This window comes from Uranotaenia lowii, chromosome 3 (assembly GCF_029784155.1).
Source record: "Uranotaenia lowii strain MFRU-FL chromosome 3, ASM2978415v1, whole genome shotgun sequence".
Classification (NCBI taxonomy): Eukaryota; Metazoa; Arthropoda; class Insecta; order Diptera; family Culicidae; genus Uranotaenia; species Uranotaenia lowii.
In genome coordinates, this window is record NC_073693.1 from 359,193,981 (window position 1) to 359,335,226 (window position 141,246).

Below are 141,246 nucleotides of genomic sequence, written 5' to 3' on the forward strand. Positions count from 1 at the left end.
TTATTGACAACTCCTAAATTGTTTTTTTATGTTTGTACAACCACAGTTCAATTCAACAGTAACAAGCGAAATAGACTTCACCCATTTTCGGCTTATACTAGGGATCAGTATGTTTCGAATGTCCGGAAGAACTCGATGAACCCTACAGTCTTTAATTAAAATCTAACCAATCGCCCTTCGCCACAGGTATGTATTTCATTCAACAAATTGTTTTCAAATTGACTGTGACCGAGTGTCTGTTTTGGTGCTTCCCCAAAGTCCTCTCTGAATCAGCCTGAGACCCTCAGCAAGGTATTCACCATCTTACATCACAACAGAGCGCAGCGACCAGATCAAGGTCAAACGAAATGCAATCTGAACTCCATACCTGTCTGTATGCACAATTCCAGCCGCTGACTGAACGAATGTGAACGATTTCCTTTCGCTTTTTCCCAGCTATACCCTGGTAGTTAGTAGTACCGAAACAACTTTGTGCAAATCGAAAAAGAAAATCCAGAAACGAGTTGCGCGAACTTGCTCTCACTTCTGCCTTGCATCCCACACGTTGTTTTTTTTTTTGTTGACTATAAAATGTAGGTATGTTGGAAAGGAAAAACTGAACGGGATAAACCTGCAAAAGTTTATCGTCCCTTTTTTCAAGGTTACACCGCCGGTTGGTTCACTTTTACTTGCTTAGTTTATGGGAAATCGTTCACTGCTGTTAGTAAATAGCTCTTGGATCAGCGTTTTGCTTAAGGATCGTACAACAATACCACAACAATTATTTTTAATTTAAGTATCTCTGACTGCCTGTGGAAAACTTTGATTGTTGGATTTTGAACAATTTCTCAATTAATTGAAATTTGCAAATTAACATTTCAAAATACTCTGATATATATGTATAATTTTACGTGATTTTGCAGATCTTGTTGCATTTAAAATGGTGTTGTGTGGATTTACAGATAAAACCAAGGAAACTAATCGTTAGATATCCTTGTTTTTTTTTAAGTCGTTGGTGAGATCAGCAAGAAATTTTTTAGCTGTAGTTTTTCTTAAGTTTGAACCTCATTTCTTTCCTACTTACTTTCCTATTATTGTTAGCTTTAAAGTTTTCGACGAAGAATATCTATCACAATGCACAAAAAGAATGACAATGTCAAAGCAATCGAAAGATTCTCTTCAATCCAACCACGGTATAAGAATAGTTCAGTTACCGGTATTTCGATAGAATTAACTATCTTTTTCAGTGAACGTTTTCGATTGTTCGAATCGAAAACGCTCATTGGAGAAAATAGTAGGTTGCTATCGAAATACCGGTATCTGAAGTTTTCTTCTACCGTGGTTGAATTAAAGGGAATCTTTCGATTGCTTTGATTTAGTACAATTATTCAACCAAGTAGGCTCACAAAACATATTAGATCGACAATATCGACCGCTTTAAAACACATATATTTTCCATCCACGGTTGGCCGGTAATTCTTCATAAGTAACGGGTCTGATGCGTTTTCTTGCTTTCATAAGGCTGCTTGCCTAATCTTAAAGATGCGTGGTAGAAGTGACGAAGAAAAAAAAAAGAAAATACCACCATCTTCGAAAACGCAAAAACGGACAGGCGTGTAGGTATTAATTTTAGTTTTGTGGCGACACGATGGGGTGCTATTAATATTTCCCTCGTGTTTGAATTTGAGAAATTATTTCTATTTTGCATAGAGCAGGTCCATTCTTTCCATGCATAAAGAATGAATAGCTGCTAGCCGTGCCGTGGTGCATAGATAAACTCCTTCAAAGCCGAGGGATTAGCTTTTACTTTCTGCAGCAATTTATCTTGCTACGATTGTCAACTTTAAATGGTCGGAGGAAGACTCGAAAGATTATTGATTGGTATGCTTTAGAATAAAAGAAAAAGGCCTGCTTACTCTAAATACTTTTACCTATTCTATTTTTCAAGTATTTTCAAACAATTTTCCAACATCCGAGAATGGATTAATTTCGCATTTTCGTCAAATAAATTATTCATAATCCCCTTAACAACAATTTTTACGGCCAAAATGTCAACACAAAACAGTTGCAAGGTCCAAAACCGGCAAGCCTTAAACTTACCTTTAAATCGTTTCGCCAAATTAATTGTGACGGCACAGAGGCCGCTTCAATCCCTAGTTACGAGCTTAATGTGACCTCCTCTCAGTCAACGACGATGACGACGCGTTTGTTTCTATATAAATATGTACGTACGTACTACCGAAATCCCCCACAACAACAAGAGCGTGGAATGCACTTCATAATGCTATAATTTTCATTAGTTTACAACTGCCGCGGCTGCTGATGACGGATGCCAGAAGTGCCTTTATAACCCAACACATCCTCCCCCGGGTCGGGTGCCGTTTTCAGATCGTCGCCGACCGAATGCGTCTTGCCAAAATGGCCCAACCAGCGTCTAGAAAAGCTACAGTCAAGAGGCGTTAAATTACTAAAAACTTGAAACCAGTTTATGTATTTTTTACAAAATAAACAATTTGGAAATTTTCTACTCATTTTTGTGTTATTATTTTGCTTGTTTTGTCATTTTTAACATTTTTGGAATTAATGGCATTTTTTCATTTTTGTCATTTTTGTCATTTTTGTCATTTTTGTCATTTTCGTCATTTTCGTCATTTTCGTCATTTTCGTCATTTTCGTCATTTTCGTCATTTTCGTCATTTTCGTCATTTTCGTCATTTTCGTCATTTTCGTCATTTTCGTCATTTTCGTCATTTTCGTCATTTTCGTCATTTTCGTCATTTTCGTCATTTTCGTCATTTTCGTCATTTTCGTCATTTTCGTCATTTTCGTCATTTTCGTCATTTTTGTCATTTTTGTCATTTTTGTCATTTTGTCATTTTTGTAATTTTTGTCCTTTTTGTAATTTTTGTCATTTTTGTTATTTTTGTCATTTTTGTCATTTTTGTCATTTTTGTCATTTTTGTCATTTTTGTCATTTTTGTAATTTTTGTCATTTTTGTAATTTTTGTAATTTTTGTCATTTTTGTCATTTTTGTCATTTTTGTCATTTTTGTCATTTTTGTCATTTTTGTCATTTTTGTCATTTTTGTCATTTTTGTCATTTTTGTCATTTTTGTCATTTTTGTCATTTTTGTCATTTTTGTCATTTTTGTCATTTTTGTCATTTTTGTCATTTTTGTCATTTTTGTCATTTTTGTCATTTTTGTCATTTTTGTCATTTTTGTCATTTTTGTCATTTTTGTCATTTTTGTCATTTTTGTCATTTTTGTCATTTTTGTCATTTTTGTCATTTTTGTCATTTTTGTCATTTTTGTCATTTTTGTCATTTTTGTCATTTTTGTCATTTTTGTCATTTTTGTCATTTTTGTCATTTTTGTCATTTTTGTCATTTTTGTCATTTTTGTCATTTTTGTCATTTTTGTCATTTTTGTCATTTTTGTCATTTTTGTCATTTTTGTCATTTTTGTCATTTTTGTCATTTTTGTCATTTTTGTCATTTTTGTCATTTTTGTCATTTTTGTCATTTTTGTCAATTGTGTCATTTTTGTCATTTTTGTCATTTTTGTCATTTTTGTCATTTTTGTCATTTTTGTCATTTTATTGGCTTTTCTAGTTGATACTTTTCGGTGAATTTGAAATCAAATAAAAACAACTCTTTTGACGTTTCGGCCTACTACCTTCAGCCATCCTCAGAAAACTATATTATAAACAAAAAACTTAAATTAATACAAAAAATTCTTCACAATATTCCATCACAATTTCACTGCACTTTTGCACTTACGATTTGTATCGCCGCGTGCTTCCTGAACGGCTGTCTTACTTGATTTAAGTCCGGTTTTGAATCGCTTCTAGCAGCTGGCGTCTATCATTCCCGGTGTCGTCGTGATGTTGGTTGTTGTCGTCGTGTTCGGTGACGTCGTTTTTGAATCCGTCGTTTTAGTTGCGAATTGTGGCGTCTCTCTTAGTTTTTTAATAATAGAGCTATATATTTTAGAAATTTCAATCGAATCTTGCTTGATGTTTACTGTTCTTCCTTTTTTGAGTTTTATGTGTAGTGTTTCAGCTGTTTTTCGTTTTCCTTCTTGGTTTACTCTTTCTAAAATATATGCTTTGTCGAAGTTAAACTTATGGTTCTGTTCTATGGCATGTTGTGTCAATCCTGTGGCTCTGGTGTTTTGTTTGAGACTTGTTTTATGATTTTTAATCCTTTTTTCCAGAGTTTGAGATGTTTGTCCACAGTATTCTTTCCCGCATTCACAAGGAATTGAATATTTTTGTCATTTTTGTCATTTTTGTCATTTTTGTCATTTTTGTCATTTTTGTCATTTTTGTCATTTTTGTCATTTTTGTCATTTTTGTCATTTTTGTCATTTTTGTCATTTTTGTCATTTTTGTCATTTTTGTCATTTTTGTCATTTTTGTCATTTTTGTCATTTTTGTCATTTTTGTCATTTTTGTCATTTTTGTCATTTTTGTCATTTTTGTCATTTTTGTCATTTTTGTCATTTTTGTCATTTTTGTCATTTTTGTCATTTTTGTCATTTTTGTCATTTTTGTCATTTTTGTCATTTTTGTCATTTTTGTCATTTTTGTCATTTTTGTCATTTTTGTCATTTTTGTCATTTTTGTCATTTTTGTCATTTTTGTCATTTTTGTCATTTTTGTCATTTTTGTCATTTTTGTCATTTTTGTCATTTTTGTCATTTTTGTCATTTTTGTCATTTTTGTCATTTTTGTCATTTTTGTCATTTTTGTCATTTTTGTCATTTTTGTCATTTTTGTCATTTTTGTCATTTTTGTCATTTTTGTCATTTTTGTCATTTTTGTCATTTTTGTCATTTTTGTCATTTTTGTCATTTTTGTCATTTTTGTCATTTTTGTCATTTTTGTCATTTTTGTCATTTTTGTCATTTTTGTCATTTTTGTCATTTTTGTCATTTTTGTCATTTTTGTCATTTTTGTCATTTTTGTCATTTTTGTCATTTTTGTCATTTTTGTCATTTTTGTCATTTTTGTCATTTTTGTCATTTTTGTCATTTTTGTCATTTTTGTCATTTTTGTCATTTTTGTCATTTTTGTCATTTTTGTCATTTTTGTCATTTTTGTCATTTTTGTCATTTTTGTCATTTTTGTCATTTTTGTCATTTTTGTCATTTTTGTCATTTTTGTCATTTTTGTCATTTTTGTCATTTTTGTCATTTTTGTCATTTTTGTCATTTTTGTCATTTTTGTCATTTTTGTCATTTTTGTCATTTTTGTCATTTTTGTCATTTTTGTCATTTTTGTCATTTTTGTCATTTTTGTCATTTTTGTCATTTTTGTCATTTTTGTCATTTTTGTCATTTTTGTCATTTTTGTCATTTTTGTCATTTTTGTCATTTTTGTCATTTTTGTCATTTTTGTCATTTTTGTCATTTTTGTCATTTTTGTCATTTTTGTCATTTTTGTCATTTTTGTCATTTTTGTCATTTTTGTCATTTTTGTCATTTTTGTCATTTTTGTCATTTTTGTCATTTTTGTCATTTTTGTCATTTTTGTCATTTTTGTCATTTTTGTCATTTTTGTCATTTTTGTCATTTTTGTCATTTTTGTCATTTTTGTCATTTTTGTCATTTTTGTCATTTTTGTCATTTTGTCATTTTTGTCATTTTTGTCATTTTTGTCATTTTTGTCATTTTTGTCATTTTTGTCATTTTTGTCATTTTTGTCATTTTTGTCATTTTTGTCATTTTTGTCATTTTTGTCATTTTTGTCATTTTTGTCATTTTTGTCATTTTTGTCATTTTTGTCATTTTTGTCATTTTTGTCATTTTTGTCATTTTTGTCATTTTTGTCATTTTTGTCATTTTTGTCATTTTTGTCATTTTTGTCATTTTTGTCATTTTTGTCATTTTTGTCATTTTTGTCATTTTTGTCATTTTTGTCATTTTTGTCATTTTTGTCATTTTTGTCATTTTTGTCATTTTTGTCATTTTTGTCATTTTTGTCATTTTTGTCATTTTTGTCATTTTTGTCATTTTTGTCATTTTTGTCATTTTTGTCATTTTTGTCATTTTTGTCATTTTTGTCATTTTTGTCATTTTTGTCATTTTTGTCATTTTTGTCATTTTTGTCATTTTTGTCATTTTTGTCATTTTTGTCATTTTTGTCATTTTTGTCATTTTTGTCATTTTTGTCATTTTTGTCATTTTTGTCATTTTTGTCATTTTTGTCATTTTTGTCATTTTTGTCATTTTTGTCATTTTTGTCATTTTTGTCATTTTTGTCATTTTTGTCATTTTTGTCATTTTTGTCATTTTTGTCATTTTTGTCATTTTTGTCATTTTTGTCATTTTTGTCATTTTTGTCATTTTTGTCATTTTTGTCATTTTTGTCATTTTTGTCATTTTTGTCATTTTTGTCATTTTTGTCATTTTTGTCATTTTTGTCATTTTTGTCATTTTTGTCATTTTTGTCATTTTTGTCATTTTTGTCATTTTTGTCATTTTTGTCATTTTTGTCATTTTTGTCATTTTTGTCATTTTTGTCATTTTTGTCATTTTTGTCATTTTTGTCATTTTTGTCATTTTTGTCATTTTTGTCATTTTTGTCATTTTTGTCATTTTTGTCATTTTTGTCATTTTTGTCATTTTTGTCATTTTTGTCATTTTTGTCATTTTTGTCATTTTTGTCATTTTTGTCATTTTTGTCATTTTTGTCATTTTTGTCATTTTTGTCATTTTTGTCATTTTTGTCATTTTTGTCATTTTTGTCATTTTTGTCATTTTTGTCATTTTTGTCATTTTTGTCATTTTTGTCATTTTTGTCATTTTTGTCATTTTTGTCATTTTTGTCATTTTTGTCATTTTTGTCATTTTTGTCATTTTTGTCATTTTTGTCATTTTTGTCATTTTTGTCATTTTTGTCATTTTTGTCATTTTTGTCATTTTTGTCATTTTTGTCATTTTTGTCATTTTTGTCATTTTTGTCATTTTTGTCATTTTTGTCATTTTTGTCATTTTTGTCATTTTTGTCATTTTTGTCATTTTTGTCATTTTTGTCATTTTTGTCATTTTTGTCATTTTTGTCATTTTTGTCATTTTTGTCATTTTTGTCATTTTTGACATTTTTGTCATTTTTGTCATTTTTGTCATTTTTGTCATTTTTGTCATTTTTGTCATTTTTGTCATTTTTGTCATTTTTGTCATTTTTGTCATTTTTGTCATTTTTTTCATTTTTGTCATTTTTGTCATTTTTGTCATTTTTGTCATTTTTGTCATTTTTGTCATTTTTGTCATTTTTGTCATTTTTGTCATTTTTGTCATTTTTGTCATTTTTGTCATTTTTGTCATTTTTGTCATTTTTGTCATTTTTGTCATTTTTGTCATTTTTGTCATTTTTGTCATTTTTGTCATTTTTGTCATTTTTGTCATTTTTGTCATTTTTATCATTTTTGTCATTTTTGTCATTTTTGTCATTTTTGTCATTTTTGTCATTTTTGTCATTTTTGTCATTTTTGTCATTTTTGTCATTTTTGTCATTTTTGTCTTTTTTGTCATTTTTGACATTTTTGACATTTTTGACATTTTTGACATTTTTGACATTTTTGACATTTTTGACATTTTTGACATTTTTGACATTTTTGACATTTTTGACATTTTTGACATTTTTGACATTTTTGACATTTTTGACATTTTTGACATTTTTGACATTTTTGACATTTTTGACATTTTTGACATTTTTGACATTTTTGACATTTTTGACATTTTTGACATTTTTGACATTTTTGACATTTTTGACATTTTTGACATTTTGGTAATTTTTGACATTTTTGAGATTTTTGACATTTTTAACATTTTTGACATTTATAACATTTTTATTGTGTTGCAGATGGCAGATTCAAGATTGAAGATTCAAGATTATAAATTCAAGGTTTAAGATCCATGATTCTAGAGTCAAAACTTAAGATTCGAGATTCGAGTTTGTCTCAAACTCACCCTTTGCTACGGTAAACCCCACCGCAAAAGCATAGTTTCTGTTTCGGTTGGTTTCATCAAGATTGCTCTGGCGTGCATTTTGAACAAAAAAAAAAACACAATATCTGGTCTTCACATTTCATAATTAGCGAGTTCACTGTTCTTTTTTATTTGTTTCTTCTCTTCTGCTACTACCTAGTATATTTCATCCATTTCTTTGCCTTTGATAGCGCACCCATTTGCGTCAACTTTGTCGCTCGGCTGCTAATGGGGATGTTTCCGATTAATAGTCCTGGGAAAAAAATAGCGCTTCTCGGGCTATGCGCTTGGGTGTGAATCTTGCTACAAGCTGAAACCAACTAATGAATGCTTTAGTACCCACAAATAATTTGTGAAACGTTTATGTTCCCACTACTAAATTAACATTGTAGCCCGAATATTTCAGCCGAGTTAATTTGCTTTGAGAAAAGGTAATCTGTGCTGGTGAAAGATTTAAGGATGAAAGTAATATAATATTTTTTTAAAAAGACTGAATGACTACTTCTGAAACAGGAATTATAGTACGATTTTAGTTTAAAAAATTAAGATACTTTGAACGGCATTAAAGTACAAAAAATCGAAAACAACATGTACAAAAAATTTTGTGAAACCATTAATCCAAAGAACTTTGCAAAAAAAATTTCGTTGAAAAACGTCCAAATTAAGCTTTGGTTTAATTTTGGGACAATTAAGAGACCCTCCGGCGCAAATTGTACGATATGATAATAATCAAAACAAAAAAAAAAAAGATCGGCTTTGAAGCACGTCACTTTCTTAATAAATTTGACATAATTGACTTAATCCCGCTGGAATCTTGATCCATTGTTGTATCACACGTCAGTTAAGAGAGGTCTTAGGATTTTCAGATATATAAAAATCCAACAAGCGACGCTCAACCCACATGTAAGTTCAATAGTTGAAAGACGGTCTTAAATCTTAAAGAGCGCTAAATTTGAACCTCGATAGGGGTTGTGGGCACAGAATGACAATAAATGTTCATAATGATCGCAATTTTTGCCCCATACAAAAATACAATTCTGGAGAAGTGTATGTTATAATATTTCATTACAGTAGTGCAGCTTCACCTCTTTCAACGAGCGCTAGCTGTGAACTTAAGCCGAACGCTAAGCACTAGTTTCGTTATACTGAAAATTGAATTTTCCGCAAACAAATGTAACGCGCCGCTCGGGATCGTAAAAGGGAAAATCCAATCTCCGCGCTACTTCAATCGAGAAAAGTGTTCCGCCGAGATGCTGTCAACGCTGTGTGACGGACTCTGACTGACGAATCCGACGAAAACAATAATCACGCGGTGCCAGAACAGATATGTAGAAAGAAAATCGCACACAGAAAGTACAAATGCATCCATCCGTTCGTCATTTGGTAGACTTACTTGCGTTGCCGGACCCAATCTTCCACCCTCATTCAGCTTTCGTCTCATTTGCCACTTGGCAAGGTCGTCACCATTTGGCGCGTCCGACTGGCCAAATAGCCGCATATCGAAGACCGACCACTTGCTCGCTTTTGGTGGACTAACATAACATATAGTTTTTCCGATTCAACGGCAAGCAACTGCTACATGTCTACCTACTTAAAGTAGCTGGGTGATGGCAAGCAAACGTAGCAAAGCAAGATGGTTGATATTATAATTACTTTCGAAATAAACGACTTTCGCGAAACCAGAGTGACACATTTTGGCGCAAGAAGAGAGCCAAGAGCAAGAGTAATGCCAAACGGGTTCGGATAAGACGTTGGACACGTGCGATACGATTTGTGATTTCGCGTCAGGTTGTAAATTTCGTTTATACGTTTGGAAACGGTACATCTTTTTATTTATACCCTTGGAGAGACCCATTGATTATTTGCACCTCGGTGAAGATCATTCCATAAAGGCGTGGGACGATCGAAACTCAACCGTTCCAAGAAACGATTGGGAAACAGGCGCTAGACAAAGCCGTCGTGTCGTAATCGTCAGCAAGCATCCCACTTTTCCAGGTCACTCAGCGGCGAACGGTAGTTTTATTCTTTTCTCCCGATGAGCGAAGTGAGAGATCGACCAAAACCCGCGACTGCATCCGCGCCTCAAGTCACGCGACTTGACAACCACCTATTAATAGGCGGCCCCTCACCAAATATATTTATGCAATCGCGGGGGGAATTTATTCCAAACTGCAGAGCACTATTTTTAGAGCTAAATATCCTACAGCCGACCACCGGCATCCATGGGAGCCGCATGGGAGCAAAGACCCATCTTCGATTGTGTATTGGCCGAAAATAAAACGGAACAGTCCGGAAAAAAGTGGAGCAAACAATTGGGTAATACCGGTAATTAAACAACGGGTCGTCTTGGAGAAAACAATCAACATCAATTGCCGTGGCACATCTGGGTAATTTGTCATCAGTAGAAATTCACAAACCATAACTTCATTCCTGACAGTCGTTAACTCATTCAGGATGCTTGATTTTGACCATTTTTTTTAATTTCTGTGTGTGTGTGTGTGTGTGTGTGTGTGTGTGTGTGTGTGTGTGTGTGTGTGTGTGTGTGTGCGTGTGTGTGTGTGTGTGTGTGTGTGTGTGTGTGTGTGTGTGTGTGTGTGTGTGTGTGTGTGTGTGTGTGTGTGTGTGTGTGTGTGTGTGTGTGTGTGTGTGTGTGTGTGTGTGTGTGTGTGTGTGTGTGTGTGTGTGTGTGTGTGTGTGTGTGTGTGTGTGTGTGTGTGTGTGTGTGTGTGTGTGTGTGTGTGTGTGTGTGTGTATGTGTGTGTTAGTTCTAACCTTCACTTGTTAATTTACGTGAACAATGCTGTTATAGTACAGTATACGATATATCGCTTGATTTACACAAACTAGTGACCAGTTTGCTTCTCGCCCAAAAATCTTCCATGCAAATTGCGACGCCTTTAGGATGCCATCTAGTGACTGTTTACCATGACACGAGAAACGTTCTCTCCTTGATGGACCATGTCCACGGTAGTAAAATCGGTCAGGACGAAAGTGAAATACAATCCATTGAGATCAATCTGGAGACTGGCTAGGGAAACGAATATGTGGAATTCTTCTATGCAACTACTGTGTTCTCAGACGAGAAACTTTTTTCGAATGATCGGGAGTCCAATTCACGTACGTGTGGGATACCTTAAGTCAGCAACTAGCAAACGGTATGCTGGGCACATAATTATTACTCATCGCATCGAATTGTGTAAGTCTCGCGGATCGTGCAACATCATATCATCTTCCTCCTCTTCGGTCACTGTCATCGAGTGCATCGGACGCAAGTGCGACGTCCTCCCTGGAGTTCCCGATCCCCAATCGCCTCATATCTACAATAGGTAAGCTCCGAAGTTCCGTAGACATTCCGTTGCCCGTTACGCAATCCCACAAATGGCGATCCTGCCAGGTTTTCCCATTTTCCTTTGGGAAAACAAACTAGCAAAGAATCTTAAGAAAATAGTGTAACGACCATTTTGTTTTTTTTCTATGTGAAGTGAGAGTTTGTCGTTAACTAAGTTCGAATGACTTTTTTGGCTCCTTCGTTCGACGAGATTGTATCGGATAGCGAAAATAAAACAAATAGTAACTCGTTTTGTTTGTTTACAATATTTTGATCACTTCTAGTGAATAATAATCTTGTTGAAATTGAGTTGCATGATGAGCTTTGAGATGTTAACTAACGTCAATTTACTAAGAAGGTTCTAAAGTTGTACTTTAGATACTGACACTGATTTGCGTGGCGCAACGAAGACCTCCGCCAAGAATTAAAAATAATGTTGAGATCCCTGATATTAAGCTTTGCGCGATGCAGACTTCCGCAAACCAGGGAGAGCAAACGGGCGCGACGAAGACCTCCGCCACGAAAGATTTGCTAGCTTGTTAGTTGAATTATTGACATGAATATTTGAGCTCCCTGATATTTCACTTTGCGCGATGCAGACTTCCGCAAAACAGGGAAAGCAAATGGGCGCGACGAAAACCTCCGCCACGAAAGATTTGATTGTTTGTTGAATTGGAATGAGTTGCGATTTCCCTGAGATTAAGCTTTGCGCGATGCAGACTTCCGCAAAACAGGGAACGCAGAAGGGCGCGACGAAGACCTCTGCCACGAATGAGTTGAATTGATGTTCCTTAGATGAATAAGTTTTGATAAGTTTTGAGATCCCTGACATGCTCTGCGCGATGCAGATTTTCGCAAAACGGGGAATGCAGGTTGTCGCAACGAAGACCTCCGCCACAAAAAAATATTTTTTTGTTTAAATAAACATGTTAGATTACTGATACGACGAAAAGGCGCGTGATGAAGACTTACACCAAGGGTTCAAACACTTGTCTTCAAAAAAAATCCTTGATGCGATGCATACTTCTGTTATTAGAAATAATATTTGACGAGAGCAACAGTTTGGCACGATTTGGCTTCGCCCTAGATATTGATCCGGATCAAATAGTGTCGCAGAGTTGATAAAATCTAAAATTAAAAAGTAAACTAGAATTGTGATTACTCGTATGGAAATGAAGACTTCACTGTCAATTCATGCCATATCTAGGCCTAGTTTTCCGTTCGTTGCAAACGAATGTAGGTACGTAACTTTAATGTATTTTCGCTATAGCGGTGATTTTTGTAGAAAAAGTATTATGCTTGGAGAAATTTATAACCAACTTCAAGGCTGCGGCAATTCCAAAGATGGTGTGGGAGTTTTCCAAATGGCCACATGAAACCGATGCGAACAGTTTGCTAGCTAAGGTTTCATTAACCTGCTCGGTAGTGGAAGTTGCTTGGTTCGATTTGGGTACCGTCAAGTACGTGACATGTAATGTGAAAAATTAACTGGAAATAAACGAAGCTGAGTAACGTAGATGTCCATTACGTAAAAACAAGAATAAACCTTCTCAGGTGTAGAATACCATGTGGAAGATTTCGTTAGTTAAACCAGAGGTTAAACTTAGTCTAGCTTTTGTTCATCGAATAAAAATGATAAAAGATGACATGAAAATGCATTTGTTTGAAACATGAAACTTGTATTTAAGCTCGTTATAATGTATACAGTAGTTTTTCGATTTTATCACTGTTCGATTTTATCAATACTCGCCAAATTCACGCTCGATTTTATCACGGTTATTGTTTCGATTTTATCACGCTTTTTAAGAAATCATTCAAAAACCATTTCCAGGACCTAAATTTTTGTTCAAAAGCGTAGAACGTCTTTGTTTATGATATTTTTTTATTGTTTATGTTATGGTATATAGGTATTCAATAATATGAAAATGCCATTGAACTGCTTATTTTAGCTGTATAGTGTTTAAAATCGTCATTTGGATTTTTAAAACACTTGTAATAATCGACAAGTATTGTAAGTATTTGAACGTTACGCTAATGCTAGTGTTATTATTTGTGCTTGGATTGTCGCTCTAAAAATTAAACTTTTTGGTTGTGCAAATCATATAAAATGTGGGTGAATTTAATCTATTTTTAAAAAGAGATAAGTGTCTCTTAATTCTTTGTTGAATTTGTTTATTTGAAAGGGTGGCCTGCGTAATCCTGGTCGGCAACCTCTAGTAATGTCTGAATGGATGATTTTGAAAGATCAAAATGAAATTCTGCTAGCTTTGCCTTAAAATATGTAAAAAGGACTAAGGATTCTGTTTTTTCCATAAAGCAAATTTCGAGAAACACACTTTAGAAGTCTACGTTGGGCAAATTTCAAAATATTTTTCGAAAAGATATACTTTTTAGTTAATCAAAGGTGTGGAGATTAAAATATTGCAATTTAAAATTTGAAGAAGATATTTTTTAATGCATTTTTCTTTAGGCGGCATCCATAAATTACGTAACGCAAATACTGCACTTTTTTGACCCCCTCTCCCCCGTATGTCACAAATCGTAACGCTTCGACGTACCCCCCTATGAAAATTACGTAACGCTAATAGCTACCCCCCCCCCCCATTATTTTTAAATACTGATTTTCGATGGTAAAAAAAAATTTAAAATAAATTTTTTTAACGTTCTTCATAACGAAATCAATATCTATCCATATCGCTTCATTGATGATAATTCTCTGATAAAATAAATTGAATGTCTCATTACGATTTGCTCTGTGCTTGTTAACTGATGATCTATCTTGTTTACTTTATTTTGTTCAAGGAGCAAAAATTGTTACGCAACCAAAATTGCATTTTTTTATCAATTGAGAGAAAAAATAGAATAATTTCCGTATTAAGGTTGAATTGAGTTCATGGGGATAAGTGTACCTAATATTCGATTTTCCAACAGTTATTTCACGGATATTCAATACACATTTTAAGGAATCTACCTATATCAGAATCTTTGAAGAGAAAAGGTTCCAATCCAGTATCAATCATGTTGAAGCTCACAATTTATAAGCTGATTTTGGTTTGCTTATCATTCTGCTAAAATTGCATTACATCAAAATAGCTGCGATGAAACTGAAATTTGTAAGAAAAAATCGTTACGTAACGATGAGCATACCTCCCCCCCTCCCCTATGTCACAATTCGTAACACTCGAGCTTACTCCCCCCCCCCCTAGGAGCGTTACGTAATTTATGGATGCCCCATTAAACTATTTTTTCAAAATCGAAACAAAAGCTAACGACTGTTAAATTTACATGAAAAACTAAAGAATTCACTTTAATTAGATGTAGACTATCAAATGGATATATTACATGGTTTTATTTCAAGAAAAAATCTTTATTTCTGTAGAAAAAAATAATTTTAACTGAAAACGATCCTTTGTGTTCAGTAATCTTTGTTTGATGTAAATCTTATGGTCAATAGTCGTTGATATAAAGCATTTCCACTACTGAAAACATTATAAAATATTGATTATAGGCAATAAAAATACTTTTTTCCACTTTAATTTTAGTTTCGCCATATTCACGGTTTCGCCATATTCACGGTGAAATTTTTTTTGATCGTGATAAAATCGAAAAACTACTGTATAGCTAAATCAGATTATAATGTATGAGAGTTAATTGTATCATGCAGGTTGTATTAAATGAAAAAGAATCAGATAAAGTACGTAGAACTGATTCTTCGCAGCAATAAGTGAAAGTGTTTCGTAGTATCGAAGCTTCCTGTCGATCTTGTTTTTCATAAACAAAGTTTCACGAACTCACGAACAACGTTTCGCACGAACTTTGAATATATGTACATATAGTATTTTGCACGTTTTGCTTTACTAAACTGACTACTAAACTTATTGACCGAATGTGAGCTTCGAGTAATAGAAGAGTGGGCCTGCTGTGCAGGAGAAGATCCTTACGGCCATTATCATTTTGGTAAGCAGTCTGTTCATCTATTATTACAAGGATTGACCTGGTAAATCCCTCGGGGTGCTGGATCCGTTTCGCAGATTTTGCTAAATTCTGGTTGTGAAATGGTCTAAGTCTTGTCTCGAATTTTCTTCTTGGTGTAGTTCCCGACTCCTTATTTTTGAACACACTTAGGGAAAGCAGTTTCTCAAATTCAGTACGGATCGGCATATTTTTCCTCTGAAGGCTAAGGATGATCCAGAGAATGTGAAATCCAAGTTCACTACCAAGCATCCCACCAGAGTTTTGTTACATGGAACGATTGCTTCGAATGATTCTTTGGCCTACGAGCAGTCTAGATTTGAACCCCCTCAATTTTTTTTTATGTGAGCGTATCTTCAAGCGAAGGCCTGTTGATCGTCTCACCCAAGTGTCGATTCTTTGAAGGCTTCCATCTCAGAGGTGCTTGTATCCCATTTACCCGAAAACTTTGGCCTAGATTGAATTTTTCCCAGAATGACAAATATCCGAAATCAAACCCCAGAATGAATCATTTCCCAGAAAAACATTCCCCAGAATGCACCATTTACCAGAAATTTGTTTCCCAGAATGGAACATTTCCCAGAATTGCACAAATCCCAGATTTTTTGCTCTAGTATTTTTTATTGGTTTTTGCCTAATGAATTCTTGAAAATTTCATATGATTCGAAATATAATTTTTTCAATATGATTTTTAAAATTAAACTACAGGTTCGAAATTTTCCACATTTATTTTAGAACCAATATTGTGCTTTGTTTATGGTTTTAGTACTTTAATTGATTAAATGGTCCTTTAAAACCCGTTTTGGTATTTGACTCCTCCCGCTGCGCGTTCGAACTTGAAAGACATTTTGTCCTTCACACTGTCGCGTGGCGGGCAGGGCTAAGGGATCACCCCTAGCTTTCATGCGGACCTAGGAAGCCCGGCAGACCTAGACCAATGTATTAGGGCCGCCGCTTCTGACGGCGGATCGACGGCCACCTCGGATTTGGGAGCTTTGGCGGCTTTGTGCCGTCGGCCCCTTCATCCTCGTTGATTGCGGCTTTGCCGCAAAAGATTACTGTTATGGGAACTCAATTTTTGTTGAAAATCTATTTTAATTTTTTTTGAATTTCAGGTTGGATAAATATATTTAATTTTCTGGGAAATGGTTCATTCTGGTTAAATTTTTCTGGGAAAAGATTCATTCCGGGAAAAAAAATCTGGTTAATACTGCATTCTGGAAAAAAAAATTCTGGGGAACTGGATTTCTGGCGATTGAAATTTTGGTGATTTTTCATTCTGGGCAATGGTTTTCGGTAAAATGGAGTACAATCCTCTGAGGTGTGAGCATCAATGTCAGAGGCTAATATTATCGCGCCAGCACTAAATTTTACTTCCGAAGTCCGGACTTCCGACTTCCGACAAAGGAAAATGAAGTACTTGATTGTTGGAAGTCTGTGTTCAGCCGTTTCTGAAAATTTTATTCAATTCCCAATGTTGCGAAGTTTTGCTTATGTTGACACACACGGAAAATAATATAAAAGATAAAATTTACCGACAAGCAGACGTATTTATTTTCCATCCATCTTTCTCGGTAAATTTTACCTTTTTTTCATTCTCCTAGCAAAAAGGTTAATTTTACCTTTTTTTCAATCAATTAGCATAAAGGTAAATTTAACCTTTTTTCATTCACCTAGCAAAAAGGTAAATTTTACATTTTGGGATTCACTGACCAAAAAGTTACATTCTTCCGGTTTCTCATTCACTGACTAAAAAGGTTCTGTTCTGGCTTGTAACCAAATAATAAAAAAAATACAATGATTTGATTTTTATTTAAGATTATTGTTTTGGGAATCTATGATTGAAATAAAGTTCTTCTTTTTGACGATCCAGCTAGGTCAACTTCGTTATTTTTGCTTGAAATTTCCGTTTTGCCATATGAAAACAGTTTTGTCTTCTCTCGCACATCAACCCTGCCTTCTTCGTGTCTTTTCGCAAAAACATAGCAGCTAAATTCTAAATAAATCTAAATTCGTTAGCACATTCATTCTTTCCTCCGTTTGACTCATCCGGCCAGTCTGTATGTGGCTGTTTCGGAATAATGTGGAAAACACTTCGAAGTTCACCGGGTCAATTTTTAATGGAAGCAAAGTTAATGAGAACTAGCACAACTAAATGAAATGCTTCCCTTACCGCTCTGTTCCGATTATCATATTTTGCACACGAATGCAAAACTTGTTCCTTGATTAAATAACAGCTAAGATAAGAGCCACGCTACAAGTAAGTTTCACCTAGAAGAGGTGGAAATTACCTTTTTTGGATTTACTTTTTCTCAGTGAATTTAAACTTTTTATTCTGCTCAATTCAAGGAAACTTCACCATGCTACGAGGTTAATTTTACCTTTTTTGAATATACCTTTTTTCTCGGTGAGTTCTACTTTTTTGTCAGCTCGATTTAGGTAAACTTTACCTCATAGTGAGGTGAGTTTCACCTTGACGAAGTAAAAGTAACCTTTTCGGATTTTATTATTTTCCGTGCATAGAAAAAAAAGATGTCCAGTATCAGAGTTAAAGCAAACACTAGCGGCACCAAGTCCTTCATAGAAATGTTTAGATTAGTTAGGGAGCTTTTAGAAAGCTTTTGAAAACGGCTATACATTTGTCCTAACTACAAAACGTCAAACATTCATCTGACATCGCGGATTCGCGAGTAGGCCTTGGCCGAGTGTGGTAGCGTTTGTTCTCGTCTCGTTGATTTTTTGTCAGCGTATTTTTGTGAAGAGGAAAATTATTAATCGAGACAAATCATCGAATTTTGAAAGATTTTTATATAAAGAAAAGCAAAAAAGTCAAAGAGTAATAGAAGATTCCAGTATAAAATAAGAAATCGGTCTGATCTCTTGAGCGTTCTGTTTTTGTTTCTGGAGTGTAATCGCTGCTTTTTCGGAAGGAGTAAAATTTGGAATTTCACAATTACCTTTTTATCAACATTTTCTCGCATGGAAAATAGTAGATTTGGAGATTGAAGTTGTATCAAATATTATCGAAATCAGTTTAAATAGAAAATGGGTTTAAAAAGGTTTAAATTTCATCTCATATTTTGAAATTTTTCAAAATATTTCAAATTTAGTTCAATGAGATCAAATTGGAAAAAAGGGCACCCTTCCCTTCGCACCACTCTTTTAAAAAGATCGTTTTTAAATAGATATTAATGTTTATTTTATTGAACAATTTTCGTAAAATTGGTTAATAACACCCCCTAACCTGTCCCCCTCTAGGATCGTGCCTGGCTAAGGCAGTGTATGTCTTTCATATATTTCTGCAGGGGGTGTGACACTTCTAGAATTCTATCAGTTTAAAAAAACCAGAACAGATAAGGATTAAACGCTGAGAATTCGTGCGTTTCAAAAGTTATTCTCTACGTGGATAATTATATCTGGGATGCATTGCATCAAAAGTTACAATGACTTTCCTAAATGGGGTATACCCAATTTTAACCAATTTCTACCGAAATATTGCCTTCTCACAGTCGCGAAAATTTCGCATTGAAGTTAAAAGTTCATGATCGAATTTTGAAAACCGACCATATACATTTTGTAGATTAACCTCAAAAAACAGAGCTGTACCAAATCTCAGTTCAATCAGACCTGATTTAAGGGTGCCTCAAAACGCTCGAGATTCGGATTTTTTTACCCTCAAAAATCACAAAAGGGGGGGGGGCAAATAAAGGAATGGGATAAACAAACCCAAGAGGCTTGAAATCTCAAATAAAACAACATCCAAAGGAAATTAGAAAAATCGAAATTTTAATATTGATGCCAAATGATTAGGAAATGCATTGAACGTCGAGATCTGGTGTTATCTCGAAAAAATTGTTGGCCTAAATTCGGCTTTCTGGGATTTAGCCATTTTTCGAAAAACGGCTAAGTCCAGAAAGTCGATTTTTTTCCAAAAAAAATTTTTTTTATGCAACCTCAGATTTCGACGTTTTATGTGTTTTCAAGGCATTTGGCAACAACATTAAAATTCCGATTAAGCAGATTTCCTTTGTTTTATTATTTTTTTTGTTTATTTAAAACGGCTCCTACCGTAAGTTTTAATGAGCCAAACTCTTGTTTTTGATTTTACAAATTCATTATTTTAACCTAGTATAGTTTGTAACGGGCCGTAGTAGGCAAAGTGGTAATATCCGTAGTATTTCCGAATCATAAAAAGAACATGTATCATGTCAGTCTTACTGAGAATGGATCATTTTGTACTGAAGTGTAAGTTTTCGGTAAAATGAAATTCCACCCATAAGGACTACAGAATAACTTATCGTTATTCTGACAGTCATCATGAGTTACCAATGGAGACTTTCCTTTGGGAAGTTGGAAAATGGAGTTTTCTTGGGACCAAAAACAAGAAAACGGGGCTCTTAGCCATCTGGTACTTGAGTTTGGAAGACATTCTTTGAAGTTAGCTGCGTTTTAAACAAATTCGTAAGGCGGTTTTTATACTGTCTTCAAGTATTTTCACCCGTTTAATCGGTCCCAATTATACGCGCCGCGCAAAAAAGTGTCTGCGAATATCTCGGGAGTTAACGGCCTGGCTCATCGTTCCGGCAGCCAACCCCAGTCCGGGAAGTTCTCTGGCGGTAGCTTGTGTGCAAGTGTAAGGACGATTTGCATTTTAGTTACCTTTGTGAAGTTCTTTTTAAGCATTGTGTTTGGTTTTTTTATGATACGGAAAACTACGACTATTACCGCGGCAACTAAGTTCGTGTACCTACACAAACTTCCCTCATTTCGCCAACCCCATTTTGTTAAGTCTTCTTTGGAAGCCCACCCCTGGGAAGAAAGTCCGGGTTTTAAGCGACTTCAGCACATCAACTTTTTTTAGTTGTTGGCGCTTAAGTGCTGTTAAGTTGAACTACGCAATTTTACTTTTTATTTACTTTCCTTTAGCACAAAGTGTGATTCGGTCCTGATTAAAATCAGTGACTGTTGGTTTTTGAGAGTTATATCGTCTTGTTTCAATTTCGGACTCCGAACGAAATCGAGACGGTACAAGTTGAAGAAAAAAGAATAAAGAAAAGGGAAAAGGAATTTACGAAGATCTATAGATTTAAGGTAAAGGCATAATTCGAACATGTAATCTAGGTCTACCGCAGCCAACACATCCCTCACTGGAACGTTAGGTGGTTTCCATCGGGCTCGAAGGGAGTCTATTAAGTTCTCTCTGGCGATAAGGTGGTCCTAACAAGACCAAACAAGATGCTCGACATCATGGTAACCTTGGCCAGAACCACACAAATTGCTGCTAGCGAGATTTACACGGAAGAGTAACGCGTCTAAGGAGCAATGATTGGACATGAGACGGGAAAATGTAAATGTAAAATGCGTAAATTTTGATTCAACCGATTGAACTTTCCAAAAATTTTACACCAGTTAGACTGAGTCAATTTGGGGTCATTTTTGAATTTCTCAAATCCTGGGGTCTGAAAAGCTTGGTTTTTGTTCAAAAGTCATCTATGCTTTTTTTTGCAGAATTTTTAAGTAACTTTCACATGAGAAAATTTTAACTTAAATAACTTTCTTGTCTAATAAGATACGAAGGTTTTGGACTAAGTGGTTCAGCGGAAAATTTACTTTAGAGAATTTATAAATTGGCACACAGCCTATTACCAGGCTCGGTGCCACAGAAGAAACAAAAATGATGTTGATTTTTCAGTACAAAATATTCAATTTTCCTATACAAATTCAAAATTTCAAATTTACTCATGTAAACGTTACTTACAAATTCTGCAAAAAATCATGGATGAGTTTAAAATTAAAACGAAGCCTTTAAGACCCCAGTGTTTGAGAAATTCAAAAATGACCTTATTCGATAAGTCTAGTTTCATATCCCAAATTTTAACATGTATTGAGTACTTTCCGAGATATTGCAGTTTGAATGGTGAAAGTCGAAAAACACCGATTTTCTTAGAACTGCTATATCTCTGATAAAAAATTTGATAGAAACTTCAAATTTAGTCAAGTCGTTAGTCGACTGGCTGCCGCACACGACGACACGGCATCTCAGCCGTCGTGTGTGTGTGCGTGTGGTGAGGATCATGGAGGGAGATTAACGCCTCGGAAGGCCTATAGGTCGAGAGAGTGTGGCGAATCGAAATTATCGGCTACACAATAATTGTTCTAGCGTTAATAAAAAATTTGAACAAAACTTTCATCAGTCTAAAACAATTTCATTTATGGTTTTCGTTAACTTAAAGCAGTTTGATTTTACCAATGGTAATTCTTTTCCTCAGAAGCTCTCTTCCTCCTCTAATGCGGCCTTGATCATTGCGTTTTTTGAAAGTAAAGTAAATCAGCTGAAATTAGGCACTGGGCACTTCTGGCAGGCATAGAGACGATTTCAGCCCCCAAGATTTCATTCCGGAACTAGACTTTTTTTTTGCAAAATCTGTGAAAGCTGTGATTTTTTCCAAAATTCTGTGCTCTGTAACACAGATTCTGTGATAAAAATTGAGGCTGGGTCATTCGGCCGAAAGTCATGAGGCCGAAAGCCATTCGGCCGAAGGTCATTCAGCCGATGGACGTTAAGCCAAATGGGCTATCTGGCCGAACAGGACACTAGGCCGAATAGGTTATTCGGCCGACGGTTATCCAGCCGAATGCTGTTAGGCCGAAAGGATTCTAGGCCGAAAAGTCGTTTGGCCGAATGCTCATTAGGCCGAAAGGTTGTAAAGCCGAATGTTCGTAAGGCCGAATTTTTGCTGGGCCGAAAGATCGTTAGGTCGAATAGTCATTAGGATGAATAATCGTCGGGCCAAATGGTCGTAAGGGCGAATGGATGCGAGAAGGTCGTTGGGACGAATTTATGCTAGGCCTATAAGACATATTATCGCTTTCTTGCATGTTTGGCCGAATAGTCATCAGGCCGAATGATCATCTGGCCCAATGGATGCAAGGCCGGATTCGACCATTCGGCTTTTATGACCACGGCCTATCGTATCATTCGGCCTTGTGACCATTCGGCCTTATGAACATTTGGTCTATCGTCCATTCGGTCTAACATCCATTCGGCCTAATGACCATTCGGCCTCATGACCATTCGGCCTAGCATGCAGACAAGTGTAAAAGATTTGTTATTGACCTAGCAACCATTCATGACGATCATTCAGACTTATGACCATTCGGCCTAACGACCTTTCGGCCTAGAATCCATTCGGCCTTACGACCATTCAGCCTAGTGACCATTAGGCCTAACGGCCTTTCGGCCTTGCAACCATTCGGCCTTACGACCATTCGGGCTCATGACCACCAGTCGGCCTAATGACCATTCGGCTAAATAACCATTCGGCCAAATAACCATTCGGCCTAACGACCATTCGGCCTAACGACCATTCGGCCAATCGTCCATTTGGCCTGATGTCCATTCGGCTAAATTACCATTCGGCCTAACATCCATTCGGCCAAATAATATTCGGCCTAATGTCCCATTCGGCCTGTTGTCCTATTCGGCCGAATATCCGTCGGCCTTTTACCCATTCGGCCTAGCGACCTTCGGCCTAACATCTTTCGGCCGAATGTCCGGCCCCAGTGAAAATTTGCTCGAAATTCTGTGAAAATAAAGATTTTTCTATGATTTCGACAAACCTCTATGATTTCGACCAAACCTTGACCCTAATGTGCTTGCTGACCTTAATCAAGTATCATTATCAAAAAGCAAAAAAATACGCCTACCTGTATGAATGATTCAAGACTATTTTTGTGCAAAACGGGCAACACTGCCCTTTACACCACACGCACTTTTGCCTACTTCCGGGCGCATCCAACTGAGTACCAAGCCGGTGTCAAATCGAATCTCGAAAAACGCGCCTGCGCGCTCGGGAACTCATTTTCCGTAAGCCGTGTGTGACAGGACAGGACCACGGCCTGGCCGGTGCGTGATCGTCTTCAGTTTTTCGTAACTCGTCTCACATTTCGGATCGGTTTTTCGGATAGTCCGGGCGGCTGGTCGTGCGTGCGTGCTTCATTTTCTTCTGCTGCTCCCCTCCAAGAAAGTCCCAACAGTGTGGGGACGCGCGGTGCAAGGAGACGACGACATTCGTATGTGGGTGTGAATTGGTGCGTGTGTTGGGGTGTGGGTGGTGCGGCTGGGCTCCGCAAGTTGGTCGGAGGGGGGCAAAATTGGTATTGGGGATTGTTGGGGGAAAATTCATATCTGCTAGCAGGCTGGTTGCTGCTGTGCAGTTTCGTCAGGTGTTACTTAATTCTACGGGGGGCGCCTTCAAATAAGCTAGTTTGATCTTTTCCAATTTTCCGTGGGATCATTTTTTCGCGGGGAGTGTTTTGGGGTGGTCTTTTTCTTCTTGCTTGATCTGCTTTCTTTTGGGGTTACGGCCGAGTTCGGTGGTCATGGCAGAGAAAAGCGGGTGGCCATCGTGCTGCGAAAAAAAAGTGAATTGAAAAGTGAAAATCAAGACAATGTTGCCCAGTGTTGGCAGCCAACAGTTTTGCGACGGGAACGGAAAATGAATTAGTGGCCGAAAATTTAGTTCTTCTCTCTAGTCTGGTGTCGTCGTCGTCGATCGCAGCGAGAGTGGAATAAAAGTGGATAAGAAGAAAAAAAACGGCACAAAATAAGCGATAGTAGGTTAAAAATATTTTCCTCTTTACGAGCCTCTCCGTCCCTGAATAAGAAACGAACGAGCGCAGCAAAGAAGAGGTGTGAAAATGAGTGGCTGCTGAGTGCGTATTTGTGTTTCTTTTTCTGATCAGGAAAATCCGTGAGCGATCGTCGGCCACTCATACATGTGGTTGCCACTGTTCAAAGGTACTCATATTCGACGTGCGTGAGTACCCGACACGAGGAAATCATCTCTTTTCATGTGTACGTACGAAAAGTGGAAATGGCTCACACCCGCCAGTGAGTTATATGGCGACCGCATGACAAACATGTGAAAATTGCTGCACAATTATACACTTTGCAATCGGATCCTATCTTCCCGTCTGTTTGGTGTCAACATCAATTTTCATAGTGTTTAAAAACCGTCAACAGCCACTATTATGTATTATACGGGCAAGAAAATCGGTGGAAAAATAATCACCACCTTCAGTCCTGTCTGATTTTCCACGTTTTGCTTCAGTGTGTTCCTCGGAGCTAGTTGGAAAAATCGACCACACGATCACGAAGGAGAGTGTATCGGTGTGTGGAAAAGTGCGCGCACAGGTGTAAATTGTGCATGAAATTCTTCAAGGAATATCGGTGAAAATTGTGTTGCCTCCCTGTGTCCCCACCCACGAACGCCCGTTGCTAAGAGATCTCCGGCATTTCAGTCGGGATTTTTTTCTCCTACTGCACCGTTTCGCGATCGCTCTGAAATATGTGTGTGAATTCCCAAATGAATACGTACACACGACGAAATATTGGAAAACTATTTTCGCAACCCAAACGGGGCATGATGGAATCATTCGCCAATACCACACCGAATGCTGTCAGAAGGAAGTAATCTCTCCGGGTCGTAAAACTGCAACAAGCGCTCGCTCGTGGAAACATTGAATAGTTTGTTTACATTATTCGAAGTACAGTGTTTGTTTTCCCCAAAATATTCGCAACCAAACTACCAGTTTGGCCTTCCGCATTTCCTCCGTCACTCGCTCACGTAAGACAACCTAATTGGGTCAGGTGAAAAAATAATAGGTCTCAGCTAAGTGGAAGCGAGGGAAAAAAATCTTAAAAGTCATCAAGTGAAAGTGAAAAATGAAAAATGAAAACTTAACCACGAGATCAAAAGGACTTAGGTGTGGGGAAGAAAGCCATCAAGCATACTACTCATCATCTGATCTGATCTACGAAAGAGCAAGGTGTTGTGTTGAGCAAATTATTAAACGACGACAACGAAAAGTTCAACCTATGAAAACGGTCGATTAAACCTCCCACAATTCGACGCAGGACACGCAGCCAAATGGGGGAGGGGATGGAAGAAGACGGGCCAAAATTCAAAGAAAAATGAAACCGTTTCCCGCATAATCGGATGCGAAATTTTAATATGCATCATAAAAAAATATTTTATCCTTCAACGATCTTCTCTCAGCCAAAGAAAACGATGATCGCGCAGCTCCGTGAAACAACGACGACCTGTTGAATCCGATTGTCGTCACCTTTTTTTCTTTGTTGTTCTTGGTGAATACACTACAAACTGATCAAATATTAATATAAGAACTTCTCAAATGACAACTAAATTTATTTCAGTTGAAAAATAAAAATACTTGACAGCTATATTAATTCAATGTTCATTATTTTTTTCTTGATCTGAAGTCCGATTGAAATTATATAATGAATTCAGATTCCAATTTTTTTTCTCAGAGTTTGAACAGCGTTCAGGCTACGATTCACTTTTTAAGCTCTGATTTAAAAAAAAAACTGAAATGAAAAGCTGATTCTAAATCTTGATTTTCAATCGTAAAGATTCAAAAATTTCCAGAATTCCGTATGTAAGCCGTTGGGCAAACAACTGTGACAGCCCCATGTGAAATGACACATTTTTCAAAAGCTAGAACATTTTTTGACTTGAATGTGATTTTTTCTGACTTCGAGTGAGGTTCTTTGAAAAAAAAAGAAAAGATTTTGCACAGGATACGAAGCAGGACGGAAGCAGTAGAAATATTGCTCATGTTTCTAAATCAATTTCGTAACGAAAACTTATAACTTCATCTTCCTAGTTCAAAATTTTTTAAGATAGACCCGAATACTGGGGGGTTTTGTTTTTAATTTTGTTTGGCTTAGCTCCGCACTGACATCCAATAAAATATTCACAGAATCGTTTCCACTTTTTAGCAATTGATTCGAAACATACTTTATGAATTTTTTTTTTGAAGAAATTGAGCATTCATTTAAGGAAAGCCCAACATTTGGATTTAATTTTGCTTATTTTGCATATAAAAAAAATCTTATGTGTGCCCTACAGACCACATGTATGTGTGTGTAGCAAGCTGCAAGAGCCCTTGATGTCCCGATCTGATAATCATACCATATTTCATGAGAAGATAGTTGAGGTCATAGAAAATTTTACGCTTGAAATATGATTTTTAATTTATCGGATCAACAAAACTCTTATTGCCTTAGTATGTTGTGCCGTTTTTTTTTCAAATTAGATGTGCCTCAATGGAAAGTATTGAAAAGAATCTACGCAAAAACTTAACTTTTTTTTATTGAGATTTTCTTGAATAACTAGATTCGCTTGCAATTAATTTCAATTGTTAAAAATTTACATAAATCGTTTTCTCACCTACGTTTGTACGTTCTTGAAAAAATTGTTTATACATATTTATCAGCTGACAACTTTGCAATATGACATTCTTTCAAAAAAAATTTATCCGAGATTTTTTGCCGTATCTATACCAGACTGCAAAATATTCCGGGGGAAAAATATATTAAAGACTGGAAGAAGTGATCAAAAAGCTAATCAAGAAACAGACAAATTTTGGACCGATTTAAGGCCTTGGCGAAAACTTTAATCAGACGATGATACGTTTTCTGCTGCCCGTTTTTTGACTAAACCCGTGTAGATTTTCTAGCCATGTTTTGACCCGCTGCCATGAAAATTATGAAGAGATTTGTGAAATATTATCAAACATTTTGGTTTTGAAATTAAATATGATTATTCCTGCAGTTTATTTATTTTCAGTAATTACACATGGCTACAATGTGTGTGACCCATACACGGTCATAACCATGATTAGATCCAAAACACTCTCGAGTCGTCCTTGTCTCGAATTTCACAGTTGCACGATTCCAGAATTTCCCGGTTTGAAGTGGCAGCTATTCAGTACTTGCTGCTGGAAAAGTATGAAAATGAAAAAAAACACTGTTTTTGGCACAAATTCATTTTTACTTACAACTTTGAAAGAGAAAATGTATTGGCGGGACCATCGAAAAACTACTTCGTGTTAAATTTTAACCCCTTGTTTGATCTAGAAAAGATTTAGAAAAGATTTTTTCTATAAAAATATCACAATTGAATACTTCAAGAGTTACCTAAAAATTTAGCTAAAAGTGAAGTGCCATGAATTTTTGTTTATTTTTGTTGTTAATGACATGATTGCTGTGATTTGTTAGTTCTCTTATTCAAGAGGTGTACGAATATGATGGTGAGAGAAAAGAGCGAAATCGTAGGGCGAAATTTGAGACTGACGAAATTTTTGTGCATAAAGTCTAACGCAAGAAAAAAAATCACAATTTCATAACCAGCTTATTACTCGTTCGAGGGAATGCTGATTTCCATTAACCAAACGTCGATCTAAAATTATTCTGCAGAGCAGATTTTAAGACAAAACTTTCATTGCATTTCCTTGGTAAAATAGTTGCCTTTTTATGTTTTATATTAATCAAATATTCAGTTTTGTCCAGAGAGTGATATTTCCTTCAAAATTTGTTCCAAATTTAATTCCTAAATAACAAATTGAATTCAAAATTCAAAATACTTTAGCATATTCCGTCGATCGGGACCGTTTTTTCATTCTGCAGAATACAACGCAAATTGAGAACCATAGCAACATGCTTTGAGACAGTAAAGTTTTATTAGAATTTTTTGTTCAGATTCTGAAATGATGGATTTCCTTCGATTTTGAAAATATTTGAAAAAAATACCAAGAAATTATCCTAATGAGGAATCTTCCGTTTCCCGAAACTTAATTAAAAATAAATTTCATTTCATCAACACTTGTTGTACATTAGAAAGTTAGACTGCCAATTGATGTCATAGGTTTCTTAAGCGCCTATTGGAAAACTGCAGTGATCCGTGGAAAATTTGCCTACAATTTTAATTTCTTACTATAAAAGTTATTTAACACTTGAAGGCCAAAGGGGTTGTTCACTTCTTAGAACGACCAAAATCTGTTAATCCACTAAACATTGTAGAAATTTCTGAAAACTAAAGAAAATTGCAACTCACATGATTTTGCGGATATTATTTTGTATTCTTCTATCTGAGCGAATAAAAAACTACAAAACAGTTTTCGTTTCATAAATTTTGTTGATGATTGTACATATCTATAAAATTTATATAGATAGTTAGGCAAGTTAGATAATTGTGTTAGTGAAAATGTTTTTCTCACATTTTAATTTTGGTGTGGATACAGAATAATACCGATTCGAAATTCTGTTTTAATAAGTAAACATTTTTTTTTCCTTTTTTCTTAGGGATTTTAAACCAAGTAGGTTTATTCATCTATATATATAAAAAGCAATTTCTGTATGTTTGTTTGTTTGTTTGTTTGTTTGTTTGTTTGTTTGTTTGTTTGTTTGTTTGTTTGTTTGTTTGTCCTCTATAGACTCAGCCGTCTAAAGAGCTAGAGAGCTGAAATTTGGCATGCATTAGGACCAGGAAGGATGAAAAATGTTTTCAGATTTTTGGATGACCCCTTCTGAAGGGGGTCGTCCATACAAGACAAATATTGTTTTCACGATATTGACGTTATTTTTCGTCGGATTGTGTTGAAAATTTGCACATGAGTGTTTTGAAAGACTAACAATCGATTTCAGGTATAAAATTTTGTGTAAGGGGACAGCCAAAGGGGTCGTCCATATTAACTGTTCGCTGTTTTTGCGATATTGACGTTATTATACATCGTATTCAGATGAGAATTGGTACACGATAGTTTTGAGTGACGTGCAATCGATTTGAGGCATCCAATTTAGTGTAAGGGGCCGGCAAAAGAGGTCGTCCATATTAAATTTTCAGTATCTTAGTGATATTGTCGTTTCTCTACATCGGATTGGGATGAAAATTTGCACATAGGAGTTATTAGGGACAAATAACTGATTTCACTTATCCGAACTAAAATCAGGGGTCGGCCAAAGGGGTCGTCCATGTTAACTATTCACTGTTGATGCAATATTATCGTTATTATACATCGGATTCAGACGAAAATTGGTAAACGAGGTTTTTGAGAGATGAGCAATGGATTTCAGGTATTCAATTCAATTTAAGGGGCCGGCAAAGGGGGTCGTCCATATAAACCTTTCAATATTTTTGTAATATCGAAGTTATTATACATCGGATTGGGATAAAAATTTCCATAGGTAGTTTTCAAGGACGGACGATCGATCTCAGATGTCAAATATTTTGCCAGGGGTCGACGAAAGGGGTCGTCCATATAAATTAATTTTTCGCGGTTTTTAGCAATATTGACGTTATTATACAATTTATTGCTTTGAAAATTTGCACACGGGAGTTTTGAGGGAAGGGCAATTGATTTCAGGTATAAAAGTTTTTATAAGAGCCCCCGAAAGGGGTTTAGCTTTTTGGCAATTGCGTTGTTATGCAATGATTTAGTCGAAATTTATACACGTGGTTTTTGATACCTGATTTCATATTTAGTAGCAGACGACAGACGAGGTGATCATCCAATATTTTTGCAATTATTACTTAACAATGAATCTGGAAAATGCTTGGCAATTGACTTTCATACAAACTGTTCATGACATATTCCAAGTTGAAAGCGAAACGGAGTTCGTATGGGATCAGCTAGTCTATTTATATAAAAAGCAATTTATGTGAGTTTGTTTGTTTGTTTGTCCTCTATAGACTCAACCATCTTAAGAGCTAGAGAGCTGAAATTTGGCATGGATACTCATTAGGACCAGGAATGACGAAAAATGTTTTCAGATTTTTGGATGAACCTTTCTAAAGGGGGTCGTCCATACAAGACAAATATTGTTTTCGCGATATTTACGTTATTTTCCGTCGCATTAGGACAAAAAATTGCACATAGGGGTTTTGAGATATGGGGAATTGATTCCAGGTATTGAATTTTGTGTCAGGAGTCGGCAAAAGGGGTCGTCCATATGAACTGTTCAGTGTTTTTACTATATTGACGTTATTATACATAGGAATGATATAAAAATTTGCACATGAGTGTTTTGAGGGACGAGCGATCGATTCCAGTTATTAAATTCAGGGTCAGGGGTCGGCCAAAGGGGTCGTCCATATCAACTTTTTAATGTTTTTACGATATTGGCGTTATTATGCATTGCATTGAGATGGAAATTTGCAGACGGGGATTTCAAGGAACGGACAATCGATTTCAGTTATCAAATTTTGTAGGGTCGGCAAAAGGGGTCGTCCATATCAACTGGTCAATGTTTTTGCGATATTGGCGTAATTATAGATTTCATTTTGATGAAAATTAGCACAAAAGTATTTTAAGGAATGATCAATCGATTCCAGGTTTCAAATTCAGGGTCAAGTTTCGGCCAAAGGAGTCGTCCATATTAATACTATTTTTGCTATATTAATGCATAAATACATTGGATTAAGATGGAAACTTCCCAGACAACCATTTGGTGGGTATTTCGAATTTGCAACGCAAATATACATGCAAATATACCTGTAAACATATCGTATATAATGTAGCAAAACCAGTATATACGTATCATTTTGGAGGCCATATAGGTACATTAGCAAACATATTCTTGATTTGGATTGTATTAAATTACGATTTGCACGACTTGTCATGCGCATCATTTACGACTAACCTGATTCTTTTTGGAATATACTATGACAATTCACATCATCATATAGATGATTGAGGTTGTAATATACGACATTTTTTCGTAACAATATGGAAAGTTTGACGACTATTTGGTCGTCTTTTGCGACTTGATTTTCCGTCAGTTGAAAAAAAAAAATTTTTTTTTTTGGAATTTTAAACCAATTGGTTTATTCATCCCCAAAAAATAATAAAAATAAGATTGTTTCAAAGAAATGTGTTTTTTTGCTGTCATATTCAAGTTTATATCGTACACATTTATTATTTGCCTGATTGCTGATTTTTTCCACGTTCATGAATTTATTGTTAGCGCCTGGACTTGATCCCCTGACGATTCGATCAGCAGCTCATGATGGTTCCTCGACGCTATCTGGAATATATAAACTCAAGGGGATTTGCTTCAAAGGCATTAAACCAAAAGCAAATCGTATATTTCTATAACTTAAATCTTTTAAATCGTAGAACACGTCATCGATGATCTAAAAATAGACCAACATTTTGAATCCTCCTTTAATACGATTCCAATCATCGATGTCCCATTATCATCAACGATTTTATTGAACTTTTTTGTATTCTTTAACGATTGCCAGCAAATACGTTTTACGAAAATCAGACATGCGAATTAATTTGCAAAGGTAAAAGATTGCATGCACATTATTACGAATCAATGCAGTTATATACGTTTTTTATTTCGAATTATTTTATGCATAGCACGACAAAATCTCTCAGTCACGGCTGATCACCGTCTATCGGTCGTTTCACTGATTTTTTGCGAATTGTCGTACACAAAGGTCGAGTTCATATGTACATAAATACGAGTCTCTCTTCTTGTCGTAATAAAATCATGCAATGCTTTTAAATACGATAAAGAATATGCATGGACCGCACATTGTAAGTGCAGATATACGAAAATGAGTATAAATAACATTCTATACCAGGGGTGAGCAAAGCGCGGCCCGCGGGCCGCATGTGGCCCGCGAGACCCTTTTGTGCGGCCCGCGTAGCTTTTTTCAAATTTTTATGCCTTACCTTTTTTTCAACAATGTAGGATGATAGTTAGGAAAGTTTTAATGACTTGATCAAAATATGCTCTTATCTGCATTTACCCCACAATCATTGAAATTGTTTACTTTTTCTAACTTTTAAGCATCTATTATGTTCTGTTCAAGGCATAAAGGCAATATTTTTATTGGCATAACGTTATTTTGGGGGGTTATTTTTAATCAGGATACATTTTTCCTAATTATTTAACTCCTACCACCTTGAAAAGCAAAATCGATTAAAGTGAGGAGAGCAGCTAAAGCTACACATGATCAAAGGAATTTCGAAGTCCGTTAGTGAAGTCATTATTTTCGTCTCAAATACACTTGAATGATAAAAAATATGCTCAATTGCTCAGCAGATAATTTTCTATCTAATTCGGTAAAAAGGCTTGTTCTGTTAGCATTCAAATACTGGCAAAAAAATCAAACCAAAACCTTGGGAAATATTATTAATTTCTGAATATTGACGAAAAAACGAAAGTTTAATAATGAAGCCTGGGTGAATGATTTTAGATTTTATATTAACATGAATCAGCCGGCATTATAGCTACCGACAAAAATTATTATTTCTTGATAAAAAGAATAGATATCTGAAATTCTGTGATTTGACCCAAAAATTATTTGACGATTATCTGTGATGCTTTTTCAGAAATTTGATAGAAAATTTATTACAAAAATCGATAAATTGAGTTGTTTTACTCATAATATAGCTTTTGAAATCCTATCCCAATGATAGCATAGCATAGCATGGGGTGACTACACACATTTAGCATTGGCTGATACACATGATACAACTAAAGGCAGAAACACAATACAGCGTCGGTCGTCGCGTCACGTCAGCGGTCAACGCTGTCGATAAGTACTAAAACGCGGACGCGACGCACCCGACGATTTTTGCATCACAATTCAGCGTCAAGAGACATCTAAGATATCTCTTGACGCTGAATTGTGATGCAATAATCGTCGGGTGCGTCGCGTCTGCGTTTTAGTACTTATCGACAGCGTTGACCGCTGACGTGACGCGACGACCGACGCTGTATTGTGTTTCTGCCTTAATAATCAAAACCAGCATAAGATGCCAAAATGAGAATCTGGATTCAATTCTCATTTCAAATGTTGGTTTTCAAAATCAGTGTGGTATAATAATGCACACCGCGACAAGTCAATGTAATCATGGTAGGGAAGATCTGAAACAGTAAAATAACTCATTAGGTGGAGAGAACTCATACGACCCATAAAGCTATTTCAGATAGGAATCAGAAGGGTGCAATTGAGGAAATCCTACTTGGCAGATAGGATTGATGAATGATATAATGAATGAAACATGAAACAATCTCACCAAAGTCCCTCATCGTCCAGGATTGCTGGTTATGACATAATACACACGATTTGTCCTCCGTTGCTGTCTTTCTTCTCACATTTTTCAACCGAAGCCGCTCAAATCTTCCTCCTGAGCGCCAAATCGTTAATATTTGCCCCGTCTAAAAATCTTTGAAGTCGAATTGACGGTTACCGTTGTTTTCACATTTTTTAGCAGTTCAGCTTATCATTGAAATCATGGGATTTAACAAGACCAAATAACCATGTACCTACACATATTTGGTAACCATCTCTGCCACACATCCAGCCACAAGATGATACCACATCGAATCAATTTATGAAGATTCGCTCAATTAAAAACGAAAACTGTTGATTTTATCAGCGAAGCGAAATAAAACGCGTGCGATGTCCTTTGAAATCCTATCTCAATGATATCTAAATAAGATTAAAAATTATGAAAATCTGGATAAAAATTCTAGAATTTTGAAAATAGTGGCTTAAAAATATGTGAAATGGAATTTTTTTTTGTAATTTCTATACAACCTTGCTCAACATCTCAATGCAATGATCCAATACAGAACTTCGATTTAAAAAACGAGGTTCTTATCGTTTGTTGGAAAAAAATCTAGGCTTTGAGGACAAGTTTTAATTAGGGAAAAACAAAACATAGAAAGTCTATTAGCAATTCAACGTCCAACGCCAAGAAGACTATTATTATTTGACTATTGAAAAATTGAGAGATAGCCAAAAATTTGTAGTTAAAAAAACTGACGTGAAGTTCTGCTAATTATAAAAAAAAAAGTTATTTTAAGTGCGGCCCGCAGACAAGATTTCAAATTTAAATTGGCCAGTTGGTTCAAAAGGTTGCTCACCCCTGTTCTATACGATGTAATCTGTAAAAGAAAATACGACTTCTGGTTGTCTGGGTTGGTACGTGAGAGTTTCAAGGAACGAGTAATTGATTTCAGGATGGTCGTCCATATTACCTGTTCACTGTTTTTGCTATATTGGGGGTTATTCTGCGAGTCGAGTGATGTGATTCACAAAATTTCACTTCTTTATCCTGACTCCAGGAAATGTTTCAGGGTAGAGACGTTAGTATGAATGAGCTCCAAAAATCGATCACAGGACATATGAGCTGAAACTTCTAGCCTAAAGTGGTTTCTGGAGTCGGCACAACGATTTGAGATTTTGCACATCACGTCACGTGACTCTTAGAATAAGCTCCAATGTCTTGATTATACATCGGATTAAAATGAAAATTAGCACATGGGAGTTTTACAGAACATATTATTGATTTCACGTGTCAAATTTCGACAAGGAATCAGTAAAAAGAGTCGTCCATAATATTTTCGTTTTTTTGTGCAATAACTACGTTTTTAGGCATCATATCGAGGCAAAAATTCAAACACGAGAGTTTTGCAGGACGAAAAATCGATTCCTGATAAACTTTCAATTAGACGACAGAAAAAGGGGTCGTCCACATTTACTGTTTAATGTTTTTGCAATATTTTTTCAATTATGTATAAGAAAAATCCAAACAAAAATTCATTCACGGGTGTGTTACAAAATGGAAAATTGAATTGTGAATTCAAATTTTTAATCAGACGACAGAAAAGGGGTCTTTCAAAATACCTTTAAAATTATTTAGACATAATTTCGTTGTTATGCATCTGAAAAAGACAAAAATTCGTACATGGGTGTTCTTTTCGACGGTCAATCAATTTCTTAAATTTCCGTTTGGTAGACAAGCAAATGGGTCGCTTGCGAATTTTGTTTAGTATTTTAAGCATTTTTTTTTTGTGAAAATGCGACCCAATTACCAATCAAATACAAAATCATCAGCTTTAAAGTTAGAAGCGAAACGAAGTTCGTACGGGATCAGCTTGTCCCAAATAAGTAAAAAATTAATATTTTTAATAAGTATGCATTTATTAACTACCTGGCTGACCCGAAAAGGGAAAACAGACCGGAGGACACAAGAGGAAAATGTACATGAGAGTAGAATTGCTTAGAGTAGAATAGCGGCTACAGAGCCCTAGAGCTTTAAGGTACCGTAAACTGGGGGAACTTTGATCAGCGGGGTAACTTTGATCAACGTGAAATTCTTGCAGATAATCATCATTAACTAAGTATAAAGTTAAAATATCTGAAAACGGTTTACTACGTTTGAAAGCCTGTAAATTGAGTTACAAATAAGCTTAATATTGATTTCATAAGGAGATTTTTCATATTACTTAAAATACAATTTTAAAATCTTAAAAAATCAGGTTTTTTTAAAGCTTACAAACAAACATCTTTCCTGATCAAATTTAAGAATTTAGAAGCAAATGGGTTGTTTAATGTGAAATTTTAACTTTTTTCTTGGTTAAGCTCAAGTTTAATTGTTATTTTTATGGTCATTTGATGATAATATTTTGATATTGAAAAAAAAACGGTCATTTTCCATGAAAAAGCTCGTATAGAAAAAATGACTAAAAACCCTATCAAATGGTTAAGTTTGAAGAAAAAAAGAAGATGGGAACTGAGCGAGGACTTAGGGAATTGCATGAAGGTTAAATTTTATTTGTTTTTGAGGCTAAAAAATATTGATAAAAGTTTATAATTTTCGCCCCTAAATGTATGCAGCAACATTGTCCATCTTTTGAGTATATTTGATTTTGAAAGAAAACGTTGAAAAACTCAATTAAGTTCAAACAAAAAAATAGTGTTATCAATGTTTTGAGCCTTCTGTGCTAAATGGCATCCAAACAATAAATTTGAAGATGTTGAGATACGTAAAAACCATAGTGATCAAATTTACCCCGAAACACGAAATCTGGTTTTGGAACAAACATTCAATTATAACCACCAATGTCGTTTGAATTTTCTGCAATCAATGATCATGTTTAATACTCCTCACCTCAGTAAGGGTTTGAAAGCTTTAAGGTATTAAGAAAAGGCAACCCCTTCCAAAATATTCAAAAATAATTGAAAAAAGTGATCAAAGTTCCCCCAGTTTACGGTACCAGTTAGAAAAAGCGTTAAGATAGTGCACGACGGATTGGGTCAATTGGACCATACTTAAGCTTTAAGTAAACTCAACCTTCAATTCAACCGAGCAATGGCAGTATGCTAACGTCTTGGTATCATTGTCAGAAGGGTTCACTATTTTACCGTAGTTGAGTTATCAAGATATTTCCAATTCTTTAATTCTTTATGGATTCAGAACTGACAACTCTGTAATTCTATAAACACGCTCCTTTATTTTAACTCAAAATGAAGTATGACCGAGGTTCAAAACAAAGTTTGATTCTATGAACTTAAAGTTAAGTACCCTTTTTCTCCTTGCGATGGTTCAAAACGGAGTACGAACTGCGAACTCAAAATTGATCCCTTTTTTTCCTTCGGCGAGGGAGCAAAGCTGAGTTCGAACTTATGAACTAAAAATTGAACTCTCTTTGTTGGACTGAAAATACTTAGCGAGTTCACTTCGAACCGGAACGGCAACCAACGATCACGACGCAAAATTTTGTCGTTCCGGAACAATAACCGGAAGGCTATGAAGGATCTTCATAATGGAATGTCCACCGTGTCAGCGTAAAATTCCGTCATTGTCATCATATGGTGCGCGGCTTGGAATGTCCGGAAACTTCCGGTTGTTATTTACTTCCCGTTGGAAGTAACATCCGGAAGTTTTCTTTGACCGAGAGTGTCAAAACTTTCCACTGTTCTGTAATTGCAATGCAATGTACCGGAACAGCAACATCCGGGTACAAAAAATTTTAACCATCCTTTAATTCCCTGAAAACAAACAACCCTCGAATAAAAAGGATAAATTTGAGTTCGGCTGCCGAACTTAGTATTGAGTATGCCTATCAGAACTTAGTTTTGCGATTGCCCAGTCGAACTCGGGGTTGAGGGCTGCCACTGAAGTGCTGTTTTGAACCATAACTATTTAATTTTGAGTTTAAAAAAAGGAGCGTTAACAATCAGGGATACCTCAAAACCTATAAACCACATTCTAGATCAGAAGCTGTCTCTCAATGCACCAATTGAAAGAATTCTAAGTAGATAACACAAACAATAGTCGAGCCTCTAGTTCTTGTAGAATGCTTGATTTAAGAATTTTTAGAGAAAATTAATTAAATGAACGCATTATAACCGAAAAAAAAACTATTTTTATTGTTTCATTCGTTATATGGCAAGAAATCGGATTCAACAGGTCTTGTTGTAAATCGTCAAATGTTTAATTGCTTACAAGCTCTAACCAACCCCACTTTTGTAGCTAGCAAATGTACACCCTTTCCTGACTAAATTACCGCACCCTTTTCCTGACTACATATATTGAACGCAAAACAAAACAAAAAATAAAGCTTCCAATCTGGCTTCCAACATATGATGGAAAATCGCAATGGCCGTGATCGGAACAACAACAGCCTAGCGATCCTACCGAACGGTGTAATTCTGCGCAAGCTCAAGGGAAAACCAGTGACCAGTGAGTGTTTGCTGTGCTGGAAGGAACCCCGCAATCCCAAGTGCCTTTGTCCCAAGTGCTCGAAGCAGTACTGCTTTCAGTGTATCAAAAAGTGGCTCACGGACAGCAAAACCAAAACTAGCGAATGTCCCAACTGTCATTCCAAGCTGCCGATCGACGATTTGGTCCGTTGTGCTGCCATTGCTACGGATCTTGTCGACGATCACCACCGACAGCAGAAGGACAGCCGATCCGATTCGAATCCTGTTTTAGAGTTTGGTGAGGCGCTGCCGAGTGTAGAACAACCAAAAGCGACTTCAGGCCCTTCTTCGGGATCGATCAAGCTAGTGGTTAAAGTGATAGAAAATGATCCGCTGGTTCAGCGGTTGAACGCCAACAGGAATGCTGCATCAGCTCCGATGGTCAAAAGCAGCGTGGCACCGACTAAGATGCTCGCCGTTAACGGGCGTCAAGGGAAGAAATCGAAAGATGCCAACCGCAAGCAACAACAACAGCCACACCCACAAGTAAACGGAAAGTCGATGGTCAACGATTTGGCCAAGCCAAAAGGTTTTTCAAATGGAGACTTATGTAATGGGGACAAAGAAATTGAGGAAAATCACACGAATGGAACCGACGAGAATAGCGAAACAGCACCGGCTCAGAAGATCGTTGATCCAAACCGGCGGAATGGATTCAAACAGTCTTCTGCCGGGCAAGCAACGAACAGTCAAACGACAATACCCCAAACGGTAGCACCCATTGAAAGTCAGTCCGCAGAACATGACACAAAAAGAAACGGACACAATCATCTGAGGGAGAGTATTTCTCCCACCTCACAAAACGGCGACAGCGATGAAGAACGCTCGACCTGTTTGCTACACACACTGCCAATGATATTTTTCTGTCTCACCTGCAATTGCTGTATTTGTGAGACATGTGCTCTGCACGATGCACAGCACACCGAACATACGTTCAAGAAAATCAACACAATCTACGATACAAAACTAGAGAAAATCAAACAGGAATTCGCCACAGTCACAGATTATCTAGAAGAAATTGCCAACGTCATAAACAGTATCGACCGAAACATCGACTGTGTCAAAGCATCCAAGGCTCGCAAACTGCAGGAACTCAGTCGACTGCTACACTCCGAAGCAGAATGCATCGAACGGCAGCTGAACCGCAAGCTGTCCGACCTTCACGAACAAAAAGACGTTGTAGCCAATGAGGTGCTGCGCATCAAATCGGCCTACAACAAGCTGGAAGCCGAACTGAGGGCTTGTCCAAAATCGGATCTTCTCATCAAAGACGGTGAATTCCTAGAACGCTGTTCCCGTCTGATTGAGAAACCAAGCACCTCCTTCGTGCATCGACCTGTTCCGTCGGAGCTGGAATGGTAAAGATTTGTCAATTGTAAGGACTAGTCGATTGTATTCACATATCTCCCCATTTATTACAGTGACTTCATTCCGGAGTTTCGGTCCGAAGTTTTCATCATCAAAGACTACCAGGCAATCGAACCGATCGAGGAGTGTCGAACATCGGACGTGCTGCACGATGTGCTCGGCTTCGGTTGGCGTTTGCACGCCTGGAAAAGTGATCATCTCTCGGTGACCCTCATGATGACGGAAGGGGTCCCCGGAAGGTTTGTCTCCGGCTAATTTTCGCTTGGAATCTTCTTTGACAATTTCCTTTCAACCATCTCCTTCCAGATACGAATACTGCATTGAGCTGCTGCATGACAGCGATTCCAGCAGGTCGATTCGGTTGCTCCAGATCGATCACTTCGAGCAGCACCAGTCCGGTCCGGTGCACGATCTGATCGAAAACGAACGCCTGGTGGAGGAGGGATTCCTGATCGAGGGCAACGATTCGTTGCGCATCAAATTTTCCGTGAGGCCGCCTACGATTGTGATGAAAAGTCGATACCAGCAGGAGTACATCGAGCGGATGCGCAAGGAGAACGTCAAGTGAGTAGATTGTTGAAACAATTGTTTTTTTTTTGAATCAGCTTTAGTTCCCGATTTTTTTTATATAAGTAATTGATGCATTTCAAGAAACGCTTTAAGATTGTATTTTATAGAACAACTTCAAGAAATTAAAATTTTGCAAATCTTTTAATTGGCATGAATTACTCAAGAACAACATCAATTTCTTATTTTCTTGCTTGAAAGTTAAAGGATAGTATCTTTAAAAATGAATGAAAATTCTAATTTCATTCATTCACATAAGTGTGATGTATTGCTAATCAAGTTATGTAGTGAGAAGGAAAACGTTGTAAAAAATAGTTTAGCAAAAAAACTTACCAATTTACGGTAGTTTAGCCCGAAAATAAAATGAAATAATCATCCTAATAACCGAATAAGAAAAATTAGATTTTTTTTTATTTTCTCGCAAAAGTTATATTAATTTGCAATTCATGGAAAAATGACCCAAAAAACTATAATTTAACAAAACTGACAAGATTGAGGCTATCAAACATATGAAAAAATTTAATAAAATTGTGAAAAAAAATTCTTTATTTTTCAGGAATAAAAAACAAAAAAAAAATTTAAAAAATTTTCCAAAATTCACAAAATTTTCTAAATTTCAATTGTGAAAAATATTTCTTTTACTTTTTTCTCAGGGATGAAAAAAAAATTAAAAAATATTTATCACAATTTTATCATATTTGGCAAAACCTTCAAATTTTCTAAATTGACAAGATTTTGAGGGAAAAAAAGGGTCAATACTCCAAAAATAACAAATAAACAAAACTGTTGGAACTAAAAGAATGACAAAATTGGAAGAAAAATACTATCATCCATAATTAACAAAATTTACCAAATTAACAAAATTCAAAGCTACAAAAAACCGACAAAATTGACAAAATAATCAAAACTGACACAGTTAACAAAAATTTCGAAAATTCCAAGCAATTATGATTGGGTAAATGACCAAGTTTGACAAAATTTAAACTATTGACATTATGAAAATTTTCGAAATTGTCCAATTGTCAAAAGTGTCAAAATTGTCCAAATTGTCAAAATTGTCCAAACTGTTCAAATTGTAAAAATTGTCAAAATTGTCAAAGTTATTAAAGTTGTCAAAATTGTCAAAATTGCCAAATTGACAAAATTGTCAAAATTGTCAAAATTGTAGAAATTATCAAAACTATAAAAATAATCAAAATTTTCAAAATTGTCAAAATATCCCAACTTGTCAAAATTGTCAAAATTGTCAAAATTGTCAAAATTGTCAAAAATTTCAAAATAAACGAAGTTGTAAAAATTATCAAAATTGTCTAAATCAACGAAATCGTCATAATCATCAAAATTGTTAAAACTGATCAAATTGTCAAAATTTTTCAATTTGACAAAATCATCAAAATTGTCAAAATTGTCAAAACTGTCAAAATGGTCAAAATGATCCAAATTGTCAAAATTGTCAAAATTGACAAAATTTTTCAAAATTGTCAAAATTGTCAAAATTGTCAAAATTGTCAAAATTGTCAAAATTGTCAAAATTGTCAAAATTGTCAAAATTGTCAAAATTGTCAAAATTGTCAAAATTGTCAAAATTGTCAAAATTGTCAAAATTGTCAAAATTGTCAAAATTGTCAAAATTGTCAAAATTGTCAAAATTGTTAAAATTGTCAAAACTGTCAAAATTGTCAAAATTGTCAAAATTGTCAAAATTGTCAAAATTGTCAAAATTGTCAAAATTGTCAAAATTGTCAAAATTGTCAAAATTGTCAAAATTGTCAAAATTGTCAAAATTGTCAAAATTGTCAAAATTGTCAAAATAGACAAAAGTGTCAAAAGTGTCCTATTTTTTAAAATAGACAAAATTGTCAAAATGGACAGAATTGACAAAATAGCAAATATAATTGAAACAATATTCACCACACTTATTTTCTTCATATAATGAGAAGGCGACACCATCAGCATCCTCTAGCGGACAAAATGGAAGCATTAATTCGAGAAATTCGTCTAACTTGTGAATAGCGTGTATTCCGACTCGACTTGATCAGGGATGCCAGTTATAATAAATGAAATTTTTTGTTTCTATTCTTGCACCATAAAAATTTTAGTAAATCAACAAATTTTATTGTTTAAAAAAATACATAGATTTGGATGCGCATAAAGTGTTTTTTTAAGAAAAAGATTTTAAATTCAATCGGTCAACTGCTTAACTGTTTATCAAAATTTTGCTTACTAATAATAGTTAAGGAAAAAAATATCACGAAATTTACGTAGAAATATCGTTATTTTTTCTTTACTAGATTGAAAAGCGACATTTGGCAAAAAATGGGGTTTTAAACGAATCGTATTAATAAAAGATGGTATTGTTATTGTCTCATGCTAGATTTTTCTTGTTAATATTTAAACATTTTCAAAAAAATTGGTTTATCATTATCAAACTATAAAGTTTGTTAGATCATTTATCAAATCCAAATCTTAGGTCAAAGGACATTATACCGAGCTTTTATCCAGCAATAACATGACAATAATCTCTCTTGAATGTTTATAATTAATGAATTGATTAAAAAAATCAATGCTAACAAAGCGTTTCAGAAATGCCAGTGCTCCAAAAAAACAAAAAGCTAACAACTAATATCCATGTTTTCTGATTATGGACTTGGAATCATGCCTGAGAGACTTGTGACATATCTTCTGAAAAACATGAAAGAAGTAAAGGCTGGTGGTGCGAATTTTGAATTCATTTCTTAAATGAGCGGAATTTATTTTTTTTATGTGTTCCTAAACTAAACAAAAAAGTGATGAAAATATGTTCGGACGGCTTCCCTGATCAGCACTTTGACAACTCCAGATTAACATTTTGAAAGGGCATAGATTGATTTTTTTTTTATAAATTGAGACAAATGTTTGCAACAGAATTGTTTTTTCTTTCAAATTCAAACCAATTGTACTGAAATCAATAAAAAAAACTCTTTCTATTCGCAATGAATAATCGGAATGCGATATATTTCTTAATGTTTTCCCATCATTTATTTGTGCACGTGAACGCAAAACAAAAATCTAAATAAATAAAAAATCACAGCTGAAATAGTTTCACAGAAACGATTATCAAAGTGAAAACAAAATTTAAGCACATTTTTTTTAATTAATACGAAAACTGTGTGCACATTAAGCATCATGTCATTTGTTATCACCAAGAAGGAAAAATTCTGTTCCCGCCATGGAATGTGACGAAATTATAATGGTATTGGCATGTATATTGGTTTTGAAATGAAACGTTTTTATTATTTTTTACTATTGCAAAACAAATGATATTCCAAAACACAAAAAACTGTTTAAATATAACTAGGAAAAATTAATAATAATCATTTTTGAATTTCAATTTTTTTATTACTTTATCTATATTTAATTTTCGTCTCTTAGCTAAGCTTTTAAAATTTGTATTAAGCTTCCGCATATTTTGATTTGCCGTTTTGTATGACATATTCTAGGTAACGGATCATTGTTAAAAACTCGAAATAAAGACAAAGATGAAATAAAATTTATGGAATTTGATTTAAAGAAACTAAAAGGCGCAAATGTTTGATTAAGAATATGTAGTTTGTTTGCTTTCTCGTTGAGTGTTGGCGGAAATTTTCAATGCAAAAGTCTAAAATCTGTGCAGGCAGATTTTATGGCGAGTGTCGTAAATCAATGTATTTTTAGTTATTTATGAAGTCATAATAAATTAGTCATTTATTACGAATTCTTGACCTTAAAGTTTATGATTCTAATAACATTCCCTTTTCATTCTTTCTTTTTTAAACTTTGCGCTAAATCGATAGGAATATTACAATCACGATGTTTAAGAGTATCAGCAACGGTCAGGTGTCAAAGCTATAATAACACTCAATTTTGACACTTGCTCCTCGGTATTGAAAAAGCAAGCCAGGAGCCATATTTGAATACCGACCAGCTCCTGATTTGACAGATGCTAACAAAAGGAAATAGCATCAAAAAACAACAACACCTATCGGAGCGTCACCAGTGCCTAAAATGGACACCAGTTTAGCACTTACCGGTGCGCAAATGTACTGCTAAAGCTAAAAAAGGACCTAGAATGTGTCCGGGGTTAACACCTGGGATAGCACTTATCGCTGCCGATGCTTTAAGGGTTTAGACAACGTTTTAAGAATTGTAAGAATATGCGCTGTTAATAATTCATATTTATTCAAATAGTAATCATTTTACTTCCGCCTTTCCTATATGGTACGCCACACTTTTTGCGATTGTCAATTGAAAAATCAGGACACCTGGCATCTCTGATCAAAGCTCCGAAAAAAATCACAGTGTAATAGTTCCATTTCTGTCGCCAGATAGCGCTATTCGTGTCTCCCGATTTCTCGTTAAGTGGTGTATATCGGTTCTAGTATATCTGAAAATAGACAAAATTGTCAAAATAGACAAAACAGACAAAATTTTCGAAATTGTCAAAATTGTCAAATTTGCCTAAATTATAAAAATTGTCAAATTTGCCAAAATTATAAAAATTGTCAAATTTGTCAAAATAGTCAAAATCGTTAAATTGTCGAAGTGGTCAAAATTGTCAAAATTATCTCACGACGTAATCTCTTTTTCTAAACACAAATTCTGTGAATCGAAAATTTAGTAAAGCTCCCCATGCAAAATTTCGCAGTCGCAAGAGATGACTTGCATCGAGCTGCATGTACTTTCTGGTATTGTTTAATTACCCACCTTAGCGATCAGCCTCTGGCAATGAAAAAAGATCGTGACTCCCGAAAACTTCGACCCCAAAATTTTTTAACGCATAAAAGAGTGTGTTGTATGTATTCCTAGGAGGTGTTTGCTAAATGAATTCTCAAAAAATGACATGGTTCGTCTAACCTTTTTTTCTTCGTCCATCTCCATCTTGTTGGCCCCTGCTGCAGGCAAAGTGGCAGCAGTCGTTTGGCTCGATACTTAATCGGTTCACGTCTTATTACGCCACACAACCTCTGACACCCCCACTTTCTTCACCGACAAACGTTTAGACAGCCCCATCTAGCTATCATCAGGCGGATTTGCATTGCGCGCAATTTTATTCGACCCTTAAGAGCTTGCTGATGGTGGGCTTTGCGTTATGGTTTTTTTTTCTCTTCACTATGTTCGGTCGTTTTTGCTTTCTTTTTTGGCGCTTGTTAAGTGCTGTGGCGGCTCGATGGCGCACAGTTTAGTCTAATTCTGCTTCTTTTTTTGGGGTACGCATTTTTTTCTGTTCTTCTAATGATCTGATGATAGAGTTACCATAAGCTTATGGAATTTTGCGTTTCTTGTTGGTATTAACATACTTTTCTTTTCATTCAATTTTATTCGTATTTGAATATGATCGATGTTCACTTCCAAGCTGCAAAAATTTATTCCCAACTAGAAAACAAAATATATACAGTTGAATACTTAACTTTAGAATGGCTCCCTCAAAATAGCTTCCGACATCTTCCAAGGATCCAACTGAATGGGTGATAAAACTAATCACCTAGAGCTTCAATCCAAAGTTATAGCTTCTAATGAAACAATCAAATAAATTTTTTCTCGATGATATCTCAACGCACTGAAAATTTCCCTATTTCTACGACTATTTTCTTGTTATGACAGACATACGAGAAGATCTGATTCCTTCTCAACCGTCGATTTATGAATAAACAAGGCTTTTGAAACACGAGGTTCTCCGACTTTTAGAGTAAGTAGGCGACGAGTGAACGGGGCTCTCAATGCGTTTGTTTACAAACATAAGATTATTTGCTCAGCTTTTCTGTGGTTTGTTGGTAAACAAACTTCATGAGTTCCGCAGTTGCATAGTCTAAAAAGCCAAAATGTCTGAATCGGGAATTCGATATTCGATAACACCTTCTATATATACACACCTCGATGAATAGTATATTGTCAACCAGTTGCCAACGAAAAAGTTTTTAAAAACGAAAACACTACCTGTGACCATCCGGGTTGCAAGGTGGCATGATTTGTCTGTTAAACACAGGCTTTTGATCACTCGTCCAGATGTTGCTCAGACACAGATTTTGCCCTTTTTTTGCTGCCCTGATTTTTGCTCACATGATATAATGCCGATCAATTTTTTTTAAACTTAATTTTTAAGTAAGAACGGCAGAAAATCGTGTTTGTTGAATGTTTTTCTCCAGTAACCCTATTTCTATTATAGCGTCAAGCAAACTTTTTTTTTATATTTTCTATTTCGAAAAAAAATTGAAACGTTGAATCAAATCGCACAGCATACATTCGACAGCGTGTCAAAGTTCAGCTCCAAAAATACCCGCGCATTTCTGTCAAATTCGGCATGTAGATAGGTAGAAGGTACATTTTTGTTACCGTTGCTAATGAAGATTAATTCTTCGCGGACAGGTTCGTTTGGGGCGACTGGAGGTTTTCATGAGTGGTGAATTTGATTTGCTCCAGCTGGGTGTTGTTTTCAAATCAGCTGGACGCGAGCTCGTGTTTTATTGGAAACTGATCTGATCTGATCTGCAATCAGCTACTGATCAGATTTTTTCTGACATGTTAAATCTCTCAAATGAAACGATACCGTTGATCTCCAGCGGTGATTATTGTTTCTGCGAGCTCTCTATCTTACGAAATTGGCCCGCTGACCTTCTACTAAACTGGTTAGATCGACAGGATTAGCGATATTTGCAGAATGGAAGAAAGTGCATCTAACTAAACATACACCCTTGGAACTGGAGCTGAGGCTGTAGTTTAGAAATCCGTTTGCCAACCAGTTGATACTCGAATTCACTAACGAGCTCAAGAACCGGAATTCCCCAATCAATCATCTCAATCAATATGTAGCAAGCAAGTGGGTTTTGTGAAGCTGGATGGCAGTGAACATACATATCTTTTGGGCCGACCCACCCTTTATCGTTCATTGATTTAGCGCTGACCTTGCTCAACGGTATTCGGCTACCTAACTACTCGAAACTTGATCAGCGTGCACTTCGCACCGGATTAGCGACGAGAAATGTGACCCTGAAAGCACTTTAGGAGAATGTTGTAGAGATCGACATCGGCATCGGATCTGTGAGATGGTGGTGGATGCCCTTTGTGTCAAAATAATAACTATTATTTTTATATCATTCTAAGCCAGTTTTTGGCTGGGCCTGACACGGACTGATCAATATAGATCTTACCACATGATTGATTTATGTTTATTGGACATAAGCTATGACTTCGTAGGGAGTTATCAGTTGCCAAGCAAGCGACTATGGGAGGAGTACACTAAGGTCATCGCAGGAAATCATTCAACCCATAGTTTCGTTTATGACTAGAAACCTCGATAAGGCTATTCTCACATGTTCTACCTAGATTTAATCCGATAGCTATTGTTAAAGCTATGCTCAATGAAAACGCAAATAGGTTTTATTGATTTTTTGTTGATCCAATCGTGTTATGAGGGAAAAAAATAAATGAAAAATAAACGCTCCAACATGATTTTTTTGTCATGTTCAGAATGATAAAGGTAGAACATTTTTATAATATTTTATATTTTCTATGACTAGTAGATGATGTAATTAACGGCGGCTGCTTGCTATTGAAGTAAGAGGCTGTGTCATATCAGCTAAAGTGTGTATAGTGTTAGTTATGTGTAAAAGATCACTCATTACCACACACACGAATCAGACTCTACTCCAATAACGAACTTCCTTGGAAGTTGAATTATAGGAACAAGATTCTGTGCCGGACCGGCATTAACAAGCTTTCCAATAACTGGCATTGTCTTCCTAGCGGATAGGATAGGATATTCCACATCCTATCACAGTACAAAGCAGGATAGAAACATTCAGCTAGCAAAAATATTTTCGAATGAAGAACCGAGGGCTGTGTGTGTGTATGTAAACCGGCCGATAATAGGAAACAGTTCCTCATTCCTCTCTTATAAACACCGGGCAAGCGGCAGTGGTGATCGACGAGAGTAGGAAAACTATGACAATAAACTTTCGTTTGCTATCTGACTCAGATGGTGTACTGTGTAAGATACAGTACTGGCAAGCCGAGATAAGGTGTTGCACTGTTACAGCGAGTTCGATTCTCACTTTACTATTTTTTATGAATTATCCAATAGGATGAAATTCCCATAAAATGTTTTTCTTATTTCGCTTGAATGTAGCGGTCATGCATAATTTTTCTTGGGAGCTCTAGTCTTTACACCAGCAGTGCTTTTCCAATCATATCATCTTTGGTACAGTACACTTTTCAGCGCATTTTCGTCACAGAGATTCGCTAAATAGGCATTACATTTTTGCAACCTCTTCTATGGGTATAGACATTTAATGCAAAATTACTTGGTTTTTTTTTTAATTTACCCGGATTTTTCCCGGTTTTTGAAGTGAATTGCCCGTTTTTTGCCAGGTTTTTCAATTAAATTGCCCGGTTTCGTCCAGCCGAATAAGTTCGGGAAAAACTCTGGCATCTCAAGTATACGCTCTCTTCGATTGAGGAGACCGCAGCAGTTGCATAGAAGATTTTCGAACCTGTAGAACTTACAGTCACCGTTTTGAATAATGGTCCTTGTTCTACGCCGCGCGTGACTTTACGATAGTCGAGTCACCCAAGTCACTCTATTCCAGTAGTCGGTTAAGATGAGAAACGTCACTTCGGATGAACTTTGTGAGTTCTTACCCTATTCTCGTAGTCACCGTGGGAGAGAATTTTCGCATTCGGGTGACGATTTTAGGTGACAATTGTCGGTACCTTTTCAGGTGCTGACAAGATAGATATTTAATGAAGTTTGCATAAAGCAAAGTAGTTAGGTTTTGAATAGTTAATTAAACTAAAGAATGGTAGTTTTATAAACAATAGAAAAATTTACTTGTTAACATAATTTTTTAATTCATTAAACATTTATCCTAGTCTACCCAAAGCATGTAGGATTTGAATAAAGAATGTCAAAATTAAGTTTGGTCTTCTAATGTAATGTAAATCTGAATCGCTCAACAATTACTTCATTCTTATTCTTTTTGTGAAGCTGTTTTTTAAAACGTAGATGTGCATTCAGAGGTATATTTAGATAAGAGTTGAACATGATACCTGAATTAGAATTTGAAAAAGTAATCATATTTGAAGTTTTGAAATTGAATTCTTATATTCAAATCTGAAACTGAACCTTCCAAAGTCGAAATCTAAAAAAACCTTTACTTATTTGAACTATTGAAATCTTCGATGTGATAGTAGATTTCCTATCCGAAATTTATATCCATACAAAACATAAAACAATATTTGAATCGGATACCGAAATTTTTATATTGCTTTATCTGAAATGGAAGTCGACTCTCAACCGGGAAACTTAAATTGAGTTTTTCCATGTGCATAAGTTACTGTAATCTAGATTGATTCTTTATTGATTCATTAAATTTTAATTCCTAATTATATTTTTTTTTGCAAAACCAAACAATTTCTATCACATGCAAAAATTAAAATTAAACTGGAACATTTATTTCAAATTACTTTTCATTTGTTCCACTTTTTCATATGCCTTCACATTTCCGGTATGAGCTCCAACAAAATCCGCGGTTATTCGTAAATGCTGTGGCCCTGAAAGTTCCGGAATCCGAAATGTGTACTGGCAACATGCGAACCACTGTATACGATGACATTCCTTGGGAAAGATACTGAGCTGAACAAAAGTTAGCAGCATTCGTACTAGGTAGCTGAAACCAAAGAGAAAATTAGGAGCGTTGTTCTTCTCTCAATTGACAAATTTGCGAAAGCTTACAACACAAAAAAAAATCATCGTATATGCGTACTATATAAATCGTTTGAACGTTTTTTTAAACTTCATGGAATTCGCTTATCTTCATACACAGTTTGAATGGAGCAGCAGACGTCGATTCTTGTGTACGCGTTTTCTTACTTTCACAACAGGTTCCGGGCTCAGACTTGGTTCTCCAAATGTTTACTTGGGTCGCGTACCATGCCTAGTTTTTCCTTATTGAATAATTTGCTGACACCGTACAACCCAATTAAGACGTTTTTTGAACCAGAAATCGGATCCGTTAATTAGAAATTTAATCCCAAAAATCCAAACCGCGAGCTAAATCCAAACAACATCAGCGCAATGTCCACCATCCCAGTGATTTTTAAGTTCATGTTCCGCTTCGCAGCGAAATAAATTCGAGGCGAGCCGCTTCGAATTTATTTCGCTGCGAAGCGGAAAATGAACGGTAATGAATATTTTTCTTGCTGGGATTTTGACAGATGTGTTCATTCAGTCACTCAGCTGGAAATGAACCTCTGTCACCTGGTGTCACCTAGTGTCGTCTCACTTACACCGAGTATCGGAATAAGGTGACAAGAGTCGAGTGACGACGGTGGGGTTACTCGACAATCGTCACCTCACGCGCGGCGCAGAATAAGGGCCAATGTTTATCCTTTTGAGATGCTGTTTTGTTGGACAATGTCCGGTCAAGAGACATGTGTAAGTACTTAACTCGTGCTTACTTAAGTTCTACAGTAAGTCGTGGGCTTGGTTTGGATATTTTTTTTCGCTTGAGCTGCTCTCTCTACTGTTTTCCAATTGGAAACAATAGTTGCGGTATTCTTAGCATACCACGGTGGGCTGGAGCCCAGAATAAAAATTTTCTGGCTTTCGCTGGCCCAGAATGAATGAACTCGCAAACTGATTGGTATCAAACTATTCTCTCTATAACTCTCTCTAACTATAACTCTCACTAAAATAAGCAAAAAACGACTTACACACCTCTGATTGTTGCCATACGTCCACTACGTCGTGTCCTGTCTGGCAACACTGCTGGGCACCTTCCAGAATGCTCATCCGGCAAATCCAGTTCAATGCTGGCCTAACTTTCCAGTGGGAAATTCCCTCCCGATATTGTGATACGCTGATGAATGTGATTGATAGCTGGATGAATAGCCTCGAGGTGGTCCCGAAAGTTGACGATTCGAAGAACGACAAACGCTGACGTTTTTGCGGCGACGCGTCAACCGATGATGCCGAAACCCCCTTCCGAGAAGGCCGAGTTCCACCGCTCCATGGCTAAAGTGCATAATGCTGCCGTAATCACTTCCTAGTTCCCGCGAGCACGTCGAAAAATTCGTCGTTTCCTTTCATAGCTTGTTTCTTTCCTGTAGCGGGAGGCGAATGGCGAATACAGGAGCTGCACAGGATACTTGATCCCTAACAGATTAACAGAACGAAATCCAACGCCGACAGACGAAGCAATTTGATGGGCCTTTTTTCGATTCCCTTTTCTACAGCCTCAGCCTGGAGCGGATGTACAAAAAGGAATGTATGCGAAAACTAGTTGCCCAAGGGGGCATCCTTCCGTTTCTGCCGAATCCTGTTGTCAAATGGATGACGAAAGAGTGCCAAGGTCGACATGACAAAAGCCGAAGGATGGTCAAAATGTCCTTTTGGAACGTGAGAAAGCGTGTAGCTACCTGGGGATGATTCATCGGGACGAACGACCGTCTTACCCGGCTTTTACGAAGCAGTATTCGCGGGAGATAAAAAAGGTCCTGCTGAACAGGAATTCGTGGTTAAAAATGGCCAATTTTTCATGAAGCGCTACTTTCGATATCGCGACCCCTTTTTTGCGGACCTTATCTGTCGTGTTTTTGTCCGGAACGATGATTTGGCACAGTAAAGCGAAACTAATACCGCGTGGGCATTAATTGAATTGCGCAATAGAGCTTTTCCTCAGGCTTACCAGATTCAGTTTGCCTATTATGCCCTTGAGGCGAGGGCCTGTTCTACTACACGAACTGCTTCCCCGGCAACACACTTTCTCCGGAAACGCAATTTGACAGTGACATTGTTGCCTATTTTCTTGATTATTATTTGTAGCCAAACATCAGTCCAATTTTGTGCTGCAGATGTCTGGCTAAATTATCTCTCGATTTTCGATGTTTTCTTTGTTTCGAATTTTTGTTGGTTGATCTTTGACAAGAGATGATTTTTCCAAGGGGGGTAAATAGAAAATTTCAGAACCAGCCATGTTGATTGTTTCGTTGCGTTTGTTCGCTTTCAATCCTTCTTCTTCTTCTTCTTCTTCTTCTTCTTCTTATAATCGAGCCTACCGTCAGAGGGCTCTAATTGAAGGGCTCAGTTACGAGACTATATTGCCACTTTTAATCCACCATACTGATGAGGCATATGAGATTTTGAGTCTTATTGTAGTTGGTATGTCTGTGGTGTTGGTGTTGTCTGTTGGTGTATCTGTGGGTTACATGTTATTTTTAAGTCTAGTATAATTCCTAAAAATTTCACTTGTGATTCGAAGTTTAACACTTCCGCATCTAGTGTAAGAGGATTTAAAGCACTTTTTCGTCTCTTAGTGGATGCTTTCACGGTAGTTTTATAAATGTATATGGTCAGTCCCTCCTCCCTGCACCAGAAAAGGGCGTAGTTAAGCGCAAATTGCATTCTGTTTGACAACACGTTCTCATAGTTTCCCTGAACTATAATAACCACGTCGTCTGCAAAGCCTGCAATACGACGAAAAAAGCACGGTTTGCATGTCTACGGGCTTGAAGAGTGTCAATGTCTATAAGGCGGCATCGGTTTCCATAGTTTAGTAATCGAAAAGGGTCTTGCCAGTTCAGGTGCCTAAGGGCGTATCATAAAAGCGCCGTTGGATAGCCTCGAGTCGTTCAGCACCGTTCTGGTAGTAGGGGCACCAGACGGCAGATGCGTATTCAAAGGAACAATGCTGCAATATACATAGGCTTTTCAGGCAACACACGTCCTTGAAGTCCTTGGCTACTCTAAAAATGAAACTTAGAATGCTGACTACGAAAATTTACGAAATGTACGTATGCTAGAGTCCATTTCGTCACGTTTACAGTGCACTATGGGGTTTGAGGCGGCAAAAAGTCAAAAATAAGCTTCATCGTAATGGTATTTGTCATACACCAGTTTGTAGCTTTATATTCAACTATGATATCCTCAATTTTTCAGATCATTATCATAAGCACTTATCGTTTCACAGACATCAGACTTAGAAAGTTTTGAAAAATATACTTTAGATCCAATAATATTCAAATCAATTTTTCTCCTTAGAATGAAATGCTACACCAACTTCCAATACATCGTTAGAAAGCTTATTTTTTAAGCTTTTTATCGAAATATTTTTCATTTTTACACAGTTAGCAAAAAAGTGTAAAAAATGAGTAATTTTATGATTAACTCAAAAGGTTTACACATTTTGGTCTCTAAGAAAAAAGCCTTACGTTTCCCAAAACTTTTTTTGACTTTTGAACATAGCTAAACTGCCGTTCTAAGCAAGATTGTCCCATGTGGAAAAACGTGCAAACGAGAAAAACGCGATTGAAATATCAGCTATATTTCCAATTTTTCTCTCAAACTAAAAATTCACCGACAGTTTTTTCGTAGTGAACAGTTCAAGTTAATCATTTTACAATGTTTTCTGCCTAAAAAATTACATTTCCTACAAAAAAAAACAGCAAATTAGAGCCAAAAATGCTCCGTGTGACACTTTTGCTTAGAATCAGAACGCATGCTGATGCTAGTTCTACGAAAAACTGTCACACGGCTACAATTTTTCTATCATTTTAAAAGCTTGCGTAGTTTATTTTTTTGCCAAAAACTCATGCTAAACCGTAATTTGAGAAATACGTTCCTCTTTGTTTATAAAATTGTATAGTTGAGTATGGATCTTGTAAGTAGTGCCTACCGAAAAGTGTTTAGTGAAAATTTCTCTGAATAAAACACTCAAGGCTTCTCGCTCCTCCTCTGCCCTTTATTTTAGTGTTCTTTTCAGTGAATAACATTAAATTCAACAGTTTGAACTCATCTTAAGACAATTTTTTGATAAAATTTGCATTTTTCATAGAATTTTCTCTAGTGTGACATTCTTGCGTAGAACTATCAACATAGAGACAACCACCTTGATGAAAATTTCGTATAAGTTCAGAACAAAGTATACTTGTTTGTGTTTTTATTCGAAAGTTAACATTAAAAGAGACCGTTTCCAGCAAAAAAGTGAAAATGACCCAAAAGTCACATGGGACATTCTTGCGTAGAACGGCAGTAAAGCTCTAATAATTCAAATGCAAGAAAAAAAAGTTGCATATATTTGCATCCTTCAAAGTTATAATAAAAACAAAAAATGGGTAATTTTTACCATTTTGGAAAAAAGTATGTTTAATGTTAAACATCGTTAAGCAAACATTGCTCATAACGTGAAGGAAGATGATTGTAATTAATTGTGACCAAAAGGTACGATAGAATTTTGATATCTGTAGAAATAATTGAAATTTTTCAAAAACTACTTATTTCCTAAAAATTATAAAATTTTTATACTGCATTTTTTTGCGTGTACTCTTTAATTCTTCATACAAAACTGAATAATATTGAACAAAAATGCCCGGAGTGGTTTTGCTTTAATCTCTCAAATATTTTTTGTGAACACCGAACTTAAAAATATGCACGCATTTCCGAAATAAGTTTATTTAAACAATTATTGATTCAAAACTACACTATGCATTTTTACGAGTTAATGTTCCAATTTTATTGTCCTTTCTGAGCATACATGTAAAACCATAGCCGAAAATAGTTTATATTGGGTTTCAAATGCAAGCAACTCATTTCATCTTCAAAAAAGTTCATAAATAGCAAAAATAAACTTTTTGCCGCCTCATTGTATAGGGCTGTCCCATAGTTCAGTAGTGTAATTGGCTAAAGCGCCGTTGTACTGAAGCGGAAATTGCGGGCTCAAGTCTCGTCGGTGAGCCGTTTTATCTTTTTAGAAAAATTCATGATATTTACGGCTTATGTGCTTTCTTTCTTTGATATCTCATGTTTCTCTAATACATTCCATCACTTTTAAAAATGTTATATTTTTGGTATTTTTGAAATCGGGACTAACCCAGTGGAAAACCAATGGTCATAGTGAAAATTTAAGTCTATGATGCCTTATAAAAATTTTATAAAACAAATCTCGACGTTTAGTGCATTTGGGGACATTGGGCACCAACAAAATTGTTCAATTTTCCAAATATCCTTTCTACCCTCTTATGTGAAATTTTGAAGTTTTGAGTAATTTTAAGCATGTCAGTTTTTGAGTCGAATCTGAAAAATGCATATCATAGGTTTTTTGACATTCCATGATGGAATTTTTGGCTTGTGATATAGCTCAGTTGGCAAGTCTGTTGTCTCCTGAGCCGATGTCTGCGAGTTCGAGCCCAAGAGTAAACATCGAACACAGTTGTACCGGATAAGTTTTTCAATAACGATCCGCCAACTGCAACGTTAATAAAGTCGCGAATGCCATAAAGATGGTAAAACGACTATAATCGAAACAAAAAAATGGATGGAATTTTTGCCATACACCCATTGTCACTCTAATGCTCATGCAGTATTATAGTAGATTTGTTTCCACACAAAATTGCTGAAGCGCCAAGCAAATGAAGCTGTGAAAATGTTACTAAGCATTTGGAATGGGCATCATCTGTTGCCATTGTTGTTGATAAAAGTCCTCAAGCACGATCAGAACCATTTTCCATTGCATCGAGTGAACGAGCGCCAAGTGTGGGCTGGTGATGAAAACAAATCCTAGCGGGAGGGTATCGTTACACACTCATTTTGCGGAACCCCTTAAACTTGTAAAATTGACCCGTTATTGGGAACGTCCATTATATGTCAAATAATGGGTCATTTGAAAGGGTCAATATTACACATGTTTTTGGTAAAGCATGAGTACGCTTAAAAACGTGTAGTCTTTGATCTTGTCAAAATTTCGTCATTCATCTGAGAAGTGAAAACGGTCGATGGAACAAATTAGGCGCGATAGATTGCAGTAAGTATTTCAATATTTTTACATAAAAATTGTTTATTAAGTAGGGGAAATATTTATCACATTCGTTATTGTTTTGCAGGTCTGAAAAAAACGATGCGGCCGAACATTCCGGCATTTCTACGGCAACCTGCGAACATGAATCTCAAAAAAAGTGGACAGATCATCATTGCAGCAAAAGCAAATTTCGTCTTCCAATAGTTAAGGTGAGTTTATTAATAAAATTCTTGAATATTTCTAAAAAAATTTTAATTGTTCTCCACTAATCAGAGAGATCAATAAGTTAAAAAATTTAAACCTCCCGAGAAAAAAAACCATTACTAATCAGTTTCAATTTCTTTCAGATTCCTGCATTCCTTTTCCCGCTGTGTGTGCGCCAAAATATATAAATTAACTTATATTTAATAATAAATAATTTTAATTTGGTGAATCTGACTTGCTTTCTATTTTATTATTCTTGCATGCAACATTTCAAGTATCTGCTCACATCTCCACCGGGAGCAAGCGTTTGAAATAATGTGTAAATTTGACCCGACATCAGAGAAAAGCCTATGTACCCGAAAAAGGGGTACAGGGGCTGTACACGAAAAAGGAGTTAACCCAGTCTTTTCCGATAACGCATCAAAACTACACTATAAGGGGTTGCCCCGAATGAGTGTGTACGATCGGATTGCTGTTAAGAGAGTAGTCAAGAAAGCGAATTTTACGCGACCGATCTGTCTCGCGCGTGTTTACGACAAGTGGTTGGTTAACCTAAAATGTGTAGCATTTAAATTAGATTCAATTATGCCTTAATTGAAACGCTCACCGAACAATGTTTATTTCGGCGCGACCACAATTGACCGCCGGCCAAATCTCTTTATAATAGAGGAAAAGAAAAGTTGAAAAAAAATGAAAAACCGAGGTCGATCGCTGCCCGTTACATACATAAATATACTTATGTTGGTATCTGGCTCTCGCCATCTACTATTTACGTCCTCTCTTGGTCGCCTCTTCCTGTCAAGGTTTGTCGTCCCATAACACCACATCGAAACATGTGCGATTAGCCGCAAACTTTTTCGTGTGTGTTTGTATGTGTGTGCAAGTGGCCAATAATAATTAACATACATTAAATTAATATGTTCCACTCGGAGGCAATGCATCATCTTCCTTTCATATTTAATCCTTGCACTTGCGATGCGACTGATGATATGTACCTTAGCCACTACCAAAATGTGCGACTACCTTCAACTGCCAACGGATCATATGGTTTAGTATTTTGAAATTCGTGGTTTTTGAGATTTGCTCACGTGTGTCCGGCGGAACGTCAGAAAGAAGGAAAGAAAAAGATCAAGCGACCAGTCTCGGTAAAGTGAGTAGTAGTCCATCAGCCGCTGTGTTCTTCAAGTCTCAGCAGAGTCAGAGCGAGCTATTTTTGTACACCTTCACCTTAGAGGCATCTGATTTGCCCCCCTCTTGGAGAACACCGACCGCTGCTTGCTGCTACCCACGATGGGTGATGAGTCAAGCGAGCAAGGAGGCTTATATACCAGGTTACACCACACCGCAAATTTCCCTCTCAGGTGGCCGCTATAGTCCGCGGAAGGGTGGAATGGGGGCTAATTAAAATTTTGATCATCGATATTCACACGTTCGCTGATTTGCCTCTCGTGTTTGAAGTGTTGCTACGTGATTTAGAAATGCTCCTAATCTGGGAGCGAAATTTTCCGGGATTATCACATTCTCTTTCCGCGTAGCAGCAATCCGCATAATATTTTTATTGCATTTGTCTAGGAAGAGTTTAGGTTTTTATGCATAAACATATTTTAAAACTAAATCGTTTAATAAAATTTCCTTAATCTCAATCCCGAGATATTGTCACTTCACATGAATCTCGTGACTCTATCTAGAATGAAATTTCTACGTGTACATAGGAGTTCAAACAGATTGGTTCTTCGTAGACCGTCCCTCCATGGAGCCGGCCTGATGACTTCCCACGAATCTTTTTGCGGAACTCCCTTCTTGTAGATTGGACATATTACCCCTTCCTTCGACTCCTCCGGTAGCAGTCCTGTGTCTCAAATCCAGATCATCAGACAGTGTAGGCAATCGGCCAACATGCTCGGGAGTGGCTCTTCTACGTCGTTGGCTACGTCGGCGATGTACCTTCCCCCACCGCCTTGGTCACGCATGTGTGCCGGTCAGGTGTTCATCGAAGTGATGCTTCCACCTTTTGATCACCTCACGATTGTCCGTCCGGATACCTCCGTCCTTATTCCAGCACATTTTGGCTAGCGGTACGAAACCTTTGCGGGATGCGTGCGTTGAGCTTCGGATAGAATTTGCGTGTTTCCTGGAAACGGAGCAGCTTCTCCAGCTCTTGAGCTCCTCCTCCTCCAGGCGGTGCTTTTTCTCCTGGAAAATTCGGACTCGCTACCTCTTCCGCGTGTGTGATTTTCTACTTCTTTGCACTACTGCCACCCGCGCGGAATTCTTTTCGTCCATCACCCTCCTACAATCCTCGTCGAACCAGTCGTTCCGTCGTGTTCGTTCTACATGCCCGATGACGTTCTCCGCAACGCCGTAATGACTGTCTTGATGGTCTTCCAACACCTCGAGAGGGATTTCGTCAAGCTCGCCCTCTGTCGGCAGCGTTGCTTTGAGCGGTTGCAGTCGTCGGATTTGTATGTTGTTCACTACGGAGAGTTTCGACAGGATTTGAAGTCGATGAAGTCCGAGAAGTGCGGAATGTCTGCTAAGTCGTTTGATACGGTGATCTGGAGGTGTACTTGAGTGGTAGGCAGTTCTGGGAAAAGGTAAGACGTACGGCCATTCGCTTGGAAGCGGCGAAATCTATGCGTTGGTTAGCTAGTGCCGGTGCGCTGAACCATCCAGTTTTCGGTTTGAATTCCTCCTCCTGGCCGACCTGAGCCTTAAAATTCCCGATGACAATCTTGATACCATGTTTTGGGCAGCAGTCGTATTCACGCTCCACCGGTGCATCCAAAGTGAAGGATGTGTACGTTGATGATACTGATGTTGAAGAACCGACCCTTGATCCCAACTGGCACATACGTGGGTCGACCTGTCACCACCCGATCCAAGCTCGTATGTGTTGCTGCAGCTCTGTTATTTATTTTAATGGTGTTCCGTCATAAAGTCTGTTTCACATAGAATCTTATCGGATAAAATAGATCATTTCTCCGCAAAGAAATAACGTACAACAAAAGTGAAAATGTCATTTTGTAGGGTTTTTATTGCGCTTTAAGGAAAAAGATACATAAAAATCATTCGTCAGCTTTTCGGATGAATTTTCGAACTTTTTTTGTGATACCACCCATCATTTTCTGCACAGTACTGCTGGTAACCTCATTCGCCATCTTGTTCCACCATTTTTCCATTTGAGCGGATTTTTCCATGGTTCAGCCACATTTCTTCAGTTTGCCCTTAACTATTGCCCAATATTTTTCGATGGGACGAAAATCCAGACAGTTTGGTGTATTGATACTTTTTTCAACAAAATCGATCTTATTCTCCTTATACCACTTAAGGGGCCGTTCAGATACCACGTGGACAGAAAAAATGAGATTTTTGACACCCCCCATCCCCTCCGTGGACAAGCGTGGACATTTGGCAAACCCCTACCTCCCTCCCCGGATGTCCCGGGTCTCCCCGTGGACAAATTTGATTTTTTTTTCAAAAACTCATTTGACAGTTAGAAAAGTTACTTTTTTTAGTTACTTTTTGAATATTTGTTATTGGAATGACTGATTAAAAAAAAAAAAAAGAAATAGCTTTACCTGATATAAAATAATCTTAAAATTTTTAAATTTCATAAAAATCATATTTATTACTTGCTTTCAAGTGGCTTTTGATTGTTTAAACTTAAACTGGAAAGCTTTGTAATTCTATGATTCAAACAGTAAGTATGTCCACGTGGAAATGACCCAAACCCCTACCACCCTCTCCGTGGACAAGCGTGGACATTTCCATACACCCCCTCTCCCCCTAAGTTGTCCACGTGGTATGTGAACGGCCCCTAACGACATCCCGGCTGTAGTGGCCGCTTTGTGGGACCGAATGAATGGCAAAACCCTCTTCTAGAGACATTCTTCTTTGTAAACATTTCCATTTATTGTGTCCCCAGTGATGAAAATCTTAGTCTTCTTCCCACAAGTACAGATCCCTTGCCAAATCATCAACTTACGAGCAAATTTATCTGCAAAAACAAACTTGAATCTACCCGCAACATTCCCTTTACGCTTCGCAAGGTAAAATTTGTTACCGGGTATTTGTCCAAAATCCATTTTGACGTAAGTTTCGTCGTCCATCAAAATGCATCCGTTGTACTTGGTCAACACTTTCTCGTACAACTTCCTTGCCCTGGTTTTTGCAACCAGGTATTGTTTCAGCGTCCTGTTGGGGTGTTTGCTTGTATGATACGACCGCAAGCCTTCTCGCAAACAAATTCGTCGAGCTGTACTGTGGTTCGTCTTGAACTTTTTCGCCAAATCACGCAAGGAGATTCCAGGATTATTGTGAACTGATCGAATTACCTTTGCTCGCAGCTTCCGGTCATATGTTCCACTTTTACGCCTGGTTTGTTTTGCTCGATCCACCGAAAGGGTCTCCCGGTAACGTTGCAGCACCGAATTTACAGTCGATTTTGGATATTTCAGAAATTTCGCGATCTTTACCCCTGACCACGTCGGTTTCTCTACGTGAGTGTGCAGAATTTTCTCTCGCCTTTCGCGTTCCATTGTCGATAACTTTTGAGTACTGCTTCAATCTTGATGAAATTTTCATCACTAAGTAAACAAACCATCCGGATCAAAACACTGTCAATAGATTCGCGATGTGACAACTAGGAGCGCTGCAGTAAATGAAAAGATGCGACTAGATTCTATGTGAAACAGACTTTAACCTGATGAACAATGTTCCTCCAATATACTCGGTCCATGGCAACTGTTCTCCAACTTCTCGAGCGTCCCACATTCGCCAGACCACGCTTCAACTACTGTCCTGCAAAACAGGCGTTCGCCTACGTGAAATCGGTTTCGAGGTTAACGATCAGTGGCTGGAATCTTTGCTGCTGAAAAGTCTTCCGGCTTACTATGCCCCGATGATAATGGGCATTCAAGCGTCGGGAATGGAGCTGACGTCCGATGCCATCAATACGACGATTCTTCAAGACGTTAGGTGGCCATTGACGAGCTCTGGTGATGAAGGTGCCCTGTACACGAAGCAGAAGCTTCGGCATGCGAATAGTGTTTCTCGATCTGATGGTGCGAGAAGAAACATTGTTTGTTTCAACTGCAATCAACCTGGTCATTATGCAGAAGATGGTTTCGCCAAGAAGGAAAATTTCGTGCACTCCATTAGCACGGCAAACAACAAGACGACAACAGGGGCAACGTCACCATGGTGCATGAAGAAGATCCCATCGAAGTACGCAATGTTCTTCTAGTTCCCGATGTAGCAGCCAACCTTCTGTCCATCAGCAGCATTTGCATCAAAGATTGGTGTTCCGAGCCGGTCGTTGCGAGGTCCTGAATGAAGATGGTGACGTAATTGCATCTGGATCCGAGACAGAAGGGCTATACCGGCTGAACCAAGGGAAACCGGCGAAGTCGATTCCAGCGGAAACATCAGAAGAACTAATAGAATTGTTCTGCGATTTGGTTCCAAATCAGCCGAGGGTAAAACGAGCAACAGATGACCAAAGTGTGGTTCCGGAGCGCGAGCCAAAAGTCGAAACACTGCAGGATGATCATCCAGAAGCCGAGCCAAGTGTGGTGGTGCCAAAAAAACCAGCTGATGAGCAGCAAGGGTCGAGGCTCAGCGGTAGGGAGCGCGTTTTTCCAGGCAAGTATAATGACTTCATCTGTTTTAGTCCTGTTACTGGTCCTAGTCCTTTACAGAACGAAAAGGAAAACGAGTCAATAAACTACACCAACGCCATGGGGAGTGCGAAGGTGGCCACGCAGGAAGAAATGAACAGGCTCACTGAAAATGGGACCTGGAATCTGAGCAGGACGGCGATTCGAAACAAATGAGTTTCCCAGCGCAAACGAAAATCCGACGGCCGACCCGAGTGATACAAGGCGGAGCTGCTGGTAAAATGCTATGCGGATGCCGATTGGGGAGGAGATCCAGATACTCGAAAATCCGTAGCGATATCCAGGGAGGCCACGCGGAAAGCGAGCCAGGCAAACGACCTAGGAGGGAATCTTGTGTCAGATTTCAAGAAGGAATTTTACGTTAAGAAGGAGTGTTGAGTTTATGATAAATTATAGTAACCTATGAATCCGTTGTCAAGATAAACAAACTGTATCCAAGCAATATGTTTTTCTGTCGGCTATAAAAACGTGCTTGGCAGCAAATATATTCTATTCTAAATTTCTACTTCAACCTAACTACACGAGTTTCTATTCCACGCCACTTTACAAGTGCGAAATACAATGCCGAATAAGTGGCTCTTCAATTCGTTGGAAAGTACGAGGGTACTGCCCATGATATTTAGAGATCGGAAGTTCCAGATTTCAGGTTTCCAATTGCTTGTCCCTTGTCGTCACGTGGTCCTTTGCCAATTTCCCTCCGAAGTTTTTTGTTCATTGTTCGTTGCTTGTATTTTTTCTAAGTTACGGGCTCGCAAAGCCCGCTGCTAGCCCCACTATCTCGCAGGAGAACCGTCGTGATGTTGCTGTTTTGGGTCCCGAACACCACCCGGACGTTATTGCACTCCGCACGCTGCCCTTGACTTGTAGAAGAGACGCGTACGGAGCCCCCTATCTCAGTTAGTAACGTAAGATCATAAATTAACATTTCGCGATCACCTTTTTTAGGAGGCTTATTTGTATATAAAAAAGGAGTGGAAATCATATATAGATTTGTGCGGAACTCGAGCTTAGAAAGAGGGGGGAGAGGTACAGGGAAACACTTCTAGCCAGCTCTAATTTGCAAAAAAAAAGATGTTTGAAGAATTACGACAATATTGATAGCCCATTAGGGTGCCTAGTTTCCAAAGTCAAAGACGGGTGACCTGACAAGCTGATCTTTTCGTTTTATAATTACTTTGCATAGAGGTTAGGTCCAAAAAACTGGCAATGGTGAAATTCTCGAAAAGCTCTAAATCTTTAGATCAGAACAGATCTTTTGCCGCAGGTCGTGGCGCAGAGGATAGCCTTCAAGTCTTCTAAACCAGCGGGCATGAGATCGAATCCCGGTCACGGCACACATAGTACACTTTCTATGGGTTGGTGGTTTTAGCATTTGTAAGATGCTAGCCTTCATATCCTCGAAAGAGGTACGCTTAGAGTTAAGAAAAGGAAATTTCTTCGAGGAAACATCAAGTTTCATCGAGATATGTATGTATGTGTTTGTGTGAACTCTTCAGAACTTGTTACAGTACCCATGTAAAACTTGAAAAAAAAATCAGCTGGACCTAAATGATCTCATCCAAAAACTTTGATTATCTTATTTTTTCAGATTTTCTTCATTTTTTCATGTTATATCTTCTTATAAGCGACTGTTAAGCCAACAATAATTTTACTTTATAATTTCAATATCTTAAGAATGGTAGGGTTTTGAAATTTGAGCTTTTCTTAAACAAAGTGTCTACTTTCTATTTGAAATTAAGTTGAAATATTTTCCGATTTATGTCCAAGTTATCTCTCATAGTGGAACACAGTGCAATATTTTGTTAATTTTTCTCATCTTTTACATGCTACTTAGATCATGAGGTTTGACAGCGGCAACTACGCTCGGAAAAATAGTTTTTTCCAGTGATCAATGTTTAGTGGGGGCTTTAAGTGATGTGAAAGATGCTCAATCACGAATCCATTATGTTACAGAGGTTGTGTTCTTTGCTATACAAATTCCCAATTTTCGGAACATTTAAAACCAGCTAGAAAAAAAATCTCACCACAAAAAAGTGTTGCTTCAATCGTCATACAATAGACGGATTTCCAAATGATTTTTTTAACAAATCACTTAGAGACAGCCTGATTCCCAAAGATGAAGTTAAAATAGTTGTAGTGTTAAACAGCGGGTTTAAAATTAAACATCGGGTTTAAAATTTATTGTTTCGCGATATGGTCAGAAAGCATTGTTAAACTTGGACGAACGTTGAATGCAGTCCTTCAGTTTTATTTTTTTTAATCTGGTTGAACAGAAAACCTGTTGAAATTCACAGACTTATTATCATTGGATCAGGAGGCAGCAGAAAAAAAACAAACCAAAATAAAACAAAATACTTAAATTCCTCCGCGAGCCGCTGTGTACCGTAATGGGTCTTTCTTTCTTTCTGGGGCCGCTATCATCGGTTTGCTATCTCCTGTTGCCTGATCGCATTCGAAGGTGAATGTTATTTTTATGGACTAATAAATGTTTATGTTAGTCGGTCATTCAGTTGATTCGATGAGGCCATACCGGGGTTTAGCATCTGCGGTTTTGGGGCGCTGCAAAACGGATTAGTATAAGAACCATCATTATCACCTCGCTCGCTGCTTTCGGAGGTGTTAAAATTATGCTCCGATCAAATTAACGGCCAACGAGCTACTCCAAATATCGAAGGGTCAAGTTTAAACGAGGGTTGCATTTCGATTTCTATTTTCTCTGCACAGATGTATAGAAGTAATCAAACGTCTAAAATGATCAGTAGAAGTAGTAGGTAAGCAAAATAAAGAGGGAGATCAACATCGCCAAAATTGTCTTACGTAATTTGATGCACCGTCTTCGAGAATCTCAATCACCTGAATTAAGCTGCACATTAAGATGTCATGCAAATGACTCTCCCATTTTGACGCAAGTTCGTTGGTAATTGACCCAATGAGAATCTCATTTCCATTTTCCGCCCTCGGAATAGCGTGAAAAGTCAATGATTATCCGAAAAAGTTGGTACTGCTGGTACTAAACATCCATAAATAGGCGGACAATTAATAGTTAGTCATTTGCATCATTCCATCTTCCTGCCGACGAAGACGGTAGAAATGTGCCAATCCCTTTTCCCACCAGTGTTTTTATTTTTTTTCCAAATGAGATTCTTTTTGCTTTCATCACAACTACCTGCTTGGCCTTCGGTGGAGTTATTTTATTTTTCTGAAAAGTTGTACCGAAACCGCGAGACTGAAGAAATACAATATGATTCACCAAACGAGAACCGGTGAAAAAAATTTCCCAATGCGTCGCAAATGGTTCAACAAATGGGAGCATTTAGTAAGTCGCTGTATGATGGGGAATCTAGAATTCCATGCTAGAGTTAAATACCCAAAGCCACTACACGAATGATCTGGCAAGTACGCACTAATGAACCGTAGAACCATGCTGCTTGTCCATCATCCCGAGCTGAATTCGTCAAAAAGTGGCGTCAAATTTCTCTAATAATTTGGAAAGTGGAAATTAGGTATGCTTCATCTAAAGGTCGGGACACCTTCCAATTAGGATGAAGTAGCGTTAAAATTTGCTTCACTGAATGGGTACTTAACTGATCATCACGAAACGGAACATGTGCATAATTTCACACTCGTATATTATTGAACTGATACAGGACAAAAGAAGAAACATATCGAAGATGAAATTTTGTATTGCAGTAAATTGTTTTTTATTCTAATCCCTAATCTATTTCCCTTTTAAAACAGAAATTAATTTACGTTTTGGAAAAACCAAGCCCGGATTAAGGGAGTGGGGCCAATGGAGGGCAATTGGCCCGGCTCAATGGTGCTCCCGAGGAAGAAAAAAATTTACCATTACTTTAATCATACAGCTTTCAGCTCTAGAAATCTAGCAAAGAAAGAATTGACCCAAGAAAATTGAAATTAAAACGTAAAATATAACAAGTAAAGGGTGATACGGTCAAACTTGGTCAAGCGGAAACGCGTGTAAATCGGTGAAATCGATTATTTAAAAAATCAAATTAAATTTCTTTTCCAAGTTTAATTAACATAAAATTCAGGAAAAATGTTCAGTTAGGCTTCTGCTTTTCCAATTCCGAATTGCCGGGCCTTAAGCTTAACACCTGCCATCAGATTTTGTACCTTGTCCACCTTTTTCGCCGCAGAAAGCCAGTTTGCCTTGAACTGCTGCTCGTCCTTAGCAGTTTTTTTGGTCTTCTTTAGGTTCCGCTTGATAATAGCCCAGTATTTCTCAATTGGGCGGAGCTCTGGCGTGTTGGGAGGGTTCTTGTCCTTGGGAACCACCTGCACGTTGTTGGCGGCGTACCACTCCATGCCTTTTTTACCGTAATGGCAAGATGCCAAATCCGGCCAAAACAGTACCGAACAACCGCGTTTCTTCAGGAAAGGCAGCAGACGTTTATTCAAACACTCTTTCACGTAAATTTCTTGGTTGACAGTCCCGGAAGCTATGAAAATGCTGCTTTTCAAGCCACAGGTACAGATGGCTTGCCAAACCAGATATTTCTTCGCGAACTTTGACAGTTTCATGTGCTTGAAAATATCTGCTACCTTTCCCCTTCCTTTTGTCGTATAAAACTCCTGTCCCGGAAGCTGCTTGTAGTCGGCTTTGACGTAGGTTTCGTCGTTCATTACCACGCAGTCAAACTTCGTCAGCATCGTCATGTACAGCCTCCGGGATCGCGCTTTGGCCGTCGTATTTTGTTTATCATCGCGATTTGGAGTCACTACCTTCTTGTAAGTCGATAGTCCGGCTCGTTTTTTGGCTCGATGCACGGTTGTAGACGATTCACCCAGCTTATTTGCGGCATCTCGGAGAGAGAGGTTAGGGTTTCGCTTGAAACTACCGGCAACTCTCTTTGTCGTCTCAGCGGCTTCCGGTTTTCGATTTCCCCCCGATCCAGACTTCCTGGCTGTCGACAAACTTTTCCCAAACACTTTAATTACATTTGTAACGGTTGATTTGGCAACTTTTAGCAATTTTGCCAGCTTTGCGTGCGAGTAGCTCAGATTTTCGCGATGCGCGAGTAAAATTTTGATACGCTGCTCTTCTTCCATGGACGGCATTTTGACAACTGAAGAGTGAATTCCAAAATCAAAATAGGAGCAACGTTCTACACACACACACACACCTTCAAAATGAGTGGCGTTCAGGTTTTTAAAATGCAAAATTGAAAGAAATACGTCAAGTTGATATTGACCAAATTTTGACCGTATCATCAGGGGGGCCAGTGAAAAAATTTCCCTAATAGTTCACTGTATCAGAAGTTAAGGGGGCCCCCTAGAATTGCAGAATTTTCCTCTGGTAGGTAGTGCTCGGAATACTTGCAATAGAAAAGAAATAATATGTTAAATTAACTTCTTCTTGTTTGTTTCAGAAAGTCGCGGCTAAACCGTTCACAGTAAATAAAAATATAAATATGTATTGAAACAATCTGTGCAATCGCTTTAATGAGTAAAATACATTCGAAATTAGTTACTGATCTATGACATTTTGAAATTATCCAATTGAGAAAGGTAGGGCTTTAATGACTAAAGATTAAAGGTAAAATATCTATCATGAACATAGGAAGCAAACAACGAATGATTTATTGCAGTGTATAAGAGAACGTCATCGTTATTGGCAATGATTTGAGTATTATCGAGAATAATTATGTATGTGTCACATCACAAGAGAGAAAATAGGATCGTATGAATGGACTGAGCGAGTGTTCCGTTAGGGTGTTAAGGAGTTCCGAGTCAATGTGGTAAATGCGGAGGTGAGGATGAACTCAAATGTTCCCGAGTAAGAACAAAATCTTACAAAATCTGGCAGATGACGTAGGTTGTTATGTAGAACTTACGCGAGTATGTATGAATGCTGTATGAAATGTTATCTTACGTGAGTCTTCTTGATCTGCACCACCTGGTTATCTAGACAGGTTGGCACCGAGTATTGTTGAAATTACTCGTGATTTTGGAACAAGTGTGTGTGAGAGCGATTTGAAAGATGGGTTCGTGGGAGATCTGGGTGATGAGCGTGAGCATGTCATTCTGTATTCGAAATTGGAAGATAGTGGTTCAGCGTTTACGGAAGTCGCAAATGGAAAGCCGAAAGAAAGGACCTCGACGAGGTTACCACAATGGCGTAGGCGCTCCCAAAGGGTAAGTTCTGATGACGCTTGATCTTAACCTCGTCGCAATGGGCTACGGCTGGCTTGGCTACGATAGAACGCTGCTTAGACATCTTGTGTTTTAATATTGAGGGTAAGAATTTCTCTGGCAATAAAATATCCAATATGGAGGTCGAAAATTGCTTTATAATAAAATTTACGAATATCAGTTATATTTTGATAGCAGCTTGTTCATTTGAAGAGGATTTTAAATATTTAAAAGTGAGGAGGGTTGACTTATTTTGAAGCGGGTTGGTTGAGGCTTGCTACAGCCAGGCGCTACCAAACAAAATGGCGGGCTTTGAAACAAAGAGGCAGTTCTGCACACGCATTTTTGCCATATATTCGACACTGTTTTGCAGTAATGGTGGTAATTGGAAATGACAAAAAGAAAGGGGTTCTAGGGTGCCACTATTTTGTGTCGATGAAGGGTGCATATTCGCAAGGAGTGAATTTACATTTTTTTTTCCGCGAAGTGGATGGTGTGCATCAACATCGAGCATCAGGCATGCTCGTTACAAGATGGTGGGGTTTCGGTTGGTTTGTTTTCAGCTGTAGTGATGAAGATCAGAGTACCCGTCGTGCTCATAACGAAGTGTTAACACGTGAAGTCTTTGTGGTGATTTTTTCCGTGTGAAATTACGTCCGCGAGTGCCGCAAACGGGAAAACCGTAACAACGAAAGTCGGTTAAGTTTTGCATAAAATCTATCGGTGCATTATGACGGGAATACACTCGAGAAGGGTGCATTTCAACCTTCTCTTCCCACAAGTGAGCCGGAGAGCATAAGCAACCAATCGGAACCGAGCATCTATCATGCTCACATGAAGATAGTGAGTTTCAGTTATTGCGTCTACATGTAGTGGTGGGATGATGACCAGTACCCGCCGCTGCTCGGAGGAAAATCTAAGGGATTGAATTTTGGGTTGAATTTTATTCCGGAAAATTACGTTCGCGTGTGCTACAAAACAAGACATCTGGCAAACAAGCGCTGGAAACTTGTTAAAAAAATTGGTTACGATTCACAAAATCAATGAGGAATGGCGATCAAGTAAACATCGAGCAACTATCTGGCTCGCACTATCTTAGTTTTGCCTATTTCGTCTTCTGTAGTGGTGAAAATGATGGTTAGTACCCGTCGCTGCTTGGAAAGAGTTCATTACGTGAGATTTTGGGGTTGAATTTTATTTCGGAATATTACGTCCGCGAGTGCTACCAAATTGGAAGTTGGTTACGATTTACGAATTAGTGCATTTTGATCATCCCCCTACATGCGAGCCAGTGAGGACGGGCGACCAAACCAACATCAGCCTAACAGGCTCGCTCAATTTGGTGAGTATTCTTTGGGGGTATTAGTAAAGAGGAGTGTATCAGTTGTGTGCGTAACAAAATATTAACACGCGAACCACCAACCAAGACGGGGTTTTTATTGGTAAAATTATGTCCGCGAGTGCCGCAAACAAAACAACAACCAATTAAACGGAAAACCGTAACAAAGAAAGTCAGTTAAGATTTACAAAATCTATCGTAGCATTATGATGCAAATTCATTGAAAAGGTTGTGTTTTTAACCTTCTCATCCCAAGATAGTGAGTTTTTGGATATTTTGTATCTACATGTGGTGGTGAAGATGATGTTCAGTACCCCGCTGCTTGAAAGAAAATCTGGTCATGTGAAGTTTAGGGTTGAATTTTTATTGCGGAAAATTAAGTTAGCTACAATTTACGAAACTTATCAGTGCATTTTGACCGTCTTCACCCCACAGGTAAGCCGGTGAGAACGGGCGACCATCCAACACCGTGCCTCTATCAGGCTCGCTCAAGATAGTGAGGTTTTGATTGGTTCGTCTTCTGGTGTAGTGGGGAAGAGTAGAGTATCCGTCGTCCTAATATCGGGATTTGAATACGCGGAGTTTGGGCGATTATGTTTCATTGTGAAATTTCTTCCTACGCGCTCCTTTAAATCAAAATAAGTAACAAGCAAACCGGAAGACAACGAGACCAAAAGTTGGTAAAGATTTACAGAAATCAATCTTGCATTATGGTGTGAGTACATATGCGAAGGGTGAATGTAGGACCATCTTATCTCACGAGTGGGCCAGTGAGTACAGGTGACCAATTGGAATCGAGCTTCTATCAAGCTCACACAAGATCGAGAATTTTAGGTAGTTCGTATTCACATGTATTGGTGAAAGGAGGCTTGTGGAAGAATTTTGTGTCGTCCGCGAGTGGTACAAAACAAACAACTAGCACATCTAATCTAAACTAATCTAAACAACGAATCGGAAAACTGTGACTTGAAAGTTAGTTACGGTCTGCTAAATTGGATTTTATTTAGTTAAATTACTTCCGCAAGTGCAACAATACAAAGCCAAATTTTATCGAACCTATCGGACAAGAGTGTACCAGGTGAATTTTACAAAAAAAAAATCGCTTTGAAATCCTAGTAAGATCAAAAGGTGTCATATCATTGAGTTTCGTAGGCATTAAGACGTTTGCCTCTTTACATTTCCGAACATGTTAAAACAATACAAATGGCTTATGTAGAACGTTTTTCTCGTAAGAAATCGAAATATTTCAATGGTGTTTTCTTTTGCTTTATGCGCTAAATCAGCAGTTCTAATTTATGTTGTGGTGATATACTGGATCGTTTATCATATTTCAAACAAAATCGTAGCAAACAGTGCATTTTAAACCCCCTCCAGTACGCAACTTAGCTGTGTGCTCTATACGACCATTCGGCACCAAGCTTCTATCATGCGCGCATATGATGGTATATTCCAAGGTGGACAATAGTGGTAGTGATAGTATGAGCGGGTCCAATTTGGTGCAGAGAAGTGAAATTATTTGATGACATCTTAATGTATGTGGTGGGCACATCGCTCTTTAGAGTTTTGCATTCGTAGTGGAGATATTGAGTTCTCTTGTATTGAAAATGCACCGTTCGAATACCGGTTGCAAGAATACCGTTTGATGGTAACAACCACAATTAAAGGAGAAGTAAAAGTCAAGAACAAAAGTTGTCAATTGGGGTAAGAACATAATATGTTGTCAGCAGCTGAGCGTAAGTGCAGCTGATGAAATGGTGTGAATGTTGCGATAGATGAAGAAGTCCCACTTAAATTAAGGTAAGTTTGGATATGCTAGAACTTTGTGTTTCATACATTGCTTTAGTTTAATTTTGAACTACAAAAATATATACGAGAACTCATACATAAGATATGTTGCGGTTGGTGTTCAAAGTTATGAATACTGATCCTTTAACCGACAAGGTATATCAGATGCGATTAAAAAAAAAAAAGCAACAGAACTACGACACTATTGCCAATTGCGGGTGTGTCAAAATATAACCATAATACATTGGGCAAAGTAATGCTTTAAGGAAGATGAATGAGACAAAAAGGGAAATATTCAACTTAATTATCCATTTACGGCGTTCAAATAACTTGCTGCTAGTACTGGTTGCTGGCAGGTTTAAACGAATGACAAATTTATAGGAGCGGAAATTTAAATTCTCGAGTGCTGTTTAATTAATTCGTCAATTGAATCTGTATTTCACTAGCGTAATTTACCGTGGAACAACGATACGGATAATCTATACGTCGAGTTAACAGAATTCTAACATGGTGGTAGGAAACATTCGAAATAACCAATGAAATACATTCACTTACGAAATAGGAGGTTGCGATTAGTCGCCCCGACAGAAAGAAAAGGAAAAGTGAATTAGATTATACTCGGAATATCAATAATTTAAAAAAAAAAATCATTTTTTTTTGGTTTTAATTTTGAAATTTTCATAGTATCACTAATATTTCAAGGCGATCTATGAAAAAAGAACTTCTTAAAGGCTGAGGAATCAGTCGATTGCTAAACGAACGATAATTTGACATATTAGTTGATATCAATAGTCATATGTTTGGTATATTCAACTTAATATACATATTCCAGTATATTAATTACAATTGCCTCCAATACAAGGGGGGAACCAAATATTGTTTTGTCATATACAAAACTTTTATTATTAATCAGCTTATATTGAGCCTAGTTAACGAACTTGAGGTAGAAATTATTCATGATCATTGACAATTTACTAAATTTGGTGAAAAAAGCTAAATAAAATTATACGAAAGATAGATCTAGCTAAATTCGATCCTTCTAGCAGAGTAAAACTTAATAAAGACTAATAAAAGAAAATAGACGTGTTACTGTTACAAAGGATTATTAAAAATCACGATGAAACATCAAAAGATTGCTGTCAACGGAACATATCGAGTTCGATTCGTGCGACAGGTCATGAATTGAATGATTGGAAGATTGATAAGTTCGGTAAATTCACGAACAGAATAACTCGATCAAGATGAATGAATAAGTACTAGACCAACTCCAATCAAAAGACAACTTGCGACAGGCCAAGTTCAATTCAATTCATGCGACAGGTCATGAATCGAATAAAGATTGAATAGATAAAATTTGAGTACGGGGTTCAATAACAAACAAAAGATAACTTGCGGCAGGTCAAGTTCAATGTATTCGTGCGACAGGCCACGAACTTAAAAAAAAAGGTTGAATAAATAATAATTTGCGCTAGATAGTTTACGTTCAAAAGACAACTTGCGACAGGTCAAGTTCAATTCGACTCATGCGACAGGTCATGAATCGAATCACTATGAATTGAGCCATTATTTCGTTTAAAGTTGGGACAATTGAACAGGTAAAACTGTTTCGTGCGGCAGGTCACGAAACGTATAAGTATTGAATGAATGAAATTGGATTTCACATAACAAGAAGCGAACCCTTGGCAGGTAAAGTGCAAATTGATCGGAGTAACAGACACATGAGTGAAAACATAGTAGAGTAACTAAGGCGCTTAATTATATGACGATTTGAAAAATAATTAAATGAACAAAGGGTTAGTAAATAGGTGATTAAGAATTCAACGAGGGTTTGGAAATACTGTTGTGATGTTTAGCAGCATTCATATCGTTTAGCAGAAAACAAGCGAACCCATTCAAATTATACATTACCAAATTTTGCAAGTTGAAGTATAATAAAAATGTTTTACTGATATTTGGGTACATCTTCATTTAGGTGCACTTCGACCCCAAGGAAAACAAAACTGAAGATGAAAGTTATGGCAAAAAAGTTGGCTCGAGAAAAGTCGCGGTTGGCGGATTTGACGACTAAGGTGCAAAGACTGGAGGAAGAGAACGCAACATTGAAGAATCAGACAAAGTTTGGAGATCATGATTTTGAAACCTGCCAAATTGAATCCGAGGGTAGTGAAGTTTTTGCATCTAACACTCAACAGGCTAGACCAAGTTATAAACCGAATGAATCTCGTTTAACGTCCTCCGTCAACCAATTAGCCATATCGTCTATTTTGATTCCTGAATGCAAACCTTTGGCCAGTGATACCGAAATCCACAGGCATACCTTTGAAGCCTGGATCGAGCTTTTGAATAACTATTTGGATCTTGCTGGAATTATTGACGAACCCACTAAGTTTACGATTTTCAAAGTGAAGGCTGGCAGTCAGTTGCTTCAGATCTTTAAAAACACCAGCTCTTCAACTGGGGATCCTGACCCCTGCCTTTTTCCGTTCTCTAATGCTGTTCATCGATTAACCCTATATTTCGGCTCTACATCGGGTGTTATGCTCAATCGACGAACGCTAGCTTCGATAGTCCAAGGCGTTGAGGAATCAGACTTAACATTTATCAATCGTGTAGCAGCCACTGCACGACTGTGTAATTACGAAGACCGCGAATTTGCTGAGATAGTTGGAACTGTAGCTGAACGTGCCGTTCATAAAGAGGTTAGAGTAGCCGCATTCAAAATGATGGGTCGCCAAGGGACATTCACACAACTGGTTGATAAAATCAGAGAAATTGAGGCAATCCGAATTAACGAGAAGTGTTTTGAACTTAAGCATAGAAAACAAGAACCACTAGTCCTAGCACCCGTCGAAGCCAACATGGTAACCCAGGCAAATGCGTCAACCGGCGACTTTCGTCGAAGACCTATTCAAGAGTACATAAGCTATGATCGCCAAGGCGATCCGAGATCATCGAGACCGCAAAACAAACCGTACAGAAACAACGATTGGCGTAATTACCGTGAGGGATTCCAATTTAACAGAAGACCATACCAGCCGTCCGCCTATAAAGCCAGAGACATTTACGACACAAACAGAGGAAGGTCCAATACTCGCAGAGACGGCAGATTCCGGTCCCCTGCGAAATTCACCACGAACCGAGGAGACTATCAACCTAGTGGTAAACGACCCAAATCTGAGGATTATTATGAACAGCAACAAGGCAATCAATCCATCGACAATCAAGCAAGGTGCAAAGGATGTGGAAGCGTTTTCCATCACTATAAAGACTGTAGTTCTTGGGAACTGACGTGCTACGGTTGTAACAAAGTTGGACACATCAGAAGGGTGTGCCCGAACGCAGACTCCGGAATTAAGGGACATACACCGCGTCCGTTGGAAACAAGAGAGGTTCCATCTGAGGTTAAGACAAATGATAACAGTTCGGATGACCGAGTAAGTGATTCAACCGAGAATTAATTTTTTTTATATTTTAAAGCTTGTTGAAGTGGATGTTTATTTCCCATTCTGTTAAATTTGTTCATTTTTGGTCACATAAAACTGATGTTCTGAAGAATTGAAATAAATCTTGATATAATACTAAAATAAATACTAGAGAAGAGCGTTTATGTTTTTTCATTATTCACGACATAATTCCTAATTAGGCTCCGTCTTACATTGGCAGATTATGATCGGACAGCAGATTTGCGATACGGATGGTGATCCTTTCATACTAGCTGTCTTCAATAAGGGTGTCAGCGATGGAATTTTATCAGCTACAGTGGCTGGAATGCCTTGTTCTTTCCTAATAGATTCGGGGGCTCAGGTGAACACCTTCACGTTTGATCTATTTGAAAATTTGAAAAACGATACCAGATACAAGAGCGGCATGATCAATTTGAAATTCGGAACGGACACGCCATTAAAAGGGTACGCTTCTAAACAAGAGATTAATGTTGTTGCTACCTTCGAAGCGCTTCTATATGTGAGTTCGGATCGGCCTGTATTGCTCGAAAAATTTTACGTGGTGAAAGAGATCAAGGCACTTTTAGGGAGAACGACTGCGCTGAGATACTCGGTATTAATGATAGGCACAATGGTTCCAATAAGCGTTGATGCATCTCACACCGATTTTAAGGAAGTTAATAGTATTGATCAGATTGACAAGAAAATTTTTCCAAAATTCAACATACCACCGGTAAAACTAAGCTTCAGGAATCCAAAAGCACCCTGCCGTAACATCTTCACAAATATTCCCCAAGCTCTGAAGCAAACAGTCCAAAGCAGGCTTAACCAATTAGTAGAAGCTGGAATAATAGAACCAGTTACTAACAACATGGTCATGACCTTTTGTTCTTCCATGTTAGTGGTGCCAAAAGGAAAACAAGACATTAGACTCGTGATAGATTTACGGGGTCCAAACAAGTTTATCGATCGTACACCGTTCGCTATGCCGACATTGGAATCTATCCTAGCGAATTTGAACGGAGCAACCTGGTTTTCCACCATCGATCTGACCAACGCTTACTTTCACATAGAGCTGGATCAAGATTCAAGGCACCTCACAAATTTCTTCACAGAATTTGGAATATACAGATACGTGAGGTTGCCCTTTGGGTTGTGTAACGCTCCGGACCTGTTCCAGGAAATCCTTCAAAGGAAAATATTGGGCGGATGTAAAGGAACCCATAACTATCTGGACGATATAATTGTGTTCGGTAGCAGTAAAGTCGAGCATGATGCAAATTTGGAAGAAGTTCTTTCCCGCCTTAAACAACATAATGTGAACTTAAATCTGGCAAAATGTGCATTCCGGAAGCAGTCCGTAAACTTCTTGGGCTTCACAATAACGGCAGAGGGATGGAAGGTGTCTGATGAAAAACTTAAAGCAATCGAGGGATTTCGTCGCCCTAGGACTTGTGGCGAAGTGAAAAGCTTTCTAGGCTTGGTCACGTTCATGGATAAATTCATCCAAAATCGAGCGGACTTGACTCGAAGTTTGAGAGCATTGGCGAACTCTAACTCCTTTTATTGGAAGGAAGACGAGGAAAAAGAGTTTGTTTACCTGCAAAACAGCGCGTTGAAGACGATCAGAATGCTTGGATATTATAGCATTACAGATCCTATAGAACTATTTGTGGACGCCAGCCCGATAGGCCTCGGTGCTGTACTTGTCCAATTTAATAATAAAAATATGCCACGCGTTATTTCGTGCGCATCGAAATCTTTGACACCCGCCGAACAAAGGTATCCACAGACGCAGAAGGAGGCATTGGCGGTAGTCTGGGGAGTCGAGCGCTTCAGCTTCTATTTACTCGGCAGATCTTTTGTCGTACGAACAGATGCTGAGGCAAATGAGTTCATTTACAACAGCAATTTTAGACTGGGTAGAAGAGCTTTGACTAGAGCTGAAACTTGGTCGCTGAGGCTCCAGCCTTATGATTTGAGAATCGAAAGGGTTAAGGGTGAGAAAAATGTGGCGGATGCCCTCTCACGCCTCATTGAGAATACTAAGGAGGCGATCCCATTTGACGAAGACAACGACAATCATTTCCTTTTCTCTGTGGACGCGGGGATAATGAGCATAACTTGGGAAGAAATTGAACGAGCTTCTGAGTCTGATACTGAGCTGCAGTCGCTACAAAGGTCTTTAGATTCCAATAAATGGCCGAAAGAGCTGCGTAAGTTCGAGGCTCAGCGTAACAACATCTACAGAGTCGGAGCTCTGCTGTTCAAAGGAGATCGATCTATTCTTCCCGCTGAACTACGAGTAAAAGTTTTGAAATATGCGCATGGGGGACATGTTGGAGAATCAGCTATGAAAAGAATCATGCGAGAGTTCTTCTGGTGGCCGGGTATGTCCGTAGATACCACCGACTTCGTGAAATCCTGCGAAACTTGCGCTATTCTGGCCAGAAAGAACCCACCATTACCCTTGTCTTCCCGAGTTCTACCTGATGGTCCCTGGGAAGTAGTCCAGATTGATTTTCTCTCAATCCCAGGTTGTGGGACAGGAGAGTTCCTGATTGTGATCGACACTTATTCTCGGTACTTATCAGTAGTAGAAATGAGACAAAAGGACGCTGAAAAAACCAACGTGGCGTTATGCGAGATCTTTAAACTCTGGGGATGTCCATTGATAATGCAGAGTGACAACGGCCCCCCGTTTCAAAGTGACTGGTTCATCAACTTTTGGGAGAATAGAGGTGTCAAAGTTAGGAAAGCAATCCCGCTTTGTCCACAGACAAACGGTAGCGTCGAGAGGCAGAACCAAGGGCTGATTAAAGCAGTAGCAGCGGCGAGAATAGACGGCGTTAATTGGAGGAGAGCGTTGCAAGAATACGTCCACAAACGTAATACACTAGTCCCACATTCACGGCTCGGAGTGACGCCCTTCGAGTTGATGGTGGGATGGAGATATCGGGGATCGTTTCCATGCCTCTGGAACCAAAACGACAAGAAAAGTTTAGATCGCGAGGAAATTAAGGAAAAGGATGCGGAAGCTAAATTGGTCAGCAAAAAATACGCGGATCATGTAAGAGGAGCAAAAGAAACAGAATTAACAGTAGGCGACACTGTTCTTTTAGCACAAACGAAGAAATCAAAAACAGATCCGACTTTTTCGTCAGAAAAGTTTAAGATTGTAGCAAGGCAGGGTTCTAAGTTTGTAGTGGCTAGCCAGTCGGGTGTTCAATACGCTCGGGCCATTAAGGATATCCGCAAAGCTCCCCTACATTCAGGACCTTGGGACGAAACACTTGGCGGCGAGAAAGATCCAGATTTTCCAGAAACTTCGACGGATAGTGTTAACCCAGACTTAACACCACTCCATAATACGTCAACGGATTTGTCATTTGGGTATAAAGCGAGGACCAGTGAGTTAGCTGTTAATCCAGAAGATGATACCGCTCCATGCAGCTTGCAACTATCACAACTTCCGGATCCGGGTTTTTCTTCGTCAAGACTTCGACCTCGTGACTTGGTAAGAAGACCAGCCAGATTTGATGAAAATTACGTTTTATCGATCTTCACTTAGAGTACAGGCGAAGGCGAATCTGGTAGGTAGTGCTCGGAATACTTGCAATAGAAAAGAAATAATATGTTAAATTAACTTCTTCTTGTTTGTTTCAGAAAGTCGCGGCTAAACCGTTCACAGTAAATAAAAATATAAATATGTATTGAAACAATCTGTGCAATCGCTTTAATGAGTAAAATACATTCGAAATTAGTTACTGATCTATGACATTTTGAAATTATCCAATTGAGAAAGGTAGGGCTTTAATGACTAAAGATTAAAGGTAAAATATCTATCATGAACATAGGAAGCAAACAACGAATGATTTATTGCAGTGTATAAGAGAACGTCATCGTTATTGGCAATGATTTGAGTATTATCGAGAATAATTATGTATGTGTCACATCACAAGAGAGAAAATAGGATCGTATGAATGGACTGAGCGAGTGTTCCGTTAGGGTGTTAAGGAGTTCCGAGTCAATGTGGTAAATGCGGAGGTGAGGATGAACTCAAATGTTCCCGAGTAAGAACAAAATCTTACAAAATCTGGCAGATGACGTAGGTTGTTATGTAGAACTTACGCGAGTATGTATGAATGCTGTATGAAATGTTATCTTACGTGAGTCTTCTTGATCTGCACCACCTGGTTATCTAGACAGGTTGGCACCGAGTATTGTTGAAATTACTCGTGATTTTGGAACAAGTGTGTGTGAGAGCGATTTGAAAGATGGGTTCGTGGGAGATCTGGGTGATGAGCGTGAGCATGTCATTCTGTATTCGAAATTGGAAGATAGTGGTTCAGCGTTTACGGAAGTCGCAAATGGAAAGCCGAAAGAAAGGACCTCGACGAGGTTACCACATTTCCCTACACTTTTATTGGCTGGGAAAATCAGTACAACTATTTTCAAAACCTAGCATAAGCTTTTTTACACAAAATCCGAACAAATCAAGTAGAAACCAGTGATTACCTCGAATATTCATTTGTCAAACTTGTCAACAGCGTTAGAATCGTTTTTGAAACTACAAAAAAAAACAAATTGAGATAAAGAAAGTTAAAGAAAATTTAGAACAATTTGAGTTGAGCCAGATCATGCTTTACTTTCCCTGTCAACTTTACTTTGAAAACCTTTTAATGTTCGAATAAATCCGGAAAATCTGGTATGCCTCCAATACATAATACATCACTTCCTCTTGGGAACCTAGCCACGAGCAGGAATCTCGAAAAATTTTATATCGAAAACTCGATTTTACCATAAATTTCTTTGTCCCCCAGAACACATCTGTCCATTGCAAAGAAATCCGGTTACAAATTGAAACCTATGTAATCGCAAACTTGGAAATTGGAAGGTTAGGTTTGAATTTAAATGTCTAGCTCTTTCAGTTACCTGGTGAATTGATCGTTAATCTAAATAGGAATTGATTGGACTTCCTGGCACTGTCTGTAGCTATTCTATCTACATTTGAAACAATTTTAACTTTAACTGAGAGTTATTTTCTAATTTTTATAATACCTACGCTTTTTATACGACTTGCACTAGCTTTTACTCACAGATTTATGAATTCGAAAACTATCAGATTGCTATGATTAGTTTAAATCCTAAACCTACCTAACGGCAAGAAATAAGGTAGGGAAAAGGTTTCCTAAATGGGCCTATCGGGTTAAATGCGCCTACGGCTGTTTGACAAAATGGCGGTCAAGACAACATTTCTAATCAATGCATTTTGAGGGTGATACGCTTTGAACATAAGACAAGAAAGAATTTTATGAATAAACTAACTCAAAAAAATTTAAAAATTCATACAAAGTTTTGATATCTTTTGATGTAATATTTTGTCTTTTAAAAATTATACGATAGGGAGCTCAAAACAAAAAGTTGGGTGGTTTTTGTTTCTCATTCAAATAAACCTTAGCTTAGCTTAGCTTAACTTGATTGACTACTCACATCCACCTTTGAACTATGGAACCCGAAATACTTCATCTTGAATTTATTTATCATTAGGTGATTTCATTTTTGCTTCCACATTACTTTTAATGCATTTCGAACTCCATTGCCGCAGGCGTGGTTCAGTAGAACAAATTCCACATCGCCAATGGTTTCTACTCCGTGATTGACCGAGGCCATCAGTTTTGCTCAAAGGTCAAAAGAATGGTGCTTGGGATTAGCAGCTCATCCTCAATGCACAAAACAGATGCTCTCTCTTTAAACATCAATAACGGAGCCGGCCACGTCCTAGTAGTCAATGGATAGATTGGAAAAGGTAGAAAGGGATGAAAGATCAATTTTGTGCTTTAGGACCGAGGTTACCTCTGCATCCTAGCAAAATAATTTAAAGTTGGAGGTTTGGGAGAAAAGGAAATGAGCAGGATACACTTTTGACTAGTATAATGATGTGAAAAACCAAATACTATACATTGTACTACGCTATTGTTCTTCCCTAAAGACACTCAAAAGGTTAAAAATGCATAATGTTTTAATACATTAACTTCCATTATTGAAGAATTAAATTGAAGAAAAAATGATATCAATGTAAAAACAAATTATTTAAAAAACGATGGTGACTGTCTTTCTTTTCTTTTACCTTCAACATACTAAATTTAATCTAAACATAAAAAAGTATGTATCAGATTAGTCAGATTTTGTCAAAAATTATTTTACTTTATGAAAATATTACTGTTACCAATATTATTGGTGTTACCAAAAAAGTTATTTATCCATTAAAGGTTTAGCCAAATTTCAAAATTATGGAATCCAGGATTTATGATCCTACAAAAATTGGAATTCCAATCAAAACTGCAACTTTTTGCCAATTTTAAACTTCCGAAAATGCACTTTAACGCCGATGAATTCTGTAGTTTATTCAAAGTCAATTTCGTGACAGAAAAAAGTGATGTAGATCAACAATATATGTATGTAACTGCATATACACGTAGCGAAAAGATTTTTTAATTCAAAGGAAAGTGCCGCAAAAACAAAGGAAAATTTCCTTTGAATTTGGGATAGTTAATTTTTGTTTTGTTTCAAATACATTTCCCTTTTTTGAAAAATCTTTCGATTCAAAATATGAATGATTTGATTTAAAACACAATTTCATTTGTTTCAATTTTATTTTCTTTTGCCACAATGTAACTCAGATTTAGATTTAAAAGCATTTATTCATTGAACCATTTTCATTTATTCCAATTGGAAGAAATATTTTCTATTGTTTTGAAATTCCTATTAGGAATTTCAAATAATGAAAAGAAACAATTTTAGATGCTAAATATATTTTTATTTTCAAATGAAACACTATAGGTTACAAACTGCTTCAATAGCATCGAATCATCCGGTCGTAATTTTCGTCGACCTGACCGCTGCATTTGGAGTGGTGTCATCTTGTGCAGCTTTCACCTCGGTTGGGGCATCCAGGGACTTGAAAAAACCATCCGTCGGCCCTGGTCCTGTACGAACGCAATCACTTATAGAAAATCTTCAATATTCACTCTGTAATTGACATACTTACCATCATCATAAATCCTTATAATTTAGCTAACTCTGATCTACATTTTCACACGACCAGCCAATCTTGATTCGATTTTCTGTTCTTCTTAAAATATCTTTTGAATCAAAGGCTGAAGTTTTTATTTAAAGGAATCATTTCTTCAAGTTTAAAAGCATTGTTCTTTGGTTCAAAAAAATTTGACTTAGTTTCAAAAGAAATAAGCTCAGTTACCATTTAATTAGAATCAAAGTATTTGCTTAAAATCAAAATCCAAAAATATTTAGTTCAAAGAATTAATTCCTTTCAAAAAATTTTTTTTTGAACCGAAAACAAAAGTTTTTGATTCAAATAAAACAGGAGTTTGATTCAAAATAATGAAAGTTTTGAATCAAAACCAGTTTTGTTTTGTTTCAAAAGCCTAGTTTTCTCTGCGTGTAATAAATATATAATCGATAATCAGAAATATAACTAAACGATTAACTCAAACCGATGAACCCGACAAAAATTAAGTCAAAGTTTCCCATTAGAAGCTAAAATTGTATCACAATTTAGGAACTGTGAATTATCAAATTCTAACCTTACTCAAAGACTAAAAATAAAAAAAAATACTTATAATCAAAGGTTTGAAGAACCTCTTAGCTGAATGAAACTATGATTTCAAAGTAGTCGAAGATTCCTTTGAATTCAGCTACAGTTTTTGAAAGACCCAAATACTAGTATTTCACTAGCTACTTGCTAGCATCCTCAGTGGGTTATCGACTGTCGATAACCCACTGAGGATGCTAGCAAGTAGCTAGTGAAATACTAGTATTTGGGTCTTTCAAATACTGAAGCTGAATTCAAAGGAATCTTCGACTACTTTGAAATCATAAAAAATATACTTAGCTTTGTGCTATCAGGCTGGTAGTATCAGGTTTTTTAATGAAGAGCATTCCTGGAGGGAAACCATCCGAGTCAGGAATCGGGAATCTAACTGATAAGAATAATCAAAGATCGATCACACCAAATTCTTCCATCATTTCCTTGTTGAAAAGATCGTAGGTTCAGCAGTCCATTTCCTTCGCTTGGTATCCTAGGTCCACAGAGCAGTTTGGGAAAACATTTGATCGAAAATTTCTGCAGCTCACCCGTTTCGGGAATTGGGTATTATTTTTTCTCTACATCCACACGATTGTCCCTAAAAAGTCTTGAAATTTTCGGAGCCTCTGTCAAACGGGTCCTTCTTATAGCGTTGACTACTTAGATCTCCCTCTGTTTCTCATTCAAATAAACCTTAGAAGTCAAACAAATTTTAGCTTTTATGATTGTTTCAAAATGATTTGAAAGAGGAATAAGAGAGTGTTTTTGTATGCCTCCATCATGTTTGTAAAATGCCGCTATCCTAAAATAACAGGTTAAATAAAATGATGATATGATTTTGATCATTAAAACTTTGAATTTAAGCTCTTATTAACACCTTTAGGGAGAATTGAAGATCTCATAACATATTTGATAAAGTTTCTATTATGAATGAACTGCCCTCGTTATATGGCAACCCTAACTTTTGTTTTATTCTATAAAATAATAAAAGAAATAGATTTTAATAAAACTTCAGCTTTGTCCTATGAAAGTTATCAGTTTCTATTATTTCCAATGAAATTAAACGGAAAAATTGCCAAAAACAGAAATTTTGCCTAAAACATAAATAGGCGCATTTAGCCCGCACGGTTTGAGGTTCGGCTATTTTGACAAAAGTTAGAATAAAATCGATTTCTCAAAAACTGAAGGAGATTTCAACATAAAAATTACTCCAATGTATAGAAAACAGATGACTGCACATATGTATATAGTTTTTGTACACATGTTCGATGTAATATTTGATTAAATCAGTGTTCTGCTTAGTAGGCGCATATAGCCCGCTTTTCCCCTACATATTTTTAACTTCTGGCTAAAGCGATAAGGGTATACGAATTGGACGATATTCGAAACCTTATTCATACATGCTGAAAGAATGCAAGAGAGCAAAGTTTTTTCTCTCAACGCATGCGAACCGTTGCCAGCGACAATATTTGCTGCTTCTGTCATTGGACGATTCTTGCAAATACACCATCTGATTTTTAGTAATCTGGTTGCACTGCTGATCGCAGAGAGAACAACAAAGCTCTCATTTGACCCACGCGGGAGAAAAACAGGACTATACGTCTTCAAAATCTGCAAACATGGCGGACTTATTACCATAACCGATTTAAACCATTTAAACCGACTAGGAGTAACGATTTTTACGACCTTTAATTTGCGTAAGTTGAAATTGCGATTTGCGGTGACGTTTTTCAAGACTTGAGTTATCATTTTTAAGGCGATTTTATGTTTGCTGGGTAGAAAGCGGTTCATAAGACGAATCTTATGAAAATTATAATTAAAATTTTCCTGAGTGTAGTATAATTACAAACTTCAACCATTTTTTCGTAAATTTTGAAACATATTAACACAGACCCATAGCTTAAGAAAAGCATAGAATTTTGAGGTTTATTTTTGTTTAAATTGTTCCACGAATAACTGAGATATTTCAACTTATATGAAAAGTAGATAGGTAGGGGAGAATGAGGATACTTGATCCCTGGGGATACTTGATTCCTTAGCTAAATCTCGAAACTGGAATGTCTTACAAAGATCAAATGTTCTAGAAAAATGTGCCAAAATGAGCAAAATAACAATGCTCGTAGTTTAAAAAATTTTAACAAAATAATTGTTGAGTAATTGAACTTTGTTTGAAAAATTTCACAAAATGTAACTTGAAGATCTTTTTTCATCACTTTAAAATGTTCCTTACATGGGAAAATTATGAAAAAAATATTTGTTCCAATGTATCAATCGTTCGAGCGTAGAATGAACTTAATAATGCCATATTTTCAAAGCAATGGAAAACTCTCAACTTTTTTCAGAAAAAGTTTTCTAAAATGTTGATTATGGGTATAATTGATCCCCTAGAGTTGGGTACAATTGATCCCCCTTCCAAACGGCATATTCTTCTTCTGAATTGATCGTTATGATTGCTGATCACGAAATTACTAATATTTATTCAAAAACTAATATTTATCAAACAATTGTCTGAAGAAAAGACCAAAAATAATTCATTTTCTCTAAATTATAAAAAAAAAATAGCGCCTTTAAGTATGCAATGTTATTAGCGTTAAGACAAAGTTATAGAATTTTCTTCTTATGTCTGCTATAAATTGTGAAATGAGAACAAACATGACCAAAATAGTAAATTAACATTCTATCTTGGGGTTTTGTTTGATTTTTATACAAGGATTAGGGCTTCCTGAATAAAAGATCAAGCCTCCTTCAATAGGGGATCAAGTCTCCCCTAACTTCAGAAAAATCGCAATTTTTTTACACCCACGAAAATGCTTCTAGTTCATCAACGGGTTCAAGTATCGTTCTAATTTTTGGAGCATAGAAACTTGAAGTTACAAGCTGTCAGAAAATGTCAAAGACGGCGAGTTGCTAAATTTTTCCAAAAAGATATGGTGAAAATAAGAAAAGGGGATCAAGTATCCCCACTCTCCCCTATTGTAATAAAATTTCGAATTGTTGTAGTACTTTCCCAAACCCTCGTTTAGGCGGCGTGTATGTCTCATCACTCTTACCTAACTTAGGACTTTTTTCTCAAAATATCATTTCCAGCTTTCTCATGTTTTTAAGCTTCTCTTAGGTGTAGCTATAGCTTTTGACTAACAGTTTTCATTGGTATAGATTGTTAGCTTACCATAATTCGAAAGATTCAGCGCAAAAAGTAAATAAAAATAACGAATGGCTTTAGTTTTATGCCGATTTTAGTAGACTCCGGCGGGGTTGGGTACTAGAGGGGTTAAAGACAACATCAAATTTCTGAGATCTAACTAAAAAAAATTGATTCATTCGAGATTCATTTAATTTTTTTTTAAATTTTCGCAATAAGAAAAAAAAATCCTGATACTTTATTTTCCAATTAAAGAAAGGTTTTATCCACATCCACATTCAATATTGACTAATATTATCTATTTTTTTTTTTTTCAAATTTCCAGCGAGTACGATAGCAACGTGATCACGATCTGCAACATTCGGGACCCGACGACCTCGATTGTGCTGTCGAAGCAGTACACCGACACGGTGGGCTCCCGGTGGCGCCTGAACGTATACCCCAAGGGCAACAACACCAATTACCGCTATCTGAGCACCTACGTAGAACTGTGTGACGGTGTCGCTGGAAGGTAGGAGAGTGTGGAGTTCCTTGAATTGAACTCTTAAAGATTTTTTTCTGGTTACAGATACCAGTACACAGTGGAACTGCTCCACAAGGATGCCCACAAACAGGTCAAGTTCCAATCGGAGGACCACTTTCGGGTCGGTGAAATACGAGGCTATCAGAAGTTTATCCGCGTGAAGCGCGTCCTGGAAGAGGGCTACCTCAACGAGGACGGGTCAATCTTTATCCGGCTGTCGATTAGGCCGGCTACGTTGGCGCTTCGTTGCCAATTTCAGGAAGAGTACCAAACCATCAAAGAGGAACGGATTTTGTTCCAGTTCAACAGCCAGTTGAGTCAACACTTGACGAGGATCAGGAATCTGAGAGACGAGAATGCGGCCCTACAGGCAATCGCCTATCCGGAATTCAATTCGAATGTTTTTGTGATGCGAAACTTCAGCGAGCTGCGGCAGGGGGATGAAGATGTGTGTTCGGATAATAGCTACGACGATCTGGGATGCTGTTGGCGTCTTATTGTGTACGCCAATGGCGATAATGAAGCGAGGGGTGAATGGTTGAGTGTGTATCTAAGATTGCTAGAAGGAATTCCCGGAAGGTAAGATAGTAAGACAAGATAGACTTCCACCAAAACTTAAACGTACCCATTTACAGCTACGAATACTGCATAGAGCTGCTGAACAACGACCCTGCCAAAACGGTTCGCATGGAAGGGACACAAACTTTTGAAATTCAGGAACGCTTCGGATGGTCCCAGTTTGCCAAACTGGAAATGATCTGCCAAAACGGGTTCGTCAACGAGGAACACGATTCGCTGTACTTCCGGTTTTCGTTGAGGCCCCAGAACTACAAGGCCAAATGTGAGCTACAGCAGTTACTGCGTGTGGACGCGAAAAAGGAAATCGAATCCCTTAAAAGGTAACTCTTCTAAAACCAAATGTTAAACTCCGATTCATATAGCAATTTTTTTCCTATTTCTATCTAGAGAACTAATACCGGCATTCAGTACGATTACTTACAAGCTGAAAAATTTCACCGAACTGCAGCAGAAGGAGGGCTTCGTATATTCGGATCCGCTGGTCGATGACCTCGGGTTCGCCTGGCGGTTGCTGATCTACGCGAACGGGCACAACGAGGGCCACGACTGCCACGTGAGCATCTATCTGGTGCTGTTCGAGGGCGTCTCCGGAAGGTGAGTTTTAACTGTAATGAACCATAAAAAATGCTATATGAAGGTTCATCAGAAATATTTTTACATTAAAACACTCGACATTTTAACACAAACTACCATAAAGCTGAAACGAGCAAAACTATTTTCGAATAAGATAGAGTAATATTTTCCGAGTAAAAAGTGGCTCCAGAGATCAGCTAAAATTTAACAAAGCCCATTTTTGTGCAAAAGAGGTAGTAAAAGTCCAATGCCTTTTTAGCAAATCTCTGTGCCAAAAACGCGCTGAAAAGTGTTCTGTACCAAAGATGATATGATTGGAAAAGCACTACTGGCATGAAGATTCGGGCTCCCATGCAAAATGATGCATACATTCAAGATGCATCCCACTACATTCAAGCGAAACAAGAAAAACATTTTATGGGATTTTCCTCCTATTGGATAGTTCATCCCAGAAAAAAATGTGAGAATCGAACGCACTGCAACATCTCGTCTCTGCTTGCCAGTCCGATATCTTATCCAGTGCATCATCTGAGTCGGTTAAAAAACGAAAATTTGTTGTCCTTCTGCCATTGTCAATTACCAAAAAAAGGCACTGCATTGGCCGTCTGCGAAATTTCAAGTCCGACATAGAATCTTATACCGATAATTCCACCTCCAAAGAAGTTTATTATTGAAGTAGAGTCTGATTTGTGAGTGTAATGGTCAGGCTCGATTACCGTGCAAAAAATTGAACAAAAATTCCACAAAAGTTTTTGGTTCGTTCTTAATGCGTTTCATTAAATTAAGCAGAGTTTTCATTTATTCTTCTAGTTCCCATCTAACAGAAACTCGGCTTTTCTAATAACTCTCATACTACATGTTCAGTTTTACCCGTAATTTTGATAAAGGCATATGACCCTATTACGTAAAAATTTAATAGCCAGACTTGGACAGCCAGACAAAAAGCTCTTTTTTATTCTAAATATCACTTTTGAATTCACTTTTCTTCAAAGCTTTTTCAAACTTAAAATCGATACATTTTGAATGTGATGGGAAGTATTTGAGAAACATGAGCTATCAAAGAAAGAAAGAACATAAGCCGTAAATATCAGATATTTCTCGAAAAGATACAACGACTCACCGGCAGGAACTTAAACCCGTAATTTCCGCAAGTGCTTGCCGGTGAGCCGTTGTATCTTTTTCGAGAAATTTATGATATTTACGTTTGTCGACAGGGGACCTATATTCGGGTGACGGGTTTATTTCCTGGGAGGCCCCGTTACATCAAAAACGGGTGACGCTCTCTGTCTTAAGTAAACCGCTCAGTTTAGCCACACGTTGCAAATCTTTGAGTTCTTCCTCTTTATTTTGTCGCTCTGAGAATTTCCTTGGGCCTGGCTAGTAAAACTACCAAAATAAGCGTGGCAACGATCGTGTCAAAGCTTGAGAGAATCTAGTAGCATTGGTTTGGTTTGCTTGTGGCAACAACAACATGGTGATCGGTGGATCGCTCTTCACCCATCGACCAGCACATAAGGTCACTTGGGCATCCCGAGATGGCCGAACAGATAGTCAAATTGACCCCATCTGCATCAGCCGAAAGTGGAGAAGGAGTCTTCTTGATGTCCGCAACAAACGAAGCGCAGACATTGCATCTGACCATCACCTCGTCCTTGGTGAGATACCGCCGGTTGGAAAATCCAGAGGTGAAAAGGGTATACGTTGAACAGCTTAGAATTCCTCGAGCCTCGGAATTGCCGACAGACGGAACAGTCGAAGAACAGTGGTGTGGAATAAAAAATGCCTTTATCACGACGAGCCATGGTACTCTCGGTAAAGTTTGTGGAAGAAGGAGTGAATGGAAGTCGGATGAAACTTGGAGGATGGTCGATGATCGGAGAAAGGTAAAAGTCGGAATTGAGCAGGCATGTACCGGGTCAGCCAAAGCAGCTGCCCGCTTACGATATGCGGATCTGGAAAAGGCAGTTAAACGAGCTTGTAGACTAGACAAGAGAGCCTATATAAACTCCCAAGCCGAAGAGGGAGAAAGAGCCGCCGTTAATGGAGATATCCGATTACTTTATGACTTTTCTCACTGCCTTAGTGGTGCAAGGATTAATGCAAGAATGCCGCTGAAAGACCGAGCAGGTCAGTCATTGGCCGATTGAACAGATCAGCTCAAACGATGGACTGAGCACTTTGAACAACTCTTCCGAGTCACGAATAGCGATGGCCAACAGAACTCGCAGCTCGTAGCGCCAACTGTAAGTCGCATTAATGGCGTAAACTCTTAAGCGCCCTTGCTGGCTCAAATAGAAGCGGCAATCAAAAGCATGAAATTCAACAAAGCGCCTGGGATCGATTGCATCCCTGCTGAAATGCTGAAAGCCGTCCCTGCCTTGTCGGCACAAATGTTGCACCGTCTTTTGCTGACATCTGGGATACTGCAGCATTCCAGGCCGACTGGATGAAGGGTATCCTCGTAAAGGTCCCCAAGAAAGGAGAGTACGGTAACTGGCGAGGCATAACATTGATCTGTACAACCCTCAAAGTACTCTGCGAAGTGATCCTGAACAGGATCCAGGAGAAAATCGACGCTACACTCCAATGGCAACAAGCTGGAATTCGATCCGGATGATCATGTGTGGACCACATTACAACGCTACGAATAATACTGGAACAAATCAACGAGCTCCAGGACTCTCTTCTACTGGTACTCATTGATTTCGAAAAAGCATTTGACCGACTTAACCACGAAAACATCTGAGATGCTCTAAGACGACGAGGGGTCCCAGAGAAACTTGTCCATCTCATCGAAGCACAGTACGAGGCATTTTCGTGGACGGTGTCTTTTCCGAACCAATCCCGGTAACAGCTGGAGTGAGACAAGGATGTATTTTATCGCCGCTGCTTTTTCTTAGCGTAATGGATGAGATCTTGACTGGATCGACCGAGGACTGCCGCGGAATCCTTCAGCAATTGAGCAACTGAACGACCTTGACCTGGCAGACGATATTGTTTTGCTCGCCCAAACACAACAAGATATGCAGAGCAAACTCGACGACCTCACCGAAAGCTCCAAGGCAGCAGGTCTCAAAATCAATGTCGGGAAGACCAAGTCGATGGAAATCAACACAGAAAATCGTTCCAATTTCGTGGTAGCTGGACAACAGGTTGAGACAGTGGAGTGCTTCCAGTATCTTGGTAGCCAGATTACGCCTGATGGTGGTACCAAGAAGGACATCGAAACCCGGATCAGAAAAGCCCGATTTGCGTTTGCGAATCTCCGAAACATCTTACGCTCACGCCAGATCTCACTACGAACTAAGATCCGAATCTTCAACTCAAACGCTCTTGGCGGCGAAGTCTAGCCGCTGAAATCCGCACAGTTGACGAGAACCTTGGCTGGCAGCAAGTGAAGACGCTGGCTCCGGATCGCCAGCAGTGGAGATCTTTTATCTCAGCCCTATGCGTCGGTCAATCGGCGCCGGACCCTTAGGTGGTAGCTAGGGGAAATAGTAGTGCATTAGACGAAAAGGAGCGCCCAAGATCTTGGAAGTCAATGATTGGTTCATCATTTGCTACACGTGGTCTCGAGTCTCGTCGATTAAAGGAGTAGCGTATTCGTTTGAAATATCGAAAAAAGCAGACACTATCGCATGACGGTTAATTTCATCCAGCTGCAAGGGGAGCTGCAAGGAAGGAAAGTTGTGTTGTTGGAAACGTTTAGTATCAAGCCTCTTGAGAGCCTGTCCGTTTAAAGGGTGTCCACGATGAAATTGCGACACACAAAATTGATTCGCAAAATACGAGTTTTCATCCGATTGCCATCAAATTTTAAGGGATTGAAAAACAACTATTAAACGTCTTTTACCATTTTACTCGTATTTAATTTACAGTCATACGCAAATGTCCGCACCTTGGCCTTAACCCCGGCCATAAGATTCTGCACAACCTGTGAATCAACCGTTTTTTTGCATGTAAACCCATACTTTCTTCAGTTCCTCGACTGGCTTCACTACCTTAGGTCGTCTAAGAAGGTGCTGCTTCATAATCGCCCAGTACTTCTCGATGGGGCGGAGCTCCGGAGTGTTGGGTGGGAGGGTGGAATATTTTCGGCCCAAAGTTGACCTAATTGTCCGCATACCACTACGTCCTTGGAGTAGTATCTAGAGTAAATCTAGAAGGTTAGAAGATTGTTTGGACGTTGTGGCCCTTCAGGAGAGCAAGCAGCCGCTTCTGGAAGCACTCTTCCATGTACAACTGTCCGTTCATCGGGTCCTGGGTCACGAAAGGTGCATTCCGCTTCCCGGACGTACAGATGGCTTACCAAATCAGGAATTTATTCGCAAATTTGTACATTTTCTGAGAGCTGACATGCTCCGTAATGCTGAGCTTATCCTTGGCCGTGAAAAACAGGTGGCCGGAGATCTGTTTGAAGTTGGCCTTCACGTATGTTTCGTCGTCCATGATGCAGCATTCAACTTTCGTCAGCACGTTTAGGTGCAACTTTCTGGCACGGGTTTTGGCGGACTTGTTTTGCTTCTCGTCCCGATCAGTGGCCTTTTGTACTTTGAACGTTCGAAGCCCAGCCCTAGTTTTGGCCTTCTGAACAAAACTTCGGCTTAGGTGCGGCTTCTTAGCCACATCCCGAACGGAGGCGTTCGTGTTTCGTCTGAAGGCCCCAACTACGCGGTTGTGATTTTTGGTGTTGTACGGAAAACTTTTTCCTTCACTTCTGGGCTTCCGATCGGTGGTCAATTGTTTTTCGAACCACTCAATCACTCGCGACACCGTGGAATTCGCGATTTCCAACGTTTCAGCGATGGAACGATGCGAGAGTTTCCGCATTTTCGCAAGTTTTGATCACACGACTTTAAAAATTGCAGGATGTAAACAATGCACTATCAACTAACTCCACCCAAAATTTCATTAAATTCTACCCAACGATTTAAAAGTTAGAGCAATTTCATAGTGTGGCAATTCTGTCGTGGACAACCTTTAATTTTTTTACTGGTTTGTTCGATGCGAATCCCTGGCCAGATGAAAGAAATTTCTCGAACCACGTGGACCAATGGTGACCTGGGTTCCCTTCGTTTTTAACGGCGACTCTTGCGTGACTAGACCTTCAATTCCAGTTGCTTCTGATGAGATTTCCTACGGATGTGAGAGATGGTTTCGCCTTGATCCCGGTTCCTTTCATCCACCGGAACCTTTTGCCAAACCGCTAGTCGAGACAGAGAGGGAGAAAAGAAGAAAAATGGAGACAAAGAGTCCTAAGGCCGTCTGCCGTAAGGAAAAGCTCAGCATAATCCGGAGCTCCTTGCTCTTACTCTTCTTGGTGCTCTTTTGGTGTCTATTTGTTTCCTGCCACTTTTTCCTTATTTCCGCGTTGGCTCGTTTGCCACAATTGCTAATAAGTATGAAATGTATGTGGGTTAATCTTGACATTCCTCGGCGTCCAAAGAATGCTGTGTTCTTCAACAAGAGGAACTTTTCATCACGACTTGTTTCTTCCGTGGTCAGAGAACGAATGATGGTCTGGTTATGACGAGTTTAAGGTTACCTACTAATGAACTGATTGAGCTTTGTTGGATTTATTTTAAGGGATTCTGTATTACTCAGGTAAAGAGTGGCTCCAGAGAGTGTTAAATCTGTAAAAGCGCACTTTTGTCCATTTTTTCTGTAAAATAATCCAGAATATAAGAAAGATCGGAAGTTTCTTGTAGATATTTTCATCTCGTTATGTGCTTTCTATTTTTTTTTTTCTCAGCCGCTTTGAATACCGTGTAGAGCTGCTGCACCAGAACCCCCTCGCCAACATCAAGATGGAGGGCGTCAACGTGTTCAAGTTGAAGAAAATCTGGGGCTGGCCGACGTACATCCACCACGAGCGGCTACGAGACGAGGGCTACTTGGCCGCGGACGATTCGCTCGAGTTCCGGCTCTCAATCTGCCCACCGGACATGAAACTCAAGTGCCAGTACCAGCAGCAGTTCATCCGGAAGCTGAAGGAAGCATCGCAAAAGTGAAACCGACGACACCGAGCGAAAATGTTAACTCAATTTCTAGCGAATAGTACACTACTGAAGCCGATGAGCTTTTGAGAAGAGGAAAAAAAGTGCATGATCGGGAATTTGTGAGGCGATGAGTGAGTGTGAGGACTGTGAGGGTGAATGTTATGTTGACAGTGATGGACTGTGCGATTGGTCAGATTTAGTAGAAGCGAATGAGTAGAGTAACAATAAAAATAGGAATGAGAAGGACTGGCAAACCGAACATGAACTACAGCAACTCGCATGAAACGTATTGTTGTTACTAGGAAATGGGAATATCAGTCGAAAATAAACAAGAGCAACAACGCTCGGAAACCAACAATAAAATTTGATTAGCACGACGGCGAAAAAACCAAACATATGTAACATGGTCTTCCATCGATATGCGTATGCGACAAACAATTCAAAAGCCGAAAGATATAACAAAATATAGCGGAGGACTTATTTTTAGAACCGAAATGAAAGAAATATTATCAAGCTATTTTTCTAAGAGGGTAAGCTAAGCGTATGGGAAGCTGCGGGTGGAAAAAGCCGAAAAGGTTAAGCTGGCACCACCAGACGACACTGGTTGAACGGCTGAAAAACTAAACGGCAGCCAACAGCGGATTTTAGTAAGATTTTTTTTGTGTTGATGTCCCAATGTTTTTATTACTCCTTCCCTGCATCCGTTCGTTTCGTTTGAGCGTAAAAGGAAATTGGGCATACCTTTCGTTGACATGAACGTGTTTTTAGGTTTTTCTTAATTTTCTTTGCTTTGAGTGATCCGTGAAATTATCAAATTCTATTAGATTCACAGTTAGCAGGTAGTTTTTTTTAGTTTTTTCTTTATCAACTTTGAGTTTATAAGAAACTGTAACTAAATTTAGGAAAAGAAAAAAAAGTGTGAGTGAAAAATATTTGAGGAAATCATTTGTGAAAAAAAACAAGAAAAACAACTAAGCTAAAAGTGACTGCCATCATTCTTAGACCCAACCGATGCGAAGGAATTGTGTGAACAGGAAGATAAAAGTTAACGGTTGGAATACTCCAGTTGTTTACCACATTGTGAATATTAAATGGAAAGTGATATTTGTTTCAGTCATAGAAGAATATTTGATTAAAAAAATCAGCCATTTGAACTGTTGCATATCAAGCGACGACTTCATTTCATAGACATGTGGTTTGTTACAATTAAAATGGGAAGTAATGACGTATGCGTATGACAAATACTACTTACTAGACATCAACTTCAACCAATTCGGTTTCCAAATATCTTTAAAAGTACGTATAGGTTTTTTTTCACCTATAAAAAGAAGTTCTCTGGCCTGACAAAACGAGTCCTCAATCCATACTCTGTTCATTGTCGCTTGTCGAGCGAGAAATGTTTTCGAAAGTTCTTGTTTTGTATATCTTATCGCCAGTATAGGGAAAAACTTTGACTAAATGAAATTCCTAAGTGAAAAATAAAGAGTGATTTTGAAGTAAGGTGAAAATTTTAGTTTTGAAAGAAACCCCATTTCCGTGAAGAGAATCCATGTTCCTGAACTTAATATTGTCTGTACTGCATGTATAAAGAGATTCGAGATCACAAATTAAGATCAAAATAGAGATTTAAAATGCAAAATTTGGATGCAGAATTGATCAGAGCTTGTGGATTAGGGTTTCCGTGCAGAATCTGTGTCCAGATTAGGCATTCAACAGTAGAATTCAGATCCAGAATGGAGATGCAATTTCAGTGTCTGATGCAGATAAAGAATATTTAAAAAGTGACAGTAACTAAAATTTGTTTTAAATTAATTATAATGCCATAATAACACAAGATGACATGGCAGAATTGACAAAAATGAACAAAACGTGAAAAAGTACAAAAAAAATAACAAAAACGACAATTATACAAAAATGACTAAATTAATGATCAAAATGATGAAAATGACGAAAAAAAAATCAGAATACAAAAATAGCAAAAAAAAATCAAAAGATTTCAAATGGCAGAAACGAACAATCAGATAACTTTAAGTTTAAAAAAAGACAACAACGACAAAATATAAATGAATAAAAAAAATTTAAAAAAAAACAAAATAAATATGAAAATTAACAAATGACAAAAATAAGACAAATGACCAGAAAATGAAAGACAAAAAAACAAACATTACGAGAAAATCAAATCTGATGGGTTTAAAAAAATGCAAATTTGCCATCTGACAAAACACAGTAACTCTCTGTGGAAAAACTAATAAAAATTATAAAAAATAAACAATAGACATAAATTATTAAAATGAAAAACTAGACAAACAACAATGACAAAAAACAGTGAAAAACATGACAATAATGACTAAAATTACACAACATAGTTGATTTTGACATTTCTCACGCACGTTAACTAGCGTCCCGCTGGGGTGTAATTCATTAAAAATTTAAAAAAGTCGCAAACATAAAAAAATACAAAAGCAACCTTAAAAACAAAACCAAAATAATTTGGAGTAAAAAACATATCACGAAATTTCCTAAAATGGTAAAGTCCAGAAAATAATAAAAAAAAAAAAATAAGAAATTCAAAATCGATTAAATGAGAAAATCTATATATGTATATATAAAAATGAATGTTTGTCTGTCTGTCTGTTCCCTATAGACTCGGAAACTACTGAACCGATCATCGTCAAAACTGGCATCTGAGGGTTTTTGAGGCCGGGGATGGTTTCTGTAATAGTCAAAACTCCATCCGACTTAAGGAAGGAGAGGCTTCCATACAAAATTTGTAGTTTTTCGAAACAAATTAAAGTCATGACATCCATTTTCTGAGATTTTTTTTTCCTTTGGGCGGTTTGTTTTTCGTCTCTATGGTCGAGGCGTCGCAAAAGGAAAGTAACCCAGGCATAGCATACTGATCAGTATGAATATTTTGGCGCGTATTTCTCAACCTGGGGTTTGTTTTTCGTCTCCATGGGCGAGCAAACGTCGTCGCAAGAGGATAGTAACCAAAGCACACTGTTCATTGATTGCTGGAAAATTTAACAATAAGGCGCCTGTTTCTCAAACACGTGAGGCGATATGTAACCTAGATGTGTTTTTTTCTTGCTTATTTGAGTTGTACACAGCACTAGAGTGTCCATTTCCCGGCCATTTTCTCGTTCCCGGGAATCGGGAAATCTGGTGACCTGTTTCCCGGGAATTCCCGGGATCCCGGGAAATATTCAAAAACATGTAAAATATATGCACTTCGATTCAAATATACATATCTTATCAAACCTTCCGTGCATACAAGCTCATAATTTGTTCTAAATGTACTCTTCATAATGTTTCTTTTTAACTTGTTTTCAATCAAATAATTCAAAATGTTTTCAACAATAATGTATTGAATAAGTCAAATGAAGAATTCATACATGCAATTAGGGGTTGATAAAAAAATGTTTTTATTTGTTTGATAATTCTAACCATTTTCCGCTTTTCTGAGCACTTTACATATTAGCTCTTCATATAAAAAAACGATGTGTTCTTCATTTTTAAGTTTTGTAATTTATCTGGCTTTCAAAGCCAAAGGGAAACAAGTGCATGAATGTTACTTTCGAGAAAACTCAATCTGTCTACCTGCTGCGTGATTTTTCATATATTTTTCGGTGTATTTTTGTTTTCGTTCAATAAAAACGGCGAAGAAATATATATAATCTTTTTAAACTTATCTATTTGAATAAAAAAAAAATTGCACCCAATGGCTGCAAAATGTCTATTGCCACAGAAATCGGCATATTCTCAATGTGTTTTGTATTTTGTATTTTCAAAAAGAACAATAAGAATGATTTCGGAGGCTTCCAGGCTTTTCCAGAGAAATAATTTCATACATGTCGGGAATTCGCGGGAATGAAACTGCGATTCCCGGGAATCGAGAATTCCCGAATTTTTCAAATTCCCGGGAATTCCCGCCCGGGAAATCCCGGGACGGACACTCTACACAGCACGTGGTAATAAATGACGCCTAGATGTGACACGGATTGGTATTTTATCAATCGAATCAAAACCAATTGAAAGATTTGCAAAAATACTTCCATATTTAGTTGGGGTCATGTAGGTAGCATTCGACTTTTCATTCAAGGAACATTAGAACATGTTCAAACGTTCAACTTTTTCTGTTTAAAAAAATTGAAAATTATGTTTTCTTCTAGAATTTGTTACTTCGGCCCAAATACACAACTAAAACGAATTAAGAAATGAAAATGGGAGCTTTTTATTTTAAATAATTCTGAAAAAACCATCGTACTTTTTGCTTACATACCAATTCAAGTACGTACTTAACATGAAAAGTGTTTTTGTGTTACATGGCTGCATAAAAGAGACTTTTGATCCGCTTCGGTTTTGAAAAGCGAGACTTTAGAACTGATATTCAACTGGACGCAAAACTTTTAAGAGAAATTTTTAGTTTACCCTTAAAGTGTTAAAAACAATATTCCCTCCTGTCAACTTACACGGTGGGGCAAGGGCAAACGTCGGACTTTTCAGAAATTCATTTTCAAAATGGTTCAATATGTTGGAAAGACCAGAAGGGGTATTCCGAATGTTGAAACTGCAGCGGATATTGAAAATTCTTAAATGTCTTTGTAAATGAAGGTCATTCCCTTTGAACAGCATTCGTTAAAAGTGGAGTAAAAAACTTAAATATATATTGCAGGAATACTGCAGATATATCAGTGAAACTTGATAGAACAAAAAACAGCAATTCGTGTTAAATCCATTTTAAAGCCATTACTCTGACGCATATGTAAATAAGCTTTGCATTGACACTTGCCCCAATATACGGGACAAATGTAAACTTAGAAATTCTTAGAAAACTTAGAATTTCAAAGAGAAAACTAAAAAAAACGCTGAGAACTTATTTAGTGATGCAACTGCATTTTTTTTTGAATATTTATATGTTAACCGTAGTAAAGAGCTTTTCAAAGAAGGGACCATGTTTTTTGGGTACAGAGTACAAATTTCAGATCTTGAAAAACGAGTTTAGAGATCAAGTTTCAGTAAATAATATATACCATCTTTGAATTGCTATTCAGAACAGCAGCTGTAACTCTCATTTCAAAGTTGTTGGTTCTGAAGTATGATGAGGTTTGATTTAAAAAAATGCTCTCTAAAATCTAAATTTTAATAAATTTTTACAAATTACATTTATTTCCGGAAGGTGTAGCAAAGCACAACGGGTCAGCTAGTAAGTGATAAAAACAACAAAAAATCCAAAAATGATAACTTGAAACAATTTACGAAAAAATGCAAAAATAAAAAAATCTCACAGAAATGCCAAAATAACAAAAACTATAGACTAAAAAAATGTTTTTTTTTTTTTGTTTTTGATAGGAGTTTAACCCATTTAGGTCATTCTTCCTCGATGAAAATGGTGTTTAACCCATTAGGGTCATTGGGGTGGTTTTTAGTTCAGACTTTATGCAAAAGTTTGGCTTTCCGAAGGAAAGCCAGAACCTTGGTCTCTTCTTCCGGGCAGTTACTAAGAATTTCCCTTAGGCTTGTTGCAAGACGGCAGGTCTGTCTGATAAGATGGTATTGAGGACATGTAACCAAGATGTGTTTGATGGTAATTTCTGTGTCGCAGCATGGGCAGATTGGAGGGTGGCTTTTAGTCAAAAGATGTTCGTGTGTGAGGCGAGTGTGGCCGATACGGAGGCGGGTAAGAGCCCTTCTTTCATTTTGGGTCGGTCTGTCTGTCCATTTAACCGTGGAGTTTTTTATTTCACGCAACTTTGCATGGAGATTGGAGTTCCATTCGATGTCCCAGGATTCTTGTAGAGACCTTCTTATGAAGTTGAGGGCATCTTGTTGAGGAATGACTATCGGCGGGGGATCCGAAAGCGTGGCTGCGGCTGCAAGTCGATCGGCGGCTTCGTTTCCGGGGATTCCGGCATGCCCCGGTACCCAGCAAAGGGTGATTTGCTTTTGGAGAGCTATTTTGGTGATGGTTGGTAGCCAAGGGTGTTTAATGTTGCCGTGTGACAAGGCGGAGAGCACACTGGCCGAATCGCTGAAGATGACAGTTTTTGGATCGTATGTTTCAGCTGCTTTTAGTATTGCGAACGCCTCGGAGCTGAAGACCGAACATTGCGATGGGATAGGTAGGCTTAGATTGTTGTTACCATTGTATACGCCGCTCCCGACTCGGCCGTTGTTGGTTTTGGAACCATCTGTGTATGCGTGAGGGAGGTGGCCAAATTTATGTTCCACAAGCTGTCTAAAGTGGGCTTGAATGATTGTTGGGGGATCATTTTTTTTAATAACTTGCATCAGGCTTAAATTTACTATGGGAGTTTTATCGTTCCAGAAACTAATACGAGGTTCTGGTCTGGGGCAGATCGGTGGGATTTCGTTGCCCGTCAGGTTGGAGAGGAGGGTGTTCGTTCTAGCAACCATTTGGTATTCGCTGGAGCCCCCATTTGAGAGCCAACGCACGGCTTTTGATGATAGAAGTTTAGCGATTGTGTATTTGAATGGGGTTTGGCCGCTCTCAGCCATCAGTGAACTGATTGGGCTGGTGCAGAAAGCGGAGCCAATGATTCGTATGCAGCTATTGTACAGAGGTTCCAATTTGGTGATGATTTCTGAACTAGCTCGGCTGAGTAGGCCCAGCCCGTGTAGGATTGAAGGAAGAAACCAACCGTGGAGGAAGCGAAAGAGGGAATCTCTGTGGGCGTGGCTGGTTTTGTTGGCTAGGATTTGAAGGATGGATAACTTAGCTTTGGCATTCTTTCGAATCTGGTTCAGATGAAGATTGAAGTTTAGTCGGTCATCCACCCAAATACCAAGTAGGCGGGTGGAGCGGGTCAGTGGTATTATTTGGTTGTTGATGGTGAGGTCGGGCAATTTCTTGAGTTTTCTTCGATTTGGACCGATATGTAGGAGGCAGGATTTACTGGGTGAGAACTGGAAGCCCACAGTGGGTGCCCAGTTTGCTATTTCGGTCAAGGCTTCTTGGAGTCTTTTCCTGGTAGTCTTGGGAAAGGCTGATGTTGATATGAGTCCAGAATGTCGTCTGCGTAGACCAGTGCTTGTATGTTTGGCGGGATTTTTTGGAAGATGGAGTTGATTGCGATGAGGAATAGGGTGGGGGCTATTACTGATCCTTGAGGGACCCCTCCGTGGACTGTTATTTTTTCGGAGCGAGTGCCGTTTACGAGGACTTGGATGCTGCGATCTGATAGAAAGTCGGTTATGTAGTGCATTATCCTTCCTACTATTCCCCTTTCGTTCAGTTGATTTATGATAGCGACTCTGTCGACACGGTCGAATGCTTTAGACAGGTCGAGCGAGGCACACTCTGTATGGTAGTTCCTTTGGGAGGGTGAATCAAGAAGCATTTCTAATTCTTGAAAGTAGTCGTCGGTGGATCGACCACTACGAAAGGTATTTTGGCGATGATCTAGCAGAGACTGTCCTTCGAGGATGGCGTGGAGTCGTCGGTTTACCATTCGTTCCATTATCTTGCCAGTGCAGGCCAGCAAAGTAATGGGTCTGTAGCTATCCAGGAGGTGAGGATCTTGTTTAGGCTTTACTATAGGGATGACTAGACCCAGTTTCCAGCAGTTGGGGAAAGTGCCATTTATCCAGATTTCATTGAAGATATGGAGAAGCGTTGTTTTGCCGGTGAGTGATAGGTTTTTTAAAAAGGGGTAACCAATATCGTCGGGGCCGGCTGAGAGGCCCTTGACTTTCCTCAAAGCTGCCTCAAGTTCGTCGAAAGAGAAGTTGGTGTTATAGATCCTTTCGTTCAGGGATGGGTTTGTTGGCAAAGGTAGCATAGTGGTGTTTGAGGGAGATGATATGGATGCAAAGTGGGAGCAGAAGGAGTTGGCTAGGGTGGAAGGGTCGTTTATGTATTTCTGGTTCAGGAGAAGATGGAAGGGATTGCTTCGGTGTTCGCCGTTGAGTATTTTTATTTTGTTCCACAGAACATTGGTTGGGGTGTTTGGATGAACCTCTTCTGTGAATTTCTGCCAGCTGTTGGCTTTGGCGGTGCGAACTACGGCTCTGGCTAGTGAACGGGCTGTCTTGAATTCTGAGAGTGCCTGTTGTTTTCTAGGATCATCATTTGGAATTCTTTTCAGGTATCGTAGTGCTTTCCGCCTTTTTTTAATGGCGGAACGGACTTCTGGACCCCACCAAGGGACTGCAGTCTTGCCGGGGACGCCGCTGGTCCTCGGGATGTTTTTAGTTCCTGCTTCCAAAAGTATTTTAGTGAAGGAGGGGATGCATAACGATGTTCCAAGGGCTAGGGATTTATCGACTTCCATTTGGTATCCTATCCAGTCTGCCTCGTCGTACTTCCAGCGAGGTCTGGTCGCGGATTTAGGTGTAGGGTGTTCGAGCTTAATCAAGATAGGGAAATGGTCACTGCCGAAGGTGTCGTCAAAAATTTGCCAACCAAACTTTGGTCCGAGCTCCCATGAGACCAGTGTGATGTCGATAGCGGACATATTGCCGGAGGCAGGGTCTATTCTGGTTGGTTGCAAGTTGTTTAAAATAGTCAAGTTTCGGCTTAAGGCTAGGTCTTCCAAAAAGGACCCTTTATTGGTGGTGTGGGAACTGCCCCAGCAAGTGGAGTGGGCGTTTAGGTCACCCATGATGATGAAAGGGGGTGGAAGCTCGGATAAGAGATGCTCTATTTCACTTGTGAACTGATGGTAGGGCAGTTGTGGAGGAATGTAGAGAGATACGACGGTTATGTCTATCGGTGTGTGGACTCTGAAACAGACTGCGTTTAAAGTGGTGTTGATGTTGAGAAGTTTGTATGGGGTGTTGATTTTTACGGCTAGACCGGCGCCTTGGCGTGATGATGGGTCGGATATCGTATGTAGATTGTATCCTTTTATGATGTTTTGAGGGATTTTGGAGTTCGTAAGTATGTCTTGGATGGCAAAAATAGTCGGTGAAGCATTTGAAAGGAGGATTTGAATATCAGGAAGTCTTTTTGTGAGGCCTCTAGTGTTCCACTGGATGGCAAAATTTTGAGATTTTTTTTGAGCGGGTCGGTTAGTCACGGTGGTATTGTAAGATTGGTTCTGCATTCTATTTAGTGTGCTTGACGATGTATCCATATTTGTTTGGGATAGGTTTAATTTAACGGTTTTGGTTTTGTGACTTACCGAACTGCTTGGAGGGGTCTGGTGTTGTAGTTTTACCTGGCTGGGTGGTTTGCGAAGTGGATGGGAGAGCTTGATTTTTCTGACCGCGCGATCGTTTTTTCTTGGGTCGTTCCTTAGTTTGGCTTTTTATGGGGTCACCTCCGGTGGGAGAGTCTTCGGAGGATGTCTTCCAAAAGCGCTTGGGTGTGGAGATTGTGCTAACTGTGGAGCTGTTACTGGTCATGTCGGTGTCGCTGTCAGATTCCTCGTGTGATCCTGGTTCCGATTGATTTTGGTTTTTCACTTGGCTTGTGAGTTTCTCAATTTGGGTGGTGAGAAAGGCTACCAATTGTTTGAGTTCTGATATTTCCTTGTTCTTGTCGTTGATTGCGGAATTTAAGCTGGCTTGGTTGAGTCGCTGTTGGACTGATGTTGTTTGGTTTTGGCGGAGACGATATTCTTTAACAGCTTCGTTGTGTGAAATGCCCTTATCGGTCCTGATTTTAATTATCTCCTGCTCGGCCTGGAAGGCAGGGCAAGATCGGCTGTTGCTGGGGTGGGAGCCTTGGCAATTTACGCAGTAGGGTGTTTTTTGGCAGTCTTTGTGGCTTTGCTTTTCTCCGCAGTTAAGGCAGGTGACATCATTCTTGCAGTGCTTTTTGGTGTGTCCAAGTATGCCACACTGCAAGCAAGTCATTGGTCGAGAGTAGTACGGACGGGTTTGAGCTTGAATGAAGCCGAATCGGATGTGGGTGGGAACTAGGGTTCCTTGGATGGTTAGGACAAAGGTGTTGGTGGGTTGAATTTTTCCGTCAATCTTTCTGGTAAATCGGTACACGTTGGTTACCCCTTGATTGGCAAGGTCTTTGGTTAATGCCTCGTCAGTAGCGCCAGCAACTTCCCGGCAAGTTACCACGCATTTGCAGCTGTTGAGTGTTGGTTGGAGCTCTACGGTGACGGGAGTTGAATCAATCAACTGTTTGACGGATAACAGTTTGTCAATTGGGGCGGGTTTGAGCAGCAGGAACTTAATCGGTCCGTGTGCTCCGTTCGGATCCATCCATTCAGGGATTTGTCTTTGATTGGAGCTTGATGGGATTAGGGACTTTCCCCATGGCGGGGTATTTTCCCCCATGGCGGCGGCTGTGCATTTATTTTATGCACTCAGAGATTTCGAAGCTGGAGATATTTTTCCTAGCTTGGCGGTGAAAAAGATTCACTACAAAAGGATGTCTGTGATAGAGAAGATGGGCACTTAAATACGCTTGTGCGGGAAACACGTCCGAACACGACACAGGATCGAGATAGACTGAATCCTAAAAAAATGTTCAATTTGACAAAACTGCCAAAAATACAGAAAAACAATACAGAAAATCAAAATAACAAAAGAAAAAAATATATGATGAAACTATACAAAAACAAAGGAAAATGCCGACTAAACATATGAAAATTTCATCTTTTCTGGGACTAATAATAATTCATTTGTTTCTAATCCCAATCGCTTTGCTTTACAGATTTTTCTTCCTTTGACATTAACATAAATTCTTTGATTCAAAATTTTGTTTATATTCAAAGTATAAAGTTATTAGTTTAAAAATAAAAATAAAAAAAAAGTTCCAAATAAACAGGAGTTCTTTAAATTTCAACAAAAGATTTTTTAAATAAAACAGTGTTTTAAATAAAACCTAGTTTTCTCTGCGTGAACAAAGTGAACATAGTATTTAAAAAATATAGACAGCTATGACATGAACAATTAACATAACGACAAACAAGATAAAAAGACCACACGCTCATATTTTTTCAAACATTAATGACTTTTCTTGAATCATTTTTTGCGATTTCCGATTAAACTGCCATAATTGTTGTTTTTCATTCATGGCGTTCGGTTAAATTTTAAGCATTTTAGAAGTTCTAAAGAAAAAATTGGAAAATGGTTATATTTCAACCTCAAAACATATGAAAAAAACGCCATCTTTGCAAGGGAACTTGTTTGTTTTTTTTTTCAGCTGTGCGATAAATTCAACATTTTCGCTTTAAAATCAGTGGTTTTAGTATATAGTTAGTTGAATTTATAATATTTGTGATAAGAATTATCCGAGGAGTAAGTAGCTGTTAGATTACAGTTGAAGTGTTTATAAAATAAAATCCTCTACATCCTTTTTTTGGCGTAGAGAACGGAAACTTGGAAGCATCGATGGATCACAGGTGCCCTTCGTTATCTATATTCTCCGAGGAATACAGATCCATTCGATTGTGCGTCATAATCCGCAGCCTGCTTCAAAAGAAATCGGATCAGAGGCTTCCGGGAAGTGACATACAGCTTCCGGAAAATTTTCTACAGGAGCCTCCGGAAAATGATCGATATCTTCATAGCTATGCGGGAGGTGAGGCGATGAATCTTTTTCCTCGACTGAATCCGACTTCAACGGTTAAAAAATGGTTACCTAATCAGAATGACATTGATAGATAAAACGGAGACTGCCGGTAGTTCTAGGAATGGCAAATATCTTATCAAAAAGGTAGCTCAATTAATTGAATATTGTTTTTTTTGCACTATAATAACAATTTTCTGTTATTCTTTTTATTGCAGTAATGATGAGAAACGCTCTACTCCTTCCAAAGCGATTCGATCCGATTCCACAAGTTGCTATTAAAAACCCAGATTGATGGAACTGATACTGGCTCGTGTGCTGTGCCAGTTACCGGTGAGGAAGCAGAAGCATTCTCGGAAGAATTTCAGAGGCTGACAAAAGCTGACGTTGCTGATCGGTATAAAAATTCCACTCCACAACAAAATAGTGCATCTTCATTGATAGTACCCAATAGATGGATTTCCTTTGATGGCAAATAGAAAACGTTTAACATGGAATTTTTAATTATTCTCTCACATTACATGTATTTTGAAATAAAACACGGATTTAAACAAACGTGGGTTGATTCTAGTCGTTTTTTATTTATCCAGATGTTTTCCAGATGTTGTTCGGTATGCTTGAAAAATAACCATAATCCAAGTTCTCTTCGAAATCACATTTAATGAGTTTTGGCTGAAAACTCATAAAACGACTTGATCCACAAAACTTCGATTATGGTTATTTTTTCAAACATTAATGGTTCAATATAGCCGAGCGTGCAAATCCGGTTAATAAAAAGAGTAGTAGGACCACTAGAAAGATTAGTAGGATTCCTACTTGCCGCCTACTAGCCATCCCATTGTTTTCTAGTGGAAAATGGCCCAACCGATACAGTAGAAATGAATTTTGCCGATTCAGAATGACACCTTACGCACACAAACGCATGGCTGGTTTGTTTACATTTAGTGTAAATGTATTAGTGCACACGAAAAAATCGCTTGTATGTGTGGGTGTAAGCTATAGAAACGGAATTTTGGAGAGGTCGAATACCGGAAAAGAAAAGTTTTATCTTTAAAATCATAATTTAAATTTATTTAAAATAATAAAAACGCCTCTCCAATGATTTATTCTGCTTACAAGGTCACGTAATTGAACAATTTATACAACTAACCTTACAACTTTCAACACTGGGAATACAAAAAACCCATTGTCCGTATAAAAACATGTAGGACACAAATTAATTTTCAACATTCTTATCTTCGCTTAGTTCTAATTTGACCTGACGTTCCTCCCGGTCCCACATCTTCTTATCCTCATTCCTTGTTGGAATCTTCAAGCTGCATAATTCGGAATTATTTGTTCGGGTTCGCATTTTTGGCTGCCACTTTTTTCGCGGTTGCCACCTTTTTCGGGTTCCTTCTTATCCTGCGGCGTGCTCGGAACAACATTTTTTTTATACGATCTGGACGTTGGAGTTGGAAACTGACCTGAGGTCCCGTTCGCTGCGATCCCCGTTCCCACTTCAAGGCCCACGGCTCGCGCTCCGTGGTGGCCTGCTGTTGAAATGAAGCTCGTACTCGGCGACCGCTGCTGCAGCTAGAGCACCTGAAATATTAAAAAAAAACAAGTTATCGAACAGCTGTTACTCGGACAAACATAAAGGACAACCTCTAGTCGAATTTTCGGCCGTCTTTCCGCTTCCTTCTCGCGCTTCTGTTCGGCGGCTGCTTCCTCCTGTTTTCGTTCCTTTCCAGGGGCCGTAATTCTCGTTTGATTTCTTTGGAAGATTTTTCCTTCGTCTCCCGAGTGGCGATGCCCATTTTTTTGGCTATGGGGGCTTATTCTGCGACGCGAGTGACGTGACTCACGAAATTTCACTTCTTCGTCCTGACTCCAGAAAATGCTTCAGCCAAGAAATTTATGTATCGATGAGTTCTGAAGACCAATATTAGCTCATTCGAACGAAAATTTAGAGACTAGAGAGGCTATGTAAGCCAGCAAAACGATATGAAATTCCGTGAGTCACGTCACTCGCGTCGCAGAATAAGCCCCATGATTTTTTATTCTTTCTGGACGTTGGAGTTGGAAACTGACCGGAGGTCCCGTTCGCTGCGATCCCCGTTCCCACTTCAAGGCCCACGGCTCGCGCTCCTGCTCGCGCGGCCTGCTGTTGAAATGAAGCTCGTACTCGGCGACCGCTGCAGCAGCTAGAGCACCTGAAATATGAGAAAAAAAGTTATCGAACAGCTCTTACTCGCACAAAAATAAAAGACAACCTCTAGTCGATTTTTCCGCCGTTTCTCCGCTTCTTTCTCGCGCTTCTGTTCGGCAGCTGCTTCCACCTATTCCCGTTTATTTTCTCGGGCCCGATCTTCTCGTTTAATTTCCTTGGACGATTTTTCCTTCGTCGCGGTATCGCTACTGCTTCAACGGAAATCTCCCGAGTGGTGATGCCCATTTTCTCGGCTATAATTTCTATACGTTCTGGACGTTGGAGTTGGAAACTGACAACCCGTTCGCTGCGATCCCGTGGTTACCTGCTGTTGAAACGGAGCTCGTACTCGGTGACCGCTGCTGCAGCTAGAGCACCTGAAATATGTAAACATGGTGTACGAGTCCTGAATCAGTGGCGGAGGCTTCGGTGCCCGATTCCTCCGGATGTTTTCATCCGTGATGTACTGGGCTGGTGGAAGGGGAAGCGACTCACTTGGATGGTGTCTGCGTTGGCCATTTTCGGTGTTTTGGAACCGGACTTCACTTAAAGCGGCTATTACAAAATCGTCAAGCGATATTTACTCCACTACGAGTTTTACAAGAAAAAACTTTAATTTTTTCGGAAAATCGAACGAATGCAAACCCGAATTTATATTTTTTACTAAGACCATTTGGATTGTAAAACAAAAAAAAATGTCCGAGTTCTTCCAATTTCTAGGAGCTTCCAGCACCTAGCGAGGGCACGGAACCGATCCCGGCTCCAATGCTGCTGCCATCAGTTCCTCCTCCTCCTCCGCCAGCCGAGGAACATTATTTCACAGCGCAAGTGTCTCCCCAGCAGCAAATTTATAACATTCCCCGGAAATTGGGCGCAATTATTCAAACATTAAAATTTAATGTTTGAATAATTGCGCCCAATTTCCGGGGAAATGGACAATTGCGTTGTGCAAGAATGTTCCACGGCTTTAATATGGTCGCACAACACGTTTTTTCAATAAAAAAAACTTACCTGATTACTCGATTTCGGTGCCGTTCAAAGATAATCTGAAATAAAAAGACAAAGTTTTTTTTATGGCATGTTCAAACAAAACAATTATATTATGAAATAGAAATATAAATATATTATAAACTGAATTTTAACTTACCTTTTTTCGAGAGCGACACTTTCTGCTGCTTCTTGGGTAGGATTAAATTTCAAAATGGCCGATGAAGCGAGCATATGCCAAACGTACTGAGGCTTCACTCACACTTAAAAATAAAAGTGAACCAGATGAACATTTATTTGTCATACACAAGTTCGGTTCATCTTGAGTGTATATTATATAAATGAACATCACAAATACAGAAACATCCCTTTGACGGAAAAGACCACTAGGACCACTAGAAAGATTAGTAGAAATCCTACTAGCCGCCTACTAGCCGTCCCATTGTTTTCTAGTGGAAAATGGCCCAACCAAATGAATTTATATGACTAGAAATGAATTTTCAGAATGACAGCTGGGTTGACATGTGTGCTTTTGTGTGAGTGCATGGCATTGAAATATGTGCATGTATGTGTAATGCAATAGGGTGGTCCGGTTTCAAAAGGCATTTATGTTAATTTTTCAATTAAAATAGTTTTGGTTTTTGAGTTTTTATTAAAATTTTATTAAAAATTTTATTCATCGGTTTACAATCACTATAATACAATATGCTTTCTCTCTTAATTCCTATTTTTACCACTAAAACACAAATTACATTATATAACACTTAAAATGGTCTTTTTGGTGGAGCCCCATTTCTTGACAATTTTTTAGCCGACGGTGAGCTTCGATGGCCTGGGGCTGGAAACGATCGCTGAAGCGCATTTTATGAACTGGCAAAGGCGACGGAGCTCACCAACCCCCTGGCAACTTGACAGTTCGGTCGAGTTTCGTGTGTCTCTTTCAAAATCGCAGATGTCGCATGTGTGCCGCTTGTTTCCATACTTTTCGAGTCATGCATATGGAAAGGGCACACTATTAAATGTGGTGCAAATCAGGGAAATTCATAACTTTCGAATGGATAAAAAAAGTTTTAATCGAAATTGTTAATCTTATTCAATATTCTACCGATTTATATATTGTGTATAAACAGTTTTCCTATAAAATGGGAAAAGTTCTGCTATAATGTGATTGTTTTGTCATTTTAAAATTTTCATATGCATCGCAGCTTATGACAATCACTTAATGATTGATGCGGTAATGTTGTATTTTACGTTTATTGTGCTTGAGTGTCTTCAGCAGTTTCGGTGGAAGGTAAACTTGTCCCAAAAAACTGCCGGATATCAGTAAATTGTTTAAAGTAGTCCAGAACTTTTATACCTTATGTAGGACATACAAATTAACGCTCTACTCGTTTTCTTGGACTAAAGTTTTGAAAACAGATTCACTTCACATAAAACATAGCAAAAAGTTCCAATTTCAAAACTTTTTTTAGTTATTGAATCAGTTATTGCTGATCCACTCTTTTTTTCTATTTCTGCGATAGCTGATTTGGGCTCCCGTAGGGTACCACTGTAAAAAAAATTACAGTATTCAAGAAAAAAATGAGCATTGTTCTACATAAGGATTATTTATCGACTGAAATTAAATCGGATGAACAAGCGGAAAACATTGAAAGATGATTTAATAAAAAGTTGTCAAACAAACATGTATACCAAATATTATTATCGGATTATCTATTGTTTACAAAACAAAAAATTGTGTTTGCCTTGAACTTGGTCAATCAGCGGTCAAAATCACGGAAAAATGAATAATAAAAAAAACCTGTTTGCGATGGGGTCAACCAGCGGACAAATTCACGAAAAAAAATGAAAACCTGTAGTTGTTTAAATAAGTTTAGAGTTCGACGACACGGTTGATTGAATGTTGGATTTCGTGCTATGTTTTGCAGTCGGAGTTATCCGTATAGAGTTTAACTGAAAAGCGGTTAGCGTGTAGAAAACCGTCAGATTTTATACTGATTTGACAGATCGCACAAATTTCGCAGTTATGAGTGCGCAGTCCAATTTTTTGCTATGGGAATGGTATTATTTCCTATAATAGACTATTCACCGTATACAACTCCTTTTTTTAACTTCTCATATACGATTTGTTACATTTTAACGACAACATAATTGAATTCGACCAGCATATAAAGTATCAAAGACGCATTTATCGCATCCAAAATCTTCGTCATGCCAAATTGGTTAATTCTCAGGCTATGGAAAAATGTGTTTCCAATAATGTAGATTGTTTTTTGTTTTGTCTGGGATTTTAACGCTCGTAATTAATTCAATCTCAATGAATACTAAGAATAATAATATTTCATTCCGATGACTTCATGTTTTGTCCTCTCTTGCAAAATAATGATTCGAAGATTGATTCAAGAATTTACTTCTTAACTTTTCAATGAAATAAGTGAGTAAGAGTGAATTTTTTAACTGTGTTTACTGCTCCGGCTAGCCTACCGCACGGAAGGCTACCGTCGCACGATTAGAAATTTTCCCAGTAACCGCAATACTAAAAACATATTTCAATATGCGTCCTTCCGACATGTTACGTAGCTCGATTTTCGATTTGACAGAACCAGAGAACCAGAAAAAATTGGCACACGCGATTTGTATGGGAAACGTCAAGTTGCCAGGGGGTTGGAGCTCACTGAAACACCAAAACTTGTTGATACCGATAATGCGGAATCGATCGAGCACAAGGACAGGTGAAATTGATTCTTTCCGCAGTGCTTGACAAGATACTGAAATTTTAAGAAAAGAAACGAATAAAGCACAATATGAGCAATTAAACAATAAAAACACAGAGAACAATTACCTGTTCCATCCGTTTCACAAAAAAAAATTAGGCCAGCACGCAGTGACGACTTGTTTATGTTGTTGTTGTTGTATTTTAATTTGTTGGCTTGAGTGTCAAAACTCATATCGCCAGAGTCATAACGTTAGTATGACAGTAGTCCGTTACGGTTTGATTCTGGCCATCCGTATGAATTGGATGACTTCTTTTATTTTTGTTTGTTCGAAATTTCCAATAAGTTGCTTTAAGTTCTGATTTCCTTCCCAATCGAAGTGATTTCTTACATGGTTGTATTTAACACATTTTAGCAAAACATGTTGTGTTGTGTCGGGTGTACTGCAGAGGTCGCAGACTTCCGAATCTTTGATCTTCATTTTTGCCAGCCAATAGTTTGAAAAGTCGTGTCCAGCCATTATTCTATTTAACATTCGTGTTTCATAGGCATCGTAGTTTTGGGTCCAGTACCACGGTTTCGTTGGGAAATTCTCGACAAATTCGTAGAACTTGAGTCCTTTATTGTCTTCTAGAGCTAATCGTCTATACCAAGTGTTGACATCATTCATCAATCCGTTTTTTATTCGAAGTGCCATGTCGTGCCATAATATTTTGTTTGTTAATATAGCTTCACTTGTGGTTCCTTCTTTGGCGAGTTCGTCAGCCTGTTCGTTTCCTTTAATTCCTACATGGGCTGGAATCCATTGTAGGACTGTGCCGGTTTTAGACAAACAATCACAAATTTCAGATGTTAGTTGATCCATCTCATTTTTATCTTTGCAGGCATCGAGAAACCAGCAGGCCGACTGGGAATCGGTCAGAATTACTGTCGGATATCTTGGAAGATTTTCAATTTCTTGGGTTGCTAGCCAAATAGCAATCAGTTCAGCGGTCATGATAGTGCAACATTCTTCTAGTCTCATACTTATTCTTAGATCAGATTGGGCTTCAAAGATACCAATGCCACAGGAAGTTTCAGATCTTGAAGCATCTGTGTAAATTTGTCTCCAGCCGATGTAGTTTGTATTAATCATTTGCATTGAGATTTGAAGCATGGTTGAGGAGGTCATCTTGCGTTTCTGGATAGGGATTCCTTCGACTTGGATGCGAATGTCGATTTTTTCACAAGCTTTTGTTCTAAAAAGGCCATATGTCTTTTGAAGAGATTCCTTATTTTCCATGTATGTCCATTCTAGGTAAGTATAAAGCTTTTTTTCCTTCCTGTTTTCTGTGTCGAGTTCTATAAGTTGTTCGCTAACTGCATCACCCAGTTGAAGATGTTTCGCTATTCGCTTCTGGGTGTGATAGTTTCTTTTTAGGTGCAACGGAATTTCATTGCTTAGGGCGGCCAGAGTATTGATTGGTGTGCTTCTGCTACAACCTGTTGCGATCCTTTGACATTGTCTGTTAGCTACTTCCAGTTTTCCTTGATTTGTCTGGGACATGTTTCCATAGATTGATGATGCATACGAAAAGAAGCTTCCGTATAGCGCTTTGTGGAACATTACCATAACTCTTGGCGTTGCTCCTTTCTTAATACTGCCTATAATCTTGAGCATGTTTTGTCGTTCAGTTATCTTTTGTTTTAGTGATTGAGCATGTGTTCCATATTTTAAATTTTTATCTAAATATACTCCAAGATATTTATAATTATGAACCGTTTCCAACAGTGTGTTTTCTATTGTAATTCCAACGTCGACGTTTTGATTGTTGAAAAGAATTACCTTCGTTTTCGCTTGGTTAATTTTAAGATTAAGTTTTTTGCTTATACTTATGAAGTTATCTACTGCTCTCTGTGCTTTTTGTATTACCTCTTGTTTAGACGATCCAGATACAATTTTGAGGAAGTCGTCTGCAAATTGCAATGTAGTCTCCCCTTCAGTGCTTTCGTGTAATCCTACTGTATAAATATTAAATAAAGTAGGTGAGAGCACGTCTCCTTGTGGTAGTCCTGTGCTAACTCTATACTCGACTAAGCCTTGTTCTGCTTGTATGACGATTTTCCTGTCTTTTAGGAAATTTTGGATCCATTTTACTGTATCGTTCGGGAACTCCAATTTAATCATTATTTCGACCAGTGTATCCACTCTAACAGTGTCGAATGCGGAACTGAAGTCGAAAAATATTCCAATACTCAATTCATTATTACGCTCAGCCTTCATTAATACATTAGTGGCATACTCTAAACAGCTTTCTGTTGATTTCTTCGATTGAAATCCGAATGATAGTTTTGGTAAAATGTTTTTTTCTGAGATGTGGCCTTTTACTACTTCTAGTACTGCGTGGTTGATTGATTTAGTCAAAGTGGGCAAAAGGGCTATTGGTCGATATGAGTTAATGTTGTTGGGGTCTCTACCAGGCTTAAGTACAGGCAGTAATTTTATGTGTCTTAACTTTTCTGGTAGGTAACCTCTAGCGTATATGTCATTTAGTTCATTAAGAAGTACCTCTTTTGCCTCCGTTCTTAGATTTCTTAGTATACTATATGAAATCTTATCTATCCCTGGAGCTGAACGTTTTTTGTTTTGAAGAATTTCGTTCCATTTCTCTAGTGTTAGGATTTTATTAGGGGAAGTGTTTTGTTGAGTGGTTGCTATTGGGTTGTCGTTTGGAGTATTGGATTTAAAGTTTGTTTGTAGAAATTCTAGTGCGAATTGTTTTGAAGTTAGTATAATGTTGTTTTTCGGTTTGTTTTCATGACGGTATTTAAGATTCCTGACCAGTTTCCAATTACTTTTAACATCTCTCGGGTCGATATCTTTTGTGATTTCTTCTAACTTTTGTCGCATGAATGTAATTTTCATTCTTTGGAATTTGGCCGAGGCTTTTTGGAAGTTTATTAGGTTTTCGATGTTTGAAAGTCTGTTGTATTCTTTTCTAGCATTTTTCTTTTCCTGGTACAGAAGTGATAGATCATCGTTCCAGTAAAATTTTGCTGTGTAGTCATTTTCAATTTTGTGTTTACCAATAGTGTTTTTTATTAAAATTTCGAGATCTTCTATAGTGTTAAAGTCATTAGCTTGTATGAGGTTTACTTCTTCGTTTATTTTTCTAAAGTTGAACCTGCTTTTTGGTTTCTTTGAGTTAATTGATTCAAACTTTATATGGATAATCAGATGATTGGAACCACCAATTGTTTGGTCCAGAACTTCCCAACTTGTCCCATTATATATTGCAATTTTGCACAATGTTAGGTCTATAGCACTAGGTCTATGTCCCAAATTTGTAGGTCGATACGTTTTCGAGCCATCGTTTAATATTAGGTAATTCGAATTCAGAATGGTGTCATATAATAGTTTACCTTTGTTGTTGGTGTCTTCACAGCCCCAATGCTCGTTGTGTGCATTGAAGTCTCCACCGATGATCACATTTTGCCAGTTTTTGGTTTCGTCCATTATTTTTTCGATTCCTTCGATGAGGTTAGCAATAGGTATGCGTGGATTAACATAGACCGAAATAACATAAAGGTCTAAACTTGGTATGTGTATTCCTAGTACTTCGAAAAAATTGCTCGTTGTTAATTTCAGTTGTATGAAGTTGTAGGTGTCTCTCAAATATATTCCTACGCCTCCTCCTATATCCGTATCACGAGGTTGCAGGATTTTATGGTAACCAGATATGTTTAAATTTTGTGTTCTGCTAGGTTGTACCCATATTTCCGAAAGTATGGCCACATCGTATTTGTTTTCGTGAAGTAAGTATGCTAATTCTATCTTATTTTTTGAAAGGCTTTGTACGTTATTCTGTATTATGTTGAATTTCATGAATTTCAGAAGAAGACTGATCTTCTATGCTGTATCCCAAAATTTTACCTAAAATGTTAATGGTTTTTATTAGAATTTCCATGCTATTTTCATCATTGTTCATCATCGCTGTTGTCAAGTTTTTATAGACTCCTTCAGCTGTTTTCCTTAAGTTTTCTTTTTGGTCAGTAAGTTGTTGAATTTTTTCATTCCATTTTTTGCGAAGCTCGACGTGTTTTTGTAAGGTGATCGATTCAGGTTCATTTATTTCAGAAGTAGCTTTCCGTCTCTTTCCACTGCGTATTGGTGCGTATTCTTCAGAATCAGTAGTTGGATCTGCTTCCAGTTGTTCGTCATGTTGTGTTTTATTTGGATGGCTTCCCTTGGTGGTCTGTCCTTTTCGTACTTCTTCTGTTCTTTTGTCTAATTTAAATTGGGCCTCCGGATTTCTCCTAGATACATTGCTATTGTTGTTCTGTATCCCTCTTTTTGTTACATTTGAAAAACTCTCCTGTATTGTTTGGAACTCATTGGCATTTTCGAGGATACTATAACCGTTTTGTGTAGGTGTTCTTAGTTCTTGTTTTGCTTCGAAAAAGGTAAGGTTTTTTGTTGCCATTAATGTTTTTATTTTGAGTTGTTTATCTATTGCTGGACATCCTTTAAAGTTGGCCTTGTGCGGACCTTTGCAATTTCCGCATTTTTCTTCGTTGTTGCATTCATCTTCGTGGGTTTCACCGCAATTAAGGCAACGCTTGCTTCCCTTGCAATGTTTTGCAAAATGTCCATATCGAAGACATTTCGCGCACATAACAGGCTTAGTGACATATGCTGTAACTCTTATATTAGCTGAAAAAACTTTTACATAATTAGGTAATTGGTTGCTTCGGAAGACGATTCCGATCCGATTAGACTTCACTTTTTTCTCATCTTTCCAACGATTCATCCGGAAAATCTCCTCTATTTCTTTTGTGGATTCTATTTCTCTTATGAGTTCTTCTTCGTCTAGATCTTCTGGTATTCCGCTGATTACTCCCTTGACTGTCACAAAGCTCTTCGGAATAAATGCCTTCAGTTGTTTTATTTTCAAGTTTTGGCAGGTTGTGAGTCGATTCGCTTCCTTCCATTCACTGAAATACACCAGCACTTTTGCTTTTCCGGTTTTTTTAATATCCAGTACGGATTTAGAAAAAGCATTTTGTTTGAGGATTTGGCCAACACTTATTTTGTTAATACCAATTTCTTCTTCTTTGTTTTGTTGTATTTTTTCCACCACTACTTTGTATGGTCCTTGGTCATTTTTCTTGTATTGCGCACTAATTTGGGTTCTGTCGCCATCTTTAGATTTTTTTTCCTGTGAGTCTTTTCTCGAATGTCCCGGTGCCCCGCCACCGGATCCACCGGGGTCTTCCATTTTACTGTCACTACACTTCAACTCTCCTTTTTTGTAATATTATCACTTAACGAATATAGTAATTATCCTAAAATTTAATTTCAACTCAGAGCTCAAAGAACGTGTCTACTCGTCACGCAAGATGGCCGAAAAGTGACGACTTGTTTAGTCGCATGTATACGATAAAATGGCCCAATGTAGCTATGTTTTTGCAGTCAACAAGATGAACATCAGTGGGTTCATCTTGTTTTGTATAATATAGGTATGAACTACCCATTTTGTGCTAGTATGTAGGACGCGCTGATTTGGCGCCAATTCATTATTCACAGTAATCCATTTGAGCTCAAATTTGACAGTTGTTACGCTGTGAATAATTAGTTCTACAGTTCCCCGGATCGGAAAACCGAACCAAAATCGATTGGATTTCGGTCCGTTCAACCCGTGAATCGGTCCGAAATCGAACTAGAAATCCAACCGAATTCGGACGGATTCAGTGCTCTGGTGACACAAGTTTCCTGACGACGCGACGCGTTGCCAAAAAACGAACTGTCAAAACAACTGGTCCGAATTCCGTCCGGATATCAGACCGATTTCTGTCCGGATTTCTAGACCGAATTCGGCCCGGATTTTCAGACCAAATTCGGTCAGATCCCAGAGGTTCGTTTTCTAAATCCAAATTTAATTTTACTGCCATTGTAAATTTATAAACTATTTGAATTTTCCATGTATTTTATTGACCATCTACATAACACATACCTAACATTTATAAACATAGAAATACATATCACGAAACATCAAATTAGACATGTGATTATCCAGCAGAACTTTCGGATGACGGACACCTTTGGATTTAGGTAACCCATGTTCTGCTGGCCTTGTGAGGTGTCCCCACTGGTTTGATTGCCTGGAAAAAAAATTTTTTGTTCTTATTTATACATTAAACAAATTTAATCAAAAAACTTACCTGAGAAAGTTTTTGTAAGAAAATTCGCTTTACGTCGAGACCGTGGTACCAGTAAAAAAATTATGACATATAAAAAAACATGATTGCTATGATTGGAACCGTGGTGACGTTTCGAAACTAGACGACGCGTCGCGTCAATTCGGTCAAGAAAAACTGACCGAATTCAAACCAAATCTGGACCGATTTGAACTGTCAGGTCTTGTTTTCGACGCTGCTTTGAGCAGCAGGAAAATGGTCCGGAAAATCGGACGAAAATTGGACGTTTTTTAACTGACAAGCTTTCTTATGACAGTAATCGGTCCGATTGTCAGATGCGCTCCGATCCGGGTCATGGCAGTATCCGGGATTACTGGATTGACAGATACACTTTGAAAATTTAAAACACAAATTTTGTCAAATAACGGTACTCTACGCTGTGAATAATTCGTTCTACAATTTATGGCAGAGTCTGGGTTTTGTAGTCCCTAAAATGTGAATCAGCGTTGAAAGCCATTCGAGTAGTAGGTAAAGGACCACACAAAACAGGAGCTTGACTTTTAATCGTGCAACTGCTCGACAGAAGAAAAAAAAAAGTTCACAAAACGTCACTCGCGTTAACGCGGATTCGTTCATAAACAAAAATATACAACGATGGCGGCCGGCCCGATTGCCGAGAGAAATCAAGGTAAGTTTTCTTTAGAAATTACTTCAAAATCCATATTTTAAATAGCAACAGACTGAACAGAAGAGATTCTTGAATACTTGGGTTTCAAGAGAATTAGCATTCAAGGTCATTTCCCTAGTAAAAGTCTTTTTTTTTTTATTTCTCTTTGTAGATGCCACCATATATGTGGGAGGGTTGGACGATAAGGTATCGGAAACGCTTCTGTGGGAGATGTTTGTTCAAGCCGGACCGGTAGTTAACGTGCACATGCCCAAGGATCGCGTGACACAGATGCACCAGGGCTACGGTTTCGTTGAATTCCTGGGAGAGGAAGATGCTGATTACGCTATCAAGATCATGAACATGATCAAGCTTTACGGTAAGCCAATTCGTGTTAACAAAGCCTCTGCCCATCAGAAGAATTTGGACGTTGGAGCCAACATTTTCATCGGAAATTTGGATCCTGAAGTAGACGAGAAGCTGCTGTACGATACTTTCTCTGCTTTTGGAGTTATTCTTCAGACACCTAAAATTATGCGAGATCCGGAAACTGGTAACTCGAAAGGATTCGCTTTTATCAACTTTGCGAGTTTTGAAGCGTCTGATGCAGCCATGGATGCCATGAATGGGCAATACCTTTGCAACAGGCCGATTTCCGTTTCATACGCCTTCAAAAAAGATTCGAAAGGCGAGCGTCACGGTTCTGCTGCGGAACGTTTGCTCGCTGCTCAGAATCCCTTATCGCATGCCGATCGACCGCATCAACTGTTTGCTGACGCTCCTGTACCTCCACCTATTATCCCGATCATGCCGACCCATCCAATGATGCCGCCTCCGCTTATGGCTCCACCTCCTCCTCCAACACCATCAGCTGTTCCGCCACCACCGCAAGCCCCGTCACCATTCACACCAGGAAACATCCCGCCACCACCACTTCCTCCGCCGATCGGACAACCGCCACTGCCACCGTCAGCTCCCATGGGCATTCCTGCTCCGCCTAGAATGATTCCGCCACCTCCCTGGCAGCAAGCACAACCGGCTCCACCTCCGCCACAGCCACCCAACATGCCCCCGGTTGGTATTCCACTTCCGAGGCCACCACCGCCGGCCTGGAGACCACCCCAACCTCCACTACCCCCGCAGATGCCCGGCCAGATGTTTCCCGGACAACCCCGGTTGCCTCCGCCGCCACCTCAAAATTTTAGCGTCGATACGTTCTAATAATTTGTGTACGGTACGATAAGGGAAAACCCAGCTTATGGCGAATCTAATAAAGTATTGGAAAAAAAGGATTCGTTGTAGTTCAATTTAGATGACAAAATGGACATTTCTACTTTAAAAAATCCATGCAGTTCACGTCAAACAACAAGGAAGTGACCTAGCGATTCAGTGTAGACTGTCAAGGATAAACTGTGAAACTGCGCTACATCTTAACAGATGACAGATTTTTTTTACCATTACTACTTTAAGGCGTTTGTATTAAAGGAGATGCATTGATAGAAGACTAACGAAAGAGCAGGTTAGGAAAGGGGGGAGAAGGTACTAGCGATGTTTAGGAACTTCCTCACATCGCTTTCGGCTAGTGCCAGGTGCGCGAGAGGCAAGTACGCTGGTTAATCCTTTTTTCGAATTCAGGATAATGTGGTGACCGACGACCGCAGCCAATACATCGACAAAGCCTATCTAATACATATTGACACCTTTTAAACCTTTTGCCCTGTATCAGGTGAGAGTTGTCTAAAAATTGAAACCGGAACCATCACTTTGAGAGTTTATACGTTTAATCTTTCGTTGAGATACTCTAGTTTGCTTTGCGTATCTAGTTACCTTGGGCAATTCAGATCTTATCCATCATTCTAAAAAGAATAACGATGACGAAGTTCATCCTTCGTCACCCAGTTGGATACTTTGATGTGGTCAAGTATTTTTGAGAATTTAGATACAATCCAGATGCTTTTATAGTTGTCCGGCGCATGATGCGGACATTAAAAAGGTGGCTTTTCCATTTCAGCTGATGTAGATGTGATCGATTTGATTTCGGTTCGCCATTCCGAGGTTACTCAATGACCTTATGCTCCGCTCGATTGGAAAAGAGCGATCTTCTGACCGGTTCACTACTCTCTTATGAGGGCCACATGATCCTACGGGCTAAATCCTAAAATGTCTAGGCTAGAAATTCTAGCTTGATGCAGTTAGCTTTCCTATCAGACTAGCTAATCGAGTCAGCTTGCTTGCTTACCAAGGTTTCAAGATCAAATTCCAGTGTGTTTCATGCTTGAGGTCGTTGCCAAAGTTACAGTTCCATTATTATTTCTTTCGATTTCCGTAACAATGTTTGAGCAAGTGGAAGTACGTTGTAAGCCTCAAGCCATTTTTGAAATCCGTGATGAAGAATCCCGCATGCATGCATAATTATAAAAAAAAAACCTTTTGTTTGATTGAGCAAAGAAAACTCCCTTAGTAAGAGATGTTATACCGAGGTTCTCTAACATTAAAAAAAACTATAAAACAAAAAAAAATTAAATGAACCTCAACGAAAAGAAACATATGGCTGTGATATGTGCCGGAAACATTAGCCGGAAACAACGTACGTGTCACTTTCATTTATACAATAGCATTCACAATCGGAGTCTTAAGTTATGTTTGTTAGGTAGTTAGCGTAATCAGACGACGACGACGACGATCATCATCATTTCCAACCATTGAAAGAACCAAGTTCCCGTCAGCTGTCTGGGCAGAGATGGGTTGGGCTGGACTGGGCGATGACTCTCTCGCTCTCTTGTACCGGCCGGCAGTCGCGGTTTCCGGAGCCGATGCAACAAATTTAAAACCTGACTTAAACACTAGCTAGGCGAACGTTACGCTTCTCGTGTGTGGGTGTTTGTGTGGTTGAAGGGCATACAAATGGTAATCTGAATATCTAGGTATATCTAGAAACGAATGGATGGAGGGGGAAGGGGGAAAGGGAACACATCTAACTATTATTGACACAATAATAACAATCTCACCCCCAACCGGGTGCCCCTGAATGGGGACACACCGTTCGTTTTAGTCTTACCACTTGGATCGCTTGGACCAGTCTTTCGGCGTCCAGTGGAGACACTTGGAATCGATGCGGATCTTCCGCTTCTCCATGGCCTTTTTGTGCTGGTCGATCGTTTCCTTGTTGATGCACACAATGTACTGGCCCTTGTAGTAGTTGATTAGATTCAAAATTTGCAACGTCGAGATAACGTCTTCCTTCTTGATGCTGGTGAGTTCGCAGATTTCGCTGGAAGATGAAGATAAAAAAATTAGAGGAATGCCGATTTTCAGCCGTAAATTAATTTACTTTATTGTAATTTGCGGTTTGTCGTTGTCCCCGGTGGGTTTTGCAATGAGCAATATTTCCAGTATCGTTTGGGCCCAATAGCTCCGATACGATAGCAAACCCAGATCCGACAGGGGCTTCTCCGGCGATCCCGTTTTTCCTTCAAATTTGGATAGCTCGTAACCTGTGATTTAAAACAAAATAAAAGGTACATTTCCACAAGCTTGGAAAATTGCGGGGACAAAACTTACTGAATTCGATGAGCAGTTTTCCGTAACCTTTCCGTTGGTACGGTGGCATCGTCAGGATACACGCCACATTGTAGTCTTCGGTACTTTCCTTCTCCTTCGAAAAGTAACCCACTATGTGGAATCCTCGCGAATCGTACTCGGTCATTACGTAGAACAGGAACGGATCAGTATCGTAGTACAGCGTTTTGTGGTCTAGAAACAGCTTTGCCAGCAGACAGAGATTCTGGGCGTAGCTTTTGTTCTTGCGCCCATCGATCTCGAAAAAGCTGATAGTGCTCTTCCGGTAGATTTCGTTCCCCGGCGGATGCCTCAGGTTGCACTTTTTGATGTGCCGCTCCAGACATTTTCTACTCTTGCGATATTTGAGGCAGAATTCGCAGATGTAGATGCAGGGCATTTGGCAGAGTTCTTGAGGGTAGGGCGCGAAGTACCACGGCTTGATGCGATGTCTGCCCAGTTCTATTAGTTGGACGTTTTTCATCCGGGTGACCACATCGTCGTGGTGCGTGACCATACTACCCGATTGTCGAGGCTGAGGTGTTGTTTGTGCTGGGGTTGGCGTTGTTGGAACATCCTGCGAGTCTTCGTTCTCTGTTGAGGTGGCTTTCCGTTTCCGGCTGATTTTTTTGTTCAACGCAGCCGCCAGGACGGCACTGCCGTTGACGATTTCCACTGGCGGAAGTACCGGACTAGCTGGTCGGGATCGTTCTCCAACCGGGATGACACGCTTGGGGGTGGTTACTCCTGTATTTTGACCCGTTGTGAGTCCATCTTTGCGAGGAAACTGTACTTTCCTTGTATCCAGGTATTCTTCCGTGACCCACTCATCCAGGCGTTTATTGACTGAAATTAAAAAGAAATTGTCACCAAGCTAGTTTCAAATGCCTTAAACCCAAACTTACAATCCACATAATGTACGTAGTAAACATTCTTGGATTCGTCCAAATCCTTGATGCTAATGATTTCCGCCAGCGGCCAATCATTGGTACCGGTCATTCGCACCGGTAACCGACATCCTTCGGTAAGTGAAGCCTAGAAACAGACAAAATTTAGTAAATAGTAATAACTTTTAAAATCCCCATATAGCATCTATCGGCTAGTATACCAACAACCGGAAGATGGAAACCCCGAAAAAGAATTCACGATTTACGGTTAACCCACCACCGCATCCATCGACCATGACTGGAAAAACGTTCCGGCACTTACCGTCGAGTCGCAGATCGATTGTACGGCCTCGTCCACGTCCATTTGGGGGGCGAATTTTGGCAAAATTTGACTACGATTACTGATTCCGATAGCTGTTTGCAATTTTGTTGTTTTGATTTCGGGAACAAAATTTCGTTTGACAGCTTTGCTTGGTTTTACAACAACAAAAACCACGCTCCGAGTGCAGGGCTGCGTTCAGATATAATCGAGCAGTACAGTCGAAGCCGTTTTTGGCGAATGTACTGGTGCCAGGTGCCCTGATTTTTCAGTATTTGTTTGATTTTCGAATGTCAACCCAACAAACATTTTTCGCTGAACAACCGCTGAAACACTATTTCGTTATAATTTTAAATCAGCTATCTTGCTGAAAGAAGGCAACCAAAATTCAGGGAGAAGCTGCTGTTCAGCTCTTAAACATCGACATTTGGAGAAATTAATCAGCGAAGTTGCCATGAAACGTCAATTGACGGATCACCAAAAAAAAAAACAAAAATAATGATGACCGATGTATGCCAGCTATTTTTCCCCTCTCTTGTTGTTTTTGCTCCATTGAAACTGGTCTCGAACTCTAAACCTTCGACTTGTTGGTCTCATGCCGCAGAACGCAGAACCAACTATGGATTCTGTGGAGCATAAGAAAAGTGTCGTTCTTAAGCGACCGAAATATATCCCAACCAAGGTCAATTTCACATGAAGAAATTGAAATTGAAATGCTTCGCAAATGAAAAGAAGCTTTCCCGGGGGTCATTTTATCAAGCAAAATGAGAAACTACGAATAATTAGACGATTAAAAAAATTCTTATTTCGATACATTCGCTATCATGCATTGGTTGATCAATGACAACAACAGAAATTTTGATATAGCTGAAAGTCGCTGTCGAAGTTACCCTTGTACAGCTGACGCCTGTCAAATTTGAATGGTGTCAAAAATGGTTGGACAAAGGCTGAACGAGTTATTCTTCAACCAATTTTCCCCTACTTTCTATTGGCTGAAAAAAAACTTCCTTACATGCTGAAACAGCGCTGAAGTATTTCGTTCTTCAGCCAGAAAGCTGAAACAGCAATCAGCACCTTAACACAGCATACGATCAGAGAATTGGCGTTTTTAATCAGCAAAAATGTTTGTTGGGAAATATCACAAAAAATGATCAAGTCATGCAAGGAATATCCCGCATGAATCAGTATTATAAAATAACGATTGCCATTATCTTCTTCCTAAGACACACGAAAGATTAGCTTTATAGTTTTGGATTATTAATGTACGATTAAGGTAGTCTTTTTTCCACGAAATGGAATCGTTTGGACGCACTTTACGATACAGCGAACGGGTCGTTAAGTAGAGTAACCATTCATTTTTTTTGCTTTTTTCTATTCATTCTGAAGCGAGTTGGATCATACGTGGAATCTTTAGTGAATGATCGTCTCATAAGAAAAAGGACGATACAGCATATCGTGTTGTATTGATAAAAAGATAAAAATTAATATCCAAAATTAGCTTTATAAACTTTTATTTTTCATATTATTTCACGGAGAAAAATATATAGATTTATCAGTTATATTACACGTCTACATGAACATAAATATGATTGTTTGGTTCTGACCCGAAAATACATTCAAGCCAACAATCTGATTATACGTTGCCACAAATGGATAAATGGCTGATTTAGCGATCGCATCAGCTTCGATAATCCAACAGGAATTTTTAGTCAATCATTTGTATGGCTGTTTTTACCGTATTACCACTGTATTACTGCTCCCCATGAATGTCGGAAATTGTAGATTCAAATATTTAAAAAAATCAATTTGAGCAGTTAAATGCATTGTTTTTCCTTTTTATTTGTAATGAGAAATATGTTTTTTTTTTAAATTTAATCATATATCACTTTAGTGGCATATTTTTGAATGCAATTGATGCTGCTGCTCCGCCGTTTCCAGAAGGATTTTTTTGAGACTTGCGCGAAACCTGAAACAAAATTTGAAAAAATCGTCAAAATCTAAATCGTTTTTTTTCAACCGAGAGAACATGATGAATATTAAAAAGATATCAAATTACTTACGTGTTAAAACTGATTTGGAAATATTCTGGGGGATTTTGTTTTTTTCCCATTGCTTCGGCCTAGCGGGATCAAAGTATGCGCGCTTCAACATATATGTCCCAGCGGATGAATCTGAAACTGAAAACAACTGTTAGTAGAACAAATCAATTTACACAACAAATTGAACTTACATTTTCGCTTTCTGATGTGTTTCCTCGAAAAAATAACTCCCACCATCTTCTGTTTTTGTGCCATTCAAAAACTAACATCTAGAATCTTTAAGTTGACCTGATTAAAATAGCCAAATCCGCCATATGTTAGTTTATATTAGCGATGAGCAGATGAGAAATCCTCGATAGCCAAAACAACTTTAGAGCAACGCTAGTTTATTCGTAGTCATCGATGTAGATTTAGCAATATTATGGGTTCAACCAAAAATCAGTGATATAGAAAAGCCAACCATACGAATTTTGATAACAACCTGTAAAGTTTTTTATCCGTGTTTACACCTGCTATACTATTTGAATTTAACGGCGTGTTCGTAAATTGATTTTTTTTCTTTCTATTAGGGATGAATCATCCTACAGGATAAAAATCCCAGAAAAAAAATTGATTTTTTTCTATCGAAGTGATTTTTTTCTATCGATGCTGGCGTTCGTCAATTAAACAAACCGTATGCAAAAGCATTGGAAGGTGGTTTGACATCTGCCAAAAAAAAATCGATGCATCACCCAAAAACTCAATTTACGAAAACGCCGTAAATATTCCTTACAAGCATGGGTGGCAAAACTCCTCAGATCGGCTTGTCCAGTGAAAGAGAGTGCAATTTTTTTCGTCTGCTCCCCCAATCGGTGCGGGGAGAGATAAATCGCACTGAAATGAAGAGTGAGATTGTCAACACATAAGAGTGAGTGAGAGCATTCACATCCGCTGATGAAGAGAATTCCCTTCTCCGGAAAAATCTGTTGCGCACCTTAATTGCAATTGGTTTTGTAATAAAAACAGTTTAACCTCTTAAACCAATGATAATCTTCGGTTCAGATGATATTTGTAAAGTGTTATGAGCAATTCGGACGACGGAGAACAAAATAATACTCGGACACTCGCGTTAACAAAAAGAAACGTGTTTATTGTTCGAGGTCTAATTTAAGAGTGTTAACAAAAACGGAAACAGTCCATTAGCAGCATTTGACAGCTGCGATAAAAACAGGGACGCATTCAGCGTCATCGAAGGGGAGCGCAATTAGAGATGTACGCAGGGTTTGCACTCTCAACACGCCCGCTCAAACACTGCAGTCAGCCAATCCTAGACTGGCACGCAATCTCCTGAATGCCGGGGCAGGAAGACTCTTGGTTAAGATGTCCGCCTGCTGTTCTGCTGATGGAACGTAGTCGACCTTGATGCATCCGCTCTCAACCAAATCTCGTACGAAGAAATGCTTGACATCAATATGTTTCAAGCGACCTGTATCCTTTGGGTTGGAAACGATCTTTATAGTCGACTGATTGTCTTCGTGGAACGGAACTGGTTCAACGACGGATAGTCCCAAATCCTTCAAGACTCGGATCAACCACTGGCCGTGGCACGCAGCTTTGCAAAGGGCAACCAGCTCGGCTTCCGTTGAGGACAGAGATACAGTTGCCTGCTTCTTAGCGATCCAGCTCACCGTGGCACCAAACAACTTGAAAACGGCGCCAGGCACCGAGCGACGATCCACAATGTCACTGGCCCAATCAGCATCCGTATAAACTTCCAGCATCGGGCCATCGATGCTTGCTTCATACACCAATCCATAATTCAGTGTACCTTTCACGTATCGGAGCACACGACGTAGCTGCACCCAGTGCTCTTCGTTAGGGCAGGCCTGGAACTGGCTGAAATAATTGGCGGTAGAAGCCAAGTCCGGCCGGGACGTAAGCGACACGTACATGACACACCCTACGAGTTCACGATACGGTTGTGTGGTCCTCTTGGATTCTTCTCCTTTCGCTAACTTGAGACGGTTCTCCATGGGCGTAGCGATTGGACGGCAGTTCTCCATCTGGAAACGAGAAAGGAGGCTTTCCAGGTAACGACGCTGGGTGATACGTAGGACTTTCTTCGACTTGTCCCTTTCTATCTTCATTCCTAGAAAATGACGGACTTCACCCACGTCAGTCATCTCAAACTCCTTCGCGAGACACACTTTCACACTCCGGACAAGTTTTTCAGACGGACTGACCACTAGCACATCATCAACGTAAATAACAATGATCACCTGATCTGGTCCGGTATCGCGTGTATACAGACAGAGGTCATTTGCACTTCGGATAAACCCAATTTTCTTCACGAATGCGTTAAAGCGTTCATTCCACTGTCGCGAAGCTTGTTTCAGTCCATAGAGCGAGCGATTCAATCGGCAGACAAGATCTTTCTTTTTCACAAAGCCTTCTGGCTGACACATGTATATTTCTTCTGACAAATCACCATTTAGGAAAGCCGTCTTTACGTCCATTTGATGGACGACCATTCCTGCACTATTTGCCAACGCTAACACTGCTCGCAACGTGTCTAGCCGGGCCACTGGGGAGTATGTCTCCAAATAATCAAATCCTCGCTTCTGGCTGAACCCTCTGGCGACCAGCCTCGCCTTGTGCCGAGCTGGTTGCCCATCTTCACCTGGCTTCACTTTGAAAAGCCATTTGCACGATATGGCGCTTCTTCCTTCCGGCAGTTTCGACAAGGTCCACGTTCCGTTTCGCTCCAACGAATCCATCTCGTCTTGCATCGCCCGCTGCCACAAAGCCCAATCGCTACGCTTCCGCATCTCGCACAGTGACTCTGGGAGGTCCTCCACATACGACAGTGCATTTAAGGCAAAACTAGCATCCACTTCGTAGTCCTGATGCCACACAGGGGCTTTACGTACTCGAACCGACCTACCACCAGAGCCACTTCCGGTGATCTCCGATTCCTCTTCCGCATCTTCTTCGATTATACTAGAGAACAGTTCATCTTCTTCATATTCACTAGTACAATCTTCTTGGACACTGTTTTCTTCTTCTTTAGCACTGTTTTCTCCTTCTTTAGCACTGTTGTCTTTTTCTTTACCACTATTTTCTTCTTCTTTATCACTGTTTTCTTCGAGGTATACTACCTCATCACTGTTCTGCTGCTTCAGCTCTCCAACCGGAACCGCCGTCTCCAGGAAATCGACGTCTCGAGCCGGAACCACTGATTTTGTTGCAGGATTCCATACTCTGTATCCAGCGGGGCAATATCCGACGAATATTCCCTTCCACGCCTTCGCATCCAATTTCTTGCGGCGTTCCTTTGGGATGTGGACGTATACGACGCACCCAAAAGCTCTCAGTTTTGACACGTCCGGCTTTCGTCCTTCCCACAGCTCAGCAGGCGTCTTGTCGCAATCGTTGGCTCTCGTCGGACACCGATTCACAACGTACGCAGCGGTCTCGACCGCTTCCACCCAAAACAGCTTATCAATTTTCGCGTCCTGCAACATCGCCCTAGCACGCTCGACGAGGGTACGATTCATCCTCTCGCTCGTGCCGTTTTGTTCAGGGGTATAAGGCACAGTGAACACAACCTGTATCCCCTTCCGACGGCAAAACTCCATAAAAGCCTTGTTTTGGTATTCTCCTCCATTGTCGCATTTGAATCTGGAAATCTTGGCCGAAAACTTTGCCGACACCAAAGCTTCGTAGTGCTGAAAACACTCAAGCACCTCCCGCTTCTGCCGCATCGGGTACACCATGGCGAAGTGACTCCAATCGTCTGTGAACGTCACGAAAAACCGCTCACCGTTCCGACCAACCGGCTTAATTGGCCCGCACACATCTGAGTGAACGCACTCCAGAATTCGCGACGATCGTTTACCCTCAAACGACGCGAAGGGTTGACGCGTTTGTTTGCCAACGATGCATGGCTCGCACACTACGACACTTTTGTCCGAAACGTCACACTCCGCGACCGGTAAACCGTGCACCATATTTTTACGGATCAGCTGTTCGAGCTGATGGTTGTTTACATGTCCGAATCTACGATGCCACAGTTCCAAACTTTTCGCGATCCGACCGCAAGCCAACAACGATTCACTTTGGCACTCTTCTTCGGTATAAAAGTCCAGTTCGTATAACTTGCCGCGACGCGACCCGGTTGCAACGAGTTCGGAATTGTTCCAGATTTCAACTTTCCCGTCATCGAACACAACTCTCATGCCTTTCCGTTCGACGCTCAGCACGGAGAACAAATTGTACCGCAACGATGGCACGTAAAGTACATTGTTTACTTCACACGGAATACACTCGCCATTTACTACCGAAAACAAACGCACTGTCCCGATGTACCGAGCTTCAATTGACTCGCCGTTTTTGGCTACCGCGATTGCCACAGGTTTCTTCAGGGGTTTCATTTCTTGGAACAGGTACTTGTCTTTCACTAAATGATCTGAACACCCCGAGTCAATAAACCACAGCACTCGCCGGTGTCCCGAAAAATCGTTCTTGCCGGTCAAAGTGACAAACGAAACTGTTTTCGCGTTTGCCAAATTTGCCTTAGATTTCGGCTTCTCCTGCTTGGTGCCTCGGTAGGACTGCTGCTTTGGACACTCCGAAATTTTGTGTCCTTCTTCTTGGCATCCGTAGCACCTTAGCGGCTTCTTCTTCTTGCGAGGCTTCTTCGATCCAACGAAAGCTGCTCCAGACGATTTTGGGGATTCCAACTCAACACCATTTCCTCTGAGTTTTATCTCCTCGTCGAGCAAGCGGCATTTGACAAATTCCAGATTCAGGTTTTCCTCGGGCATCGTCTCGAGGGCGGTGACGACTGTCGAAAATGCCGATCCAAGGGTGACCAGTAGATGGCAAATCACATCTAAATCCGCCAGCACTGCACCGGTTCCACGATATTGCCGCACCAGGCGATCGAATTTGAGGAAATGTTCCTGGAGGCTGCCCGAGTCGAATCGCAGGTTCAGTATCTGCCTGTAGAGGTACATCCGGCTGGCAATACTTTTGCGTTCGAATACACGAATCAATGCATCCCAAATAGCTTTCGGTGTTGCATGTTCCTGTATATATTCCAGCTGCGTATCGTGGATTCTGGATACCAGCAAGTTCTTGCACTTTCTATCCTGCTTCTGGCGCTTCTCGAGAGCCACCTCCCGTTGCTTTCGCTCAGCCGCCGTATCACCTTCCTGCTCCCAAAGAGCCTCAACATCAGCCGCTTCCGTGGCAATGCATGCGAGGAGATCACGTTCCTCCAGCAGCACCCACATCCGGAACTTCCACGCGCTGAAGTTCGACCCATCCATCAAGGGCAACAAGAATCGATCACTTTTCTCCTCATCCATCATTCCCGACACTTTTACGCGCAACTCGCGGTTCCTGGGCCGATAACCTAAAGTGTTATGAGCAATTCGGACGACGGAGAACAAAATAATACTCGGACACTCGCGTTAACAAAAAGAAACGTGTTTATTGTTCGAGGTCTAATTTAAGAGTGTTAACAAAAACGGAAACAGTCCATTAGCAGCATTTGACAGCTGCGATAAAAACAGGGACGCATTCAGCGTCATCGAAGGGGAGCGCAATTAGAGATGTACGCAGGGTTTGCACTCTCAACAATTTGAACGGTGTCTTTCGGTTTAAACTAAAAGCCATCTAACTTCATACCTCTTCTGTTGCATAAATTAAGGCGTATACTGCACCGCTATTTCGCCTTAATTTATGCAATCTAAGAAGAGCTGCATTTCATTTCCTGGGGTCTACTGGGTTCCTGAAAAATCCTGGTTTTTGTTCTTCGCGGTGTCCTGATTTTTTTGATGAAACCACCTGTCACCTCTTCTTCGAACGCTACCTTTTGCAAAAAAAAAAAGAATGCAAAATAGCTAACAGCAGTGGGCATAGGTCGATTCACGCACTGCTTGGCCTCACTGGTTTTGACATTTCGCGATTCCTGTTTTGATTCCTTATTTTCCAATTCTACACGCTGAGAGGACAAAGCAAACATTTCGGTCCTCATAATTCTCATTCACACGTTTTTAGCAAAAGTACTCAGCTCAATTTTGGGACAAAAAAATTAAAAAGAAAATTAGATGTTTTCAGTATCAAATAATTAAAAATCAATCATTTTGTTTGTTAATCCAGCTGAAATAGATGAACTTAAACTTAAAAGTTAAACCACTGACCACTGACTGGACACTCGATTTTGGTTTTTGGCGCTGCTCGAAAATGTCGATACCAGTAAAATTTTCATGCTCGAATTGCTGCCGCGCAATGTCGACGATAAGAGGCTTCTAGCCAAAAACTGGGAGGAATTTTGTTCTATAAGTCTCGTGTCAGTGTGATTAGTGGTTAAACTGGCGTTATTTTTATTCCTCGAAAATATCATATCGTTAAAATTTAAAATAGTTAAGCCTTTTCTTTCGGAATGTTTTCCGGAGAATTTTCCTTTATTAGATTCTTCTGTCCCTGAATAGTGTTGTCGTATAAGTATGTGCATTTGTTTTACAGCTTCCGGTCAAAATAACAAGAAATTTCCGGACAATCGATTCGGCACATTGGAATTCTTTAGAAGTTTCCACATTTGGACATTTGATGGAATTTTTTTATTTCAAGTAGACGCGCTTTCCCAGAATATTCAATGCAAAGTGGGTTGGTCCAAAACAAATTCGTTGAAGAAGGGGTTTGAAAACATGTTGAAACATTTTAATAAACAAACCTCATTTTCGATTTTTTTTACGAATTTTCAACTTTCTGTTCATTTTCAAAGAGATAAACATGAGAAACCAAAAAATGCGCTAAATTTAATTCACAAAATGGAACTTGGTTTTTTGCTATCCTTAAACTGAGTTTTGAGTTAAATTTCTTGACCGTGCATCTACACGAAAAATTTCGCCGCACCCCATTTCTCGTTCGTTAAATTTTGTAAACAGGACGTGCGAACTGTCACCACAAAAGGGAGAATACGTCATCGTGAATCGACCCATGGTAGCGGAGTAGAAATTGTTTATATTTCTTCTACGTTGTGTGGTGGAAGTCTAAATATTTTTTTCCTTCTTTACTCTGAGGTGTATGACTGAAACACAGGGCGCTCTTTGATTAGAATGCTCTTTCTAAAGTGGGTTTCGGATGGAATTACGACGGAAATAAAAACGCGGAGCTAACAAGAAAAACGTGGTTTGTATTCAGCTCTTTGTTTACAAGTGACAGTGAAGAAAAACAGTAGAGGCGTTCTTAGTAGGGACGAACTAGGTTGCCAGATTAATAATCCTAACACTCCCCCTCAAACGCTGCTTCGTACCAGCCCAATGCCAGCACAATGACGCCAGAACGCACCCTTCGGCAGACCTTTAGTCATCAAATCCGCCGTTTGGTCTTCAGATCGAAGGAATTTCAAGCAGATCCTGTTCCGCTTGACGAGGTCCCTTAGAAAATGGTACTTAACATCTACATGTTTCAGTCGTCCGTGATCCTTTGAGTCCTCAGCCACACGTATCGTCGATTGGTTGTCCTCATAGAAAACGACGGGGGCATCAGGAGTTATTCCAAGATCCTCCAGGACTCTTACCAACCAAATCTCGTGGCACGCTGCGTTACATAATGCGGTCAATTCAGCCTCGGTAGACGAAAGAGCAATCGTCTGCTGCTTTCGTGTCATCCATCCAATAGTGCAACCAAAAACTTTGTAAATGCTGCCACTAATGGATCGCCGGTCACACGGATCGTTCGCCCAGTCCGCATCCGTAAACACTTCCAACTCTGGTGCAGCACTGTTGTATTTGTACACCAGTTTCCAATCAAGCGTTCCCTTGATGTAACGAAGGATTCTCTTCAGATAAGTCCAATGTTCTTCGCTCGGACAACTTTGATACTGGCTGAAGAAATTCACCGCTGCAGCCAAGTCGGGTCTAGTCGTTAGCGATGCATACGTCAAGCATCCTACGAGCTCACGGTATGGTTTGTCTGTTCTGTTCTCTTCGACACCTTTACGCAGCTTGAGTCGCGATTCCATGGGAGTGCTCACGGGCTTACAGTCCTCCATTCGGAATCTCCGCAACAAATTCTCCAGATATTTCTGTTGACTAAACTTAGTCACACCACTAGCTACGTCACGCTCGATCAGTATACCAAGAAACGACTGAATTTCGTTTTCGTCAGTCATTTCAAATTCACTAGACAAACAATTCTTCACCGCTTTGACCGCTTTCAACGAGTCGCCAGCCACTACGACATCGTCCACATACAGCACAAGGAAGACTCGATCTCGTCCTACCTTGCGCATATACAAGCACTGATCACTACCCGAATAGAATTGTACGATGAAAAAACCATGAATTCAATATTCACAAACGATAAATTTTATGGTTGCTTATTATCGTCCACGATACCGTGAATGCACATTGGAATTCATAGTTTACGACCATACATTTCATCGTTTTGGCCAAAATAACCATGAAAAAGGGGTATTGTTATGCAGCGTGACCATGAAAAAAATGGCGATTTCCCATACATTGGAAAGCTAAAAAATATAAAATTCATGGTTCTTACAGCTTCCAGTTTTTCATAATAAAACCATGAATGTACGTTTATTTCCATTGTTTTAACGAAGATGGAAATAAGGGTTTATTCATGGTACGTACATATTGTTTTTACCATACAATTTCATGGTTTACAATGAAGAACAAAAATTTTCTATTTATATCAAAAGAAATTTTATTTTTTGCTTTTCAATATTTTATTGCTTTTCATGATGTTTGTAGAAGTTTTATCAACATTTTTTCCGCACTAGAACCAGGTCCTTGGGCTCACATAATGTACCGGTTGTCAATTTTCCTTACGGACCATCTGCAATGATACCGGCGCTCGGCAAGCCATCATTAGCCGAGGAAATAATTCGAATTCCTATTCGTCTTCAAGCATCAGGCCCCGAATATAGAATTCATTAACGTTTTGATCCGGACCTCCTGGTTCAACTCTGCCAATGTAAGGTGTCCTCGCCGGAATTTCAAACTGCGTCAGCATCTAGAAAGAAATATTTTTTTTAGGTTTTATTAGTCTATTAATCAAAAAATATCCAAGAAAAGTACTTACTACCACCACCGCCGATTTGCGCATCGCTTTCCGATCTGTCATAATCACTCAAAATAACCTAATTTGTCCGGATTTACTAATTCTGAACGAAAGTGTTCCGATCACAAGAAAATCTTCCGGATGAAAAATGGCGCGCGTAAACTTTGGCTTCTACACGGTTAATTGTAAATATGAATAAGTTGCCTAAGTTAAACTACGTTTGGATTTTGATTTTACCATGAAGTACATTGTAACAATGATAATCACAAGAAAATTATCGTAATACCGTGCTTCTGTCATTTTTGGAAACTATGAAATATTTTGAATAAACGGTGTTCTTCACAGTAACTTTGAAAATTATGGTGATTTCATAATTAAATGCGGTTAAAAGATATTTAGATACTACGATAAAGTTGATTGTTAAATTGGAAATCATTGTTCGGTTATTTTAAAACCATGGTCCTTGCTATTCGGGTAGTGCTTCGCTGGAATCCAAGACGACCTTCCACAAAACTATGGAATCGCTCATTCCATGCTCTCGACGCCTGCTTTAGCCCATATATTGACTTTTCAAGACGACAGACAAGGTCAACTCCTTTCGTAAAACCTTCGGGTTGCACCATATAAATCTCCTCACTCAGTGTTCCGTTCAAGAAGGCCGTACGAACATCCATTTGATGTACAACCATCTTTTCGTGGTTAGCCACAGCTAGAACCACACGCAAGGTGTCGAGTTTGGCAACGGGGGAATAGGTTTCATTGTAGTCAAAACCGCGCTTTTGACTAAATCCTCTAGCGACTAGACGGGCTTTATACCGATCGGGCTCACCGCTCAGGCCACGCTTTACCTTGAACACCCATTTGCTGGTAATAGCGGAACGGTTCTTCGGTAGTTGAGTCAAGGTCCAGGTTTTATTCTTGACCAAACTATTCATTTCTTCGTCTATCGCCGTCTTCCATTGGTCCCAGTCGCTTCGCTCTCTCGCATCCGCGATTGTGGTTGGCAGGTCTTCCACATAACTCATCGCGTTCAAAGCGAAAGCAGCGTACTCCACCTCGAAGTCTTCGTGCCATTTCGGAGCTTTACGTTCACGCTGCGGCCTCGCAGCCTCGCTCGGATTCTGTTCCGGTTCATCCTCTGACTGACCGGGCTCTGCATCGACAAACGACTCGTCGTTAGTACTTTCATACTCATTCTCCGGCTCTTCGGTTTCGTGCACAGACTCTTCATCGCTTGCACAAATACGCAGGAAAGAATCGTTCTCGATTCTTGGGCTGGGCTTGACCCGTCGAGATTCGATGAAGTCCACATCACGAGCATGGACTATTTTCTCACTTTCCGGATTCCAAACTCGGTAGCCAGTGTGGGCGTAACCAACAAATACACCTTTCCACACTTTGTTGTCAAGCTTTCGTCGCAATTCATTGGGCACATGAACGCGAACATCACATCCAAACATACGCAGCTTGGCTACATCCGGTTTCCTGCCTTCCCACATTTCAGATGGGGTCACATCCTGTTCGAGAGCATTCGACGGGCTCCGGTTTGTCAAGTAAGCAGCCGTTTCAACCGCTTGGCCCCAAAACCGCTGATCCACACCAGAATCGTCGAGCATCGATCGAACCTTCTCGATGAGAGTACGGTTCATTCTTTCGCTCACTCCGTTGAGCTCGGGGGTATATGGAACCGTCCACTCCATTTGAATTCCACGCCGACTGCAGAACAATTCGAACTCACGATTGCGGTACTCACCGCCGTTGTCGCAACGCACACGACTCACTTTTTGTCCGAATTTCGCGGTCACTCTCGCTTCATAGTCCCGGAAACACTCGAAGACTTCACTTTTCGATTGGATCAAATACACGAAAGTAAAATGACTCCAATCGTCGATAAAAGTTACAAAGTACTTCACACCGTTTAATCCGACCGGCGAAATGGGCCCACATACATCCGAGTGGATGAGCTCCAGCACCCGCGACGACCGTTTTGCATTCCGCACAGCAAACGGCTTCCGAGTCTGCTTGCCAACGAGGCACGATTCACAGACTATCGCTTCGTCCTTTTTCCCGACGCTATTCACTTTTAGTCCAGTCACTTGCTCCCCGCGGATGAGCTGTTGGAGACTTTTCGCGTTTAAGTGGCCGAACCGCCGATGCCACAACTCGAGTTCTTGCGGAACTCTACCGCACGACAACATCGACGAACTTGCATTACTCGCAACACGCACTAGATCCAAGCGATACAGCTTCCCTTGCCGCGTACCACACGCGACTGCTTCCTTTCCACGATAGATCACAACTTTTCCATTCTGATAGGTCACTTTCATTCCAGCTTCATCGACACGCATCACCGAAAAGAGGTTGCATCGTAATTCAGGCACGTACAGTACATTTTTCACAGTACAGTCAATATGTTCACCGTTCACTTTAGACAACACTTTCACGGTTCCCGAATGCTTCGCAACAAGCATCTCTCCGTCCTTGGCGATGGCAATCTCCACTGGACTCTTCAATGGTTCCAAATCCGTGAACAGTGACCTATCATTCACTATGTGATCCGAACATCCGGAATCGGTGTACCACAACACTTTGTTTTCTTCGATCACGTCTCCAGCACGTTGGCCAACAAAACACACACCATCATTGCGATCAGCAATATGGGCTTTCGAACAGTTTTTCTCAAACTTCTTCTCTTTCCCCTTCTTCGGGCATTCAGCAATTTTATGGCCGACAACACCACAGCCAAAACACTTCATGGGTTTCTTCTTACTCTGCTTACTACCCGAAAATGCCGCACGTTCAATTTTAGGGGTACACTGTTCGATACCTAGCCCTCGCTTTTTCACTTCTTCGTCGAGCAATCTGCATTTCACAAATTCAAGACTCAACTTGTCCTCCGGCATGGTTTCCAACGCCGTAACGATTGTGGAAAATGACGGTCCCAACGTAAGCAGTAAATGACAGATTGCATCGACTTCATCCATCAAGGCACCCGTCGCACGATACCCTCTCACCAGCTTATCAAACACTAAAAAATGTTCTTGCAGTGTTCCGCTCTCGTACTTGAGCAACACCATTTTTCGCAACAGATGCATCCGGGTGGCCAGGCTTCGTCTTTCGAAAACCCGCGCCAATGCATCCCAAATCATCTTCGGAGTGTCCAACTCCTGGACATACTGGGAGTCGTGGATTCTACTGATGATGAACGACTTGCATCTCCGTTCCTTCTTCAAGCGCGCCACCAGCGCAGCTTTCTTCCGTTGTCGCATCTCCGGCGGATCTTCTGCATCTTCTTGCAGTTCTTCTACATCCGCAGCTTCTTCTTCTGTACACTGGAAGAGGTCGTGCTCTTCCAAAAGCACCCTCATCCTATACTTCCAAGCTGGGAAATTGGAGCCATCCAGCAGCGCCAAATGGTACCGATCAATGCGACTATCTTCTTCCATTCCGATCACTTTTTACTGTCCGGTCAACGCAACAATCGAAAACTAACGAAAACGTCCCGGGCCCACAACCTAAAGTGGGTTTCGGATGGAATTACGACGGAAATAAAAACGCGGAGCTAACAAGAAAAACGTGGTTTGTATTCAGCTCTTTGTTTACAAGTGACAGTGAAGAAAAACAGTAGAGGCGTTCTTAGTAGGGACGAACTAGGTTGCCAGATTAATAATCCTAACACTTTCTCCCACTCGGATGCAAATGCTCTCACACTTGCCGTCCGAGTCACTTAAAGCTCGTGTAAACTCGGGTAACGAACGAGTTCAGCACGATCAGCGAAAGAGGATTACACTCGGAAGCCGTACTGAAAACATTGTTGGTTTCTCTCGGCTCTTTGTTGTTTGAGAAGAGCCGACCAACCTGTAGAGAATATTGATAGGAAAATGAAAATAAAATTTCGGGATCAGAACATATAATAATGTATGGTCCATCCCCTATGACTCTCTCATAGCAGAATAGATCTTAGAATGTACAATACATACTTACAATGTAAAACGTGTGTGTGCTGGTTGTAGGAACAATAGCTTAGAAATAATAATAATAAAAAAGTTAAATTAAAAATGTTAGGTTTCGAAAAATGAAATATCTGGTCACACTGGTACGCCGGCGGCTCACTGATGAGCCGTTGACAGAAATCTACGGCAGAGAAAAAGGGAACGCAAAAGAGAAATTAACGGCAGAGAAAGAGGGAAAGTAAAAAGGATATTTAACGGCCGATGTAAAAAAGGAAGGAGAAAATAAATCAGTTTGTACAAGGTTGTTGACAACAGAAGTTGTGTTTTATTTTGTTCCGAAACGTTTGCGGGAGTTTTGTGCTACAAAGTTTAGTTCGTGACGTGTGTACGATTGGAAGATGGAGTGGGAAATTCACGACAATGGCGTAAGCATCGGTGGCGGACCAAATGCTCCCAAAACGTAAGTAGAAATCTAGTGAAAATGCGAAGAATAAAAAGATAAAAGAAGTTGCCCAATAATGTTTTTTTCATTGAAAATTGAAACTGACGAGTGTTAAACTATGTGCTGAAAAACCAAGATGGCGATTCAACTGTAAATTGTTTTAATTAAACGGAATGAAATTGTAAAGAAATTTTCATATGAGTGGGTATCGATCGGTTCTTTAAAAGGATTAGAATGTGTGGAATATGTTGATTTTGACTGAGTTTTGATTAATGATATCTAATTTTAATTCATTAATTACGCTGAAGAAATTCAAGATGGCGGTTTCCTGTTAAAAAGGTGGAATAAATTTAATCAAATGAAAATGAATGGTGGGAATGGAAATGCTTTTTTATAAAATTAAATAAATTGCAAAATATCGGGATTTTAAGTGTTGTGTTATTTTTTAACATGGATTTTACTTTGCACTGGTTATTTGCAAATTGACTTTTGTTGCGAGAACATGAAGGTGAATAAAACAAAATCAATGGAAACAATTAGATTTTCTTTTTTTCGATTTCTTGTTGCGAGAACAGTGAGACGGATCAAGAAATCACATGAAAATTTTCTAACATTTTTCTCTTTTCGATTTCTTGTTGCGAGAACAGTGAGACGGATCAAGAAATCTTATGAAAATTTTATTTTATTTTTTCTTGTTTTCTTGTTGCGAGAACAGTGAGGCGGATCAAGAAAACACATGGAAATTTTTAAACATTTTTCTCTTTTCGATTTCTTGTTGCGAGAACAGTGAGACGGATCAAGAAATCTTATGAAAATTTTATTTTATTTTTTCTTGTTTTCTTGTTGCGAGAACAGTGAGGCGGATCAAGAAAACACATGGAAATTTTTAAACATTTTTCTCTTTTCGTTTTCTTGTTGCGAGAACAGTGAGACGGATCAAGAAATCATATGAAAATTTATTTTTTGTTTTGCGAGAACATCGAAGCGGATCAAAAATATGATCTTTTTTCCAAGATTAATATTATTTTAATTACTCTTTTCGAAACCAGTGAAATGAATCCAGAAACTATGTTTGAAATAAAAACAGAAACGAAAGTGGCAAAAATCGGTTTGCATGATTAAGTGTAAACAATAATGACAAAAATGTTTTTTTAAATCGTATTGATTATATGGCAGCATAGTACTGCTGTAAGCCTCGAGTGGCAAAATCATGGCTAAAAAAAAAAATAAAAAAAAAAATAAAATAATAATAAAAATGGTGGCATTTATACTGCTGAAAGCCTCGAGTGGCACCAAATAGTGTTTTAGAAATATTTGAATTGTTGAAAATATTTTTCTGAATTTCTGGATGCCTCGAGTGGCTGATTCAGAAATGCATACACAACAATAAAAAAATCAACAATTCTATAAAAAGCCTCGAGTGGCAAGTGAACCAAAAATACATACAAAAAAAAAAAAAAACAAAAATATAACCCTTTGAAGCCTCGAGTGGCAAATTAAAAAATTATATATGGCTAAATTTTATACTATATATGGCCTCGAGTGGCATCAAATAATGGAAAATATTTGAATTTTTTTTACAATATTTTTTTCATCTATGAATTTAAATATGTAAATGGCAGCAATACTGTTGCTAGCCTCGAGTGGCATATAATCATTCGAAAATATATAGACCTTAATCTAATTAAACTTGAATAACCATTGCTGTTAAAAGCCTCGAGTGGCAAAATCATGGTTAACAAAAATTAAAAATGGCGGCATTTATACTGCTGAAAGCCTCGAGTGGCACCAAACAATGTAATTGAAATATTTAAACTCTTTGAATCTATTTGCCTTTCTGGATGCCTCGTGTGGCATGTGATTCAGAAATACATACACAATAAAAAAAACCACACTTCTATAAAAAGCCTCGAGTGGCATCAATTAGTGTATTTGAAATAATTGAATTATTGAAGATATTTTTCCGTATTTTTGGATGGACGAGTGGCTAATTCAGAAAAACATACACAACAAAATATCAACAATTCTATAAAAAGCCTCGAGTGGCATGTGAAACAAAAATTGCATACAACTGAAAAAAAAAACATAACTCCACAAAGCCTCGAGTGGCAAATTAAAAAATTATATATGGCAACATTTTATACTATATAGGGCCTCGAGTGGCATCAAATAATGGAAAATATTTGAATTCTTCAAAAATACTTTTTTCATCTATGAATTTAAATAAATGGCAGCAATACTGTCGCTAGCCCCAAGTAGCATATAATCATTCGAAAATATATAGACCTCTATCTAATTAAGCTTAAATAACCATTGCTGTTAAAAGCCTCGAGTGGCGAAATCATGGTTAAAAAATTAAAAATGGCGGCATTTATACTGCTGAAAGCCTCGAGTGGCACCAAATAATGTAATTGAAATATTTAAACTCTTTGAATATATTTGCCTTTCTGGATGCCTCGTGTGGCATGTGATTCAGAAATACATACACAATAAAAAATCCACCCTTCTATAAAAAAGCCTCGAGTGGCATCAATTAGTGTTTTTGAAATCATTGAATTATCGAAGATATTTTTCCGTGTTTCTGGATGCCTCGAGTGGCTGATTCAGACAAACATACACAAAAAAAATAACAACAATTCTATAAAAAGCCTCGAGTGGCATATGAACCAAAAATACATACAAAAAAAACATAACTCCTTAAAGCCTCGAGTGGCAAATTAAAAAATTATATATGGCAACATATTATACTATATATGGCCTCGAGTGGCATCAAATAATGATTTGAATTTAAAAAAAAAAAAATCATCTATGAATTTAAATAAATGGCAGCAATACTGTTGCTAGCCTCGAGTGGCATATAATCATTCGAAATATATAGACCTCTATCTAATTAAGCTTAAATAACCATTGCTGTTAAAAGCCTCGAGTGGCGAAATCATGGTTAAAAAAAATTAAAAATGGCGGCATTTGTACTGCTGAATGCCTCGAGTGGCACCAAATAGTGTTTTTGAAATATTTGAATTATTGAAGATATTTTTCCGCATTTCTGGATGCCTCGAGTGGCTGATTCAGAAATACATTTACAAATAACAAATACAAATAAAATCAATAATTTTATAAAAAGGCCTCGAGTGGCAAAATTTAAAAAGGAGATATGAAAGTATAATAAAGGTTGCTGGAAGCCACAAATGGCATAACTACATCGAAATATGAAGAAGATTAGCTCAAAACATTTCAAAATCTCGAGAGTTAACATTTTACAAATATTTTAAAATGATAACGATGTTCCGCTGAATACATAAAGTTGATATTGAAAATAAATAACGAGTGGCAAAAATTCTTATATGCAACATATACAAACCCAAGTTACAAATTCAACGTGTTTTATTGTTTTTCTCCTAATAGGGAATTGAAGAAAACGGAGAAATCTAAAGTCCGTAAATTGAAAAAGGCTTTAGAAGAAGAAAAGGCACATAGTGATGCGTTACTTTTGAAGCTTAAAAAAGCTCGTCGTCGTAACAAAATGTTTCTCGATTCATGTGGGGAATCATCTGGACAGAAACATTCTACAATGCGTGAGGAGTTTCAAGGACATGACCTGAATGAAGCCTCGTTCTCCTTATCGTCTTCCATAAACAACTTGTCATTTGCCTCTCTCAGTGTTCCGGAATGTAAACCAGTCGCTGATGACGGAGAAATAGATAAAAAGACCTTCCAACAATGGAAAGATCACTTGGAATCTTCGATGCTTCTGACAGGGATAAGTGATGAATTCACAAAAATGAACGTGTTTCGTGTAAGAGCAGGTCGGAAGCTTTTGGACGTGTTGGATAACACAAAAACGCAGCTCAACTCACCTGATATCATAACGGCTCCATATTCAAATGCTATGCATCGATTAAGTAGTTATTTCGGATCTCGCGAATATGCTTTTATGCAACGCGAAAAATTGCGTACCGTGACACAGAACAAAGATGAATCAGATCTGAAATATGTAAAACGTGTTGTGGAAGCTGCTAAAGTTTGCGACTTCGATGAAAACCGATTAATCGAAAGCGTTTCCGACGTCATTCAATTTCATGCTACGAATCCTAAAGTTAGAGAAGTGGCTAGAAAGATTTTGAGAAAGGGAGGCAGTCATATCGATTTATTGGATAAGGTTCGCTCAATTGAGGTTGAGAAAATGCACGAGAATATCTATACAAAGCATAACCAGCAACCACAACAAGTGGAAGTAGCAGCCATTACGCGGCAACCACAACAATCAGGGTTCGGAAACATCAGAGGTGCTTATCGGGGAGGCTATCGTGGTGGATCTCGGTATGT

The 141,246-nt window shown here is 38.6% G+C and overlaps 3 protein-coding genes and 1 long non-coding RNA gene across 10 annotated transcripts; 2 read left to right on the top strand and 2 right to left on the bottom strand.

The window, feature by feature from the left end:
- The first annotated feature begins 23,213 nt into the window (after window positions 1–23,213).
- LOC129751510 (uncharacterized) lies at window positions 23,214–92,951 on the top strand. 5 transcript variants are annotated; one of them, XM_055747049.1, is made up of 9 exons: window positions 23,214–23,350; window positions 37,423–39,010; window positions 39,074–39,259; window positions 39,327–39,584; window positions 85,069–85,254; window positions 85,312–85,845; window positions 85,902–86,165; window positions 86,233–86,439; window positions 92,171–92,951. In XM_055747049.1, exons 2-9 carry the CDS (start codon window positions 37,533–37,535, stop codon window positions 92,427–92,429), a joined length of 3,372 nt encoding a protein of 1,123 aa, XP_055603024.1. In that variant the 5' UTR covers window positions 23,214–23,350; window positions 37,423–37,532; the 3' UTR covers window positions 92,430–92,951. The 5 variants fall into 5 exon arrangements, with proteins under 5 accessions (XP_055603024.1, XP_055603023.1, XP_055603027.1 ...); XM_055747048.1 differs by having other exon boundaries at window positions 23,215–23,364; XM_055747052.1 differs by having other exon boundaries at window positions 23,239–23,346.
- On the bottom strand, window positions 86,432–121,533 carry LOC129751511 (histone acetyltransferase Tip60). Of its 3 annotated transcripts, none has more exons than XM_055747053.1 (6): window positions 121,418–121,533; window positions 121,114–121,243; window positions 120,212–121,054; window positions 119,982–120,144; window positions 119,709–119,921; window positions 86,432–86,450 (listed from the first exon to the last, which is right to left on the bottom strand). In XM_055747053.1, exons 1-6 carry the CDS (start codon window positions 121,457–121,459, stop codon window positions 86,447–86,449), a joined length of 1,395 nt encoding a protein of 464 aa, XP_055603028.1. In that variant the 5' UTR covers window positions 121,460–121,533; the 3' UTR covers window positions 86,432–86,446. The 3 variants fall into 3 exon arrangements, with proteins under 3 accessions (XP_055603028.1, XP_055603031.1, XP_055603030.1); XM_055747056.1 differs by lacking the exon at window positions 86,432–86,450 and adding an exon at window positions 117,901–117,917; XM_055747055.1 differs by lacking the exon at window positions 86,432–86,450 and adding an exon at window positions 119,248–119,580.
- LOC129751512 (splicing factor 3B subunit 4) lies at window positions 116,489–117,930 on the top strand. The gene is made up of 2 exons (XM_055747057.1): window positions 116,489–116,671; window positions 116,823–117,930. Exons 1-2 carry the CDS (start codon window positions 116,638–116,640, stop codon window positions 117,869–117,871), a joined length of 1,083 nt encoding a protein of 360 aa, XP_055603032.1. The 5' UTR covers window positions 116,489–116,637; the 3' UTR covers window positions 117,872–117,930.
- A 1,805-nt stretch (window positions 121,534–123,338) lies between the features above and the next one.
- Window positions 123,339–123,898, bottom strand: LOC129758489 (uncharacterized). The gene is made up of 3 exons (XR_008739999.1): window positions 123,645–123,898; window positions 123,475–123,591; window positions 123,339–123,380 (listed from the first exon to the last, which is right to left on the bottom strand). It is a non-coding gene; the product is annotated as an uncharacterized LOC129758489 (long non-coding RNA).
- Between the last annotated feature and the right edge of the window lie 17,348 nt (window positions 123,899–141,246).

What these genes read in the sequence shown, in the direction of transcription:
- LOC129751512 (XM_055747057.1), top strand. Translation starts at nt 116,638, where the DNA reads ATGGCGGCCGGCCCGATTGCCGAGAGAAATCAAG. An exon ending in GATTGCCGAGAGAAATCAAG is followed by an intron (nt 116,672 to 116,822) that starts GTAAGTTTTCTT and finishes TTCTCTTTGTAG; the next exon opens with ATGCCACCATATATGTGGGA.
- LOC129751511 (XM_055747053.1), bottom strand. Translation starts at nt 121,459, where the DNA reads ATGGACGTGGACGAGGCCGTACAATCGATCTGCGACTCGACG. An exon ending in CTACGTACATTATGTGGATT is followed by an intron (nt 121,055 to 121,113) that starts GTAAGTTTGGGT and finishes TTTTAATTTCAG; the next exon opens with TCAATAAACGCCTGGATGAG. An exon ending in AAAACTGCTCATCGAATTCA is followed by an intron (nt 120,145 to 120,211) that starts GTAAGTTTTGTC and finishes TTTAAATCACAG; the next exon opens with GTTACGAGCTATCCAAATTT.
- LOC129751510 (XM_055747049.1), top strand. Translation starts at nt 37,533, where the DNA reads ATGATGGAAAATCGCAATGGCCGTGATCGGAACAACAACAGCCTAGCG. An exon ending in TGTGACGGTGTCGCTGGAAG is followed by an intron (nt 85,255 to 85,311) that starts GTAGGAGAGTGT and finishes TTCTGGTTACAG; the next exon opens with ATACCAGTACACAGTGGAAC. An exon ending in CTAGAAGGAATTCCCGGAAG is followed by an intron (nt 85,846 to 85,901) that starts GTAAGATAGTAA and finishes ACCCATTTACAG; the next exon opens with CTACGAATACTGCATAGAGC.